The sequence below is a fragment of the Staurois parvus genome, unplaced genomic scaffold, assembly GCF_062004578.1.
Source record: "Staurois parvus isolate SC_StPar_1 unplaced genomic scaffold, SC_StPar_1.0 ptg000019l, whole genome shotgun sequence".
In the NCBI taxonomy this organism is placed as follows: Eukaryota; Metazoa; Chordata; class Amphibia; order Anura; family Ranidae; genus Staurois; species Staurois parvus.
This window is the reverse complement of record NW_028317815.1, coordinates 23,352,282-23,496,460: the sequence shown is the minus strand read 5'-3', so window position 1 is coordinate 23,496,460 and position 144,179 is coordinate 23,352,282. Positions and strand designations below refer to the sequence as shown.

Below are 144,179 nucleotides of genomic sequence, written 5' to 3'. Positions count from 1 at the left end.
ATGCCTGTCGCCCCGCCTGGGGGTCCGATGCCTGTCACCCCGCCTGGGGGTCCGATGCCTGTCGCTCCGCCTGAGGGCCCGAGACCTGTCGCTCCTTCTGGGGGTCCGGCGCCCGCCGCTCTGCCTGAGGGCCCGAGACCTGTAGTTCCGCCTGTGGGTCCGGCGCCCGCCGCTCCGCCTGGGGGTCCGAGGCCTGTCGCCCCGCCTGGGGGTCCGATGCCTGTCGCCCCGCCTGGGGGTCCGTTGCCTGTCGCCCCGCCTGGGGGTCCGATGCCTGTCGCCCCGCCTGGGGGTCCGATGCCTGTCGCCCCGCCTGGGGGTCCGATGCCTGTCGCCCCGCCTGAGGGCCCGAGACCTGTCGCTCCTTCTGGGGGTCCGGCGCCCGCCGCTCCGCCTGAGGGCCCGAGACCTGTAGTTCCGCCTGGGGGTCCGGCGCCCGCCGCTCCGCCTGGGGGTCCGAGGCCTGTCGCCCCGCCTGGGGGTCCGATGCCTGTCGCCCCGCCTGGGGGTCCGATGCCTGTCGCCCCGCCTGGGGGCCCGAGGCCTGTCGCTCCATCTGGGGGTCCGGCGCCCGCCGCTCCGCCTGAGGGCCCGAGACCTGTAGTTCCGCCTGGGGGTCCGGCGCCCGCCGCTCCGCCTGGGGGCCCGAGGCCTGTCGCCCCGCCTGGGGGTCCGGCGCCCGCCGCTCCGCCTGAGGGCCCGAGACCTGTAGTTCCGCCTGGGGGTCCGGCACCCGCCGCTCCGCCTGGGGGCCCGAGGACTGTCGCCCCGCCCGGGGGCCCGGTGCCTGTTGCCCCGCCCGGGGGCCCGGTGCCTGTCGCTCCGCCTGGTGGCCCGCTGCCTGCTGCTTCGCCTGGTAGCCCGATGTGCCTCTGCCCGGAGTCCAGCCCGATGTGCCTCTGCCCGGAGTCCAGCCCGATGTGCCTCTGCCCGGAGTCCAGCCCGGTGTGCCTCTGCCCGGTGTGCCTCTGCCCGGTGTGCCTCTGCCCGGAGTCCAGCCCGGTGTGCCTCTGCCCGGAGTCCAGCCCGATGTGCCTCTGCCCGGAGTCCAGCCCGATGTGCCTCTGCCCGGAGTCCAGCCCGATGTGCCTCTGCCCGGAGTCCAGCCCGATGTGCCTCTGCCCGGAGTCCAGCCCGATGTGCCTCTGCCCGGTGTACCGCTGCCCGGAGTCCTGCCCGGTGTGCCAGTCTTTGATATCCCGCCAGTTACCAGACCCGGGCGGTGGAACATTTTTCCCAGCTAGGACTGTTTGGAGCGTCCTGAGGCCGCTCCTTGAGGGGGGGGGTACTGTCAGGAATGGACTGGCCAGCTATGGTGGGACTCACCTGCCTTTTGATCTGCAGTACCAGGGCTGGCCAGCGGGTGTTCCCAGCAACCAGAGACTCAACTTTGCAGCCAGCTAACACCTGTAACTGATTATGCTGGGGTATTTAAGGGATGGCCAGACCCACAGACTCTGCCTTGGTGTGTGTTTGTCCTGGGCCCTGCATCCTGTTTCTGTCCTGCATCCTGTTTCTGTCCTGCATCCTGTTTCTGAACCGCTGCTGACTTCTCCTGCTCTGATCCCGGCTCGCTCCTGACCATACCTCTGTCTTACCCTCTGTACCACGCTGCTTGCTACCTGTTCTGATCCCTGGCTTGTGACCCTGACCAATCTCCGCTTGCTCCCCCTGTACCTACCCGCCGCTCCGCCTGAGGGCCCGAGACCTGTAGCTCCGCCTGGGGGTCCGGCGCCCGCCGCTCCGCATGGGGGTCCGGCGCCCGCCGCTCCGCCTGGGGGCCCGATGCCTGTCGCCCCGCCTGGGGGCCCGATGCCTGTCGCCCCGCCTGGGGGCCCGATGCCTGTCGCCCCGCCTGGGGGCCCGATGCCTGTCGCCCCGCCTGGGGGTCCGATGCCTGTCGCCCCGCCTGGGGGTCCGATGCCTGTCGCTCCGCCTGAGGGCCCGAGACCTGTCGCTCCTTCTGGGGGTCCGGCGCCCGCCGCTCCGCCTGAGGGCCCGAGACCTGTAGTTCCGCCTGTGGGTCCGGCGCCCGCCGCTCCGCCTGGGGGTCCGAGGCCTGTCGCCCCGCCTGGGGGTCCGATGCCTGTCGCCCCGCCTGGGGGTCCGATGCCTGTCGCCCCGCCTGGGGGTCCGATGCCTGTCGCCCCGCCTGGGGGTCCGATGCCTGTCGCCCCGCCTGAGGGCCCGAGACCTGTCGCTCCTTCTGGGGGTCCGGCGCCCGCCGCTCCGCCTGAGGGCCCGAGACCTGTAGTTCCGCCTGGGGGTCCGGCGCCCGCCGCTCCGCCTGGGGGTCCGAGGCCTGTCGCCCCGCCTGGGGGTCCGATGCCTGTCGCCCCGCCTGGGGGTCCGATGCCTGTCGCCCCGCCTGGGGGCCCGAGGCCTGTCGCTCCATCTGGGGGTCCGGCGCCCGCCGCTCCGCCTGAGGGCCCGAGACCTGTAGTTCCACCTGGGGGTCCGGCGCCCGCCGCTCCGCCTGGGGGCCCGAGGCCTGACGCCCCGCCTGGGGGTCCGGCGCCCGCCGCTCCGCCTGAGGGCCCGAGATTTGTAGTTCCGCCTGGGGGTCCGGCGCCCGCCGCTCCGCCTGGGGGCCCGAGGCCTGTCGCCCCGCCCGGGGGCCCGGTGCCTGTCGCTCCGCCTGGTGGCCCGCTGCCTGCTGCTTCGCCTGGTAGCCCGATGTGCCTCTGCCCGGAGTCCAGCCCGATGTGCCTCTGCCCGATGTGCCTCTGCCCGGAGTCCAGCCCGATGTGCCTCTGCCCGGAGTCCAGCCCGGTGTGCCCCTGCCCGGTGTGCCTCTGCCCGGTGTGCCTCTGCCCGGAGTCCAGCCCGGTGTGCCTCTGCCCGGAGTCCAGCCCGATGTGCCTCTGCCCGGAATCCAGCCCGATGTGCCTCTGCCCGGAGTCCAGCCCAATGTGCCTCTGCCCGGAGTCCAGCCCGATGTGCCTCTGCCCGGAGTCCAGCCCGATGTGCCTCTGCCCGGTGTACCGCTGCCCGGAGTCCTGCCCGGTGTGCCAGTCTTTGATATCCCGCCAGTTACCAGACCCGGGCGGTGGAACATTTTTCCCAGCTAGGACTGTTTGGAGCGTCCTGAGGCCGCTCCTTGAGGGGGGGGGTACTGTCAGGAATGGACTGGCCAGCTATGGTGGGACTCACCTGCCTTTTGATCTGCAGTACCAGGGCTGGCCAGCGGGTGTTCCCAGCAACCAGAGACTCAACTTTGCAGCCAGCTAACACCTGTAACTGATTATGCTGGGGTATTTAAGGGATGGCCAGACCCACAGACTCTGCCTTGGTGTGTGTTTGTCCTGGGCCCTGCATCCTGTTTCTGTCCTGCATCCTGTTTCTGTCCTGCATCCTGTTTCTGAACCGCTGCTGACTTCTCCTGCTCTGATCCCGGCTCGCTCCTGACCATACCTCTGTCTTACCCTCTGTACCACGCTGCTTGCTACCTGTTCTGATCCCTGGCTTGTGACCCTGACCAATCTCCGCTTGCTCCCCCTGTACCTACCTGCCCTATTGATATTGACCCGGCCTGCCTGACGACGCTTGCTTGTATGTACTGTTATCTGTGGGTGGTTTGGTTTGTTTGCACTGTATTATGTTTTAGTATTGCACTGCGTTTATGTTTGTATTGTTAGTATTAATAAATTATATTGTTTATAACGTATCTGAGGTCTGCGTTTCCCTGCGTCAGTCACACATCTCTGGTCACACCTGGGAGCCCTGACAGTGTCCCTCAGTAACAATTCTGTGTCTGTCCCTGAGTAACAATTCTGTGTCCCTCAGTAACAATTCTGTGTCCCTCAGTAACAATTCTGTGTCTGTCCCTGAGTAACAATTCTGTGTCTGTCCCTGAGTAACAATTCTGTGTCCCTGAGTAACAATTCTGTGTCCCTCAGTAACAATTCTGTGTCCCTCAGTAACAATTCTGTGTCTGTCCCTGAGTAACAATTCTGTGTCTGTCCCTGAGTAACAATTCTGTGTCTGTCCCTGAGTAACAATTCTGTGTCTTTCCCTGAGTAACAATTCTGTGTCTGTCCCTGAGTAACAATTCTGTGTCTGTCCCTGAGTAACAATTCTGTGCCTGTCCCTGAGTAACAATTCTGTGTCTGTCCCTGAGTAACAATTCTGTGTCCCTCAGTAACAATTCTGTGTCCCTCAGTAACAATTCTGTGTCTGCCCCTGAGTAACAATTCTGTGTCTGTCCCTGAGTAACAATTCTGTGTCCCTCAGTAACAATTCTGTGTCTGTCCCTGAGTAACAATTCTGTGTCTGTCCCTGAGTAACAATTCTGTGTCCCTCAGTAACAATTCTGTGTCCCTCAGTAACAATTCTGTGTCCGTCCCTGAGTAACAATTCTGTGTCTGTCCCTGAGTAACAATTCTGTGTCCCTCAGTAACAATTCTGTGTCCCTCAGTAACAATTCTGTGTCTGTCCCTGAGTAACAATTTTGTGTCTGTCCCTGAGTAACAATTCTGTGTCTTTCCCTGAGTAACAATTCTGTGTCTGTCCCTGAGTAACAATTCTGTGTCTGTCCCTGAGTAACAATTCTGTGTCTGTCCCTGAGTAACAATTCTGTGTCCCTCAGTAACAATTCTGTGTCCCTGAGTAACAATTCTGTGTCTGTCCCTGAGTAACAATTCTGTGTCCCTCAGTAACAATTCTGTGTCCCTCAGTAACAATTCTGTGTCTGTCCCTGAGTAACAATTCTGTGTCTGTCCCTGAGTAACAATTTTGTGTCTGTCCCTGAGTAACAATTCTGTGTCTGTCCCTGAGTTACAATTCTGTGTCTGTCCCTGAGTAACAATTCTGTGTCCCTCAGTAACAATTCTGTGTCTGTCCCTGAGTAACAATTCTGTGTCCCTGAGTAACAATTCTGTGTCCCTGAGTAACAATTCTGTGTCCCTCAGTAACAATTCAGTGTCTGTCCCTGAGTAACAATTCAGTGTCTGTCCCTGAGTAACAATTCAGTGTCTGTCCCTGAGTAACAATTCAGTGTCTGTCCCTGAGTAACAATTCTGTGTCCCTCAGTAACAATTCTGTGTCTGTCCCTGAGTAACAATTTTGTGTCCCTGAGTAACAATTCTGTGTCCCTCAGTAACAATTCTGTGTCCCTCAGTAACAATTCTGTGTCCCTGAGTAACAATTCTGTGTCTGTCCCTGAGTAACAATTCTGTGTCTGTCCCTGAGTAACAATTCAGTGTCTGTCCCTGAGTAACAATTCAGTGTCTGTCCCTGAGTAACAATTCTGTGTCCCTCAGTAACAATTCTGTGTCTGTCCCTGAGTAACAATTCTGTGTCCCTCAGTAACAATTCTGTGTCCCTCAGTAACAATTCTGTGTCTGTCCCTGAGTAACAATTCTGTGTCCCTGAGTAACAATTCTGTGTCCCTCAGTAACAATTCTGTGTCCCTCAGTAACAATTCTGTGTCTGTCCCTGAGTAACAATTCAGTGTCTGTCCCTGAGTAACAATTCAGTGTGTGTCCCTGAGTAACAATTCTGTGTCCCTAAGTAACGGTTCTGTGTCCCTAAGTAACGATTCTGTGGCCCTAAGTAACGTTTCTGTGGCCCTAAGTAACGTTTCTGTGGCCCTAATTAACGATTCTGTGGCCCTAAGTAACGTTTCTGTGTCCCTAAGTAACTTTTCTCTGGCCCTAAGTAACGTTTCTCTGTCCCTAACTCTCTCCCTCAATACAGCCAGGTCTGCCTCTGTTGAATGACTGGAGGCAAATGGAGAATTCTAAAATGGCCGCCATTTATAGCTCGACCATTACACAGTGCTGGCTGGCTGCTGATTGGCTAATGCGATCACATGTCATGAATGAATGCATTATGGGTCAGCGCCTTGTCTGCGCGCCTTCCCAGACATCCCCGCTCCGTCGCCGCACATGTCGCCGCCATGTTAGGAAAATTTTCCTAATATTCGAAACAAATTCCACTTCGCCGAGTTCGATTCGCTCATCTCTAGTGGATATACATTGCAGGTCTCTTTTGTTTTTGTTTGTGTGTGCTTTTATACTTTTTTGTAAATAAGCAGGGAGTGCTATGTTTTTATGTAGCCTTTACTCATTCACATTCATGGTATCTGGGTACCACCTTTTTGTTTAGGGAGATTCCAGATTTTGAAAAGCCACAGATCCCCACAACCCCAGGTACAGTTGTCGTGAGTTGAGGTCATGTGACCTAGTATGGTTCACGAAAGGAAGGAGGGGGAGTAGGTCAGCTTTTTTAAAAATGTATTTTTGAGTAGGGTTCCTTGGGGGCCCTTTTAAAATTTATATCAGACCTGAAGGCAATGGTATGGATTATTTCGGAACCCCCATGCTGTTTTTACTTTGTTAACTATTTCTAGCTCCTTTGCTTACATGGCAGGGGATTCCTGGCCATGTAAGTGAATTGGACCAATGACATCACAGATTCTTAAGGATTCAGTGGTGCCTGTCATGTAGAACAATGACAGTAATACAGCTATTATATATGAAGTTTGGCTCTGGTCAAATTTTGAGTGTTTGTCTAAATGCCTGAACAGCCAAGGTTCAGGTCTAACTTGTGTTTGAACCTTAGGCTCAGCTCTACTCTGCAGCTGTAGGGACCAGGTCACTTATTCTTTTTTCTCAATTCAGTTATGGTAACGGGCATGCTACACTGTTATTCCCTATTTGGTGTCCTCTAATGTGGCAGTCAACTGAAATACAATAGGATGAAGTCTGTGATATATATACACATGATGTATATATACATGTAGTGCACTCAGTTCTAACCAGCATATACAGTATATGAGATATTTCAGTGTATGTGTATACAGTACAAAACATTTACTGACAACTACAATTCACCCTGGCTGAAAATACATAAACATATCTATATTCTGTATTTACATATTACCTCCTTCTTCCATATACCTCCATTCTTTTATTTCAGACATTCCAAGGATGTTATCACAACCTGCTAAGAAAATATGTTTCATATCAGTTATATTGCCTGAGATATCTCCAGCATTTTAAAATGGTCAAGGACATCATTTCTCTTGATATTGCTGCATCTGATAAGTCTTAGATGACTGTGACGCAAACAGGCATAATCTTATTTAGTTGCATAATTTTCTTTTTGGCCAACTTTTTTGGCTATAACAAATGCTGACATCTTGCACAATTATAGTGAGTTTTTTCAGGTTGCAGACACCCCTATGTTTTAAGGGCTTGTTAGTTTTAGTTATATTTAAAAGTAAAATGTTTTAAATGTAAGTAAATACTGTGCACTGAGATCTTGATTATTTACAAACTATCTATTTTCTGTTTAATTAATAATATTGCTGTTCTAAATTATTTAAAATCTGGATGCATATGCAGTTCAGATACTGTTTCTAATGTGTGGAACATAATACAAATTATAGAGATAATGTGTAGAACATAATACAAATTAGAGAGAAAAAATTATTTATACAGCATTATATGCTAATGTAGAAATCATTACAATAGCAATCATGAATGCACCGAAAAGTTAATTTGTCCATTAAATCAATCAGATTTTAAAAGCTTTCTATGAGGAAAATAATTTTATTTTCCATTAATCAGACCTCATCCTAATTAATTCATCACTTGATCCCCAAGGTGTATTTAAAGCAGAACTCGATGTTTGGTAGGGAAAGCATTTGTAGTAATATACAAGTTTTCACAGCATATTAGCTCATTACAGCAAACCTACCTCCTGCTTTGTAAAATTCCACTAATGCTGCTCTGTGCCCTTCCTCACCATGCCACAGGCACCAGTGCCACCTTATTGGAAGTGTCTCTCTCTGCTGACATCTTCTGATTTCATTGATACATTTACCTGTAATAATGCAATTCCCAAAGCTGTACCCTCTCAGCACTAGGCTTAATTGTTCACCATTAGACAGGCAGTGGTAAGCCAGTGGGTTGAATGAAAAAAAGCCTCACTCACACCTGCATCCACACAAGTGATGTGGATGCAGGGATCTTCCCTGCTGTTCTATTGTATTCTAACAACAGAAACTCCTCCCATCAGAATACACAGATCAACATTGCAGCCATTGGCTGCAGTGACTGATCTAATGCTGGTTTTCCTGACCAGCTTCTGTTGAAAAAAGAGGGTTACACGCACATCAAAATTCAGGTAGTTCCTGCTAAGCTGGACAAATTTTTATATGTGTGTAGCATCCTCCTAGTTAGCTGATTGATAGAGCCCTGATTGATAGAGAGGAGGGATAAGTAGCAGTCTGGGTGTAATAGCCAGAAGGCCAAATTGTGGCTAGGAGCTGAGAGACTCTGCAGGCCTGCTGCTCTGGAATTTTCCCCTGCTCTATGGCTTTGGAGGAAGGCCTAGAAGCATTGGTTAGATCTGAGGAGTGGCTGGCTTGCACTCTTGAGGGATCCTGGCTGATCACCAACATAAGGCTTGGCAAACGACTGGGGCACCCTTAAAAGTGTTGGAGCCTGCTCAGTTTCAGGAAAGTTTGGGTGGAAGACAGTGAGGAAGATGTGAGGATGAATTCAGGAGGCTGCAAGGAGTCCCATTGGGATGGGGCCTACCTGCAGGCCAGGAGCTGGAAAGGAAGAAAGCTCAGAACTTCACTGGCCCCAAGAGCAAGAACCACCTGTATGGCAGGGAAGGAGTGGCCCAGGTAAAAGGCCTGGTAGCATCCACCAACCCCCCAGCGGTACAGGAGAGAATTTGAGTGAGTAGCCCTGCAACTCCTGGGCGGATAGGGGAAGGAGCACTCTGGGGGGAAACCAGATTCGTGGCCTATTTGGAACTGCCTAATTTTAAAGTAACAGGCACCAGATCTCCTGTTCAGGGATACCTCCAAATTGCTTGGTGTAGAAGAGGAGTTCATCTAGGGCCTGGGGCAGTACATTAGGAGATGGGGGCTAGCTGTCCAACAGAGATTGTGCTGCAGTGAAGGCTTGTAAATAGTTGCAGGAAGTTGTCCTCAGTTCATCAGTTACCTTGGGCATCCTGCACATCCCTAACCCTATCCCAGTTCAAATCCCCTAAAAAAACCCCCAACAAAACCAAAGCTCAAGAACTGATCTCTGACTATGGATGCAAGCCTGTGTGAAGATGCATGTTGCCTGGCTGGGCATGACTATAGAGGGACCTAAATCTTCTAGCGATTCCTAAGGGGATAGTGCTATATGCAGGGGCATCCCTAGGGTTGGTGTCACCCACTGCGAAAACACTTGGTGACACCCCCTCCGACGATCCTCGCAGAATGGATTGGATCTGCGGATTGAGCATAATGGATCGGAGTCCGATCCATTATGCTCCCCAATCCACAGATCCGATCCATCCTGCGGGGATCGTCAGCATGCAACCTATACGGAATGACACTGGACCCGCTCCACGAAAAGGAAAGTTGTAAAGCAAGCTGACGATCCCCGCAGGATGGATCGGATCTGCGGATTGGGGAGCATAGTGGATCGGACTCCGATCCATTATGCTCAATCCGCAGTTATAGAGTCTACAAACTATGGTATATATATATATATTTGAAAGTTGATCAATCCTGATGTACTGACAGCCTCATTTCATAGATCACAGATCTCATTTAAGGCCCTAAAATGCCAGGACAGTACAAATACCCCCCCCCATATAACCCCATTTTGGAGGGTAGATACTCCAAGGTATTTAGTAAGAAATAAAGAAATTAAATAAAATTTGTTTTTTTATTTTACATTCTTTTTTCATACTGTCACCAAAGGAGTGCAGTGTCACCATATGACTGGTATAGTGGTGATCAGAAACACTGACTGGTGACAGTATGTAAAAAAATATACATTATTATTATTTATAATAATAATAATAATACGTTTTTTTCTCAAATCAGGATTTTTTTTTATACGCTTATTGTTTATTACAATCTCTGACATTGTTCAAAGGTTTCATTTATAAAACCTTGCTTACTACTATGATGTTGTGATTGACCACAGCTATCATATGGTACATGTCCGCTGTGATTGTGCCATGTGATCACTGTGACCAATCAGAGAGATCAGAATAGTACACACAATAGCTATGAATGAAAGCCATTATTGACAGCTGCCATGTGATTGCTGTGATTGGTCACAGAGATCACATGGTACCCTGTCTGGTGGACACAGCACAGATTGTGCCTCTGTGTGCTCCCTTGGGCGTGCACGAGCTGTAGGAATGGGAGGATGTCATATTGCATCCTCACGCAATAACAGTGCTCTGAGCTGGCTGTTTTTTTGCCAAACACTGGGCAAAAGGTGATTAAAGACCAACTCCACAACAAATATTTTTGGACAGTTTCTCCTCTTGCTAAAAGCTCAAGGTGCATCTATGACCTGTTTATAAAGCGTTGCTTCTTGTATCATATATATTTTAGTGAAAGCTAATACTAGAATTTTCTTCATGCTGTTTGTTTTATTATCAATATGTTAGCCTTTACCTTTAAAGTGGTTCTAAAGGCAGTATTTATTTAACTTAATGCATCTACCTCCCTGGAGGTATTCCCGAGTGTAGCTCGGGGTAAAGTTTCAGTACCACAAGCAGTAACCCCGAGCTACACTCGGGCTTACCATGCGGCGCTGCTCCACGACTTACCTTGTCCTGCGCTCCCGCGATGTCCCTCCTGCAGTGTCCCTGGCAATGTAATCTGGCGGATGCCGGCATCTGTCATCTGTGTTCCATCCCCTGCGAGCGTAGGGACGTATGGGGGATGGAACGGCGGGAAATTTGAAAATGACAAAAAGTGACATTCACTAAAATCACTAAAATCACATAGTAAAACATTACTGTATCAAAGCATTTCACATACATTTTGTCCCTAGTGCTTTGTCTTGTGCCCTGCTTGCATTTTTACTGTTCTTTCTGCCTAGAAACTGAGAAATGTCCATGGCGTCCAAAAAGCGTCCCTTTAGGTCAAAAGCGGTTTTAGACCAGCTAGAGAACAGCAATAGTAAATCAGAACCACTTGCAGAATTGAGTGATAATGATTCGTGTGGAAATTGGTCATCAGACACTGAAAACGATTTTGCGACTGCTCAGTGATATGCGAACTTGGCGCTATATTTCAAATTTCAGTGTTTTTGGTTTGATTATATTATTGAATTAAATGTATTATTATGTTATTATTTTTATGATTATTTATTAAATTATAATTTATGATTTCGTGTTTCAAGTTTTACCATACCCGGGATGTTTACTAGACTCTTGTTCAGACAGATTTCAGTGAGTTATTCCTAAAAATTACAGGCCTACAATAAAAAACAAACAAACATATTTTCATGCAAAAAAATGTACCACTTTGAGCACAGAAATATGGACATAATCATACCGCTAGGGAGGTTGAGGTAAAAATCCTTCTATGACCAGTCCCCCCCACAGCCCCCTAAATACTTACGTAAGTCTGATCTCAATCCAGTGATTTGCATGAGAGCAGCAGTTCTCTCAATTTTCTCATTGGACAGAGAGGTTACAGCATGAGCCATTGGCTCCTGCTGCAGTCAATTACAGCCAGTGAAGAGAGAGAGAGGGGATGGACCAAATCGGCTCTGTGTGTAAATGGAGACACAGAGCTGGCTTCGGAGTGAAAATGCACCAGCTGATTGCTATGGGGGAACTCAGCAGAGCGGAGGGGCCAGAATCCCCAGCGTGGGACCCGAGAAGAGCAGGTAAGCATTGCACAGAGCAGGTAAGTGACATGTTTTAGATTTAAAAAATCCTGAACATTTACTGTGCAATCTCTTTTAACCACTTGCCTACCAGGCACTTATACCCCCTTATTTACCAGGCCAATTTTCAGCTTTTAGCGCTGCCGCACTTTGATTGACAATTGCGCGGTCATGCAACATTGTACCCATATGAAATTTTGATCATTTTTTTCTCACAAATAGAGCTTTCTTTGGTGGTATTTAATCGCCACTGGGCGCTTTACTTTTTGCGCTATAAATAAAAAAAGTGCAAAAAATTTGAAAAAAAAAAAAGTTTCTTTGTTTCTATTATAAAATTTTTCAAACAGGTATTTTTTCTCCTTCACTGATGTGCGTTGATGAGGCAGCACTGATGGGCACTGATAGGCGGCACTGATGGGCACTGATAGGCAGCACTAAAGGGCACTGATAGGCAGTACTAATGAGGTGGCACGGATAGGCGGCACTGATAGACAGCACTAATGAGGTGTCACGGATAGGCGGCACTAATATGTAGCACTGATAGGCGGCACTGATAGGTGACACTGATGATGGGTACTGATAGACGGCACTGACTGGCATCACTGCTGGGCACTGACTGGCGGCACTGACTGGCACAACCCCTGGGCACTGACTGGTGGCACTGACTGGCAGCACTGCTGGGCTGCACTGGTGGGTGGCACTGGTGGGCAGCACTGGTGGGTGGGCACAGGTGGGTGGCACTGGTGGGCACAGGTTGGTGGGCACAGGTGGGTGGCACTGCTGGGCACAGGTAGGTGGCACTTCTGGGCACAGGTGTGTGACACTGCAGAGTGGCACAGGTGGGTGCACTGCTGGGCACAGGTGGGTGCACTGCTGGGCACAGGTGGGTGATCTGCTGGGCACAGGTGGGCGGAGCTAGTGGGCTCACTGCTGGGCACAGGTGGGCGGAACTTGCGGGTGGCACTGCTGGGCACCGATCATCAGGGCACTGATCATCAGTGCCCTGATGATCGGTGCCGATCCCCACTCTGACAACTGCCGGTTCTCGATCTGACAGCGTGAGAAAAGTGCAGCCGAGAACCGGCACTTGCATTTCCCTCTGATCAGCGTGTCATTGGACACCGCTGATCACGTGGTAAAAGGCCGCTGTGATTGGCCTTTTACCACATCACGTGATCAGCTGTGTCCGTAGGACACAGCGATCACGGAGATCGCCGGGTGCGCGCCCCCTGGGGCGCGCAGGAGAGCGCGTTCTGGGAGGACATCATATGACGTCCACTCAGAACTGGCCGGCCGCAGTGCAGCCGTCATTCGGCTATCTGCAGTCGGCAACTAGTTAAACAAAGAAGAGGAAGAAAAGAACTGCTATAATGAAATATAGTCCTGTGTTTCCTCTAAAAGTGGTTCGAAAGTCTTTATTTTTATTTAGTTAAAATAACACATCATACTTACCTGTTCTTTGTAATGGTTTTGCACAGAGCAGCCCTTATCCTACTCTTCTTGGGTCCCCCGCCGGTGCTTCTGACCCCTCCCCCTCGCTGAGTTCCCCTATAGCAAGCTGCTTGCTCTGGGAGCACTCGTGCATGCAAACTCCCAAGCCACTCCTTGCTCCCTCCTCCCTGGCTGTGATTGACAGTAGCAGGAACCAATGGCTTCCACTGCTGTATCTCAGCCAATGAGGAGAGAGAGACCTGGGAGAGACTCTGCTCTTGTGCACAACGCTGGATTGACATGAGACTTGGGTAAGATTTAGTGGGAGCTGGGGGGAAAGCTGCACACTAAGGGTTTTTTCATCTTCATGTCTAGAATGCATGTAAAAATCCTTCAGCCTTTAAAACCACTTTAAGATCTCTTGTACACTTTTCCACCTATAGATCATTTTCTGAATTTAGTCAGGAATATCCAGGGATAAAAAAAAGAGAAAGAAATCAAACAAAAAGTTCTTATCATTTGTACATTTTGAGGTTTGTATATTGTTCTTACCTGGTAGCCCTAAGTTTTGGCCTAAAAATACCTTCTTGTAATGGTAAATTACTGCGGAAGCCATTCTGTTACTATCTGGGTAATCTTTCTCTAATTACTGTAAACTATTTGCTCATTTTATTAATGCTTTATTATTTTATTGCTATTACCCTCTTGTTTCCTAGCCATACATAGCTTGAGTTTCAGATGATTCATGATAAATCGACCAAAATTCTAGCCGTAAATGAACTTCTTGGCACCAACAGAACTGACAAATTTGATTTGGAAATAAAGGAGCAGGGTGTAAAATTCTTGGCCAAACAGTGAATGCAGTTAATCAGATGTACTCACAGTCCAGATATTCTTACAGTTGTGAGGGCAGTGTCTGCCAAAATACAAAGGTTGGCAGGAAAGATTCCTCCATCAACATTGTTTAGTGTACAAGGGGGGAACAAGTGATTCTCTCATTCAGCCTGTGAGGCTAAACTAAAGAAAGCTATCTGTGTATGCCTAGCTTTTGTCCTGATCCACTCATTGCCCTGAGCACCACCACTTTATTTATGATCACACTGTGCATTGTAGTAAATATGTTTAGTTGTATTAATTTTATACAGGAAAAAACCTATGGTTCGTGTTTTAGCTTTTGCCTTGTAACAGACTTTTGTTTTCACTGTTGTTTATTAGTCTTATTATAGATTTTGAATTCCATCTGTGAATTGCTGCCCCTGAAACACACCTCACTTTTGCCTCTCTTATGTTATAAATCTTAAGTAATAAATGAGGCCAAAGATAACATAAATTGATAAAGATGCTGTAAAGCAATTCAAATAATGCCTATTTAAAATGTTAATGCTCTACATTGGTATGGCATTTTTAGACTTTTAAATATTCCATAATTAGTTTGCTCAGTCAGTCCTATGATCCTGTTTGCAGTTTAAGAAATATTCAATCAGTTACATTTTTTTTGCAGAAAATCTGATAAAAGTGCCTTGACTCCATTGACTTTGGAGTTTCTATGTGCAGCTCACTCTGTTTGACTTGAATACACATCTATAAAATTGTTCAGATTAAATTACTATAGATGACTAAAAACATTTAAAATAAATATTTTTTTGGTCAGCAATATAATATGCAGATTAGACCAGACAGTGATGTCTAAGTGGAAAAAAATACTCTGCTATGTAGCAATCAACATGGGAAACTAGAAATCCACCATACAAACCAACCGAGAAGCTCCTTAATTTTAACCCCCTCCATACTGGTCCTTTTACTGAAATAGCCATGGGTGGGGAAGTATTCTGTGAGGGGGTATACCACTAAGCACCAATGTTGTGGAATTGCTTTCAGCCCCCAATGATGGGGCTACGGTTGGGGTGAAATGCAACTGACCTCAAACAATTTTGGGATTGTTTGGGGCGTTTAAGTGCCACTGACCATCAATAACTGTGGGATTGTTGGGGGGGGGGGGTTAAGAGAGAAACATGGTCAAAGCTTTTGCTATCCTGTGTCGCAGAGTTAGCTGATAGCAGGCTATTGTCTGCTGATAGCTGACATCGCAGAGCTGCTCCAGGCTAGGAAGGATCCTGATCATATTGTTGGAATCCACCCAGCTGCCTGATTGACAGCATTGGAGGGCAGAGCAAAGAGAAATGACTGACAATCACTGATCTCTGTTCTTAGCAGACCAAAAACTGAGTGGTCACTGGTCATATGATTGCTCAGCAGAGGCAGCTATAGGCTTTATGAGGCCTTAGGCAAAACTTAGACATGAGGTCCCACTCAAGCCCATAAAAGGAAAAATAATTTCAGTGATCAATATTAGCTGTATAAATTACACCATATATCCAGCAAAGAGACATGCCCCACATATTCAGCAAGGAGACACCCCCATATATTCAGCAAAGAGACATGTCCGATATATTTAGCAAAGAGACATCACCATATATCCAGCAAAGAGACATGGCCTATACATCCAGCAAAAAGACATGCCCATATATCCAGCAAAGAGACATCCCCCATATATTCACCAAAGACACATGCCCCACATATTTAAGAAATCAACATCCCCATATATCCAGCAAAGAGACATGTCCCATTCATCTAGCAAAGAGACATGCCCCATATATCCAGAAAGGAGACATCCTCATATATCCAGCACGGAGGTATACCCCATATATCCAGCAAGGAGGTATCCCCCATATATCCAGCAAAGAGACATGCCCCATATATTTAGCAAAGAGACACGCTCCCCCCTTCCGCATTTATCCAGCAAAGAAAGAGACATTCCCATATATCCAGCAAAGAGACATGCCCCATATATCTAGCAAAGAGACAGGCCCCATGTATCCAGCAAAGAGGCATGTCCCATATATTCAGCAAGGAGACACCCCCCATATCTTCAGCAAAGAGACATACCCAATATATTTAGCAAAGAGACATCCCCATATATCCAGCAAAGAAGCATGCCCCAAATATCCAGCAAACAGACATGCCCCATATATCCAGCAAAAGACATGCCTCATATATCCAGCTAACAACCCAATCCAGCTAAGAGACAGTCTAATCTACAGTCCAATCCAGCTAAGAGACAGTCCCAGCTAAGAGCCCAATCCAGCTAAGAGACAGTCCTAGCTAAGAGACAGCCCAATCCAGCTAAGAGAGAATCCCATCTAAGTGACAGTCCAATACATCTAAGAGACGGTGCAGTCCAGCTAAGAGGCAGTCCAGTCCAGCTAAGAGACAGTCCAATTCAGCAAAGAGACGGCCCAATCCAGGTAAGAGACAGTCCAGTCCAGCTAAGAGATGGCCCAATCCAGCTAAGAGACAACCCCAGTTAAGAGACAGCTCAATCTAACTAAGAGACAGCCCAATCCAGCTAAGAGACATTCCAAACCAGCTAAGAGACAGTCACAGAGAGACCCACATCCAAGCAGCATTAATAGACAAAGCCCTCTGTCCTGCAATATTGCCAATCAATACATTTATCAAGTCGGTTGTACAACTTTTCTCCACTCGCTTTTTCCACAGCATTGCAGCACAGTGATCACTGAACAGTCAGGTTATATACGTCATTGCTCTTCTTCCACACGGCTCTGAGTGCAACTGCTGCCAAGGAGCATCTGGCATTAGGTGACCGCCTAATTTGCCTAAATAAAGAGCCGCTTCTGTTGCTCAGTTCTCTTAAGCAACTTACAGCTTAGTTCTCTTAGGGGCAGCCACAGAATTACACCAATGCTGCAGCATAGAGGTGAATATGAAGGTTTGTTTTTTATGTACCCTAAATTTCTCCCTTAAAGTGTTCTGGGTTTATCCATGACATTTAGCCAGTGCACACAATGCAATTTCGACCTCAATAATAGAACGTTTTTTCATTTCTAACAAACTGTGGCAAAAAATAGGATTACCTTTAGGAGTTTATTTTCATAACAGGGGTCATTTTGAGAGTAATGCCCTGGCCTTTTTATTTTATATGTTTTAAAGACAAAAGTAAGGAAAACTGTTTTTTTTTTCAAAATGTTTTTTTTTCTTTATATAGTAAAAATTAGAAAAAAAAGTGTTGATTAAATACCACCAATATAAAGCTCTGTCTGTTTCAAAAGATGATATAAAATGTATTTGATTATAGTGTTGCATGAATGAGTAATTATCAGTCAAACTATCATAGTACTGATAAATGAAAAACGACAGGAAAGGAATGGGATGTAACATTCTGATATTGAATTGATTAACCATTTGAGCCCCAGGCCAATTCTGACATTCCTCTGCTAAATGCCATAAAATTACTAAGAACCCCCAAACACTATATATATTTTTTAAGCAGAGGCCCTGGAGAATAAAATGGTGTTGCTATTTTTAATGGCATGCGGTATTTGCGCAGCAGTTTTTCAAACGCAAATTTTTTTGAAAAAAATACACTTTCAAGAATTTTAATGCACACAAACACAGCATAATACCTCATTTTGCAGTAAAATATTACACCAAGTAAATATATACCAAACATATCACGCATTAAAATTGCACATGTGAAATGCCAACAAACTACAGTACATTAAATTAACCATAGACGACGCTTTAAAAGCTTTTACAGGTTACTACATTAGATTTACATAGGAGGTCTGGTGCTGGAATTATTGCTCTCGCCCTGACGTTCATGGTGATACCTCATATGTGTGGTGCAATTGTTATTTACATATGGATGCAGGACCGATGCATGTGTTCACAGGGAACAGGGGCACTTTTAATTTTTTTAATTTTATTTTTTATATAAGTTTTTTTTTTCTTTACTCTGCACCATTACTTTTTTTGATCACTTTTATTACTATATCAAAGGATGAACAACACGATGGGTCCTCTTTATTGAGAGATCTGGGGTCTATGAGACCCCAGATCTGTCTTCTGACCTCCAAAGCAGCAGATAAAACCAGGCTGGCCCGGCTGGTGCGGCTGGCTGCACGTATGTGAACTGGCATGTCATGAAAATTGGATGCAGTTCAAAATGCATCAAATTTGCATATATGTGAGCCAGGGCTATGTGTTTTAATGAGACTGGATTTGTTGCTCAGAACAGGAATCTGCAAAGAATATGTCTCTATGGTTTTCACATTAAATGTTTCAGGTGGCGTGTTATCTCTTTGGTTGCTTTTGAAATGAATTGCATGTTTTGAAACACGCTTCAAATATACTTATCTAAGATTTCAGAGGTATTCAAGGTTAGTATGATGTGACTCCAAACCAGACAATCTCTAGATAGTAGGTCAGCCTTTGACTCTCATGATAAGATGCATACTCAATTATTTTATAGGTACTATAACACTGGCTTTGATTCAGTAACTCTTCCTCTTAATTCCATGCAAGTTGTATTTTGCTCCTATGCAATAAACTGATATTTTTAAAAATTGCATACAGTAACTTAAGAAACCAGTCTGGGAAATTACTATGCAAATTAGCACCAATTTTTAGGATGATCTGTATATGTGTGCATTCATTATAGTATATGTAAATCTAATCATTAGAATCTGACGTAAACCTTAACATATTTTTTGTAATTTCAGGAGTTTTTTCAATATCTTCCAATTTGCAGCTTTCATTAATATGCTACCTAGCATTTCTTACACAAAGACCCTTCTTCAGACACTTCTTGTTGTAGAGTGACTTTGCTCTGTTCCTGTCTCCCAACTGTGCTCCTGCAACGCACACGCTTCCAGCAGAGACGTGGAAGTGTCCAATTTAACACACATTGCAAAAAAGGTGAAAACAAATATTACATTTTTTCAATAGCATAGTTTGTTACCATAGTGATTTAGCAAACTAAATGTTATTCAGTTAGAGTTTGCACATACTTCAGTATATTCTGTAACTTCCTCATTTGTTTTGAAAAGATAGCTGAGAATGTAAAATGTTAAAGGATATTATTATTATACAGTATTTATAAAGCGCCAATAGTTCACTGAGCGCTGTACATTACAAAGGGGGACAGAACATGTGACAGAACAATACCAATACAATGCAAAACATGAGGGGATTGAGGGCTCTGCTCTTTCGAGCTTACAATCTAGGAGGGAGGGGATGGTGGCACAGGAGGAGATAGCTGTGGGGGATGGAGTGGTAGGAAGAGTGGAGGAGGTCGGCAAGTTAGCAGGGGGTGGGGTAGGCTTCCCTGAAGAGATGGGTTTTCAGGGTGCGCCTAAAGGAGAGGAGAGTAGGTGATAATCTGATGGGTTGGGGCAGGGAGTTCCAGAGGATGGGTGACACCCTGGAGAAGTCCTAGAGGCGGGCATGGGAGGAGGAGACCAGGGAACTAGAGAGAAGGAGGTCTTGTGAGGAGCGGAGTGTGCGTGCTGGGCGGTACTTGGATATTAGGTCTGTGTTGTAGTTCGGGGCAGTATGGTGGACAGCTTTGTACGTCAGTGTTAGGATTTTGAATTTAATCCGTTGCGCAATCGGAAGCCAGTGGAGGGATTGGCAGAGGGGGATGGCGGAAACAGAGCGGTTGGAAAGGTGAATGAGTCTGGCAGCAGTATTCAGGATTGACTGAAGCTGGGATAGCCAGCGGCGAGGCAGGCCAGTGAGGAGGGAGTTGCAGTAGTCGAGTCGTGATATGATGAGGGAGTGGATGAGCTGTTTTGTGTTTTCTGGGGTTAGGAACGTGCGGATTTTGGCGATGTTGTGGAGGTGGATTCTGCACGAGTTTGTTAAAGATTGGACTTGGGGCTATAAGGATAGGTTGGAGTCCAGAATGACACCAAGTACTCTGGCCTGTAGGGCGGGTTTGATGGTGGCGTTGTTGGATGTGATGGAGAAGTCAATGGGGGGTGGTGTCCAGGCTGGGGGGGAAGACAAGAAACTCGGTTTTGGAGAGGTTCAGTTTAAGAATGTGGTGCGACATCCAGTCTGATATGTCGCTCAGTAGGTGTGTGATTCGGGCAGAGACCAAGGGGGTGAGGTGGGGGGTTGAGAGAGAGATTTGTGTGTCGTCAGCATAGAGGTGGTAGTTGAAGCCTTGAGAGTGGATATCCATTATAATATACTGTAAATTCAAGAGCTGCCATTGCTTTTGAACATGCTAATTGCATTGTTTTTATGCCAATCCTCTTTCTTCAGTACTGTAACATTTAGTCTCCTGGCTGCAAGAATTGAAGTTGCCATGAGTCAGTTACTCAAAAAGTACTGAAAATAGAATCAGCATGTCAACCAGGCAATGGACATATCACAAGGAGGTCCGTAGTTGCTATTTTTGTTTTATAATTTCAGCAGGATACCTTTTGCACTACCAGTAAAGGATAATATTTTTAAGTATCAGTGTGCCTTTGAAAAGATATTATTGCTAACAAATTATGTTTTGATACCAACATCCCAATATTTAATATCCCTTTACATTTGTATCTATTTAACCACTTGCCTTGTACAGACACAATCATGTACCAGTATGTCACAGCTTTCTTCCAGGTCCGCCTGCGCATTCATGTGGAATCTGGAGGCCACTTTGGGTACGAATCCAAATATCAGTCTAAGCACCACTCTATCTGCAAAGAAAGAGAGGAAGGGTTGCCTTAAGAGAGAGAGATGCCACAGCAAGACCAGACAACTAAAAGTGTCTGACAAAAGAAAGTCCAATACCAGGGGCAAGTGCCATTGTGGAAATATCAGAAATTAATGTTAAGCACATTGCTGCTTTGAAAAACTGAACTACCAGAGTGGCCGAAGACCATTGGGTACCCGTAGATGCAGGGATGGCAGAAACATGGGTCTTCAACTTACATAAAGGTTCATTTCTAGTCCCACTTGAAGAAACTCCAGCACATCTCTGAGAATCTGCTGAAAAATTGTGCCTGCCTGCAAACTCTGCAAATTTGTTCGAAATTCTGCTATAGGCACTATTAATGCTGTCCTTCCTGGCCTTCATCAGGGTATCTGTGACCCTAGCAGAGCATCTTTGATTGATTAGCCCTAGCCTCTCAAGACCCAGGCCAACAGCCTGAGCCTCTCTAGGATGGGTCCCTGCGTCAGCAGGTCCAGTGTTACTGGCAGAGTACGTGGTTCCCTGATGCTAACCAAAATGAGCAGCGGATGTTGGCCAGGGTCTCTTTGGCCAATCTGGCACTACCATCAGAATGGTCACCTTCTTCTGACGCACTCTGCACAGAAAGTTGAGTATCTCTGGGATCGAAGGGAAAGCATATGCCGTCCTGAAGTTTCATGTCTCTGTAAGTTCATCCACCCCTATTACTTGTGGGTGACTAGTTTTGGAGAAAAAACTTGGAAGTTCAGTGTTTTATGGGTAGATGAACAGGTCCACCTCTGGGAAAAACATTTTGTGGACTGATGAAAGTAAGATTGTTCTTTTTGGGTCAAGTGACCGGGTCTAGACGACCCCAAACACTGAATTCAAGCCACAGTACACTGTGATGTTCCAACAAGACAACGACCCCAAACACACCAGTAAACGTGCAACATCTTGGTTCCAGACCAACAAGATTGATGTTATGGAGTGGCCAGCCCAATCCCAGGATCTTAGTCCAATAGAAAACTTGTGGGGTGACATCAAAAATGCAGTTTCTGAGGCAAAACCAAGAAATAGAGAGGAACTGTGGAATGTAGTCCAATCATCCTGGGCTGGAATACCTGTTCACAGGTGCCAGAAGTTGGTTGACTCCATGCAACACAGATGTACAGCAGTTCTCAGAAACAGTGCTTATACAACTAAATATTCATTAAGTGATTCAAAGGAAAGCAAAATCTTCAAACATTTTTCAGTTTATATGGTGAATGTTTGAGTTTGTAAAGAAGAATACAAACACTGCTATTTTTTTGAACAGTCTAATATTCACTTTTCTTCAATTTTTTTAGAGGAACAACACAAATTTGATATATTTTTCTTCATGTTTTGATTTGGAATAGAATGTGTAGTGTTCCCAATGCATTTGTGTGTATGGAAATAAAAGCTATTAGAAGGATTTTGAGCTTTATTCACTTTTTTCATCACACTGTTATTATTTTGAACACAACTGTATATCAAATTGGCACTGGAGGATTGTTATTTATAATTAATAAAAGTCCATGTAGAAATCTAAAAGAATGAACACAATGCGGTACCTGCGGCAGCACCCTTAAGAGTAAAGCTGGAACTCTGTGCGTATAAAAGAGACAGAGGGGCCAGGAACTAAGTGCAGCATTTATTGAACACATACAGTAAGCAACTCACAGGAAGGTAAAAAATAAAGGCAGGCATATCTACAAGTCATATTAGTGTCTCCCCTCCTGGTTCCTGCTTCCCGGCAGTCAGGGTAGTTCAGAAGAAGAAGCAGAATCTTTTGAAACACGTTACCACCCACTTCTATGTCATCACGTTTCCCCGTTGACGTTATGTCTGGTCAGGCGCCATCTTGCATTCCACACTGGCTATTCCAGCAAACGGCTGGTCCCGGAAGCTCCAGTCTCACAGCTCAGCCATGTGGAGACTACCCTGACCTCCGGGAAGCAGGAACCAGGAGGTGAGATACCAATGAATGGCCCCCACGCTCGCTTGACCTAAATCCAATAGAAAACCTCTGGGATATCATGTTTCGGTCCATCCGACTCAACCAGGTTGCACCTCAGACTCTCCAGGAGCTCAGTGATGCCCTGGTCCAGATCTGGGAGGAGATACCCCAGGACACCGTCTGTCATCTCATTAGGAGCATGCCCTGACATTTTCAGGCATGCATGCAAGCATGTGGGGGCCATACAAATTACTGAGTACCATTTTGAGATGCTGCAATGAAATTTCAGCAAAATGGACTAGCCTGCTGCATAATTGTTTCACTTTGATTTTTGGGGTGTCTTTGAATTCAGTCTTCTGTAGGTTGATAATTTTCATTTCCATCAAACTATGGGGCATCCTTATGTTCCTAACACATTACCCAGTTCATATTAGTATAGGTATCCAGCATGATATTTTTCCTCATTTAGATCTGATGCATTTTCAAAGTGTTTGTTTGGGCAGTGTATATGCCACCATAAAAAACTGTGAGCTAGGTAAAAGCTGAACGACTCAGTACATTAACACTTAGGTATTAACACTAAGCTATCTACTCTCTAGACTAAAAATAGTCAGATTGTTTAGTTTTGAGTTTTATGATGAATAATTGTTTTACAGAGATCTCGGCTTCATCACATTTTCTTAGACTTTAATAAGAAGTGGTATTGCTAGATCCTTTTACCTAACACACATGCTTTGGGCTTCCTGTCTGGTGCCTTGGGTGCCACTAAAATACTTTGGATTGAAATTCAGTGACACGACACAGCCAAGTTTTCTTTGGCATTTCCAAAAGTTACAAAATTACAGTTTAACTGCAAATTCAGTTTTTAGGCTACAGACAAGTACAATATGCAATTAGCAATGAGATTTAAGGTAGATATCAAGTAAAAAAACATATCTCTTATTTTATTTTTGTTATACTAGGTAAGTAGCTCAGGCACCACCTCCACCAGACCCACCCCCCTGCCAGCGTTGCCCAAACACACTGTAAAAGGCACTGGGATGGTCTCGGCAGGTTCCAGACTAAGCATGTCCCAAGCCGAGTTTCCTGTCATATACATTTACTGGCAGTAAATTTTTTTTATGGCTGCCAGTAAAAATACTGACTGGCAACACTGGGTACATCTATTTCTGTCCACCCTACTATAATCAAGCTACAGGGGATGTGACAGAATATGTTGCGAACAAGGCTGAATTTGACAGACGTACCATCAAAGAACATAAAGAAGATGGCTTATGCACACCTGTGGGACACCATTTCTCACAACTGGACCACACTATGGAAGAACTCAGTATTTTAGTTCTTAAAGGGAATTTCAAAACTATTCAGGAAAGCAAAGCTTTTGAACTAAGAATGATATTTCTATTTGATACAAAAGATAATTGCCTTAATTTAGACATGGGATATTTTCCCCTCCCCCAGTCTTTGCTTATCGTCTGTCTTATCTCTATGAATAACAATAAAGTGTAACACACTACTTTATTGTTTATTGCGCTACACTTTATTGTTATTCATTTTGATACAGGTATTGTGAAGTCACTAACGCTCCATGTACACTGCAGCTGATAAACTCACGTTTAGGAGCATTTCTGTGTTTTTTTCAGCAGCCCCTGAACTCTCCCTAATGTTTTCCTATGTGTCCATGTACACTATGTCATTTACAGTCGTTTAAAGGAAGTTGAGTTTACAGTCGTTTTTTTGAACGCACCAAACTTGCGTTCAGGAGTAGATTTTATCAGCGTTTCAAATGCCAAATGTTTATAAGCATTTGCGTTTGGAATTTTTTTTAACTGTTCCATTTCCAGATGCTGTCCAGAGCTTTTTCATCATGAAAAATGCATGCAAAGCATTTTCCCGGTACTCAAATGGACCTGGTACACCATACTGTGAGGTTTTGCATGAAAGAAAATATGCTAGACACTGCTGCATTAATTTCTGCACAGAATTGAGCTGGAACACATCCAAACACCACAAAAAAAAAGACAGTTAATCTCAACAAATACTGCTCTCTCTGCTTCTGCTCTCTCTATTTCTCTCAAAATGTTTGAAATAGTTAATTTTTTACTGTTTTTCAGTGCATTCTGGGCATTTTGGAAGGTCTCCTGAGGTTATCTTTAAAAAATGCTTCTAAACACAAATGCTCATAAACGCGGTATGCAAACACGGCTAAACAGACGTTTTTGTAACCTACGTTTTCCAGCAGTCATTTTCCATTATTCAGAAGTGTCCCATGTACAGTCAATGGAGACTTACAGTGTTTTAGCAGCAACTATTTAGAACACTATCATATTATCTTAGGGTTTTGCGCTGACTTGACTAGGGATTTAGACAGTGTCTTATCTCTAGTCTAATCCTAGTTTTATAACCAATGTGAACATTTTTTTTGTGTGTTTTTTTTGTTTTCTTTTCCCTCAGAGATTGGTTCTTTTACCATTCTGCTAAAACTTTGTGAAGTAGTACTGCTTGGACCTTGAAGAAGGGGACATACCCCAAAGCTTGTCCTGAAAATTGTATGTTAGTGCAAATAAAAAAAGTAGCACTGAACGTACTCAATTGTTTGTGTTTTGACAGTGATCGGTTACAAGTGTCATTGCTAAAGGAAACCACAGCAGGATTCAGATATATACGGAATAGGAGATATTCCTACAAACTGATCAAACTGCAGAAAACATTGACTGTTGATGAAGACCTGTGTGCACATTGTGTAGACACTAAATTAAATCAGAAAAATTATGCATTCACAAAATTGTTGATGTGACACAAATGTTGATGCTGATGCAGAGTAACCCTCAGTCCTGTGTGCATAGCAAAATACAAACGCACTTGGATACATTACATTTTTACTACTGATTGTAGTTATTGTTGCTACAAGTGCCTATGCCTCTGCATGTTTTTATAAATGTATGTGCACAACTACTTGATTTTAGGAAATTTAATAAAAGTGTTTTTTTATTCACATTTACATCCTAGATCTCAGCTACTTTTTTTATTGCTGTATAATGTATCAACTGGGTACATAGAAATTCATTCTGTTTGTAACTAGACAGCATAACTGTGTGAATGCATTTGCTTTATCATGACAACTGTAAAGGGCTAATGATAGTAAAACAAACTTAAAGCAATTCTGTCACGTGAAATAATAATGTGCAAAGGAGATTGAAACGTGACTGTGAGATCAATTTTTACTTATCTGTATTGTATAGCTAACACTGGTGCTTGCATTAATATTTTTCAGTGTTTGTCCTACCAGAGTCATTATGACCAGTTATGCCATGCTAGTCATTAAAGAAGAACTCCAGGTTATGATGCTTGTACTAGACAGGAGATAGGTGTAATGTGTTTATTACACTTCTGTGCTGTTCTTTCCTACAGTATATATACTGCAAAAGCACACATACGCTGAAAAGACAGTTAAATACCCACATTCTGTCCTGAATTAAAACAGTCATCACAATAAAAATAGGAAGGACTTCCTGTCAAATATTGCAAAGTGGCTGAAGGTGGTAGCATAATGGATAATGGTAGCACTACTAGGGCTTGCGCAGCACTGAATCTTAGCAGGGACAGCCTGGTGATAACATTACTGACACCTTACTTCTTGGAGCTCTATCTAGAGTTAGTCATGTGGTCTTGGAGAATCATTGCCTGCATACTCTCCGAAGATTACAGACACCAATGATGGGGCACTATTCCTCCACTGATACTAATGATGGGGCACTATTCCTCCCACTGACACCAATGATGGGGCACTATTCCTCCCACTGACACCAATGATGGGGCGCTATTCCTCCCACTGACACCAATGATGGGGCACTATTCCTCCCACTGACACCAATGATGGGGCGCTGTTCCTCCCACTGATACCAATGATGGGGCACTATTCCCCCCACTGACACCAATGATGGGGCACTATTCCTCCCACTGATACCAATGATGGGGCACTATTCCTCCCACTGACACCAATGATGGGCACTATTCCTCCCACTGACACCAATGATGGGGCACTATTCCTCCCACTTTATTTTTTACATTGACTAGTAGGTGCCTCATTTCCCACCCTCGGCTTATACTCGAGTCAATAGTTTTTCCCAGTTTTTTGTGGTAAAATTAGGTACCTCGGCTTATATTCGGGTCGGCTTATACTCGAGTATATACGGTAGATAGATTGGCATAGCAATATTCAAATGAATCAAAACTTCACATTATAGATAGGATGAGGAAGGCACAGAACTTCAGTTTATTTTCAGCTTGCAATCACCCCTCACTTCCTAGGCTAGTAGGTTGTCACAAAGATTTACAATCTAAATAACCTTTATTCCAACATGCTGGAATAATACTTCGTATTGGAGATGTCTTTTTTTTCTCTTTTTCTTTTTTCGGGATGGGGATCATTAGAATACGTAATGCTTTAAGTGGGTACTGATGGAGCTCGCCTTGTATTTTTGGATGTGGTATGTTTGTATTGAGATGTTTTCTATGGTATATGTATTTGCTGGGAACAAAACATTTTCAATAAATAAAATATGGACAAAAAATAGCTTTCTTGTTAAAAATTAAATATTATTTTTGATTTATCTACCTAATGTATTAGAAAAATAACATTCAACAACAGATAACAAAATACATTATAGTTTTATTAGTTTTACAGCATATTAGTAGGGCACTTCTTTTAGTGACACATAAAAATACAATATTTTGTGTACAAGGTGTTGGTAAACATCCCTTTTCTTTTTAAAAGTAACAACATAAGCAAAGTCTGTAGAGATACAAATATATTATTTAGAATATTTAGAATATTTAGGGAGTTACACAAAATTATTTTGGAATACTAGCTTTAGATATGACAAATTAAATACACATTACACATTACTGTAATAAAACAAACAAATCATGATGTTCACAACTGATTTCAAGTGCTCTAAGTTCACATTTAGTCAATGAAAGCTATGTGTGCCATAAGGAATGTTACCAATCCAACCAATCTATCCCTTGGCCATACAGCATGACTGTAACTGGTTGGATCTACTTCAGTGAAAGATTTAGAATTCCTGTCACTGCATCAATTACTGCACAAGTACATGGATGCATTCATACTTTTCATGTACACTCTGTGCTTTATTTTACTTTACTTACTCTAAGTCGGGGTTTCTTAATCAGGGTTCCATGGAACCCTAGGGCTACTCCAGTGGTTACTAGGGGATCCTTGAGCAATGTGAAATTTCTATCTCTCAGATAAGTAGCCACTGACACCATTGATCTTTTTAGCCATCTGTAAGGAGCATTCTTCCCACTGACCATCACACTAATGTATCATAGGTTGTAGATACAGTAAGTTTTAGCAGGGATTTCCCTGAGACCAGAAAGTTATTTCAAGGGTTCCTCCATATTTATATGGTTAAGGAAGGCTGCTCTACTTTAAAGAAGTAGGAGTGCACTTAGTTCTGCATTCTTATCCATATCAGTGGGAGGAATAGTGCTCTATAGTTTGTGTCAGTGGAAGGAATAATGCTCCATCATTGGTAGCACTGGGAGGAAAAGTGCCCCACTGTTGGTGTTAGTGTAAAGAATGGTGCCTTATCAATGGTGTCAGTGGGAGGCACATTCCCCTAAGGCCCTGATAAAAACTAGTAAAAGGGCCACATTTGGCGACCACTGGTGTAGGGCATTAATCTTTATAAATCCCTCAGTTTTTTACTTTATTGCTAGCAGTTCATAATTAGAAGTATTTACATTGCAAGCATATTTTTTGTGCTAAAGCACACAGTATTTATTCAGCAGCTAAATAGAAGGACTGCATTCTAGCTCAATAATACAGGCCTATTATATCTGATCGGGTATGCCTAAAGTGCTAGTCAAACAGTTCCAGGAACTGAATAAACAATTCCACTCATTACTTGGTAAAGAGAGTGAGGAATCTAAAGTAGGGTCAGCCAGCTTTGTACATAATGTTCTGTAGTAGCCAGAGAGCTTTTCATAATGCTTGTTGAACTATCACATTTTTACATGGTACACATTGTACTAGGAGAATGCAGAACACAGAGTCCTTATTCTTGTTCAAATACACAGATTATAACCTTTCTCTCCAAATTCCCCTAACTGAAAGCCTACATTTATTATACCTATTCCCTCTCATCCATATCAATATCACAAAATATGACTACATTTAACAGTTAACTGATAACGTTCTCATAGTCATCAGGTGGATCCAAAATAATATATTTATGAATGATACATATTTACATCTATGTTATAACCTGATCACAAAAGTAGTGAATTTAGATCTAAATGATAATTAATGGATTTTCTATAATATGAAATAAAAACATACAATGATGGTGTTGTACTTATACAAGTCAACATGATGTTCTATTAAAGTAAATTATGGGTATAACTAAATTCTGCATTATTTGACAAGTGAACCCATCAGCCATCTAAAGCTTTCACAGTCCTTACTACCAAACTACAGGGAGCCTCTTGCCATTGCTAGACAGAAAATCCACATATGTGCTCACCTTTGACCCTCATTGAACTTTCTTATGAATGGCTTGAATGACCTGACTTTTATAGTAAAGCTCTTCCCACCATCAATACCTTTATTTAGCGAGAGAGCCTCAGTTGTCAGTAGGAGTGCTTTTATTGAACAAAGAATGTTTTTTTTTTGGGGGGGTGTTGTCAATGCCTTACTAACAAAGTAAAATTGGCACATATAGAAGTAAAACTGGCACACAGAGTAGGGTTATTTTGGTTAATACAAATAATAGCAGATGCCTTTTGTTGCTCTGCTCTTACAAAAGACTTTTACAATAAACATGTAGAATAGCTGACAGGTTCTCTTTAAAGTACAGTAATTTGTTAAGGGTACAGTTCTTGACTCTCCAGTAATCAATGGATAACAGTATATATAAAGCTTATATAAAGGCGGTAATTGAGCACTGGGAACAATAATATAATGTAAAGCTGCTAGCATAAAAGGCAACCTCTAAAACCCAATACAAGAAATATAATATAAAATATATTAGCACTGCATACCTATTTTATATTTTTTATATATAAAGCTTATAGATCACTGAAAATTGTTATACACTCATATGCTTCTAATACAGGCACATTTCCAACAAAGTGCAAAACCAAGATTTCAACCAGTCATTGATTTGTTTTCATCAGTCTATAATGAATTAGACCAATCAAATAAAATTGCTGATTGGCTGCTATAGATTATTGCACACAAAGCTGCCGATGGTAAAGCTGCCCACCTCGCATATCCCATTAATAGACATGCAGCAACCGCCCTGAAGAAGTGAACGTTGTTCAAGAAACGTGTAAAGAGTTGCTACACTGCTTTTATTGGAATATGCAAAACTTGTAGTTTGAAATGTTATTAGAATATCTAATTTTGGATGTGGGGTAGATTTTATGTTTGGTATCTCCTGTAAAAGATATTACCAGCCTCACAATTTCCAAAAATGTATTTGTTGTCTAAAGCGGTTACTTAATTTCTAGCCTGTAATAGTTTGTTTTATATTAAACATTTAATGTCTGTGGGTACCTTACCTTAGCATACAACAATACAGAGCGCAAAGTTCCACTATACAAATATAGTCAAATAACACATAACTTTACAGGAAAATATGTGTATGACTACCTTATTAAAGCACTTTTTTTTCTACAACGTTTGAAAAAGTCATTTATTTTTTGATCTGTATTAAAACAAAACCACTGCCATCATTTAAGATTCATGATGATGCAATAGATTTCTTTTTTTGTATTGATGCAGTAGTTTACATTTCATGTTATTGTTATCTTCACAATATTTTTCAGTATGTCAATTTGTGTCCAGACTAGCACTTATTTCCTAAAAAGAAATGCAAAAAAAACCCGATTTTAACAATAATACCAGTAGTAGTGTAGAACAGTTTAAAGTATAGGTAAAGAGAAATTTATTTTTGATTATGTTTGGCATCATGCCTTAATCCAACATATTGCCACTAAAAACCTCAAGGTCCACTAAAGCATATTAGCTTGTATTATAGGTTGAAGAGTCTTCGGTATTATACCAGTATGCCTTAATGCAAAGACTTTCCTTAAGCAAATATTTTTTGATCATGCCAGTTACACTTCCTGTTGTAGGATGACAACTCTAAGCCACTGCATATAAATAGTACCAATGTTGACAGCCTTCTGTGCAAGGCTAAAAAGTTCAAGGGCCAATTAAAGGAGCACACATAACAGGATGACAATGATGCTTCTAATTGCAAAGTAGTGGCTTAGTGTTATTAGCCTACAACAAGAAATGCTGTTATTGGGAGATTCTTTAGCCACTTGCTGGCTAAAATACGTATATAAACAATGTGGTTTGCAAGGGGTGTACTGGGGTTATGGCTGAAGATATTAGCCGTAACCCCAGTATCTTTTTTTCAGCCGATGATCAGCTTTCTAATGAAAGGGGTCTGAGTGGCTCATTAGCCACTGGATCACTTTCAGTAGTCATGGGAGGGGATGCTCGCCGATGTTTCTCGTGCTTACCATTAAAACCAATATTCTTAAGAAATTATCTCTTAAAGAGAAAATATGTGCTTAGAGAGGCGATGAGAGACTCTATCATCTCTGATCACCTCCATGGACTTGGAGGGCTGGAGCGATGCCATGACATCACTTCTGGTCCAGGGCAGATGTAAAAAACTTTTTTTTTTAACGCAAAAGATCAAAAATGTTTTTTTATCTTTTGCTTTTAAAGATAAAGGGGAGATTTGGGGACTTTTGACCCCAGATCTCTCCTTAAAGAGGACCTGTCATGCTTATTTCTATTACAAGGTATGTTTATATTCCTGTAACAGGAATAAAAGTGATTAAAAAAATAAATAACGGGACAGTGTAAAAGTCATGGGTGCATATATAAAAACAGTGTTCGTAGCACACATGTATCACCGTGAACGATAGAGTGAGAGCAATAATTCTAGCGCTAGAACTCCTCTGTAATTCTAAACAGGTAACCTATGAAAAAATATAGAGCACCACCTATGGAGATTTTTAAGTACGGTAGTTTGTCACCGTTCCACAAACGTGTGCAATTTTTAAGTGTGACATGTTAGGTATCTATTTGCAGTAACATCTTCTTTCATATTTTACAAAAAAAAAAAAATCAGGGTATATATTGTGCTTTTTTTTAATAAATTTTATAAAGTGTATTTTAAAAAAAAAATTGCATTTGAAAAACCACTGTGCAAATACCATGTGACAAAATAAATTGCAACAATCGCAATTTCATGCTCTAGGGTCTTTGCTAAAAAAACAACTATATATATATATATATATATATATATATATATATGACAATCCAGGCCCATGCTTCCCCTGCCTGTGATAAAACCAGGTCCAGCAGCACACTGATGAAGTCACCTTTCTACTTTCTCCTTCTGTGAACACGATCACAGATCACACAATGCAAAGCAGTAGAATTGATTTTGCCAAAGTGTTGTCCACTGTTCTCCACAGTGCTGTGCGCAGTGGATTACAACAAGACAAATTTCAGTACAGATTTAGCTGTGTTTTTACATGTGCCTTGAGTTTAGCTTGAAATGAAAGAAAAAAAACAAAAAACAAATAGCAGATACATTTAGAATGGGCACTAACTTTTGCATATACTTAGTATACTTACTTCTTTTTAGAGCCTGTAACACAAAGTGTTATAGAACAAGCAAGGAACATAACACCACCAAGACATATTAGGACTATCCGCAAAACTTCCAGCACTTTCATTGGCACAGTCACACTTGATTTAAACATATTTGCGGAGTCATCACCAATAAGGGCTGTCTACAAGAAACAAAGCAAAACATTAGTAACTGTAACTATTTTGTAGCAGTCTAGTATAATAAATTACAATGGATAGAGGAGAAACTACACTGAGACTGTTAAAGCAATTGCCGTTACAGTTGTTATATTGTAGCCTTTGGATTTTTTAAAATTAAGCACAAAACCTAGATGCTGGAATGATGAGAGCACAGCGTGGTCAGTTCTCTAGCTGTGTTGTAAGCTCAGCCTGTTCTCCTCCAATGACTTGTCCTGAAACACCCCTCCTCCCCTGCACAGCCATTCAATTGGAAGATCAGTATACTGCTGTTTCCCTTCCCCATCTCTCTATGGAGCTGAGAACAGAGGTTCTCTGATCACGTATACAAAAAAAAGGAGAAAAAGGTACACTAGTGAAAAGGCCCACAGGATTCTGAGCATGCCAGGTGAGAGCGAAGGGGAAGACTCACTGACACAATTAGCCTCAGAATACAAACCTGTAGACAGCAGCAGCACCCTGACAGGTAGCTCGGACGATGGAGAAGAGGTCCTTGTTAAGATCAGGCATACCCGAACCCATGAACCTGAAGTGCTAGGATCGCATGACTTGTCTCATATGCAGCAGAGTGCCAGTACTAGTGCCGCACTAGATTTTGGTGAATTGGCGAGCACCAGCGGACTAGTATATCCTGGTCTGTTTTATACCAGCACTGCAGTATCCTTGACGTGGTGAGTCCCAAGAGTGCAGTTCAAGCTGGTGCGGTGGTGATCACAAGTAGTGTCCCGCAGCCACCAAGAATTCGCACACAGGCCCATAGAGCTCCTAGTTTCCTTCCAGACATGCTTGCAAATCCTGATTGGCCGTCCACAGATTCTGCAGCACCCGTACTTCCCCCATTCACTGCCCAACCTGGAATTCAGGTGGAAACAGCAAATTTAACTACTCCCCTTGATTTTATGGAGTTGTTTTTCACGGAAGATTTGTACAATTTGATTGTGGGCCAAAGCAATTTATATGCTCAACAATATATCGCCGCAAACCCAAATTCAAACCTTGCCAGACTATTTTCATGGAAACCGGTTTCCAAATGTAAAACTTTTTTGGGCCTAACCCTCGAAATGGGCATTACAAAAAAGAATGAGTTGCGGTCGTATTGGTCTATAGACCCGAATCATCATATGCCTGTGTTCTCTGCTGCCAGGCAAAGATATGAGATTATAATGTGCTTCATGCATTTCAGTGATAACACACTGTCATCCTTTGGGTGATCCTGAACAGGCTCTATAAAATTTGACCTCTCATGAAACACCTCACTGAGAAATTTGCAGATGTGTATATGCCCCAGCAAAACATCTCCATGGATGAGTCCCTCATTCATGTTACTGGCCACCTTGCATTCAAACAGTTCATCCCCAGTAAGTGTGCCAGATATGGGGTCAAATTGTATAAGCTCTGTGAGAGGGCCACAGGCTATAAATACAAATTTAGGGTTTATGAGGGAAGAGACAGCGATGTAGAGCCCCCCTACTGCCCAGACTACATGGGGAGCAGTGGCAAGACAGTTTGGGAAATCTTTGCTTTGTAAGGGCTACCACTTATACGTGGACAATCTTTATACAAGTGTGCCACTATTTAGACCTCTGTACAATCTTGGAGTTGGCTCATGTGGCACTGTGCGACCTAATCGCCGGGGCTTCTTCCATTGGCTTGTAAATACCAGACTTAGTAAGGGGGAGAAAGCCTGCTCGAGGAATGTTGAATTGCTCGCAGTGAAGTGGAAGGACAAACTGTATGATTTCATCCTGTCTTCTATTCACGCAGATGTGACAGTCCAAATTAACACGGTATCTGGTGTTGTTGAAAAACCCCTTTGTGTCCACGACTATAACATTAACATGAGAAGGGTGGACTTCAACAACCAAATGATGAATCCGTACCTAGTTTGCCAGAAAGCTCAGCACTGGTACAAAAAGGTGTCTATTTATTTATTTCAATTGGCTATATATAACGCTTTTGTAATTTGCAAAGCAACTGGATGAAGTGGATCCTTCCTAAAATTTCATGAAGAGATCATCCAGAAGGTGCTGTGGCCCAATCCTCAAATCCAGATGCAGTTAGCTGGCTGCATGAGAGGCATTTTCCGGATGTCCTCTCTGGTACTCCAACCCAAAGGTCACCCCAAAGAAGATGTTGTGTCATGTAGCAGACATGGAATAACATGCGACACCTGCTTTTTTTGTCCCTGCTGTTCTGGCCAACCTGGTCTCTGCCTCAAGGACTGCTTCTGTCGTTACCATACACTAGTGGAGTATTAGTATAGGGTACAGCACGGCACATATTCACCATTCTCACAAAGGGTCTCAAAAGATGTTAGATAGTCAGGAAACTGTCCATCACATTTTGAGAGACCCTAAACTCAGAGGTTGTTACAAAAAATGTTTTAATAAAAACATAAAGCTTAAAAAAATAAAAAAAAATAAAAAAAAGTTGTTTGTATCGAGTTTTATTGAGTTGAGTTCTATTGTTGCTTTGTTTTATTGGTAACCATTTGCTTTACAGGAACACCATTCACTTGTTGGTTTATTGAGTTAATGTTCTATTGTTACTTTATTTTATTGTTAACCATTGTTTGCTTTGCAGGAACACCATTCAGCTGCAGCACCGATTTGTTTATTCTGACAGCAACAGGAATTGCTCTCAGAATATGCATAGGTAGGTCTATGTAGCGCTGTTGGATGAGATTTTTCTGTTGAAAAACAGACATAAATTTCATTTATGTACAGTATTACATGACCGTGCAATTGTCAGTGAAACTAGTGCAGCGCTGTATAGCAAAAAATGGTGTAAATTGCAACATCTATACCGTAGTTTGTAGACGCTATAACTTTCACACAAAGCAATCAATATACACTTATTTTTTCACCAAAGACATGTAGCAGGATACATTTTGGCCTAAATATATGACTAACTTTGAGTTTACTATATATTTTTTATAGCCGAAAGTAAAATATTTTATTTTTTTAAAAATTTTCAGTCTTTTTTTGTTTATAGCGCAAAGAAAAAAAAGCACACAGGTGATCAAATACCACCAAAAAAAAAATCTCTATTTGTGTGAAAAAAAGGACGTAAATTTTGTTTGGGCACAGCGCTGCATGACCATGCAATTACCAGTTGAATTAGTGCAGCGCCGAATAGCAAAAAAAGGCCTGGTCAGGAAGGGGGGGGGGTAAATCCTTAGGAGGGCAAGTGGTTAAGTTGCAGCTTGAACTACAATGTCTGTTATCAAAAAGATTAAAAAAAACTTTAAAAAAATTTAGTTAATGTGATTATTTTTATTATTGTATTGTTGGTGTTATGACCATAAGAAACAAAAAAATAAACTAGGTTCCAAATCACTGTACAACTTGCTTATTGAATTTATATATATAGATATTCATGATTGTGAAACATGAATGTGCAGGTGAAGATTAGTGTAGCTACTGTATGTAGAGCAGAGGCATCCCTAGGGTTGGTGTCACCCGGTGCGGTAACACTTGGTGACACCCCCTCCGACGATCTCCGCAGAATGGATCGGATCTGCGGATTGAGCATAATGGATCGGACTCTGATCCATTATGCTCAACCCGCAGATCCGATTCATCCTGCGGGGATCGTCGGCTTTCTTTACAACTTACCTTTTCTTGGAGAGGGTCCGGTGCACCCCGTACAGGTTGCATGCTGACGATCCCCACAGGATCGTTGGCATGCAATCTATGCAGGGTGACACTGGAACCACTCCAAGAAAAGGTAAGTTTTAAAGAAATCTGACGATCCCTGCAGGATGGATCCGATCCATCCAGCGGGGATCGTCGGCTTGCTTTACAACTTACCTTTTTGTGGAGTGGGTCTGGTGTCACCCGGTGCGGACCGCACCTGCCTCAGGACGCCACTGATAAAGAGTGAAAACTGTTCTGATTCGAGAAATCATGTTAGCTTACCATTGGTAAGCTATATTGACTTGTTGAATGTATAGAAATGGACACAGTTATTTATAATTTATTTATAAATAAAATGATCAAAAGACACTGTATAAATACATTATAACAAGTAAAATAGTGTTTGCTTACTTCGTTCAGCCATAACACAGGAAACAAAAATTCTGACTGGAGATTTGCAAAAAGTCTGAAAATTTAATAAAAAAATATATATTAATATCAAAACTTTTATTACTTAGACCTATATATTACACAGACAGATTGTATGCAGGAAACAGCAAGGAGCCTTCAGTGAGTTTTTTTAGGAATAACTTTCCTGTATCTCAAACAGGGTTTCTTAGATCACCAGATTACTGAAAAAAGGGAGTAGTGTGAAACTTAAACATCATGGCAATCCCTGGTTTGAAAACTAAGGTATTCAGCAGGTAGGTTGCACTACCTGTATGTGGCTCAGTGTTTAATTTTTCTCTTAGAACAGAGTGTACCTTTAATGATAAAAAAATTAGAAAACCGTGACAACAATAATTCTGTAAATGCCATATAGAAATAGGCCTAGAAAATAGTAAGGTTTAACTGCTTCCCGACCGCCCTATAGCAGAAATACTGCTACAGGGTGGCAGGACTGCGCAAAATCACATATATATATATACACATGATGTTGTATTTCCGTGTACACCCCCTACCCATGCCACCATTGGCGGCTACAGCTGTCGATCACCGGGCCCTAGCCAGAGATTCCCCACCAGCACCTGGCAATCGCCGAGGAATGCTGACAGGGAGAGGTCTGTATGTTTAAAATACAGATCTCTCCCCTGTCAGCGCCAGCACACTGTTTTGTATTGCTCTGCATAGCAGAGCAATAAAAAGCAGTGTGCTTACACAGCACACAGTTAACCATTTGATCGCCCCAGATATTAACCTCTTCCTGCCCAGTGTCATTAGTACAGTGTCAGTGCTTTTTATTATCACTGATCACTGTATTAGTGTCACTGGGGATGTCAGTGACAGTTAGTCAGTTCCCCCCAGTGTCAGAATGCCCACCGCAGTACCGCAGTCCCGTTATAAGTCACTAATCACCACACTGTTTTCCGATTGCCTTTTCCAAACAATCCATAGTGGAAACATCAGCAATTTTGTGCCCTTTTTTAAATCTAGAAGCAGCTGACATACAGTCAGGTCCATAAATATTGTGACATCGACACAATTCTAACATTTTTGGCTCTATACACCACCACAATGTATTTGAAATGAAACAAACAAGATGTGCTTTAACTACAGACTATCAGCTTTAATTTGAGGGTATTTACATCCAAATCAAGTGAACGGTGTAGGAATTACAACAGTTTGCATATGTGCCTTCCACTTGTTAAGGGACCAAAATTAATGGGACAATTGGCTTCTCAGCTGTTCCACGGCCAGGTGTGTGTTATTCCCTCATTATCCCAATTACAATGAGCAGATAAAAGGTCCAGAGTTAATTTCAAGTGTGCTATTTGCATTTGGAATCTGTTTCTGTCAACTCTCAAGATGAGATCCAAAGAGCTGTCACTATCAGTGAAGCAAGCCATCATTAGGCTGAAAAAACAAAACAAACCCATCAGAGAGATAGCAAAAACATTGGGCGTGGTCAAAACAACTGTTTGGAACATTCTTAAAAAGAAGGAACGCACCGGTGAGCTCAGCAACACCAAACGACCCGGAAGACCACCGTCAACAACTGTCATAGATGATCGAAGAATTCTTTCCCTGGTGAAGAAAACACCCTTCACAACAGTTGGCCAGATCAAGAACATTCTCCAGGAGGTAGGTGTATGTGTGTCAAAGTCAACAATCAAGAGAAGACTTCTCCAGAGTGAGTACAGAGGGTTCACCACAAGATGTAAACCATTGGTGAGCCTCAAAAACAGGAAGGCCAGATTAGAGTTTGCCAAACGACATCTAAAAAGCCTTCACAGTTCTGGAACAACATCCTATGGACAGATGAGACCAAGATCAACTTGTACCAGAGTGATGGGAAGAGAAGAGTATGGAGAAGGAAAGGAACTGCTCATGATCCTAAGCATACCACCTCATCAGTGAAGCATGGTGGTGGTAGTGTCATGGCGTGGGCATGTATGGCTGCCAATGGAACTGGTTCTCTTGTATTTATTGATGATGTGACTGCTGACAAAAGCAGCAGGATGAATTCTGAAGTGTTTCGGGCAATATTATCTGCTCATATTCAGCCAAATGCTTCAGAACTCATTGGATGCCGCTTCACAGTGCAGATGGACAATGACCCAAAGCATACTGCAAAAGCAACCAAAGAGTTTTTTAAGGGAAAGAAGTGGAATGTTATGCAATGGCCAAGTCAATCACCTGACCTGAATCCAATTGAGCATGCATTTCACTTGCTGAAGACAAAACTGAAGGGAAAATGCCCCAAGAACAAGCAGGAACTGAAGACAGTTGCAGTAGAGGCCTGGCAGAGCATCACCAGGGATGAAACCCAGCGTCTAGTGATGTCTATGCGTTCCAGACTTCAGGCTGTAATTGACTGCAAAGGATTTGCAACCAAGTATTAAAAAGTGAAAGTTTGATATATGATTAATATTCTGTCCCATTACTTTTGGTCCCTTAACAGGTGGGAGGCACATATGCAAACTGTTGTAATTTCTACACCGTTCACCTGATTTGGATGTAAATACCCTCAAATTAAAGCTGACAGTCTGCAGTTAAAGCACATCGTGTTTGTTTCATTTCAAACCCATTGTGGTGGTGTATAGAGCCAAAAATGTTAGAATTGTGTCGATGTCCCAATATTTATGGACCTGACTGTATGTCTTTGCTTGGGCTTTACATCTATTCACAGTATACTATACTGAAAGTATTATGTGTATTATATAGACCACATTTTTTTTAGAAACCAATTACTAATATACTATTGATCATATGTTTAAGATAGGGGAAGGAGAAAATGTATAGTAGCAAATTTTGGAAAGCATTGTTAGAACCAATGCAGTGATTTAAGGCATTAATAAGTGCACAAAAAATATGAAGAATCCATACAATGCATGGCTTTACCTACACCTGATTTGTCACCTGTCCAAGCTGACAGTTCCAGAACACGGCTTGTCATGAATTCTGACCTCATAAAGACTGATTTATGAAAACAGAAACAAAAATAGGAAAATAAAAGGGAGATTTTAATATAGGGCTCCCCTTATGGGACTGTGGCAGGGGGAATAGTTTCAAGTATTCTCATTGTATAGTTACAGTGGAGAGACTTTGAGAAGGTCAGCAGGTTTTCAGTCCCCCCTTTTAGTATGAGGTTAAAGAAAACATGTCTAAAGTTTCAAGCCCCCTGATAGCTATTCATAAAATGGAGAAGTTTCTAGAAAATGAGAGTTTTAAGCACCCCCCCCACTACACATGGGGCACGTGGGAGACACTTGAAGGCAAACTAGCCAATCAAAAGAGGACTAGGAGGGATGAGATGGCTATAAAAGGGGGAATTCCAATCATAGCGGAGTAGACACCTGGGAGCAGGGGCGAACTGACAACTCATGGGGCCCCCGGTGTCAGGGCAGGAGCCGAGGAACGGACAGGCAGGCCTAACAATGTAACGCACTGGCTGACGACAACCACCACCCACAGACCGAAGTCCCTCAGGGCGCGGAGTCTAAGTCCCAGGCTGCCCTTCACCAGGGCCCCTGATGGTGGGGATGGACTTGACGCAGCCAGGAACCAGGTCGCGGCCCCCGAGACACCTCAGCTGCGGTAATGGCCGCCGCCAATGGCGTGTAGCTGGTGGAAGAAACAAAAGAGTAGTCAGACAGGCCGGGGTCAACAACAACAGGATAAAACAGTACAGGACAGCAGACGAGAATCACAGGTCACGAGCCGGGTTCAGCAACAGAGGGTCAGATCAAAGGAGAATACAAAGAATAGTCAAGTCACAAGCCGAATCAGAATACCAGGAGAGTCACGAGAGTCAGAACAGAGTAATAGTAACACAAAGACACAAGACACAAGTGCAAAGAGCATGTGCGGGCCACAGGCTTATATGTCATCAGCCACGCCCCTCTGGGGGGTGGACCTCAGAGACCTGAAGGCATAAAAAGGATTCCCATCATGCACAGCAGAATCCAAGATGGACGCCAGCACATGGAGTAACATAACCTCAGGGAAAAGGTAGGACCTTGACACCCGGGCAATAGGGGATCATGGGGCCCCTGTGTCCTTGCCCAAACTAAAAAAAAACCTATGAAAAAGTTACCAGGGATATCTCATGGGGCCCCCTACTGACCCCAGGCAATCAGGCAGTGCCCGAGTTTCCAAATGGTCAGTCCGCCCCTGCCTGGGAGGCATCTCTGTGGTACTCCCCTCCCACCCACCCCTTTTTGTTGTCGCGGCCAATTATTATTGGTGAGGTCACTTTTATTTAAAGGAGGACGAGTCAGTGAGTCTTTTCAATTGAAGTGAGATTGGATCAATAGATAGTATGGCTAATAAGTCATTGTTTTTAATATGTACATCTTGAGTCGTAGTGACTCAGCTGGGGTTGTGTAGTGATACTTTAAGGAAAAATGTTTAAAAACAATGAATATTGATTTAATATATACAAATAAAGAGTTATTATAATAAATATATACTGTACTTATATTTATACCAATAATAAAACGTCTGCGGCCAAGTTATACCAAAAAATTTAAGTTGTATGTCTTTTTTTATTGGTTAAGAGTTAAAGTATACTGCCTACAGCCCCATACTGCAGTTAGCTACAGCATATCAGTGTTCTTTGTTTCCTTAATAAAGATTATAAAAATTGGTCACTGTCAAGCAACAGATTTACATTTGCTCCAGTTTTCTGTTTTCTGTCTTTTCATTATTCAGCTGCACTTAATACACAGAACTCCCATTTAACTTTCTGTCCATGCAATATACTGAAAAACAATAAGCATGTATGCTGAGAAGACAATTTTTATTTCTAAATAATATTACTATATTCCTACAGGCCACAGCTTGAGCAAATGACAAGACTACTGCAGGTGATATATGATTTATTGCTTATTGCATACTCACTCTATTTTACTTGTTGGTTGAAACATTACATTGACCTGTAATCTTTTAGCAAAGTGCATCGTAAACCCGGTTATCTGAAAAAGAAACATATTAACAGCATGAAACTGGCATATCAGAATAGAAATAACACTGTAAAATGGTAAGACTTTGTTACTGTTACTTACAATGTGTACAAGAATAAGTCTTTTCTTGTGTCTTAAAGTCATGTAGCATATAATGGATATAACCATTCTTTCATTGCATAGATGTATGCAATTTATGTTTGTAAAAAAAACTGTCTGGGGGGATCATGGGTGATGTCATTGACCAAATATGTTCATGACTATATTTGGTCAATTATGTCACTCGACATTCCCAGCTGGTTTGTTGATAGAGAGCAGCCAGCTGGGATCTGTCAATTGTGATGAGAATAGCAGTGGGTGAACATTGTTAGGCACAGTGGATTATTGTGTCAGTGGGTCCTCATGATTCACATGGATCTACATTACTGGATGATGTGATTAATGATGGATTTACATGATGTGGGGGTTTTCATTTGCCATTTACTTTTTTTTTTTCATTCACCTTGGGAGAGATATCTGGGCCCCTCTTATTTAGAATTATTTATTCTAAAGGCGCTACTTTAATCCAATACTTCTTTCCTGCAGACTCCCACATACCTTTTTGGGGGGTAGGGTGTGGCTATAAGTCCCTTGTCCTCATTAACATGGGAACAATGTGCCTTGCAAAGGGGAATGGGGGTGATCACTGACATCATTCAACATCCCTTATCTGTTTGTGTATATTCAGCAGCCAGCTAGTGATCTGTCAGGCACAGCGGGTCATCAACATAGGAATAAGGTGCCTTCAACACTGGGAGGGTACTTTGCAAAAGGTTGGCAGCAAAGCCTCTCTTGTAAGGCAACCAATCTGCATGATGAGATGACTAGAGTCTCATTCCCACATTATGCCCCTTTGACGGGATGTGGGGATCTGGAAGGACAGTTAGAATCTAGAAGCCCCCTTTAGAACAAGAATGAGTACAAAGTACATAATACCCCTTATCACTCATTACAAGGAATGTTGTTCACCCCTTGTGATAGCAATAAAGTTTATAAAAAAGTACAGTGTAAAAAATAAATGTATATACGATAAATAATGAAATTTTAAAGTGCCTGTACCCTCTTTGCTCACGCCTAAATCAGAACTTGCATGTAAATCTTACATACATGTAAACTGCAATTGTACCACACATGTGAGGCATTGCCATGAATGTCAGAGTTAGAACAATAATACTAGCACCAGACCTACTATGTAACTCTAAACTGGTAACATTTAAAAGCTTTTAAATGTTGCCTATGGATAATTTAATGTACTGTACTTTGTCATCATTCCACGGGTGTGCGCAATTTTAAAGCTTGACATGTTTGGTATTTATTTACTCAGCTTAACATCGTATTTTATATTTTACTGAAAATTGGCTATTATATTGTGTTTGTGTTCACTAAAATTCATTAAAGTGTATTTTTTTAAAAAAGAAATGGTTTGAAAAACCGCTGCACAAATATGTGTGATATAAAAAAATACCTAACATTTAAGTCTCTACAACCTTAAATATATATATATATATATATATATATATACACACATACATACATATATACATATATACATACATACATATATATACATACATACATACAGGGGTTAAAATTTCGAGTCCAGACCTACTAGCCAGGCACAAACCTTACTCTCCACCAGTTGCCCCACCCAACCTTGCCCAGGTCCGCCTCCAACCCCACCCCATCCTGCCCCCAACCCCACCCCCAGCCCGGCCCCAACCACACCCCCTTAAAGCCTTTAGTATTGTGCTATTATATTTAATCATCCTCAATGTAGCCTGCAAGGGGCTATAATGTATTTCAAACCAATTGACCTTGATAAGCAACAGGGCTTGCTGCTCTTTTGCACAAATATATGTCAGATCCTGCAATTTTGACACTCTCAACCTAATTATAAAGATTTTTTGCATTGCATATAGTTTGCATATCCCCCAGATTTGTGTAACCCCTTCGGTAACACATCTAACAGCAGTCTAACAGAGCTCAAGCAGTTATGAAGACATCTGTATGTACTATTAAATTACACAGGAAATTATTTCCCTCATACATTTAGTTATCTTGATCTTTAATCATTGTATTCAGCAAATGTTATAGGATTTTTTTTTAATTCAAAATTCTATATTTAATGTTTGCTCATATCACTTTAAGAACTACAAAAGAAACTTTCTAAATGCAAAAATATCTATTTTTTTTTTTTTAGGTGCTACAGGAACTACTACAACAATAGGAGTGTGTATCAAATACAAATATAATGCAGCTACACTTATTTTCCTTATTTACTAGGGCTAATGCAAAAGTACAATATCCATTATTATAAGCCCCAAACACTCTATATCTATATCTATATAATATGTTTGGGGCTTATAAGTAATTTTCTGGCAAAAAAATGCAGATTTTTACAGAATTTTCTTGGGGGTCAAGTGGTTAAACACACATCAGTACATAACATGCATTACTTACAAATCCCCACAAAATGATGCATGGCTCTATATCATCTAAAAGAGTGTGGAGGGTGACTGGAGGTGTGGAGGGGACAGAGTACCTGCACCTATCCTCTTTCCTGAAAGTCCCACTACCATACAATTGAGCAGTAAAAAATCTTTAGCACATTGCCTATTACCTAATAATACACAATTCACAATGAGCAGTGTAGTAGCCAAAGCGGTCCTATTTTTACAATAGCTCAGTAAATCTGTGCTAGCTCCAGGCATTTAATCTAAAGGGGAATTTAAAAAGCAGAAAATGTATCTGAACATAGTTGAATAGAAGTGAACATGCCTTAGACTCAAAGTAGATGTTTAGGCTCCAAAACTCTTATCTTTCTAATTGCTGCCACCCCAGTTTATTGCAGCTAAAAAGCATTTAGAAGGATGAGATAAAACCAATTGTACATGGTTAGGGAGGATTACCATCCTCAGAATTGCTATTTTGCCCAAATTTTTACATTGCATTTAAATGCATTTCTTTAAGATATTTGTGAAACTTGTTTGGAGGGCTAAGATTATCCTTTTTTATACTGTATAGACCAAAAGTTGATGGGGGCTGAGACCTCCCTGATATCTATGTGTGCTATAAAGCTAACACTTTATCTTGCATGTTAGTCTGGGATAGGGGGATCCATAACAAACTTTGGGATCCCCTTGAGAAAATGTTGACTGAGGAATTTAGCACATGCCCTATGGTTGCAGAAAAGCTTTATAGGCCTTTCTGATTATGCATACCCACTTTCTTCAACTACGCTTAGGGTTTGGGATCAAGTTAACAAAGAGAGTGGTTTGGCTCTGGTCCCTATGTTTGTGGTATTGGGTTTCCAATGTTTGCTATTGAGGAGTGTCTGAGTGGGAGGCCCAAGCAAAGGTAGATGTTTCTGCTGGGGAAGCCCAAGCGAAGGTAGATGTTTCTGCTTTCTTAAAGGCTCCTGTCTTTGATCCCTTGAATCTTTGCAGAGAGAATGGGATTATTCCACTCTGAAAAAGTGGAGACATACCCAATTACTTTTTTGAATAGCCTGAATACTCCATGTAGATCTCAGAAAGCGCTAACACCTTTGAGCTTATGTGTAAGGAACCCAATCTAACACCTCACCATAAGTTACATTTAAATCAAGCCTCTGGGACTATTCTATACTTTATTAGACTATGAGAGAAGGATTTGGGACAGAAATTATCAGAAGGTACTGTTTCTGAAGTTATTAAGATGACCGATACCTCCTCTATATATATCCTAAAACACAATAATTTTGTTATAAGCTATTGTCAAGCTTTTACATATTCCAACAAAATTCACTTTGATATATCCTTCAGCTAGGGTAGATTGTTGAAAGTGTTTGTAGTCACCAAGGTAAATTTCTACATTTGGTGGGAATGCCCATACATAAGACCTGTTTGGCAGTTGGGGAGGGAACTGATAGCGACCATCCTGTAGTCCTATTTCACACTACTCTGATGTCAATCAGAGCTTATAAGAGGTCTTCAATTCTAAGTTCTAAACTCAGCCAAAAGCTTGATTTTACAATTCTAAAGCAAATTCTGACAGTTAAAGAGTGGCTCACTAGAGTTCAAGACACTATGGATATATAAAACACAACAAGACCCCTAAGAACAAATTAAAACATTGTGGACTGCTTGGATAAACTTTACAACTACTTCCAGTCTCTAAGGACGTTATGGTCAGATCATGATTGATATGTTGCGGACTAATGAAGATCCTTAACTTGATAATAAATAATAGTTATGAGATATACACTGACAGGAAAAGGAGGGGGGATTTCTGTTTAATCTAGTTATGATTTATGTTAGTACAATAGTGGCTTGCCCAAGAAAATCATATGAGAGCAGTTTTTGTCTATGTTACCATACAGACTTTGTGATAATGCTGTAAAACAAATTTAAGAATACTGTATATGCCATGCAATAATTTCAATGATTTTAAACATCTTGAGTGCTCTCTATATCTGGTATGTTAACTTTGTTTCTGTATAAACAAATGAAAACTGATTTTTGGAAAGAAAATTGCTGCTGCCCCTACTGCTCGTCATCACACAGCACTCAATGAACCAAAAATTGCAATGTAGATATATTTTTTTCTTTATTTTCTATACAGTCATGTAACTGCAAAGCATAGGTCCCTATGTAAGAAGGGCAGAGGAAGAAAATGGGGCTGATTTCTCAAAAGCAGTGGCATCACCCACCAGCATTTATTGTACTAGGTATTGTTGGAGGGGAAATAATCTTCTCCCACCAATTGAACATCACACCGTAGGATGTGACTACAAAGATAATGAAGCAATACAAGTATTTGAATTTCGATTTTTGCTTCTATGTATAGTGAGATGGAAGACAGTGGGGGCAGCAGCAGATATGTAGTAAAAGTTACAGTATAGTATCTAACCTTCTACTTTATGCACTGAGCTGGCATAAAACTACTGTTTTAGAAACTACCTTTCGTTACAGAAAATTTCTAAGGACTTAAATTTGTGACTTCTTCATGATATTGCTAGTTGGCTGGTTATCATTGGGATCCTCTGGCTATAACACTTTCTATCCTGGAACAAGTATTCCATAAGTTTAGCCAGAAAGCCTAACCAGCATACTTGGCCGTGAAAGGTTTACTTTACCTCCTTGGCGCTGGCCACACATATACATGCAATCTCTTGGCGGGTGGGCCTTAATGCCAAAAGGCCACATATATGTGTATCTAGAGGTAAACAGTCCTGTGCCAAGAGGCACGCCCTGTGTGCTCCCGGCACATTTACCAGCGGCTAACGGAAAATTCCCGATCTCTACTTGCGATCAGGAGCTTTCTGATCATGTGACTGCTGTGATAGCCTATCACATGATTAGAAACCCAGCAGGTTTAGATACACTAATAAATCGATGCCAAACTCAAGCTCACACTTTAGTTACACAAGCAGTTACAGCAACATTTTTGTTTCTTTTGGGAAAAAAAGGTTTTACATGATAAATAAGAGCTGATCATTGTAAGCATGACCTGTCAGTGTTAAATGGCTTGTCTGAACATTCTGAACAGTTACTGTACATTTGCAGGAGAGCTTGTTCTGTTGAAAAACAACATACTTATGGCTGGATCACCAGATAAAAATAAAGGAAAGAAAGCCAGAAAAAGTAGTGAATTATAGCTGCCAATCACAAATAAACTACAGTATATCTGCCAGTACTCATCATATTGCAGTGAGGATTCTTGAAATGTATCTGATAGCAAAGATCTAAATTACAGGTCAGACCTCAGAGAATCTCTGTAGAGTATCAAACCTCAGTGAATCAGTATAATGAATAGAGCACTGTATGCAAACAGAACACAACACCTCCAGGTCTTGCATATCACCAGCGCTCCTCATATTACAGAATCCCCAATTTGTGTTACTTATTCATAATGACCCAACTGGAATATAGTGTTATTTTTAACAGAGGTAAATTAAACTTGTGTATAACAAGAACTTCCAAAGTAAAATGGAGGCAGTCATTTGTTCATTTGTTGTACTCACAGGTTCAACATCTACAAACGTTTCATGTTCTTCTTTGTTAGGATTCATACCAGACACTTGCTCCAACATCAAGTTACTTCCATACAAGAAGTGGGGCAGTGAAAGGAATATGGGCTTTTCTAGAGGAAAATAAATGTATATTACGTACAAAGAAAATGGCAACATTGATCATAACATCCCCTTTGACCTAGAAAACTACTAAGATGTATTTGCTAGCCAATACATTGCATACATTTAACCAAAACGCACAGTATTGTGATTTAAAAGTATAAATATTTTATATTTAAAGATACACCGTTAAATAGTAGAAAATAGGATATTTATATAAAATACATCAAATATAAGATATATTTTTAAAAATATATAAAAATTATACATATTTACAAAAATTATAATAATATATAGACAGTATACAATTTATGAAAAGATTATAAAATATAACAAAATATTAACACAGTGTCCACTCCAGACCTCAACCTCATTTATTTCACTTATTTTATTATTTTTGGTAAATGGCCAACTGGGCACAATAGCCTTACCAGGGTTAAGACAGATATACATTATGCAAGGGCAAAAGCAACCTTCTATTATGCAGGTTTTAGTGAGGTCAGGTTTTTACCTCCCTTCCTTCCAGGCCATTCACAAGACAGAGCTCAAGGCTGAAAGGCCAGGAGGAGAGGAAGGTGGAAATGCAACTTTAGCTCTGGAGTCCATGAGCCCATGAGACATGCCCTTCAGGCAAATAAATGAGCAGATTTGCTGGATGCAGAGGAAAGCTTTCATGATGAGTGATTACTTTTAAGGCACAAAAAATCATAACTGCTTTAACCCTTTAAGGTTATTGTGCCCTGAGTTGGGCTTTAAAGTTGAGCCGTAGAAAACTATGGCATCACATTGACTTACTATAGAGACAGTTGAGCCAGTGCTATTTGTAAAAATATGTGCACATACAGATACAAGGATTTGGTACCCTGGATTTGAAATGCACTGCTTTTTTTACAAGCAAAACTTACCATCTTGGCAAGATCGAAGGTCCAACACACCAGCTAATGTACAGTTCCTGGAAAGTACTTGATCTGTGCAAAAGCAGTGATTGTCTGGATTGATGGTGGGTGAGGCAAGAGCCATGTCCGGCACTACAAATCGATACAGTTTAATTCCCTTTAGTGTATACTCAGTTTCAAATAATCCATATATGGATCTGTAGAGAGAGTAAATTAATATTTATAATATTTACTCGTGAACTTCAGAAGAGCAGCTAAATAGATGGAATAAAGTTTTTTTAAAACTAGGTTAATGTATTAAAAAGGAAGATTAAAAGCTTTTGAGTGGGATTAAGGAACAATAAATTGTAGGAAAATAAATTAATTACTTATGTAACTGAAGAAAACATTACACAAAAAAATGAAAAGAGCTGCTCTCATCTTTAAACATATAGTATGCTAGACAAAATCCTAGTGCATAGACAGTCCAACTGGACTCCATCTAATGCGTTTAGCCCATTTTGAGTTTAATGATTAGTTGCAGAGCAGATAGGAAAAGAAAATAAAACTATAAATGTATGAATCTATTACACATGCAAATCAGAACCAAAATTTGTTACAATGTCTCCAGTATTTCTTTTAGTCCTAATATAAAGATATATAGTATCCACAATGCATGTTCCTTGTCAAAACACGGTTATTGTTTTAAATACTATTTTAATATTGTTAAATACTATTGCACATTATTAGAATATATAAAACAAATATCTCCCCTCCATTACCATATTAAGACTATTACATTTTATGATACAAATTTTTTAAAAAAACAATTCAAATCACCAAATACTGTATCTACATTAATAAAAGAATATGAATATTTAAACTTTATATTTATATTAAACTTTATATTTATATTCAACAATATTGTCATTTTTACTTCTGTTTTGGAGACTACACATTAGATGATAAAAAAACCTATATTAATGAGACACATCCCATTCATAATTCAAGCATTTCAGTAGATGTGTATTTAATATGAATATCCATAATACCTCTCAGGAGCACAGAAAAACAATGGGTGACTGGATATTCAGATATTTACAGCCACTAGCTCCACCACCAGCAAGAAAACAAGTAATACAAAAATTCAAACATGAACGTGAAGATAAAAAATGTTTGAACTTTTTGAAACTGAGCATGACATTTGCTTGTCTTCACTCATGTAGCTGACTTCTCTGGGTTGGTAGGCAAGCGTAGAGCATATTTGGGACCTCTATTGTCAGAATCAAAACTGTTGCTTTCCACATGCAAGTTAACCTCTTTCCCCCCGACCTATAGCAGAAATACTGCTACATGGTAGCAGGGCTGCCAAAAGTCACGTATATATACGTGATTTGCATTTCCGGGTAGGGGGCGCATGCATGCCGCCCTACCCGTGCCGCCATTGGCAGCTACGGATGTCAATCACTGGGTCCCGGCTGGAGATTCCCCACCGGCACCTGGCGATCGCCAAGTAAAACTGACAGGAAGAACATGCTGCTGTGTATTTCTTTGCACAGCATCTTTTCCTAGTAAAACACACACAGCACATTATGTAAAACAGCACACAGTTAATCCTTTGATCGCCCCAGATGTTAACCCCTTCCTGCCCAGTGTCTTTAGTACATTGTCAGTGCTTTTTTTTAGCACTGATCACTGTATTAGTGTCATTGGGATGTCAGTGGCAGTCAGTTCCCTCCCAGTGTCACAATACTCACTGCAGTCCCGCAGCCCCACTATACAGTAAGCCACTGATCGCCGCCGTTACTAGTATAAAAAATAAATAAATAAAAATTCCAGTACATATACCGCCATTTGTAGACACTATAACTTTAACATAAACCAATTAATTTACATGTATTTTTTTTAGCAAAGACATGTAGCAGAATACATTTTGACCTACATTTATGAAGACATTAGATTTTTAAATTTTTTTACTGGATATGTTTTATAGCAAAAAGTCAAACATGTTGTTTTTTTTTTTTCAAAATTGGCGGTCTTTTGTTGTTTATAGTGCAAAAAATAAAAAATGCAGAGATGATCAAATACCACCAAAAGAAATCTCTATTTGTGGTAAAAAAAAAAAGGATGTAAATTTAATTTGGGTGCAGCATTGCATGACCGCGCAATTGTCAGTTAAAGTAACGCAGCGCCGTATCGCAAAAAATGGCCTGGTCAGGAAGGGGGGTAAATCATTTGGAGGGCAAATGGTTACTGAAACCACAAAATCATCTTGAAGCAGGTAGATGCAGCTTAGAAGGAGGTCAACTACACCTATCAATGAACTCTCAAAGTTCATTGACATAGGCCTTTACATTGTTTTAATAATAGATTGATTTTACAGTGCTGGACCTTGCTACATTTTGCCTCTACAGTTTCCTGCAGTTTATAACAGTTAAGAAGACAGCCCTCTGGACAAAGTTGCAATAAAACCGGTAAAAAGCAAAACAAACTAATTTAATCACCTTCTCCAGCTTCTCTTCAACTTTTATTTAGCAACTAAGACAAATTTTTTGCTATTATCCTTGATATTATTCTCAAAGGGGTTAATTTACTATAGATTTGAGAAGGCCTATTTAATATAAGACTGTATGCACTCTGACATGTGCAGGGGAATTTAAAGAGCATAATTTACTTCATACAAAGATTGTATGATTAACATGAGCATGGCTCCATTTTCTAACTATATATCCTCTACTCTATTAGTTAATCAGTTCCATTGATAAACTACACTACGTTAGGGTGGTGCAAATTATCAATAACATTTTCAGAGAACAAATGGTGTCCTTGACAAACTGCAGCAGTTATCATTAAATTAGCACTTTTTTTTTTCTTTCTCTGGTTAAATGATGGCTAACATGAAGAAGATAAATTTCAAAGCAACTAGAATATAGTTTATAAAACGTACCTGCAGATTTCAGAAGAAAAGAAATATAAACGTTTCCCTTTATCAACGAACGGAGGAAATGAAGCTGCATCTGTCAAACAAAAAATGCAAATGTTAATTTTGTTGTAAACATTCTTTAACATAGCCCACTGGTAGGCAGCTACTTGGAATTTATTTTGTTCTATTTCAAAGATCTAGGACTGTAGCAATAAACAGGCACTCTCCTACTGACAACAATGAGAGGTGAAAGTTCTGCACACATTTACCCAAACTGTATGCCAGCCAAATCAGACAATGCTTTTCAACAGCACACCTAGTAAGCTGATTTGCATGGTTAAATACTTGTGGTTTAAAAGACTTTCCTTTTTTTCTTGTGGAGAAAAGGAAAGAATCTACAAATGATCACAAACATTTTCCAGCCTATCAGAAGATCTCTGCATAAATTATAGCTGAATTATTCACTAAGTTTAGATGCAGGTACTGGTCCCTTTAATTCTGTTTCCCACACCTCCATGGGTCTCTGGATACACTGAGGTTAGATAAGTTCATCAGTTTCCCTCCCCAAGCAAGTCAGAGATGCCACCCCTTATGAGGCAGAGGTAGCAGGGCAAGTGATCTGCAGCCAAGCGATTGACACACTACTGTCATAACAGGCAGTGGGGCAGGAGTCAAATTGCACGTCACTTCTCCAAATGACCCAGTTACTATGGGATGTCCATCAACAAGCCCATCCACCAGAGTAACCCAGTTCCATTGAGCAGCATTTGTTTGTTTAATAAGTTTTTATTACATGTTTTCGTTAGGTACTCTTTTTTTACGGCTGTGACAAAAAAATGTAAAGTATCCATAGTTACTGTAGCCCTTATTTTCTATAAAGAAAAATAAATAAAAACATTTATAGTGCACTAAGCGGAAACATATTGCACCAAGCAACATAATCTCATTCCACACTCAAAAATAAAGTAACAGAAATCCCCTAAAAAATATCCCCATCATGTCTGAAAGGCCAAGAAGGAGAGGCACCTGCTCATAGGCAGCTAAGAGAGGGTACGCAGTCTCTGTGTCCACAGTGAAAAGTGGTGGTCATGGACATGGTGTATCCTCTGCAGGCAGGGCATGCTTCTCCTTTTTTTCTGGTCCTGGCCGTGTATTGAGCCACAACATGCAGAAGAGGTGGTGGAGTGGATAACTAAGCCATCCTCCTCATCCTCTCTCACTCAGGCTCATAATATTTTGCCTTCCATCGCAGCTGCCAAAGAAGCCTATTCCACAGGCTCCTGGTCCACCACATCTGCCCCTTCCGTAGCCCCACCATCATGCACGGAGGAGTCACTAGAATTATTTAATCATAGTGTCAGTTACATGCTGATGGAGGATGCTCAGCAATTTTAATGCTCGGATATTGGTTCCCAGGTTGAGGAAAGGAGTGACGTGAGCCTAGAGTGAGGGGGTGCCAATGAGGGAAAAGAAATTGGCAGTCATTTACCCCCAGCCACAGCACATTGCCAAGTTGGCTCCAGTGACGAGGAGGAAGGGGATGATGAGGTCACTGACTGTACCTGGATGCCTGAGAGAACAGAGGAGAAAAGTGAGGAGGAGGCAAAACTCCAACAAGGTCTTACAGGGACAGGCTTAAGGGCAGCCAACCGATGGCATCACACGACAGAGCTCCACAGGTGCAAGTCACTGCTAACTACTGGTAGACTTCCAAAAGTTCTCTGGTGTTGGCTTTTTTCAACACATGTGCAGCAGACTGCAGCATTGCTGTTTGCAGTCTCTGTCTGAAGCAGATCAAGCATGGCCAAAACACTGCTTGGGCACCACATGCTAGACAAGACATATGACGACCTGCCATGTAGAGCGCTGGCAACAGCATCTGAAAGACCCACATCCTAAAAAAGTGTAGACTTCTTCTTGCTCCTCATCTGAGATAACTACCCCTACTATAAAATGTCAAGACTTCTCAACAGCCTGCACTGAGAGGAGTGATGGTACAGCAAAGGGTGCCAAAGGTCCTCGCACCCAATCTGCTAGCAGTACACCACCTGTTGATTTTGCTACCCCAGTTGCTAAACCATAAAAAAAAAAAATACTGTCCCACCCATCCACATGCTCAGTGTCTAAATATTAGCCTGGCTAAATTGCTAGCATTACAACTGCTGCTTTTCCATCTGCCCCTTTCCGTGAATTTGCAGAATGTGCTATACCACAGCGGCAGGTTCTGAAAAGACATTTCCTTTTATGTAAGCCCATTCCAGCTCTGTAACATCAAGTGGAAGGCAATGTTTTGGCCTCATTGGACAGGGCAGTCAGCAGCAAGGTCCACATTACTGCTGACACGTGGTTCAGCAGGCATGGTCAGGGACGTTACATATCCTTCACGGTGCACTGGGTAACTCTGCTAGCATCTGGGAAGGATGCAGGACAGGGTTCAGTGCTGAAGCTCGTTCCGCCACCACACCTCCAAAAAGTTGGTGGTGATTCTCCCACATCTGTCTGCTCCACCTCCTCTTGTTCCTCTGCCTCTATGGCCTCTTCTGCTGAATTGTCCTCTGAACCAGCAGTGCTCCGTAAGCGTTCATGAGGCTACGAAAGCAGTCAGGCTAAAAGGTGCTTCAGTTGGTCTGTCTAGGAGACAGAATCTACACAGGGCCAGAAGTTCTGTCAGCTCTGCAGGGGCTAGTTGACACCGTGGCAGCTTGAGCCAAAAATGGTTTTATGCGACAATGGCACAAACCTTCTCTCTGCCCTCTGAAAAGGACACTTGATACATGTTACATACTTGACAAACCTCCTGAATTTGGTGGTGCAATGTTTCTAGAACAGGTACCCGGGTTTTGAAGATCTTCTGAGGCAGGCCAGAAAAGTCTTTTGCCATTTCTAGTGGTCATACATGGCCAGTGTTCAACTGGCTGACATTCAACAGGAATTCAACCTGCACACCAACCGACTAATTTGTGACATGCCCACCAGGTGGAACTCAACAGTGGCTGCACATGCAGCAGAGGGCCATCAATGAGTACTTGTGTGAATATGGCATATGGACAGGCTCAGGGGAGCTTGGCTTCTTTTTGCCATGCCAGTGGCTGCTGATAAAGGATGCATGCACTGTCCTGTCGCCATTTGAGGAGGCCACAAGGATGGAAAGCCGTGACAATGCATGCATCAGTGACATTATAACCCTAGTCTTCCTGCTGGAGCACATGCTGCATGGAATCATGGACAGGGCACTTGAGGCAGAACTGAGGGAGGAAGAGGAGGACTTCCTATCCTCTCAAGGCCCCCTTTATGCAGAAACCATTCCTGTGGGTCTGCAAAACACACAGGAGGAGGAGGAGGAGGATTGTAGCAGCATGGAAGTAGAGGATAACATATGGCAGTCTTCAAGGGGTGGTTTTCAGTCCCCAGAAATCCAGCCAGGAGTAGTACGTGACTGGGAGGAGATAGTTCCTGACAATGTCATCCTCAGTGACCCAGAGGACTCAAAATTTCCTGCCTCCTCAAACTTATGCTGCATACGCTTCCTGATTCTGCAAAGCCTGCATAAGGACCCAAGGATTCGTGGTATCAAGGAGAGGGATGAATACTGGTTGGCAACCCTTCTTGATCCATGCTACAAGGGTAAAGTTGCAGAGCTCATCCTGCCTTTGCAGAGGGAGCAGAGGATGAAACATCTAGAGGGCGCCTTGAAGAAAAATTTGTGTAACACCTTTCAAGACACTGGGAAGTTACCATTTCCTGGATAACGTGTTTCTGAGGCTTTGTTTGGTCAAAGGAAGATCAGTGGAGAAGGTGGCCATCTAATCAATGCCTTTAAACAATTCTTTAGTCCTCATTGCCCAGGGCTGTTAGATTTAAGCACCATCGGCAGCATCTGCATCATATGGTGCATGATTATCTAGGGGCAAGAGAAGACTTGGAGACTTTTCTAACTGAGCATCCACTGGGTTACTGGGTCTTGAGGATGGATCATTGGCCAGAACTTGTCCAATATGCCATCAAGCTACTGGCCTGTCCTGCATCCAGCATGCTTTCCGAACAGACTTTCAGTGCTGCTGGAGGTTTTGTGATGGATAAAAAAGTGCATCTGTTCACAGAATCTGTTGCCTGGCTGACATTTATCAAAATGAATCAGTCCTGGATTAACAGCAACTATCAAGCCCCTGAAGCTGATGTAACTGATTAAATTTGTTAGGGATCTGGGATCCCTTGAAGACTGCCTATCCTATTCCTGAATCCTGGTTATGCTAGCTTCCAACAATGTTTTGGTTTAGGGCACCATCAACACCCAGGTCCAATTTTTCTGCACCTGTTAGACAGGTGCATGTAATTTAAATTTCTTACCATTTTTCTCTCATTGTTAACAATTTTTAATTGCAGGGCCCATTCCTGTGCCCAGCAAGAGTAACTGTGAGGAGTTACAGTATGGGGTCCCCCCTAAATTCCTACCAGACCCTTGATCTGAGCACAGGCCTGGCAAGCCAGGAAAGGGGGGGTTGAATGAGCGCCTCCCCTGGCCTTACCAGGCCAAATGCTGCCCTCCCTTGTGAATGAGTAAAGGGTACTTGTACCCCTACCAATTCCTTAAAGGGTTAACAATGTGAAAAGTAAGGAGGCCAGTCTTTTGAAAAATCCTTTCTTGAACAAAAAACACATAAAAAGAAAACGTTTTTGACAAGTCTTTTATTTAAAAAAAAATGGTTCCAGTATTGTAATCCATCATCAATCATGGCGTCCAGCGTTGTTGTTTTTTTTTAAATAAAGGACTTTTCAAAAAGGTTTTTTTTTTGTTCAATAAAGGATTTTTTTCAAAATCTGATCTCTATTTGTTTCACACTTTTAACCCTTTAGTGAATGAGTAGGGGTACAAGTAAACTTACTCATTCACAAGGGCAGCATCAGGGTGTCCCTTATTTGAAGGGGTACCCAGCTGCTAAAGAGCCCCCCTGCCCGCAGACTCCCACAACCACCGGGCCAGGGTTGTGGGGAAGAGGCCCTTGTCCTTATTGGCATGGGAACACTGTCCCAATGTAGAGGGCACGTGACTTGGTAAGGCCCAGGGAAGGAGGGGGATACTCATTCATCCCCCCTTTCCTGGCCTACCAGGCCTGTGCTCAGATCAAGGGTCTGGTTGGAATTTAGGGGGAACCCCCTCACTTTCCCCCAATTTTGTGGGGTGGGGTTCCCCTTAAAAGTCCTACCAGGGGGAACCCCACACATTTTAAAAATAAACTTTTACTGTGCGTCCCTCCTAACCTTCCTACCAGACCTAAATGGTCTGGTATAGATTGGGGGGACCCCACGCTGTTTTTTTTTTTTTTAATAAAAATGTCATTTTTTAACAATGTCAGTCCTGCTGCAGTAGGTTCTACAGGTGAAACTCAAAAAATTAGAATATTGTGCAAAAGTTCATTTATTTCAGTAATGCAACTTAAAAGGTGAAACTAATATATGAGATAGACTCATTACATGCAAAACAAGATAGTTCAAGCCTTGATTTGTCATAATTGTGATGATTATGGCTTATAGCTCATGAGAACCCCAAATCCACAATCTCAGAAAATTAGAATATTGTGAAAAGGTGCAATATTCTAGGCTCAAAGTGTCCCACTCTAATCAGCTAATTAAGCCATAACACCTGCAAAGGGTTCCTGAGCCTTAAAATGGTCTCTCAGTCTGGTTCAGTAGGAATCACAATCATGGGAAAGACTACTGACCTGACAGTTGTGCAGAAAACCATCATTGACACCCTCCATAAGGAGGGAAAGCTTCAAAAGATAATTGCAAAAGAAGTTGGATGTTCCCAAACTGCTGTATCAAAGCACATTAATAGAAAGTTATGTTGAAGGGAAAAGTGTGGAAGAAAAAGGTGCACAAGCAGTAGGGATGACCGCAGCCTGGAGAGGATTGTCAGGAAAGGGCCATTCAAAAGTGTTGGGGACTTTCACAAGGAGTGGACTGAGGCTGGAGTCAGTGCATCAAGAGCCAATACACACAGACGGATCCTGGACATGGGCTTCAAATGTCGTATTCCTCTTGTCTAGCCACTCCTGAACAACAAACAACGTCAGAAGCGTCTTACCTGGTCTAAAGAAAAACAGACCTGGTCTGTTGCTCAGTGGTCCAAAGTTCTCTTTTCTGATGAGAGCAATGTTTACATCTCATTTGGAAACCAAGGACCCAGAGTATGGAGGAAGAATGGAGAGGCACACACTGCAAGATGCTTGAAGTCCAGTGTGAAGTTTCCACAGTCTGTGTTGATTTGGGGAGCCATGTCATCTGCTGGTGTTGGTCCACTGTGCTTCATTAAGTCCAGGCTCAACGCAGCCGTCTACCAGGAGATTTTGGAGCACTTCATGCTTCCTTCCGCAGACAAGCTTTATGGGGATGCTGACTTCATTTTGCATGTGCAGACCTTGTCCCCCCCCCCCGAGGTTCCAGCCACCAACACCTCTGATGGTGGTTGGTGTAAATTTCCCCTTACATTGGTGGTCAGTGCAAATTCCCCATTACTTTGGTGGCCAGTGTAAATGTCCCTGTACATTGGTGATAAGTGCAGATTTGCCCAAACACTGGTGGTCAGTGTAAATCCCCCTTACATTGGTCATCGTTTTAATCCCCCTAACATTGGTGGTCGGTGTAGAAATGTCATCCCCCATCCCCATCCAGCACTGCCATAGATCCAATTACCCCCCCCCAAGTACTGCCACTGATCTCATCCCTCCATCAGCACTGTCACTCATCCCATCACCCCAGCACTGCCACTTATCCAATCCTCCCCACCACTGCCATTGATCCCATCAACCCTACCCCCAGAACTGCCACTGATCACACCCTCCCACCCAGAACTACTGTTGATCCCAGAAGTCCTAGGAATTTTCTGTATTGGTGGGTCCTCTAACCTTCTCAGTCCTTGGTGTGCAGGCAGTGAGATGATGTGCTGTAACCTTCAGCAACCAATCAGTGAGCGGTAAGGATGTGCAGTAACCTCTAACAACCAATGTGTGAGCAGTAATGATGTGCAGTAACCTCTAACAACGAATCAGTGAGCAGTAATAATGTACAATAACCTCTAGCAACCAAACAGTGACCAGTAATGATGTGCAGTAGCCTCTAGCAACCAATCAGCAAGCAGAAATCATGTGCTGTAACTTCTAGCAACTAATCAATGAGCTGTAATATGTGCTGTAACCTCTAGCAACCAGTCAGTGGGCGGTAATGATATGCTGTAACCTCCGGCAAGCAATTGCAATTGCTGCCTGATCTGCTGCAGTAAACAGATTTTGAGTTTAGCTGATATTTATTGTATGTCTCAGAGCAAGTGGAGAGGAAAATTTCATGGGGAGGGGGCCTAGAAAATTTTTGCATAGGGTCCAATCAATATTAAAGATGGCCCTGATCATGTTTTATGTTCACGGTAGTACTTTTGTTTGGTTCGAATGCTCTATTGCGAACCGAACCGGGGGCTGTTCAGCCCATCACTAATCAGGAGATAAGGGGCAGACACTGGAAGAAGAGGAGGATCAGAAAAGTCAGGATCAAACAGCGTTATTACACCATGGATTAACCCCTTAGGTTCCACAGTGAGTATAACAAGCATGCTTTACTGCATATACAGACTGATTTTAATGTTGTTTTAGTAACACTTTATCTCAATTTCTTTTAATTGCAATTTTTATAAAGTTGCTGAATTCCTGGAATTCAACTTTAAAACAGGTTAGGACCCATATTTTATCTTAGAATCTCTTATTGCTATTCACATTATGGTCAGCATATTTGGTTTTAAGGTATCTTTTGTTAAGCCGCTAAAGGTAATAACACACACCTGTACCATTTATCATGTCACAGTAGTCATCCGACCAGTATGAGAGAGTACTGAAAGAGAAACATTCACTTTAATATAATCTGTAGTTTGAACAAAACATGTGAAAAATTCAATAAAGTCTATGAATAGTAAACCTTGTTTGTTAACATCCTGGGCAATACATTGGCATAGTTATATCTATTATGTATTTATACTGTATAGGTAGGGTTTGTATATATAAGAAAAGTTTATCCAGGAAAGAGGGATCTGTCTGTCTACAAAATTAACAGAGTAAGGAGTAGGTGTTTGCAGAAGTCTGTCTGTGTTGTAAAAGACAGAACCTGATCTAGATGGAACCTTCGATTTTCACCCTGTGGGTTCTCGTTCAGAAACCCTCTCCACAGCCCCATTCATTCTTTTGGATGGACAAAATTCTGCAAGATTGCTGGATTACAGCTTGCATTTAGGAATAAATGGGACACTGTCATACATGCACACCAAGAAGAGGTGAAAGGTGAAAGTGGATCTCCTTGTGGATGTTCTAGTGTACGAGACTAAAGGGGCTGAAGTGATACATGCCGCTCTGAAATTGCTTCATTCAGTCTACTGTGCTTGGGCTCAGCTGAGATGTTTAACCTGCTTGCCATGTTTCTTACAACTGACTTGCATACTTGTGCTTCTATAACCTATATACACACACAGTGAAGAAAATAGGTATTTGATCCCCTGCTGATTTTGAATGTTTGCCCACTCACAAAGAAATGATCAGTCTAAAAATTGAATGGTAGGTGTATTGTAACACTGAGAGACAGAATAGCAACAACAAATTCAAAAGAAATGCATGTCTAACAAAGTATGCACTGATTTGCATATTCATGAGGGAAATAAGTATTTAATTGCCTTCATTTCGCAGGATTTCTGACTACCAGGTGTCTTTCACACAGATAACAAGCTGAGATTAGAAGCAGTTTCTTAAATGGAGTGCTGCTAATCTCATTTTGTTACCTGTATAAAAGACACCTGTCCACAGGAGCAATCAAACAATCAGCTTCCAAACTCTCCACCATGGCAAAGACCAAAGAGCTGTCCAAGGATGTCAGGGACAAGATTGTAGACCTACACAAGGCTGGACTGGGCTACCTTGGTGAGAAGGTGACAACAGTTGGTGTAATCATTCGCAAATGGAAGAAACACAAAACAACTATCAGTCTCCCTAGGTCTGGTGCACCATGCAAGATCTCACCTCGTGGAGTGTCAATGATCATGAAAACAGCGAGGAATCATCCCAGAACTGCACATGAGGATCTTGTCAATGATCTCCAAGCAGTGGGAACCACAGTCACCAAGAAAACAATTGGTAACACACTAGGCCGACAAGGATTGAAATCCTGCAGTGCCCGCAAGGTCCCTCTGCTCAAGAAAGCACATGTCCAGGCCCGTCCGAAGTTTTCCACTGAACATCTGAATGATGCAGAGGAGGACTGGTTGAAAGTGTTGTGGTCAGATGAGACCAAAATTGAGCTCTTTAGCATCAACTCAACTCGCCGTGTTTGGAGGAGGAGGAATGCTGCTTATGACCCAAAGAACATCATCCCAACTGTCAAACATGGTGGTGGAAACATTCTGCTTTGGGGGGTGTTATTCTGCTAAGGGGACAGGACAACTGCACTTCATCAAAGGGATGATGGACGGGGCAATGTATCGTCAAATCTTGGGTGAGAACCTTCTTCCTTCAGCCAGGGCATTAAAAATGGGTAGTGGATGGGTGTTCCAGCATGACAATGACCCAAAACACACTTGCCTTTAGAGTCTTATAACAGTCTAACAATATAGTTGTTCATTAGGCTTCACAAAGGTTACAGATCTAGTAGTAAACATAGCAAAGGATACTAGGATGCTTACCTTTCTCCCTTATATTTTGTAATTGTGGCTACTTTACTGATATCGTTCTTGCCATTATACACTGTGTAAGGTCCGTCACTTGTTCCATTGTACTGCAGGTAAAGAACTTTAATTAGTTAAAATATTAGAGCAATCATTGCCATTTTTTAATAACACAAAAACTAACACATATTATGATAATTTGCGTTGCAAGCCTGTACACCATCTATTTAATAAAGAGAAAGATTTTGTCTGTGCACGGCTGATTCATATCAAACAGCACCACACTTATCACAATTTTGAGCAATATTGTCACATTAGAACTAGAAGGAGTTAAGGACTACAGCACACCTCCTCATCTTCACTTTCTCCATAAATTCACATAGAGAAATAGAAACAATGCTATCTGATAACAGTGACAAAAACATACACGTGAGACCCCTTTGGAGCAAATAGCTGCTAAATCCCCAATTGTTCATGAACAAAAAAAAATGTTTAGTTCCTCCCATGGGACTTTAATGCAGCAGTACACAATGTATATCATAAAGACCTCATACTTTATTGTACAGAGTAAAAGGTACATATACGTATATATACACACTACTCAAAAAAATTAAAGGAACACTTTTTAATCAGAGTATAGCATCAAGTCACTTGAACTCCTGGGATATTGATCTGGTCTGTTAAGTAGCAGAGGGGGTTGTTAATCAGTTTCAGCTGCTTTTGTGTTAATGAAATTAACAACAAGTGCACTGGATGGGCAACAATGAGACAACCCCCAAAACAGTAATGGTTTTACAGGTGGAGGCCACTGACATTTTTTTCCCTACTCATCTTTTCTGACTGTTTTGCACTAGTTTTGCATTTGGCTAGGGTCAGTGTCATTACAGGTAGCATGAGGCGATACCTGGACCCTATAAAGGTTGTACAGGCAGTACAATTCCTCCAGGATGGCACATCAATACGTGCCATTGCCAGAAAGTTTGCTGTGTCTCCCAGCACAGTCTCCAGAGCATGGAGGAGATTCCAGGAGACAGGCAGTTACTCTAGGAGAGCTAGACAGGGACATAGAAGGTCCTTAACCCAACAGCAGGATCTGCTCCTTTGTGCAAGAAAGAACAGGATGAGCACTGCCAGAGCTCTACAAAATGACCTCCAGCAGGCCACTGGTGTGAATGTCTCTGACCAAACAATGAGAAACAGACTTCATGAGGGTGGCCTGAGGGCCTGACGTCCTCTAGTGGGCCCTGTGCTCACTGCCTGGCACCATAGAGCTCGACTGGCATTTGCCATTGACCAGCGGAATTGCCAGGTCTGCCTGAGCACATGTGACAGACATGAAAGGGTCTGGAGAAGCCATAGAGAACATTATGCTGCCTGTAACATCGTTCAGCATGACCGTTTTGGTGGTGGGACAGTGGTGGTCTGGAAAGGCATATCCATGGAGGGATGCACAGACCTCTACAGGCTAGACCAGCAATGGGCAAACTACGGCCCGCATACGGCCCGGCGGACCTTTTAATCCGGTCCGCGGAGCGTGGCAAACATCGGCTGTCAGAATGTGTGTAGGCGGGGCAGTGTGAGGAACGTGAGGGGAGCTAGGCTCCTCTCACAGTCCTCCCTGAAGACCGGAACGGCGCGGGAACACGGCGAGAGGAACGCGCGGAGCAAAGGTAAGTGAATTGACACAGGGGGGACTTGGGGACTTAATATGGGGGATGAATTAATATGGGGGATGAATTAATATGGGGAATGAATTACTATAGGGGGGATGAATTACTATAGGGGGGATGAATTACTATGGGGGATGAATTACTATGGGGGATGAATTACTATGGGGGATGAATTACTATAGGGGGAATGAATTACTATAGGGGGGATGAATTACTATATGGGGGATGAATTACTATGGGGGATGAATTACTATGGGGGATGAATTACTATATGGGGGATGAATTACTATGGGGGATGAATTACTATATGGTTGATGAATTACTATGGGGGATGAATTACTATGGGGGATGAATTACTATATGGGGGATGAATTACTATGGGGGATGAATTACTATATGGGGGATGAATTACTATGGGGGATGAATTACTATATGGGGGATGAATTACTATGGGGGATGAATTACTATATGGGGGATGAATTACTATGGGGGATGAATTACTATATGGGGGATGAATTACTATGGGGGATGAATTACTATATGGGGGATGAATTACTATGGGGGATGAATTACTATATGGGGGATGAATTACTATGGGGGATGAATTATTATATGGGGAATGAATTACTATGGGGGATGAATTACTATATGGGGGATGAATTACTATGGGGGATGAATTACTATATGGGGGATGAATTACTATATGGGGGATGAATTACTATATGGGGGATGAATTACTATGGGGGATGAAATACTATATGGGGGATTAATTACTATGCTTACTATGGGGGAATATTACTATACTTACTATGGATGACACATACACATCATTCATCTACTCTAGGTCCGGCCCCCGGGTCCAATATATGAACCCATTGCGGCACTCAAGTCAAAAGGTTTGCCCACCCCTGGGCTAGACAATGGCACCCTGACTGCCTTTACGTATGGGGATGATATCCTTGGACCCATTGTCAGACCCTACACTGGTGCAGTGGGTCCTGGGTTCCTCTTAGTGCACAACATGTCCGGCCTCATGTGGCAAGTGTATGCAGGCAGTTCCTGGAGGATGAAGGAATTGATACCATTGAATAGCCCCTAAGCTCGTCTGACCTAAATCCTGGGATATCATGTTTTGGTCCATCCAATGCCTCCAGGTTGCACCTCAGACTGCCCAGGAGCTCAGTAATGCCCTGGTCCATATCTGGGAGCAAATATACCAGGACACCATCTGTCGTCTCATTAGGAGCAGGCCCCGACGTTGCCAGGCATGCATACAGGCACATGAGGGCCATACAAATTACTTACTAAGTACCATTTTTTGTGTTGCTGCAATGAAATTTCAGCAAAATGGACTAGCCTGCTGCATCGTTTTTTCACTTTGATTTTCAGGGTGTCTTTGAATTCAGTTTTTTGTAGGTTGATAATTGTAATTTCTATTAAATGATGGGGCATCCTTACGTTCCTAACACATTACCCAGTCCATATCAGTATAGATATCCAGCATTATATTTTCCCCATTGAGATCTGATGTGTTTTCAAAGTGTTCCTTTAATATTTTTGAGCAGAGTGTGTATATATATATATATATATATATATATATATATATATAGTGAGGAAGATAAGTATTTGAACACCCTGCGATTTTGCAAGTTCTCCCACTTAGAAATCATGGAGGGGTCTGAAATTCACATTGTAGGTGCATTCCCACTCTGAGAGACAGAATTAAAAAAAAAATTCAGGAAATCACATTGTATGATTTTTAAAGAATTTATTTGTCTTGCACTGCTGAACATAAGTATTTGAACACCTAAGAAACAGCAAGAATTCTGGCTCTCAAAGACCTGTTACTGTGCCTTTAAGAAGGCTACCTCTACTCCACTCGTTAATCTAACTTAGTAGCACCTGTCTGAGCTCTTTAAAGACACCTGTCCACCCCACAGTCAGTCAGACACCAACTACTACCATGGGCAAGATCAAAGAGCTGTCAAAAGACACCAGAGACAAAATTGTGGACCTCCACAAGGCTGGAGAGGGCTACGGGGCAATTGCCAAGCAGCTTGGTGAAAATAGATCAACTGTTGGAGCAATTGTTAGAAAATGGAAGAGGCTAAAGACGACTGTCAGTCTCCCTCGGACTGCGGCTCCATGCAAGATCTCACCTCGTGGGGTATCACTGATGATAATAAAGGTGAGGAATCAGCCCAGAACTACAAGGGAGGAGCTGGTCAATGACATGAAGAGAGCTGGGAACACAGTTTCAAAGGTCACTGTCGGTAGAACACTACGCCGTCATGGTTCATGGTTTCAAATCATGCATTGCACGGAAGGTTCCCCTGCTCAAGTCATCACTTGTCCAGGCCCGTCTGAAGTTTGCCAATGACCATCTGGATGATCCAGAGGAGGCATGGGAGAAAGTCATGTGGTCAGATGAGACCAAAGTAGAACTTTTTGGTCTAAACTTTACTTGTCGTGTTTGGAGGGAAAAGAAGGATGAGTTGCATCCCAAGAACACCATCCCTACTGTGAAGCATGGGGGTGGTAACATCATGCTTTGGGGGTGCTTTTCTGCAAAGGGGACAGGACGACTGCACTGTATTAAGGAGAGGATGATTGGGGCCATTTATTGTGAGATTTTGAGCAACAACCTCCTTCCCTCAGTCAGAGCATTGAAGATGGGTTGTGGCTGGGTCTTCCAACATGACAACGACCCGAAGCACACAGCCAGGATAACCAAGGAGTGGCTCCGTAAGAAGCATATCAAGGTTCTGGAGTGGCCTAGCCAGTCTCCAGACCTAAATCCAATAGAGCATCTTTGGAGGGAGCTAAAACTCTGTGTTGCTCAGCGACAGCCCCGAAACCTGACAGATCTAGAGGCTATCTGTGTGGAGGAGTGGGCCAAAATCCCTGTTGCAGTGTGTCAAGAACTACAGGAAACGTTTGACCTCTGTAATTGCAAAGGCTTCTTTACCAAATATTAACACTGATTTTCTCAGGTGTTCAAATACTTATGTTCAGCAGTGCAAGACAAATAAATTCTTTAAAAATCATACAATGTGATTTCCTGAATTTTTTTTTTAATTCTGTCTCTCAGAGTGGGAATGCACCTACAATGTGAATTTCAGACCCCTCCATGATTTCTAAGTGGGAGAACTTGCAAAATCGCAGGGTGTTCAAATACTTCTGTTCCTCACTGTATATCACGAAGGTGAGATACAACCCCTAAAGATAAAGCAGAAAAGTACTGTATGTTTTTGTTCTGGCAATAAATCCCCAATGCGTTTTGACTGAACTTCACAATCTTCATCAGGACAGAGCAGGGATGTTTAGAGTCACCCGAATTTACATTCAAAATTACTGTGTTTCAAGTCGCCAGAGGGCGTCTTCCAGGCCATATGTCCACACAGCCAAACCTAAAAGGGGTCACTGTATTTGACCGGTGGGGGTCCCAGTAAGTCCTCACAGCAAAGGACAGTAAGAATCACTTAAGCACTTGGGTTTTTAAGGTAGCAGTATCAAATTAACGAAAACCACATATCAGCATATGTCATTTTATTTCTCCATATTATATATAAAAAAATTATACATAAAACACCTATGAAAAAAGGAAGGATTCTGATAATCATTGTCATACTATTTAATAACGATCATACTGTAGGTATACCTGTAGCAATCATGCACACAGAGATGGACGTGATCATCCATTTTGCTCCAAACCCCTCCATTTTGTATCTCTCTCTCCAAAATCAGATTCCTCCGATATCCCCCATCCCTCTCTGTTGAGTGACCTGTGGTCTGTTTGATGCAGAGTTCAAAAGGCAATAATAATTGCTGATGATGATGATAATGATGGTCATGATGATAATAATGATGCATTATTATTGTTGGGGGTCACCCACAGTGCTGTGAAGAGGGCAGAGATACAATCTCTGGGGGCTGAGCAAAGGGATGGTCTGGATAGGCCTGTTCCTTGCCCAGGCACAGAGGATTCTACCTTGATAATCGCCCAGCCGTTGTCCTTGCATGGTACTGGACAGCCGGCTGGTACTTGTAGTCCCACGGGCAAGGCAGCATTGAAAAGTGATCAACACGTGGACTTCGGCAGCAAGCTAGCCGTGAGCTTCCCTGCTGAGAAAGGTAAACAACAGCTGGTTAGGACTTGTAGTCCCATGGGCAAGGCAGCCCTAGAGCCTGGCCAGGATGTTGCATTCCTCTGCAGACTAGCTATGAGCTTCCCTGCTGAGAAAGGTAAACAAGGGCTTGAAGGGGATGGTGAAATGAATGGTCTACCAGTGGGGGCTTGGGGACTTAAAAAGTGTCACCTGATCTGGCCTGTCAAAGTGTGGAGAGAATCTAAAGCTAGGGAGGAAACCCCCTCCAACAATTGCTAGCTTAGATTCCCTCCCCAACCACCAGGCAGACCCACATATGCCCTGGGCGGTGACAGCACACCTGGATTGGAACTTTCCATTCAGGTACAGAAGCTGCTGGCAAGGCCTATGGTAGATGGTGTCGGGGTTCAGGGAAACCCGGGGAGAGCTCACCGTGCTGTTCATGAGTTGGATGGCATGGTGTATCCTTCCCTCATGCCTTCGGCCCACCTCATCTCACAGGAGGTGCAGACTGAATGGGCCAAAAGAGACAGAGGGAATATCGCAGTCAGGAATCCAGAGGTCCCGCAGAGTCTGGGCATCACCAGTAGTCTCGATCTCCAAACAGGGTCAGATGACAACTGTATATATATATACAGTTGTGTTCAAAATAATAGCAGTCAGACATCACTAACCTGATCAATCACTGTTTTTGGTAGAAATGATATTTCTACATGGCAAATAATTTACTAGCAGGTGTAGTAGAGTAATAGAAATCCAACAGACCCAACAGTCATGACATGCATGCTGCTGATTCTGTGTAATTGAATCTCTAATTGAAAGGGGCATGTTCAAAATAATAGCAGTGTGGAGTTCTATTAGTGAGGTCATTCATTCTTTGAAAAACAGGTGGCAATTATTGCCCTTATTTAAGGAAGGAAGGCAGCAAATGTTGTACATGCTGGTTACAGTGCATTTCTCTCTGAAATTCTGAGGAAAATGGGTCATTCCAGACATTGTTCAGAAGAACAGCATACCTTGATTAAAAAGTTGATTGGAGAGGGGAAAACATATAAAGAAGTGCCGAAAATGGTAGGCTGCTCAGCTAAAGTGATCGCAAATGCTTTAAAATGGCAACCAAAACCTGAAAGACGTGGAAGAAAGCGAAAAACTACCATTCAAATGGATAGAGGAATAGCCAAAATGGCAAGGTCTCAGCCAACAATCAGCTCCAGGAAGATCAAAGAAGGTCTAAAGTTACAAGTGAGTACTGTTACAATTAGAAGACGAATATGTGAAGCCAAGCTATCTGCAAGAAGCCCCCGCAAAGTCCCACTGTTGAAAAAAAGACATGTGCTGAAGAGGTTACAATTTGCCAAAGAGCACATTGACTGGCCTAAAGAGAAATGGCGCAACATTTTGTGAACTGATGAAAGTAAGATTGTTCTTTTTGGGTCTAGTGGCCGGAGACAGTTTGTCAGATGACCCCCAAACACTGAATTCAAGCCACAGTACACTGTGAAGACAGTGAAGCATGGTTGCGCAAGCATCATGATATGGGGATGTTTCTCATACTATGGTGTTGGGCCTATTTATCGCATACCAGGGATCATGGATCAGTTTGAATACATCAGAATACTTGAAGAGGTCATGCTGCCTTATGCTGAAGAGGAAATGCCCTTGAAATGGGTGTTCCAACAAGACAATGACCCCAAACACACCAGTAAACGTGCAACATCTTGGTTCCAGACCAACAAGATTGACGTTATGGAGTGGCCAGCCCAATCCTCGGATCTTAATCCAATAGAAAACTTGTGGGGTGACATAAAAAATGCAGTTTCTGAGGCAAAACCAAGAAATAGAGAAGAACTGTGGAATGTAGTCCAATCATCCTGGGCTGGAATACCTGTTCACAGGTGCCAGAAGTTGTTTGACTCCATGCAACACAGATGTACAGCAGTTCTCAGAAACAGTGCTTATACAACTAAATATTAATTAAGTGATTCAAAGGAAAGCAAAATCTTCATACATTTTTCAGTTTATATAGTGAATGTTTGAGTTTGTAAAGAAGAATACAAACACTGCTATTTTTTTGAACAGTCTAATATTCACTTTTCTTCAAAATTTTTAGAGGAACAACACAAATTTGATATATTTTTCTTCATGTTTTGATTTGGAATAGAATGTGTAGTGTTCCCAATGCATTTGTGTGTATGGAAATAAAAGCTATTAGAAGGATTTTGAGCTTTATTCACTTTTTTCAACACACTGCTATTATTTTGAACACAACTGTATATATATATATATATATACAGTTGCAAGAAAAAGTATGTGAACCCCTTGGGATTACGTGGAGTTTTGCATGAATTGGGCATAAAATGTGCTCTGAACGTCATCTAAGTCACAACAATAGAAGAACACAGTCTGCTGAACATAATACTACACAAACATTAGATATTGCCATGGTTTAATTGCACATAACATGTAAACATTCACAGTGCAGGGAGGAAAAAGTATGTGAGGCTCTAGCTTAATGACTTCCCAGAGCTAATTGGAGCCTGGAGTGAGCCAACCTTGACTCCAATCAGTGTGATGATATTGGATGTGTTGCTGACAGCTGTCCTGCCCTTAAAAAACACACACCTGTTTTGGGTTTACTGGTTTCAAGAAGCACTGTCTGATGTGAACCATGCCTCGCAGAAAAGAGCTCTCAGAAGACCTACGATCAAGATTGGTTGACTTGCATGAAGCTGGAAAGGGTTACAAAAGTATCTCCAAAAGCCTTGATGTTCATGTGTCCACGGTAAGACAGACTGTCTACAAATGGAGAAAGTTTAGCACTGTTGCTACTCTCCCTAGGCATGGTCGTCCTGTAAAAATGGCTGCAAGAGCACAGCGCAGAATGGTAAAGAAGAATCCCAGAGTGTCAGCTAAAGACCTACAGAAATCTCTGGCACATGCTAACATTTTTGTTGACACATCTACAATAGGGAAAACATTAAACAAGAAGGGAGTACATGGGAGGATACCACGGAGGAAGCCATTGCTGTCCAAAAAGAATATTGCAGCACGTTTGAAATTTGCAAAAAGAGCACCTGGATGTTCCACAGCACTACTGGCAAAATATACTGTGGACAGATGAAACCAAGATTGAGTTGTTTGGGAAGAACACACAACACTATGTGTGGAGAAAAAAAGGCACAGCACACCAACATCAAAACCTCATCCCCACTGTAAAACATGGCAGAGGGAGCATCATAGTTTGGGACTGCTTTGCTGCCTCAGGGCCTGGACGGATTGTTGTCATTGATGGGAAAATGAATTCCAGAGTTTATCAAGACATTTTGCAGTAAAACGTACGACCATCTGTCCGCCAACTGAAGCTCCGCAGAGGATGGGTGATACAACAGGACAATGACCCAAAGCATACAAGTAATTCAACAAAACAATGGCAGCAACAGCACAGAATACACCTTCTGGAGTGGCCCAGTCAGAGTTCTGACCTCAGCCCGATTGAAATGATGTGGCATGACCCTAAGAGAGCGATTCACACCAGACATCCCAAGAATATTGCTACACTGAAACAGTTTTGTGAAGAGGAGTGGTCCAAAATTACTCCAGATCGTTGTGCAGGTCTGATCTGCAACTACAGAAAACGTTTGGTTGAGGTTATTGCTGCCAAAGGAGGGTCAACCAGTTATTAAGTCCAAAGGTTCACATACTTTTTCCTCCCTGCACTGTGAATGTTTACATGTTATGTGCAATTAACCCATGGCAACATCTAATGTTTGTGTAGTATTATGTTCAGCAGACTGTGTTCTTCTATTGTGACTTAGATGACGTTCAGAGCACATTTTATGCCCAATTCATGCAAAACTCCACGTAATCCCAAGGGGTTCACATACTTTTTCTTGCAACTGTATATATATATATATAGAGAGAGAGAGAGAGAGAGAGAGAGAGAGAGAGAGAGAGAGAGAGAGACATATAGCAACAGCTCCTTCCTCTTTCTACTTTCAATTCTATCTTTGCTTGCAATTATGCTTGGTGATGCAGAATACAGGAAGATGAGCAAAAATGATTTGAGTACAGAATGTACCTCACGAGGAATCTACGTCGGTCGCAAATCCCGCTACCTCCTATCCCAGTGGCTCAGAGACGGCCTCGCAGGATGGGCATACAGAGACTGACACTGGAGGATCACCAAATGTTATCTTCACACCACCGCCCGAACAGGCCAGCACCAGAGTGCCTGTACCCAGCAGAGACTCTCCTTAGATGCAGGAAGCCCTGAAACGAATCATGAAGACAAATCCTGGGGCATACTTGCAGTTCCTTGAACACCAGGCTGAGAGAGCGGCAGACAGAGCGGAACTCCAAGCAGCGGCTGACAGAGAGGAACTCCAAGCAGCGGCTGACAGAGAGGAACGCCAAGCAGTGGCTGACCGAGAAGCTGCGGAACGCCAGGCTGAAAGAGCAGCTGAGAGAGAGAGGCGGTGCAGAGGAAAGCTGATCGTCGGCACGAGCTGGAGATGGCGAGGCTCCAGCAGCAGTGACAGGTTCAGAACCTCGGGTCCCTAGAGCATAGGGACGCCTCTCTGGCCGTGGGCACAGCAGCCAAATTTCCAGTGATGGAAAAAGATAGTGACATTGACATGTATTTACTGTCATTTGAAAAAACGTGCGGTCAGTACCATCTGCCCCAAGCTCAATGGGCTTGGTACCTGACACCAGGGCTATGAGGCAAGGCCCTGGATGCATTTGTCGAATTGCCAGAGGGGCAGGGCGACAATTATGAAGCTTTAAAAGATGCCATCATCTGGAAGTACCAAATGACCTCGGAAGTGTACCGCAAGCAGTTTAGGTCCTTGCAAAAGGGACCTGGGGACTCTTACACGGATAGGGCGAGTTGCTTATGCACCACATTCCGGCAGTGGACTAAAGGACTGAAAGCTGACTCCTATGAGTCTTTGTAGGATCTCATGATACGAGATCAGCTGCTGCATATCTGCCCGGCAGATGTCAGACAGTTTGTCTTAGAAAGAGAGCCAGCTTCTGCCAAAGCTGCAGCCGATCTGGCAGATACCTATGTCCACATGCGGATGTCTGAACCTCGCAAGGCTCCTCCAAATGGCTGGAAAGGAGGGAAATCGCCCATAGCAACCCCTCCTATGACAGTGAGTCAAGCTTCCCCTCCGCCAACACGTGCAGTACTTGGAGCCAAGCCATCCCTGCCTGACAACCACAGATGTTACACCTATAGGAAATCTGGACATCTCAGGACGTAGTGTCCTGAGCAGAAACAGATGACATCACCTGGCCAGCAACTCTTCTTCAGTGCAGTTTGTCCGCAGGAAGATAAGGGTAACCCCCGCCAACTTGCAGCCAGTCACTGTGGGCAACCGGTCTGTAACTGGTTTCCATGACACCAGGGCAGAAAACACCTTGATCCGGCCAGAGGTGATTGAGCAAAGGAACCTCATACCAGGAAAGTTCCTTACCCTCACAGGAATTGGGGGGACCCGTTCACGCATACCCTGTGCAAAGGTATTTACAGACTGGGGTGCGGGAAGGGGGATGAGGGAGGTGGGGGTCTCGGATGAAATTCCCACACCTGTTTTGTTGGGTGCCGATTTGGGTACTCTTGTGTCCTATTATGCCCCTGCCGAGAATACCCGGAAGGTCCCCCTGGAACTCTCTGGACATGCCAAGGTACTGTGTGTGTGGATGTTGGGGTAATGTCTGGGCCACCTGTGGATGGACAGAGGGAGGGAGCTGGGAATGGAGTGGGGTTGCAAGATGCTCCATTAGCTGGAGAACAAGAAGAAATCCCCTTGCACGGGGAGGTAATGAACTCATGTGTCATTGATAGTACAAACGTAACTGTTGATAATGATGACAATAATGATGACAATGATGCTGACATTGATAATAATGTTGATAATGCTGATGATGATGATAATGATGATCATGATGATAATAATGATGCATTTTTATTGTTGGGGGTCACCCACAGTGCTGTGAAGTGGGCAGAGGTACAATCTCTGGGGGCTGAGCAAAGGGATGGTCTGGATAGGCCTGTTCCTTGCCCAGGCACAGAGGATTCTACCTTGATAATCGCCCAGCCGTTGTACTTGCATGGTACTGGACAGCCGGCTGGTACCTGTAGTCCCACGGGCAAGGCAGCACTGAAAAGTAATCAACACGTGAACTTCAGCAGCAAGCTAGCTGTGAGCTTCCCTGCTGAGAAAGGTAAACAACAGCTGGTTAGGACTTGTAGTCCCATGGACAAGGCAGCCCTAGAGCCTGGCCAGGATGTTGCATTCCTCTGCAGACTAGCTATGAGCTATGAGCTTCCCTGCTGAGAAAGGTAAACAAGGGCTTGAAGGGGATGGTGAAATGAATGGTCTACCAGCGGGGGCTTGGGAACTGAAAGAGTGTCACCTGATCTGGCCTGTCAAAGTGTGGAGAGAATCTGAAGCTAGGGAGGAAACCCCCTCCAACTATTGCTAGCTTAGATTCCCTTCCCAACCACCAGGCAGACCCACATATGCCCTGGGCGGTGACAGCACACCTGGATTGGAACTTTCCATTCAGGTACAGAAGCTGCTGGCAAGGCCTATGGTAGATGGTGTCTGGGTTCAGGGAAACCCGGGGAGAGCTCACCGTGCTGTTCATGAGTTGGACGGCAGGGTATATCCTTCCCTCATGCCTTCGGCCCACCTCATCTCACAGGAGGTGCAGACTGAATGGGCCAAAGAATATTGCAGTCAGGAATCCAGAGGTCCCGCAGAGTCTGGGCATCACCAGTAGTCTCGATCTCCAAACAGGGTCAGATGACCAGGCTTTGTGAGAACCTTGGAAAACTGAGCGCCAGCCCTATGGTTGTGGCCCACCCCATGCCCAGGAGCCATGAGGTAATGAAGCATCCGGCAGGTGCCCGCTGTCTAACCATCATGAACCTGAGCAGAGGGTATGAGCCACCATCTCTAACCCAGGAGGCTCAGGACGAGTCAGCCTCCACCATCCCATGTGGCTTGCCTGAATCCATGGGTAAGCTAGTTGGGGTTGAGAACGCACCAACCACCTCCCCAGGGGTCAGGAATGACCTACAATGTGGAGTGTAACTGTGTGCAGTTGCCCACTTTAGTGGCCTTGCAGTGTCCAGCCGGGTCTGGGAAGAGCAACTTGGGCCCCTATCACTAGTCAGGAACAAACTGCCCGTGCCTAGCCTGACAGTCGAGAATGGTAACTGTCAGAGGGGCATGTCAGTGGTTCAGCTTTGGGAATCACTGGTAGGAAGAGACCCCCAGAGGTCTGGAAATGGGGAGACTGAGGCAGTTATGGCCTGGCCTACTCCCCAGGCCAAAAAGCAGGTTACGTCAGTCTTGGGTGCAGCTAGCTACGGTAAGACGCCTGGGTGCAACTATCATGGCTCAGCTGAACCTTTGACTGACCTAGCAGACAGGAAACTGATGGAAATGGTGTTCTGGATGCTAGCAGGTAAAGAGGACTGTTCATCTTGGACGAAGGTACCTGTAGGCACATCTGGAAGGCTAGTTCCAGAATTCGCCTGTCTGGTTCTGGTGCACACAGGAGCCACTACCTTCGGGTCAGATATAGTCCTGGGCCTGAGGAAGGAGATTGGAGAGGGAAATCTCATTCTCAACCTCGACAAGAAGCTACTGTACATCTCAACATTTTAGCATATGACACCCCTGAACAGACGTGTTGTGTGAACAGGTGGGCACCACGGCAGTTGCCATGCTATCTGGGTAGTCACAGTCAACTGGTGCTTACCCCTGACAACTCACTTGGTTGGCACACCAGTGTTGCTGAGGAGAACAGCACCCTTCTTAGAAGGAACCTGGTTCTCCCGCAGTACAGTGGTACCAGATCACCCCAAGGTGAACCTCTTCGGCAGAAGTCGGTTGCGTTAGGAGGGAAATTGCAGTTCCCTCCCATGCAACCACCCGAGGGGGGAGGTGTAGAAATCATGCACACAAAGATGGATGCGATCATCCATTTTGCTCCAAACCCCTCTATTTTGTATCTCTCTCTCCCAAATCAGATTCCTCCGATATCTCCCCTCCCTCTCTGTCGAGTGACATGTGGTCTGTTTGATCAGAGTTCAAAAGGCAACAGGCCCCAGTGGGAGAGCTCCATGGCTATAAAACCCCCAGCCGAGCTGTGTTAGATGCCTGTTAGCTTCGCAATCTGGGATATCGTAAAACCATAAACCATAAAAGTCCTTCACTGAGTTCACAGACATTCCAGGTAGTTGTAAAAACAGACTTACATTTAAAAACTCGCTTTTCCATATAATTTTATATCTTCAAATAGGAAATAATTACACAAACATGGAGCACATATTCGGATGGCTCACTCTAATACAATTCGCCTAATACATTACACCCCCCATCTGACAAATACAGGAGAGCAGAAAATTATATCTCCTGAACCATTCAAGCAGATATGTCATATTTCATATCTAACCGTTCAGCAGATGCGTCTGCATATTAATCTACTAGTGGCAAGGCTGCTAAATGCACCGAGAATAAGTTATGAACCATGACATCAACTTGGAGAGTTTTTGGTTCTAGCATGGGTCTCCGCCCCAACACCCCTCTCCAAATGAGGCGATTGGTTCTCTGCTTCAGGGAGACACCCTGCTGAGTTCCTAGAAAAAGCTAAGTTGAGCTGAGTTGAGCTAAGTTGAAGAATCTCCCTTTTTAACATCAGAACTAACTTTGGGTGATAGAGCATCCTTTTGGCTCATGAAACCTGATATGCTTAAACCAGGACGTTTGGCAAGTACTTTACCTCCCTAAATTCCTGTTATTTCTTTGCTGTGCTATTGTTTTCTGTATATATATATATAAATATATATATATATATATATATATATATATATATATATATATATTGGCTACATCGTTTTCTGTAAATATTTTTATTGCACCCTTTTGACCTTTTAGTAATAAATCTTTCTGAAAGTGTTGAACTGTTTCTAAAGCTCTTTAATGCAAACTAAGAATCCCTGCCACTGAAAAGCACTACTGTGTGTGTGTTTTAAACTTTGGTATATCTCTGCCTGCGGTGACAGTGGTATACCGACGATTATTCAAACATCATAGTGTTATTGCTGTTATTGCCGAGTTTCCTCTTTCTCTGTACAAAAAGGAGGTGGTGGCAGTGTGAAGGGTTCATTGCGTAATTAACCTGACCCAGTAACAATTGCTCCCAGGCTGCCGGCACACAGGTTGGACTAGCCATTGGACTGGGTCCATTAGCTGGAAAATCTTTGTGCAGGGTGCAGCTGGGCGTGGCATTGTTACGCACGTGACATCGCGGTTTTAGATTGGCTAGTCCTTCGGTCACGAGTTTGGTAAGAAGGGCTGGGGTCTGACGCCACGATCGTCACAATACCCAAAAGAAATGTCCAGCCCTCTACAAGCATATTGCAATTGTAAGTCAAGATAACCAACTTTGAAGGTGGTAGTGAACGCACGGGAAAAAAAGTAGCTGGCACAAAAGGACAACCCGCTATATCCTCAAAGTGGTAAAATGCATGAAAAACACCATGATCTGCAGATCCCTTTGATAACGCGTATGTGCATGAAATGTGTCAGCGAGGAACCTGTCATACTGACATCACGCTGCCGCATCCTCATGAAGGTCCAGCGGCCATCTTTGTGAGTGTATTTATGGTTTTACTCCACGTGGATGTGTTTGATTCATTTCAATAAATAATACTGCACCATAAGCGTTCTACTCTTTGGGCTCGTCTTTGTGAGCTGTTCCCTTCAAGGTGGGGCTGTTTTTGCTGATGGTGGAATGGTCTGCTGGATTTATCCCCTAATCCAGAGATACTGTATGCCAGTGGTGTTTTGCCCATAGTTTGTGCATGACGGTGGATGAGCCTGACCTGTGGAGGAGCTATTGTCCATTGATTATAATGTGCCTTTAATATGCGCCTCTGGTGAGTGCATTCAACAGAAGAAATTTATCACGGATTCACCCATCAGTTGATATCACAAATATATTTTGGAGTATTTATTTGGAATATTGAAATATTTATTATTTGTTTTACTCATTACATTTGTTGATTTATTCACTATTGTCACAAATACAGTTCGTTTGATCACCATTACGCTGCCATTCAGTGAGGCAATTTTTTCCATTTGTTCACTATAGCGCTATTTCAGAGTGCTTCACCTGCATTACTATTGTGCAAATTCACTATTGTCACAATTATATATTTTTTTATTTATGACGCTAGAGCATTGAGATATTATAATCATCTTTATTAGCGCTGAACATCATGCATTTTACAAGATAACCAACTGCTCTGTTCCAAAATGGACCATGAATACTTCACAAAGAGGGAGGAGAAGAGGGTCACTGATGAGTTTATGAGTTCATTGCAATGAGTTCATTGTTGACCCTCTTCTTTTTGTGAAGATTTGAACCATCTATGGCTAGTTTAAATCAAAGATGATAACAGTTTTGATAGAAACACTAATATGTAAGCTTTAAAAATTGACCTAAGTTTGCTCTATTACTTACTTGTAGTGATGAGCCGAACACCCCCTGTTCGGTTCGCTGTCAAACATTTGAAACTAACAAACGTTGGACTGCGAACTTCGAACTTCACTAAGCGGTATCTTGCCGCATCTGAGTATACAGTAAGATACCACACACCTTCTAATATACCGCATGAGTTATATTATTATGTCATATGGTATTTTAGTAGTGAAAACATTCCTTAATGTTTCAGCTGACAACTAACAAAAAAACAGTGTGGGGTCCCCCCCTCCATCCATACCAAGCCCTTCGGGTCTTGTATGGATTTTGAGGGAAACCCCCATGCCAAAACGTAAAAAAAATGGCGTGGGGGTCCCCCCAAAATTCATACCAGACCCTTATCCAAGCATGAAGCCCAGAAGGTCAGGAAAGGGAGGGCGAGCGCCCCCAAACCATACCAGACAACATCCCCTCAACATGGGGGAGTGCTTTGGGGTGGGCGGGCTCCCCCCAAAGCACATTGTCCCCATGTTGATGGGGACAAAGGCCTCTGGCCCCCAACCATGGCCGAAGGTTGTGGGGCGAAATAAAAACGAGAAGCGCACAAACCTTGCGCATTACCTCAGTAAACAGAAATTTATTAAAAAGAAAGGTACTCACAAACAGCGAATAAAATCAGGCATGTAAGTCCTCACAGGGACTTCAGAGATAGAGGGCCAGCGCGAAGAGCTCTGATGAAGAAGGTCTGGCCTTCGAAACGCGTCAGCTGAACTGAGTGCTTACCCCCACAATGGGACTCGCGCTGGCCCTCTATCTCTGAAGTCCCTGTGAGGACTTACATGCCTGATTTTATTCGCTGTTTGTGAGTACCTTTCTTTTTAATAAATTTCTGTTTACTGAGGTAATGCGCAAGGTTTGTGCGCTTCTCGTTTTTATTTTGCTTTGCAGTGTTGGTCGGGTTTCCCCAGCCTTGTTTGGAGCTGCACAACCTTTGAAGCACTGGTGGCCGCTGTTTTTTTAGTTCTGGTTCCATCTATTTGCCACCTGCCTGGGTCCTAGAGCGCAGAAGAATTCGTGTTTGGTCGAAGGTTGTGGGGGCCTGCAGGAGTGGGGCTTATCAGAATCTATAAGCCCCCTTCAACAAGTGGGCCCGCAGATCCTGCCCTCCTATGTGAATGAGTATGGGGTACATGGTACTGCTACTCATTCACAAAAAAAAGTGTAGTGTAAAAAAATGACAGAAGACTGTCTTTGACAAGTCCTTTATTAAGAAAATAAAAATAAAAAAATGTCCCCAATAGTAGATCCAACATCAATCATGATGTCCACCACCACTGCCGACCCAAAAAAAGAAAAAAAACCCACTCTGCACTCGACGCTGGCTGCCAGCCATCTGACTGCTGTGCTGGCCTGAAAGTTCTTAAATGTCTAGGGTGTGGTGTCACCCAGTGACATCAACGTGTGCCATGATTGGCCAAAGCATTGCACCTGACCTGTGATAAGGTGCATTGCTTTGGCCAATCACAATGCACTGTCAGAGTGCACTGCAATGTGAGGTGCAGTGGGTGAGAAACCCGCCAAATGCCCTTACCATTCATGTGTTCGTCAAACACACGAATGGAAGATGTTCGAGTCAAACAAGTTAGTTTCAAACTAACAGAAGGTTTTACAAAAGGGAACATATGAACTGAATATAAAATCAATGGCCACAAATAAATACTTTATAAATATTACACTTGCATCTAAACACTTGTACAGCTTCATCATAATTTTTGATGTCCAGTGATATATTAGATCTATACTTACTGGATAGAATACTCCAGTGCTTTTATCTGCTAAGAGGATATCTGGTATTTTTTCCAAGAATGGATCTTTGTAGCCCCACAGTAACTCTTTCACACTTCTGACTTGAAACAATGATGAATTGGAAGACTTTATGAAGATGTTTATTAATGTCTCGGCTCCTTTAAACATGTCTGGGGCAGCCTGATATGCACAAATAATAGCAAGTGGTCAGTAAAAGGAAAAATGAACAATAAATAGAACTTAATTGCTTTAGTGATCTTAAAAGTAGAACTATATGTATGCATCAAGCATGGAAATGAAAAAACAATGAAAATATTACATTTCACTTCAATAGGACTGCCCTGCAGCTAATCATTGGGAACCTCCAATAGGGTTCTTGCATGTAGTCGTTGATGGGCACGTTCGCAAGTGTGAATATAGCCTAAATTATATATGACATAGCGAGGCTGATTTACTAAACAAACAGACCTAACCTAAAGCCTTACTCAGGGGAAATTTTTAAACAGACCCCCACCAGAGGGTTAAAATAAAAAAGAAGCTTTGCAGTACTCACCACCAATCCATTGCTGTCCCAACAGTTATTGCATTCTACGAACAGATGTCCTCCGTCTTCTGGGTTGAATAATTCTGACTTAGGATATACTGTGAACGCAGAGTGAACCTGCCTACTGAGGAGGCATAACCTTCTGGACATGTGCGATTGGTTTTGTTACGAATCGAAATACGGACCATATTTATGTTATGTTATTTGGAGATGCAGATGTATCTGAATCTCCAAATCACAATAGTAACGAATTTTAATTAATCCAAAATAAATTATAATAAAAATAACAAATTCATTCATATTCATACATGTGTGACTTCAGATGGCTTTCTAAGTTCAATAATATATGTGTCACACTCTATTGTTATGACTGCGCAAAGCCAAAGTTGCAAGCAAGTTGCATTGAAATAGTAAACAAGTCGTAAGCAAATCCCATCAAAATTGCAAGAAAGTCACAATGTCAAGTTGCACTGGATACATAACAAATGAATCAGAATCTTCCAAAATAACTTCTAAAAATATGAATGGATTCAGAGCAATGAATATACAAAAGGAATACACAAAGTAAGCCTCTCCTAAAGCCCATGCACAAAAAAGCCCATCTAGAATTTACCAGGGCTCATGCTGAAAAAGAAGAAGACTACTGGGACTCTGTACTCTGAAGTGATGACACCAAGATAAATATTTTTGGAACTGATGGCTTCAAAACTGTATGGTGTCACAAAGGTGAGGAGTACAAAAAAAATGTGTGGTGCCTACAGTGAAACATGGTGGTGGTAGTATTCTTCTGTGGGGCTGCATGAGTGCTGCTGATGTTGGGGAGCTGCATTTCATTAATGGTATCATGAATTCACAGATGTACTGTTCTATATTGAAAGAAAAGATGCTACCATCACTCTGTGCCCTTGGTCGTCGTGCACTTTTCCAACTTGACAATGATCCAAAACACACATCTAAGTCCACTGTAGCATTTCTGAAGAAGAACAAGGTGAAAGTGATTCAGTGGCCAAGTATGTCTTCTGATCTGAGCCCAATCGAACACCTATAGGGAATTCTGAAGAGACAAGTTGATCATCACTCTCCATCCAACATCCAGGCTCTAAAAGAGGTTGTTCTTGAAGAAGGGAAAAAGATAGATGTTGCAATATGTCGCCAACTTGTTTATTCCATGCCTAGAAGACTTGGTGCTATCCTTACAAATCATGGAGGTCGTACAAAATACTAGATGTAGTAGTTTTTGTTGGGGGGTGTATTCATTGTTGCATCAACTGTATATGTATCTTCTTCAGGCCCAACAGACAAATGCCGTTGAAAGATGGCAATACGTCACCAACCTGTTTATTCCATGCCTAGAAGACTTGTTGCTGTCCTTACAAATCTTAGAGGTCATACAAAATACTATATATAGTAGATTTTGTTGAGGATGTATTCATTTTTGCATCAACTAATTTGAGTAAAACTGAAGATTTTGTAATCTAATTAGATTAATAATTAATTCATGTAATGAGCTAAACAAATGTTATATAAAACAAAACAAAGTTTTGTCAAAATTGTGGAAATTGTGCTTGTGTTCATTGAGATATTAATAAAAAGTCTTACATTTCAAAAGGGGTGTATTTATGATGAGCACTGTATATATATATATATATATATATATATATTGTGGGAACTCGCATCAAAGTGGTAGAGCTTTTCTTTTAAAACACACAGCAACTCACTTCTTTAAGGGCCTTTTTGCCCAATTTTATTAAAAAGAAAAAGTTCCAGAAACACAAATGCTTCCCACGCAGGGGTATCCACCATCAAGCAAAACAATTCAGCCTTCTGGCTCTTTCAGCTATACCGCTCTATATCTGTCTCCTACAGACTTCTTCCACAGGGTTGTTTTAGCACACAGCTATTCTCAAACAGCTCCTTGCTGCTTTTGGCTTCCACCTCTCCTTGGTGGAGCCCACCTGACTCCAAGGCAGAGACCTCCCATCTGCCAGGGTGGAGCTCAGAATTATGACCTGGCCTCCACAAAAAAGGCTGCACACACCTGTGCAATCATCGCGCTGGCTGCTCTCAAAATATGGGCCCAGGATTGGAGATTTCATCCCTCCCAAATCTCTTAGAAGTCTCCAGGCTACAGGTCCCAAAACAGGCTTTACAAACCAAAGAGGAAACTGATAAACCAGTTTCCTCTGCATTATGAGATCTGCCTGGAGCCCCTCAACCTGTATGGTTGAGAATCCTGGGTCTCCATCGTGATTTCCACCGTGGCATGATACCGCACTACCACAATATATATATATATATATATATATATATATATATATATATACACATACATATATAATATTCTAGCTGAATGAAGCTCACTGAAAATACATCAAAACACAATAACATATGTACCATACCATAATTCCTTGTGGTTGAGCTAACTTCATAACTGCCTGACCAGGAGAAATTTTTTTTTTGCATATGGTTTTCCATGTGCTGCTTATAGTATTAACTCCATCTGAAGTGTTCAATTCCTCAGTTGGTTGTAAATGACATCGTAGATTGGTAACTTAAATGTTCTTACTTACAGCCACAGCCAGATTAAGAACTGTATATGTATCTTCTTCAGGCCCAACAGACAAATGCCGTTGAAAGATGGCTTCATTTGGCTGATAAAAGGACACTGTTCCATTATTGTTCTGTGTCACATTTTCCTTTGGTACGTACCTGACCCTTTAAAAAAAAAATGTTTTTATAAGTGTGGTGAGAAGTCAAAAGAAAAACTGTACATTTCTATGTAAATTTAATTAAAAGGGATATCAGGCTATAAATATGAAAGCAGTCATTGCCAGCTTATTTTTCAAGGTTCTAGTGATGTGGACTTTCTCCTTTCTTCACTATTTTGTGAATAGATGACCTGGAACAAGCATGTATATATCAAGGTGGTGCTGCTAAAATTTCACAAGCCACATGGTTGTCCCAAGTCACAGACTCACCGCTGGCAATAAGCACATGTAAAATCCGGCAAGTTGGTTCTACCCAAGTTGTATAAACCAGTTGTTAAATCAGCCTGCCCATGGATGGATCAAATCTCGACAAGTCCCTGCTGAACTGGAAATGATTCGAACATTTATGGTTGGCTTAAGCAACAACTTCTCCCATATTTCTGTCCTGACAGATGAATATCTATATTTAGTGGATATCTGTCTTTATTCCTTACAAATTTAAACACATACTAAAAATGTTTAGTTTTCAGTTTTGATATAATATACAATACAGGCTGAATAATTTCCAATAGAACTGTATCAGCTTAAATGTATATTAGATAACCAGGCACTGCTGATTGTTTATAATTATGACAAGGTACTGTATACATAACATATCTGAAATGGAACTACAAAATTGGTTACCCATCATTTTTCTTTGTTATGTAGAAATGTTATTATCCATTTAATTTGTGTAGTAGGAAGTTTAGGATGTTCCAAAAAAGGGAAAAAAATGACTAAAAATCACAGCACCACAAATGATCCAAGTCCAGCTGCTCCCTCTAATTTAATCAAAGCAGATTCTGAAATTTTGTCCCAAATACGAATGTCCTCCTCTTACTATTCGGCAGTAGATCTGTTATTTGTGCATTTCCTGTAACAAGCCAAACTGTCTTTCAAGCATGGCAGGAAGTCTGCTAAAGAGCAGTTATCAATCATCTAGTGGGGGCATTGGCTGCAGTGGATTGGAAGAAAGTACAGCTGGAGGATGACAATTTTCTTGTAGCATTTCGGGTTGTTGGTCACCCTATTAACTGCTTCCCCACTGCTTTATAGCAGAAATACTGCTAAAGGGCGGCAGGGCTGCGCAAAATCACATGCATATATACGTAATTTGCATTTCTGGGTAGGGGGCACGTGCGCTGCTCTACCTGCGCCACCATTGGTGACTACAGGTGTTGATCACCTGGTCCCAGCTGGAGATTCCCCACCAGCACCCGGCAACCACTGAGAAACAGTGACAGGGGAGAGACCTGCGTGTAAACAACTCAGGTCTCTCTCCTGCCAGCAATAACATCCTGCTGTGTATTTCTCTGCGCAGCAGCATGTTTCCCTAGTAAAACACACACAGCACATACAGTAACACAGCACACAGTTAACCCTTTGATCTCCCCAGATGTTACACCTGCCTACCCAGTGTCATTAGTACAGTGTCAGTGCTTTTTATTAGCACTGATCACTGTATTAGTGTCACTGGGAATGTCAGTGGCAGTTAGTCAGTTCCCACCCAGTGTCAAAATGCCCGCTGCAATCCCGCTATAAGTTGCTGATCGCCGCCATTACTAGTATGAAAAAAAAATTCCAGTATATATACCACCATTTGTAGACACTATAACTTTCACGTAAATCAATGTTTTATAGCAAAAAAGTCAAAAATATATTTTTTTTTCAAAATTGTCAGGTTTTTGTTTTTGTTGTTTATAGTGCAAAAAATAAAAAACACACAGGTGATCAAATACCAACATAAAAAGCTATATTTGTGGGGAAAAAAAAGGACATAAATTTAATTTATGTACAGCATTGCATGTCCAATGCAATTGTCAGTTAAAGTAACGCAGTGCCGTATAGCAAAAAAAGGCCTGGTCAGGAAGGGGGGTAAATCCACTGGAGGGCAAGTAGTTAAAGAAGCCTCAGGGAGCACAACAGCTGACAGGATCAACAAGTATTCATCAAACATTCACTTACGCAAGTACAAAAAGAAAACACTTGCACATCTACATTTATAAGGCAAAATATGAGCTATTTTACACAGATTTATTATTTGGGTTTACATACATTTTAAGTATAAATGTAAAAACAAGGTGATCCAATAGTGACTTATCTAACAACATAAATAAAGTTACAATACGTGATACAATTAAATAAAATATAGGCCACAAAAAAGTGTCCATAAAAAAATCGAGTAAAGTGTCTCTCTATTTAAGACTCCTCTTCTCCAAGAAAGCTCCAATAAACAGGTGAAAGTGATCAATGCAGCTTTACCATTTTAATCCCAAACAATGTGTCACCAATGAGGAAAAATCCACCACCTCCACCACTATATAAAAGGGCTTCTTACCAGACCAGTTGACCAGACCATTATGATTATTGCACATAAACCAGCTCTCAGGTACACAGCAATGATTCTGGTGTAATGTCTTCTGTATTCTGGGTTTGACTCAGGTGGCACATTGCTTGGCATTAAAGTGGTAAAGCTGCATTGATCACTTTCACCTGTTGCTTGGAGATTTATTGTAGAAGAGGAGTATTCAATAGAGAGACACTATACTCAGTTTTTTTATGGTCACTTTTTGTGGCATTTTATTATTTGATTGTGTCACGTATTGTAACACCTACCTTTATATGGACACTTTTTGTGGCATTTATCATTTTAGTATTTGATGATTTAATTGTATCACTTATAGAATCACATAATTTCTCATGTATTAGATATGCCATTTATTGATTTTAGTGTTAACTAACTTGTATCACAGGTATAGTGGCTGCTTATTTACATGAATGTATCCCTTAGTGCAGATTTACTCTTTGATTACTATCACAAGCATGTGCTTACAAAGAAGACTGAACAGTATTGTACCATTACATTTAAATTTTTTTGAGGTCTAGTGAGATTTTCCACCAAATATCTTTTAGATGGGGAAGAATTGGTAACTAGAGAATCTAGGCTCCAAAATTACAAGCTCAGATATTTAATAAGTGGGGACACCTAGTGCAACCAACATAAACATGAAAAGTAGATGCATTAGATAGCTAGGTTGGGTCCCCTGTCTATTTAAAATTGCAACTTTTCATGGTTGGCTGGAAGATGACATAAATTGCAAAGTCACTCATAAATCTAAGTACTGCCATGCATACCTAACTACGATGTGTTTTTGCTTTCTTTAAATTATTTCCCTAAAGGCCAGGGTTATCAGTGAACCCGGCACAGAACATGCATCATGGTTAGACAACTGCACCACTTACATAGACAATGGCAATATGAGCCATGTTTAATTACTATATAACCCCACTAAAATAAGAGCCTTCTAATCCTGCATACAGTTAGTTCATTTCTTAATATTATATATATATATGTATATATATATATATATATATATATATCTCTGATCATTTAAAAGAAAAAAAGTCATAATGTAGGTAATGCTACTTTTTTGACATGCTCAGTTTTAGGGATGAGTACAATTATTTCAGCAAATTATTACTGAGTTAGGAACTCTCAGTTTCTCTCTATGATTAGTTTGGGCAAAATTTGTTTGATATGTACTACTACTACTTTTTAATTTATAAGTTGTTGTTTTTTTGGTGTATTTATGGCAGTTTAGATTATTTAATTTAGCTTTCTTTGTAGTTGTGTTTTTCTTTTCTTTTTGTGCACTGCCAATTTTGTTTTTCTATTTCACTATTTTTTACTGTTTATGAAAAAAGTAATATGAAAAAATAATGAGGCTAATGTGTGGCTGTTTTTTGACACAAGAATAGTTCCTGAATAGATTAAAGGATCATTTAAAGCCAATTGCATCCTTACAGACACACTGTCAGCTTGTCCAAATATGAAGTACAACTTAAAAATTATATCCTTACAAATATGCATAAGGTCCTTTTTGTTCCACATTTGGTGTTCCTCCTTTTAAAATTGCATCTGGATTTGTAACTTGGAAAATCCAAAAATATCTATAGACGGAACTTCCAGGTACGACCCAGTTGTCATAAGCAATAGTTCCTTCCTCAATGACAGCTTCCTAATGAACAAAAAAATACAGAGATAGGATGTTTAAAAAATCAAGATAAATTGTAATTATTTATGTCAGGATAAATTACTTACAATAACAGTTCTCAACCTACAGATTTTGATGGTAGTTTATTAGAAACACACCACATCACTTTCGATGCTATTTATGTTACAAAGGAGCACCTGATATACAAATATATGAAAAAGTAAGTACACCCCATTGAATTTGTTGACTTTTTACACATACAGTTGTGCTCAAAAGTTTACATACTCTGGCAGAAATTTTAAAAATTTTGGCATTGATTTTGAAAATATGACTGATCATGCTAAAAAATACTCTTTTATTGAAGGATGATGATCATATGAAGCCATTTATTATCAAATAGTTGTTTGGCTCCTTTTTAAATCATAATAACAGAAATCATCCAAATGGCCCTGATCAAAAGTTTACATACCCTGGAATGTTTGGCCTTGCTACAGACACACAAGGTGACACACATGAGCTTGTTAGCTCTTACGTGGAAGCACTGACTAGGCTAGATACTGAGCCATGGGTATCAGAAAAGACCTTCCAAAAGTCCTGCGTAACAAGGTAATGGAACTTTATAAAGATGGAAAAGAACATAGAAAGATGTCCAAAGCCTTGAATATGCCAATCAGTACTGTTAAATCACCTATTAAGAAGTGGAAAGTTCGGGGATCTCTTAATACCAAGCCAAGGTCAGGTAGACCAAGAAAGATTGCAGCCATAACTGATAGAAAAATTGTTCGGGATACAAAGGGAAACCCATAGGTAATCACAAGAAAAACACAGGCTGCTCAACTTTTCTTTAGTAAATCAACCTCAATAAGTGCTTGCAGTTGTGGCACAACTGAGGACAGAGGCAGATAGTTGCTATCTGGTCACAAACTTGTAGAATTAAATCTATCCCTTTGGATGCAAACTTAAAGTGTTACTAAACCCACAATAGTATAATCAGTCTGTATATGTAGTAAAGCATGCTTGTTATACTCACTGTGGAACCTAAGAGGATAATCCTCTGCATGGTGTAAAAATTCAGTTTGATCCTGACTTCTCTGATCCTTCCCTTCTTCCAGTGTCCTCATCTTATCTCCTGATAAGACATGTCATGTGGAGAATCTCTGCACATGTTCAGTTTGGTGTGTATTGCTAGAGTATTTTTTTTTTCTTGGGAGAGTGCATGTGATCAGCACAGGGAAAATCAGCACTGTTCAGACAGAGGTCAGGGGTTCTGCATTCTCCTAGAGTAGAAAGAATACTCATTCTACAAGGTTTAACCAGTGCTCTGCTGGACACTAATATAAGTCACAAGACTGCTCTAACTGCTGATGAGAAAAGGTATTTAGCAGTTTATATTTACCAATAAAAAATAGCATTTCCATGTTCTGTGTACTGTGGGAGAACAGATATAGTGAATGCAGGGTCCTGGGTTTAGTAACACTTTAAACCATAATTAACACATATCTGCTTTAATCACTATGACCCAGTACAATAGAGTTCTGCAAAAACATTATACTCCTTATACAGTTAAAGATTCAAATATCCATCTTTGCATTTGTTACAGATGATTTTTATTTAGCACTGCCGTAGTTTGCAAGTAACATCAAGTAAGAGCACTAAAGCTGTCAAAGTCAGTTTGAAGGAAGTAAGTACTGCATCAGGGACGGACTGACCATTTGGAAACTCGGGCACTGCCCGAGGGCTCGTGATCCCCTATTGCCCGGGGGCCCCATGAGTTGTCAGTCCACCCCTGTACTGCATCCCCATAACTGCCAGTGAAAAAAAATAGACCGTTCACTTTAAAAGAGAAATTGCACTTTTCAAGGGAATTATACCCAGAGTGAATGAGCTGAGTCCTACTAACCGCTAAAACCAATGGTCACTATTCCGTACTTTTACTTTTAGACCTCTCTGCTGCCTTTGACACAGTTGACCACTCCCTCCTCCTCAAAAAGCTCTATTTACTTGTTCTCCATGACTGTACTCTCCGTTGGTTCGAATCTTACCTATCTCACCACACCTTCAGGGTCTCTTACAACTCTACTTCCTCCTCTCCTACTCCTCTTACCGTTGGGGTCCCCCAAGGTTCTGTCCTTGTACCTCTCCTAATCCCGATCTACGCTTCTTCCTTGGGTCAGCTGATAGCTTCCCATGGTTTCCAATACCATTTCTATGCTGATGACACACAAATCTATCTCTCTACTCCTCAGCTCATCCCATCAGTTTTCTCACGTATCACCGATTTACTAACAGTCATATCAGACTGGATGTCACATCTCTTCCTAAAACTCAATCTATCCAAAACTGAGCTCATAATATTTCCTCCCCCACGTGCCTCTTCTCCTGATTTCTCGGTCAGTAACAATAGCACCATTATCAACCCATCCCTGCATGCCAGTATGCTAGGGGTAACCCTGGATTCCGAACTATCCTTTCAGGCTCACATCCAATCTCTGTCCAAATCATGCCGCCTCAACCTCCGCAACATCTCCAGAATACGCCCCCTTTTAACCAATATTACCACAAAGCTCCTAATTCACTCCCTGGTTATCTCTCACCTCGACTACTGCAACTCCCTCCTCATTGGCTTACCTTTACATAGGTTTTCCCCCCTCCAGTCCATCATGAATACTGCTGCCAGGCTCATCCACCTTACCAACCATTCAGTGTCTGCTACCCCTCTCTGCCAATCCCTCCACTGGCTTCCACTCGCCCAACGAATAAAATTCAAAATACTAACAATAACTTACAAAGCCATCCACAACTCTGCCCCCAGCTACACCACCAATCTGGTCTCAAAATATCAACAAAACCACTCTCTTTGATCCTCCCAAGACCTTCTGCTATCTAGTTCCCCTGTCACCTCCTCCCATGCTCACCTCCAGGACTTCTCCCGACCTTCTCTAATCCTATGGAACTCCCTTCCCAATCTGTCTGGCTATCTCCTAATCTATCCACCTTTAGACAATCCCTGAAAACCTCTCTCTTTAAAGAAGCCTATCCTGCTTCTACCTAGTAAACTGCCTTTTATTTCCTCCATCAGCTCATCCTCCCACAGCTATTACCTTTTGTATCACTCAACCCTTCCTCCTAGATTGTAAGTTCTAACGAGCAGGGCCCTCTGTATCCTCTTGTATTGTAACTGTAATGTCTACCTTCATTTTGTAAAGCGCTGCACAAACTGTTGGCACTATATGAATCCTTTATAATAATAATAATATACTTCCAACATCCAATCATATGCAAGCAAAATAAACTAGAAATCCTCCTGCGCTGATATGGAAATGAGCCCTGATCACTAGCAGCCAACACCAAATAGTGATAACCAATCAATAGATAAATATAAAAATAAATAGTGCAGCGCTATATATAAGCATAACATCTCAAGGCATTTTGCCACGAAAAACAATAAGGACCCCAGTAATATGAAATTCTGGGGTATAGAAAAATAGGTATTGGAGAGGCAGCAACAAAAGTAGATCTCTCAGTCAAGCCGAATCAAGGTGGATTTATTATATGAGAACGATGGTCCCTAGAGGGTTGAACGTTGAGTTTGACCTCAACTGTTTTATCAGTGATTTTTAATAATTTAATAATTATGAGGTGAATAAAGACTGTTGGCTGTTTATTTATCATGATTATTATATATATATATTTATTTATTTATGCATTTTTATGGATTTATTTTTATTGTCATTAATTTTATATATCTCAGTTTGCGATCTATGTAAGTGTGTGGGTAACATATACATACATGTAGTATTAGGGTATTTTTTAGTATTTTTTTGGTATTTTTTATCTTTATGGGTATTTTTATTTTTTAATTTTTATATTTTTTATGTGTATGTGTATACATTTGCCGTATAGACTTTGTATATACAAATAGTTCAGTCCCCTTTTATAAAATATTTTAATTATTTCTAGTATGCACCTACCATGATAAAAGTCACATTTCTATACTATTTTTATTAATATATCCAATATGTATTTTAATATATCTGATTGGAAGGCTTAATGGGGCTGAGAGCTGGATTTATAGGTTTTTCCTGGGTATAGAAGCCAGTGTAGTATGTATCTCTAGGCTTCTACAAAATGGCTGCGGTTAACCAATAGAATAAGAGGTGTGTCATACACCTATTCCACTATAAAAGTAGCAGCTGCGTCTCCATGGCGATACCCTGAGGAAGTCACGAGACCACGCGCCGTAACGCGTAGGTACGCCGATACGCAGCTTCTGGTTGAGGACGCTATCGTTACACACCCAGTACACCCAGGAAGTACCACATGGATGCAGCTTACCCACATACAGCAGGAGGAAGGGACTGCATTTACATAGTACCTTTATAAAGGGCACAGGAGGAGGCATTGAAGGAGGAACAGGAGACCATAAGTGATCCTTGCCAAAGGAGAGTTACTAGCCGGTGATCTGAAGGATCCAGAGTGATCCTGAATGCTTATTTGGCCCTTTGAGGTTGCATTAAGGAGGTGAGGAGGCACTGCAGCTGGAGTGGATAAAGAGTGTGCTGGCACTTGCACGAATTTACCACTTTATACACATTGCATGTTTTTATAAACACTTATCATTTGTGATTCATGGACTAAAAAGTGTTTGATTTCAAAAGTTTTTTGAGAAGGAATAAGGACACTAACATGAGTTCATATTTATTTTATATTTAGTGTGTGTATCACTATTGCAGATCACCAAGGTGACCCTTTCACTAGGGTTGGTCACTTTTATTTGTGTTATCACTTTTTGTCACAAGTCACTATATTGAGTATATGTGCAAGCAAAAATGCTTCCTTTTTTATTTTCCTTGCACGTGATTGGGTATTTTTTGCTAGGTGAATCTGCATTACATTCTCTATGCTCTGGGGAAAATGTCATTGCATAGTGCATCTTCCCTTGCTAATTGAACAGTTTATTTCCCTTTTTTCAATCAACCCCACTTTGTTGATTTTTTTTTTCCTTCAATGTCTGCCCCAGTCTATTCATATGTGCAGTAGGTGTAATCCTTGCTAACGTATTGTTAGCTGCAATCTGCTTTGTGCTTGACCATTGTCAAACAATTTTATGTAAACCACACCATATGCATTTAATTTTTTATTTAATAACGTATTGTTAGCTTCAATCTGCTTTGTGCTTGACCATTGTCAACCAATTTTATGCAAACCACACCATATGCATTTAATTTTTTATTTAATAAAGTAAAGAAACAGCAGGGCACATCACTTGAAGGAATAAACAACGTTAAAGTTTAAACTGAGCTGGATTTCTAGATCTCCATTTTCATTGCTGTTAGTGTGATTACTTTTACTACTACTACTTTTGTTGCTATTACTGCTGCTTCTACTGTTGTTACCTCTGCTGTTACTATTATGGCTACGCCAAGTTAGTGGTAATTATTTTCTATTTAATAGAAGACTAAATAGAACCTATTAGTTAGTGAGTCTGTTGAATGTTAAATAACTCACGTGAAAATCATAAATTAAATATCCAATTAACAATGAAATAAAGCCTAGATTTTTAGGGGCTGGGGGTATATTGTCATTTATTTAAAGCGGTATTAAACCCAAAATATACCAAAAATGTAATATATAGCTTACCAATCATTAGATGTGGTGGCTGTACCAGTTTTCTATTCTTTGGGTTTTTCCCTCTGTTTGCGCATGGTGATCTGACCAGTAACACCCCTCTGGTATAAGTGAGATACAGCTTTGGAGGAATAAGTACCAGGGCCATCTTAATAGCATCATTGACCCCTGGGCAATGTAATGCACTAGGGCCCTTACCAGCCTTCCCCAATTTTTGTACCTACTCTCAAGAATCAAAGTATAAATAGTTGATATAATTAACCATACACTATATTTATTAGTACTTTTAATAAAACCCAATTTTAAACAATAAGAAAATGTGCCATAAATCAAAGACCAATCAACACAAAGGGCACAGTACAAGGGGGAGGCAGAAGGGCACAGTATGGGGGATCAGAAGGACACAATACTTGGATCAGGGGGGCACAGTACAGGTTTCCGGAATGCTGCCCAGAACTATCCTGGGACAGCTTAGTTAAAAGCTTGACTATCCTGGCAAGTCCAGGACAATTGGCAAGTATGATATAATGCAAAATCATCATGGGGCCCCTGGGCTCCATGCATTAAGATAGCCCTTAGGCACAGGTACAGGAGGCAGACAGCAGCATTGTCAGTCTGGGGGGGAGGGGAGTGTTAAATGTACCAGCAGATTAAAATACAATAAAAAATGTAAGCCAAACTTCAGCTCACATTTTATAATTAGTTACAGCATACCATTTTTTTCCTTTTGGGATAAAGGTTGTACATGAGTAAATAAAGGCTGATCATTTTAATCACCCCTGCCATTGTTAAATAGTCTGTCTCATCCATGTAAACTGATACATTCTGCTGGAGAGATTGTTTTTCTGATAAATACCAGACTTGCTGACTGGATCACCAGATGAAATAGAAGAAAGACTAAAACTAATATGGCCATTGTATCGTAATTAATAATTGGTAAGCTGCGTTTGGCTTTAATACCACTTTAAATGCACTCTTTAATGGCACTATTTAAAGTATAATACTGTATCACAGCCTTACATTGCATTAACTGTTAAAGTTGCAAATATTTACCGAGATTTCTCCTACTCAATTCCTGAAAGCATGACAGTCCTCATTGTATTAAGTAGTAAGTACACATCATTTACAAGATTCCAGATTCTTTGTAAATACTTTAAATGATCATAGCATACAGTAAATGATTATTTAAAATTCAGACAGATTACATTGTAAACCCTGGATACAGCCAAGTTGAAACAAATAGTTGTCAGAGGTTCTGCCTATTTGCAGGTACCAGTTAGCAGCAGGCTGCTGATGTTTAAATCATGTAGCATGTTTTCTATATCACCAAGTAATGGAATAGGAAGAAAAAATGGGCATACTGTACCTTGTCTATTGTATTGCTAATGATCAAATCTCCCACAGGAAACAAGACTCCTCCAAGGATAGTCAACACTCCTCCAACCACAGATCCCGCTACTAACCAGCAAAATTTATTGCACATGTTTGTTGTTAAAGGGAATCCAAAGAAGGTTGTGAGACAGATTGAAAAGCATCAGTCCTTTATATAGGTCATTTTTGAACCATGATAGATAACTCTCCCATTACCAGTAACTACAGTGATAAAGAAAATCAAGTCTGTCATTATGGACCAAAGTTCAAGAAACCACAAGGCTATGATAAGATAATAGGTTTTGCAAACACTATAGTTTACTTTGTTACATCGAATTTTAAAGATACAGTATATGTTGTACATTCATAGAATTGGTGGTTATGAATACAATTATGTATTTTCTGGGTAAAATATCACCATGCAGAAAATCCCAGCACAGCTTTACATAAAACATTTTTGTGCCTGGGTGTTTGGGGGAGGGATGACATGCGGTCTAAAGTTAGACATGTACTGTATGTTACAATATGATTGTACTCTCCATTAGATCCCCATACTCTCCATTAGATCAATCAACAGTTTTATTTTACTGAAGGGTGGGAAAAATATTGAACTGATTATTAAAGTGGTTATAAACCCTCACCTATACCTAGTCACTTGACTAGCCTCAGGTGATACAAAGAGATGAAACAAATCCTCCTACATAAGTTGTACCTGTTTATTTGTGGCCATTTGTCATGTACACCTTTGCAAAACTCAGAGACAAAAAGGATTTTTCACAGACTCACAAAGTAGAGGATGGAGAGATGCAGTTACATACTATACAGGAGTTCTGAGAGCTGATTGGAAGGAAGGAACACCCCTCACCCCCCTTTTCACACAGCACACAAGAACTGAGCTGAGGCAGTCAATCACAGGCTGTGTGCTGGAGCTCCCTCCTCTGTCACCTTTTTAGTTCTGGGTGTCAGGAAAACTTATCAGAAGCCACTCATGCTGATAACAGAAGAATGAGACAGCAGAGAGCAAATGATAGTTAGTGCTTTGGAGAGAGGCAAGTAAACACTGTAGAAATATGTGCTTTGTTCAGATTTTATATGTGAGGCTACAACCACTTTAGTTAAGTTGAATCACTGCTTAAAAATTGATAATGCCAGTGATTAATAGTGATTTGTAGCTAGTGATTTAACCACTAGAGTCACTGGAGGTTTGCTACAGCACTGGGTTGTGGTCTGTTACAAATCCCTTTCCTTCAGTGATTTGTACTTAAGCCTAGCAATAGCTGCAACATTTCGTAGAAAAGCACTAAAGTGGTTGTAAAGGCTCAAGGTTTTTACCTTCATGCATTCTATGCATGAAGGTAAAAAACTTTCTGTGTGCAGCAGCACCCCCGGCCCCCCTAATACTTACCTGCACCCCATCTCGATCCAGCAATGTGCATGCGAGCCCTGGCTCTCCTGGTTCTTTCCCTCCTCATTAGCTGAGACAGCAGCAGTAGCCATTGACTCCTGCTACTGTCAATCGCAGCCAGTGAGCCAATGAGGAGAGAGGCCGAGCCAACACAGAGCAGTGGATTTGGAGTGAGCCTGCTCAGGTTCCCCATAGCAAGCTGCTTGCTACTGGTGGCACTAGGCCAGGAGCACCTGGAGGGGACCCAAGAAGAGGAGGATTGGGACTGCTCTGTGAAAAACCATTGCACAGAGCAGGTAAGTATACCAGGTTTTTTTGTTTGTTTTGTTTTTTTTTTAAACAAACCTTTAATATCGCTTTAAGAAGGAATGTTGCTAGTGTCTTTGCTGCCAAGCCAAAATGTTGATGAATCTAAAAAGCTGAGGGATAGGGCAACAAAGTCACTGTTGGTGGCCCCACAGAAATCACTTTGAGTTTCTTATTGACAAATCACTGTAACAAAATTGTGGGGCCAGTTGCTACAATCACCTGTGTCATCAGCTGAAAGAATACCGCATAATTAAATTGTAAAGTATATAGTCAGCTTAGGGTTTTCTTTCATTTTCTCTCTTTCTGCACCATTTCTGTTCTTGGAAACATACTTATGAAAAAGGTTATGAATGATCATTATTCAATTAGGAGGGAAAATCTGACAAGTTGAGTGTCAGGTGGAAGTGATCCGTTAGCTGTACAGCCATGGGATCACTTACACATTCGTCCCCCCCACAAGCGACACCTCACCATGCTTCACAGGCTCTAATTTCCCACGTGCAGGCTGACAAATCCTTGGCCCGTCCACTAGGTAGAGGGAAGGTAGACTAGGGAATGTCTGTTTATTAATCTCCCCTACCTAGCAAGATCCCAGAAGTAACATGTTTTACATCGCTTCTGGGATTGTCTGTTGCTTTTCCCGCCTGGATTACAATGGAGGACAGGTATGACATCAGGGGCCAGCTTCCATCACTGAATGGATAAACAAATACAGTGGGGATCGAAAGTTTGGGCATCCCAGCTAAAAATTTGTATTAATGTGCATAAAGAAGCCAAGGAAAGATGGAAAAATCTCCAAAAGGCATCAAATTACAGATTAGACATTCTTATAATATGTCAACAAAACTTAGATTTTATTTCCATCATTTACACTTTCAAAATAACAGAAAACAAAAAAATGGCGTCTGCAAAAGTTTGGGCACCCTGCAGAATTTATAGCATGCACTGCCCCCTTTGCAAAGCTGAGACCTGCCAGTGTCATGGATTGTTCTCAATCATTGTCTGGGAAGACCAGGTCATGTCACTCTCAAAGGTTTTAAATGCCCAGACTCATCTGACCTTGCCCCAACAATCAGCACCATGGGTTCTACTAAGCAGTTGTCTAGAAATCTGAAACTGAAAATAGTTGACGCTCACAAAGCTGGAGAAGGCTATAAGAAGATAGCAAAGCGTTTTCAGATGTCAATATCCTCTGTTCGGAATGTAATTAAGAAATGGCAGTCATCAGGAACAGTGGAAGTTAAAGCAACATCTGGAAGACCAAGAAAAATATCAGACAGAACAGCTCGCAGGATTGTGAGAAAAACAAGTCAAAACCCACGTTTGACTGCACAATCCCTCCAGAAAGATCTGGCAGACACTGGAGTTGTGGTACACTATTCCACTATAAAGAGATACTTGTACAAATATGGTCTTCATGGAAGAGTCATCAGAAGAAAACCTCTTCTATGTCCTCACCACAAAAATCATCGTTTGAACATATGAACATATAGACAAGCCTGATGCATTTTGGAAACAAGTTCTGTGGACCGATGAGGTTAAAATTGAACTTTTTGGCTGGAATGAGTAAAGGTACGTTTGGAGAAGAAGGGGCACAGAATTTAATGAAAAGAACCGCTGCCCAACTGTTAAGCATGGGGTTGGATCAATCATGCTTTGGGGTTGTGTTGCAGCCAGTGGCACAGGGAACATCTCATGAGTAGAAGGAAAAATGGATTCAATAAAATTTCAGCAAATTTTGGATGGTAACTTGATGCCATCTGTGAAAAAGCTGAAGTTAAAGAGAGGATGGCTTCTACAAATGGATAATGATCCTAAGCACACCTCGAAATCCACGGGGGATTACATCAAGAGGCATAAACTGAAGCTTTTGCCATGGCCTTCACAATCTCCTGACCTCAACATAATTGAAAATCTATGGATGGACCTTAAAAGAGCAGTGCGTGACAGACAGCCCAGAAATCTCAAAGAACTGGAAGACTTTTGTAAGGAAGAATGGGCAAAGATACCTCAAACAAGAATTGAAAGACTCTTGGTTGGCTACAAAAAGCATTTACAAGCTGTGATACTTGCCAAAGGGGGCAGTACAAGATATTAACTCTGCAGGGCGCCCAAACTTTTGCAGATGCCATTTTTTGTTTTCTGTTATTTTGAAAGTGTAAATGATGGAAATAAAATCTAAGTTTTGTTGACATATTATAAGAATGTCTAATCTGTAATTTGATGCCTTTTGGAGATTTTTCCATCTTTCCTTGGCTTCTTTATGCACATTAATACAAATTTTTAGCTGGGGTGCCCAAACTTTCGATCCCCACTGTATCATCTGTTAAGGATACTTCTTATGTGATCACAAAAGTGGATGGAAGGGAGGTCTCTCCTTATACCCTCTTGGTGAGTCTTGATGTAAAATGGGGGTCGGCAAGCCATTGATCGCGATTGACCAGTTGAACGCCGGGAGCCAACAGGTGGATCATGACCACAGCTCTGCTTTCCTCCAGCCTCCACTGCTCTTAAGTCTCTGCAGAGCAGAGAACGGAAGGCAGCATAGTGCTGGGTGGAGGGCTGGGGCATGGGCTGGGGCATGGGTGGGAGCTGAGTCAGTGATTGGCTGCTAGCAATCAATCACCAACTATTATTATGAAATCTGGCAGCTCCTGCCTTCCACTCAGCACTATGCTGTCTGCTGATCGCTGCTCTGCTGTACACACACTGGTAGGTAGGAGAGTACCTACTACAGCACTATGTGTATGGGGGGGTGATGTAAAGGGGGTAGAGGACACTGTTTTGGGGGGTACAGGACACTACTGTGGGGAGAAAGGCAGAGGACACTACAGTGGGGTCAATGTGAAGGGACAGAGGACACTATTTTGGGGGGGATACATGACACTACTTTGGGGAAAGGGAGGCAGAGGACACTACAGTGGGGTGTGATGTGAAGGGGCAGGGGACACTGTTTTGGGGGGGTACAGGACACTACTGTGGAGGGAGGGAGGCAGAGGAAAATGGGGGGAGAGATGTGAAGAGGCAGAGGACACAGCATTGGAGAGCACAGGAGACTACTGTGGGTGGAAAGGGCAGAGGACACTACAGTGGGGGGAGTGATTTAAAGGGGACAGAGGACACTGTTTTGGAGGGTAGAGGATACTACTGTGGGGGAGGGGGCAGATGACAATACAGTGGGGGAGCATTGTATCGGGCCGGTCCTGGTACCGTGTGATCACTGTGATTAATCACAGATATTACAATAGTACACACTGTGATTGAATGGATATCACTGCACTGTTCTGGTCACAGTGTGTAAAAAAAAATTGTAAAAAAAGAAAAACATTTAAAAAAAATTTTTTTTTGTTATTTTTAAATACTGTCACCAGTCAGTAGCCCTTAAATCTGAAAATTGGCCTGGTGAGGAAGAAGGTAAAAGTGGGTAAATAGCAGAAACTGTTTGGCTAGCTATGGTAGTCGCAGTTTTATCACTTCATATGACATATTTCGATATTCTATTCTACAACAAAGATTATATTTATAATTTTCCATGTTTGTGTATATATATATATATATATATACAGTATATATATATATATATATATATATATATATATCCTTTTTAACTGATGTAAATTGGTGAATTAAAAGCTTTACTCATTTAGACCAGGGGTCTCCAAAGTACTGCCCACAGGCCACATTCGGCACGCTAGGACGTTTTTTCCAGTCTGCAGCCTGTGTTCTCAGACTCACTGCAGAGACTTGTGTCTGCTGAAGCTTTGTTGGGTTGCCAGACTTCCGCTGCTTAGTCCCCTCCCCCTGCAGTAAGCAGAGCAGGAACTGCAAGCTGACAAAGCCTGCCCCTCCCGGCGCTGTACTCTGCTACTGGTTGCTAGGACCGCCAGGCTACTTCATTGGAGACCCTCTGCACCTTCAGACTCCCGCCCGCTGTTAACATAAGTGACTTTTATACAGTGTGCCTCTGTAACAGCAGGACCAGAGCTGGTAGGTGCAGCAGATCTGCACTTATGCTAGTGGCAGCTGGTTACTAGTTCTTTCAGAGGCACACTGTTTTTCTGATGGGAATGCAAATGTGCGTGGAGGGGGCTCTGAGGGTGACGCAAATATGTGTGAGGGTCGCTGTGATGGAGACACAAATGTGCATAGATGGGCTCTGAGGGGGACACAAAAAGTTTGGGGGGGCATTGAAAGGACAAAAATTTGCATGGGGACTCTAAGGGGAACATAACTGTGTGTGAGGGGGGCTGTAATGCAGACACAACTATACATAGGGGGGTGTGAGGGGGCACAAATAAGTAGAGGGGCTCTGAAGGGACACAAATGTGCATGGGGGGCTCTGAAGGGAAACAAATGTGTGTGGGGGGGCTCTGAAGGGACACAAATGTGCGTGGGGGGGGGCTCGGAAGGGACACAAATGTACATGGGAGGCTCTGAAGGGACACAAATGTGCATGGGGGACTCTAAAGGGACACAAATGTGTGAGGAGGTCTATGAAGGGGACACAAATAAGCAGGGAAACGCTAATGGGGATGCAAATATGTAGGGGCTCTGATTGGGACACAGATGTATGGGGAAACTCTAACAGGAACAAAGATGTAAGGCCCCATGCATACTGAAAGTTTAGACCCAGTGCATAAGGCTCCGGTATTTAGGTGTGGGTGGAGGATACAGAAGCACCATCCAGCACCTCTGCCAGCTGCCTGTCAAATTCTATTCTATTCTGCTGCAGATTCATTTATAAATAACTGATTTTTTTATGGCCCACAAATTTTTGTAAATATACAATGTGGCCTTCGAAGTGAAAAGTTTGGAGCCCTGATTTAGACTTTGGAAAAAGGAATAAAAAAATATAAGTACAATTTTTAATAATTTTGTAAACTCTTGCTTAAAGGATAAGTTCACCTTTCGTAACATGTTACATATTACATCAATATTCAGGGTGTAACATATTATGAATGGACCAGCCCCCACACTCCCCAATCCCCATTGTGATGGGGGATCTTCTCCTTCCTGCTAGCTGTCACAATTTGAAAACACGTGACTGTACAGGACTCCGCCCGGCCACGTCACTCATTCACAGAATTCTGTAAATGAGAACACTACAAGTTCCGACAGCCCTTGCAGCTTTCAGCTTGTAGTTCTCAGTGAACTACCATGGCGCTGTGGAGCACTTTGGTAGTTTATTGAGCCTTCCTGTCAGTAAGTGTCTGTTTTCTCATATGAGATATACAGGCACACAGATACACTGACAGGTCTGCAGAAGACCTGCATGGCACCAGCGATCTGCTAATCGCTGGTGCAATGCATTAGAGCACGGGTGCCAAACTGGCGGCCCTCCAGTTGTTGCTAAACTAATCCCATGAGGCATTGCAAGATTGAAAGTTTCAAGTATGACTCCCAAAGGCAGAGGCATGATGGGACTTGTAGTTTTGAAACAGCTGGAGGGCCACCCGTTTGACTCCCCTGCTTTAGAGGCTCCAGAATCAAAAAATAATAAATGCACATTTTTTTACCTTAAAGAAAATGTGCATTTATTATTTTTTGTTAAAAGGTGAACTTATTGTTTAAGCATTTCCTGACCACTTATGCTTACCTGGCCAATAGCAGAATGACGGCAGAGCGGGACTCTCATAGATCCAGGTGGGCATCATATGATATCCTTCCCAGATCACGCCTCGAGTGTTCCCGAGGGGTGTGCAATGGCGAGATCTGTCACCGGCTGTGTACCTCAAGCACAGCTAATGACAGATCTGTGTATCAGCTCATTGCCAGTACCATGTGACCTACTGTGACCAATCATAGCAGGCCACATGACAATTGTAGACAATGGATGGCTTCCTTTCATGCCATCCATTGTATACAATTGTGTCACTAGCTCTGATTAGTCACAGTGATCACATGTACAGACTGGGCCAATCACAGTCCATCAGTGTCATGTGATTAGCTGTTGCCAATCACAGCTAATCACAAAAAAACCTTGAATGACTCAATTTCATTCAGTTGAATGCTTGCTTATAGCAAAAAAATTCTTTGATATAAGCAATCATAATATGTAGAAAAAAAAAAATATATATATATATATACCAATCACTTCCCCAGAGAAGTACAATGTTACTATGGTACAGTGTATTATGAAAAGAAAATCTTATGAAAAGCAAAAAAAAGTAATAAAAAAAATTGAAAAAGGTTTTTTTTTCCGTCCTGTTATCAGTCAACATCCCAGATCACCACCACACCAGTTATATGATAATGCTGTACTGTACTGGTGACAGTATGTAAAAAAGAAAAAAAAATTGTGAACATTTTTTTTTAAATTTCTTCAATTTCCAAAAAATTATTACAACTTCAAAAAAACTTGCCACGCCTCTTACTAATAACCTTGGACTGTCTACTTTGCAAAAATGGGTCATTTGGTGGATATCTGTACTGTCCGGACATTTTTGGTCCACAAGAAATTATATTGGCTGTCAGTACTTCAGGGATGATCCCATAGTTTGTTTACAGACTAAATAATAAATGCTGATTTGGGTCACCAAAGAAATGTATCAGAATACATATTGGCCTAAATTTATGAAGAACAATTATTTATTTGCAATCACCAGTGGTGATTAAATACCACCAAAAGAAAGCTCTAGTTGTGTGAACAAAATGATAAAAAATTTAGTTTGGGTACAGCGTTGCATGACCGTGCAATTGTTATTAAGGTGTGAGAGCACTGAAAGCTGAAAATTGACATGAGCAGGAAGGGGTAAAGTGGTTAACTTGTATCTTCTATACTGATTGTTGCTCAGTACATTTACTGATAGACTATACTGTACAATGTAATAGTGACATCTAGTGGCTATATGTTAGTATTCCACAATGTTTACTTAGGGCTACAGTCAGTGATACACAAATAAAGTGTCAAAGTGCTACTTTCACCAGTAACAGAGGTGGGAAGTTTTGTCTGCAATAACATAATATAATTAATAATATTTTCACATACATACTATCATTGCCTTAAATGTTTCTCTTGAAATTACTTACGCTGCTCAAAAGAATTAAAGGAACACTTTGAAAACACATCAGATCTCAATGGGGAAAAATATCATGCTGAATATCTATACTGATATGGACTGGGTAATGTATTAGGAATGTAAGGATGCCCTGTCGTTTGATAGAAATGAAAATTATCAACCTACTGAGGACTGAATTCAAAGACACCCGAAAATCAAAGTGAAAAAATAATGCAGCAGGCTAGTCCATTTTGCAGAAATTTCATTGCAGCAACTCAAAAAACGGTACTCAGTAGTTTGTATGGCCCCCATATGCCTGTATGCATGCCTGACAATGTTTAGGGCATACTCCTAATGAGACGACGGAAGGGGTATTTCCTCCCAGATCTGGACCAGGGCATCACTGAGCTCCTGGACAGTCTGAGGTGCAAAAAAATGATATCTCAGAGATGTTCTATTGAATTTAGGTCAGGCGAGCATGGGGGCCATTCCATGGTATCAATTCCTTCATCCTCCAGGAACTGCCTGCATACTCTTGCCACCTGAGGCCGAGCATTGTCATGCACCACGAGGAACCCAGGACCCACTGCACCAGTGAAGGGTCTTACAATAGGTCCAAGGATTTCATCCTGATACCTAATGGCAGTCAGGGTGCCATTGTCTAGCATGTAGAGGTCTGTGCGTTCCTCCATGGATATGCTTCCCCAGACCACCACTGACCCACCACCAAAACGGTTATGCTGAACGATGTTACAGGTAGCATATTGTTTTCCACGGCTTCTCCAGACCCTGTCACGTACGTCACATGTGCTCAGGGTGAACCTCATCTGTGAAGAGCAAAGGGCGCCAGTGGTGGACCTGCCAATTCTGGTGTTCAGTGGCAAATGCCAATCGAGCTCTATGGTGTCGGGCAGTGAGCACAGGGCCCTCTAGAGGATGTTGGCCCTCAGACCACCCTCCTGAAGTATTTTTCTGATTGTTTGGTCAGAGGCATTCACACCAGTGGCCTGCTGGAGGTCATTTTGTAGGGCTCTGGCAGTGCTCATCCTGTTCCTCCTTGCACAAAGGAGCAGATCCTGCTGATGGGTTAAGGACCTTTTATGACCCTGTCCAGCTCTCCTACAGTAAATGCCTGTCTCCTGGAATCTCCTCCATCCTCTGGAGACTGTGCTGGGAGACACAGCAAACCTTCTGCCAATAGCATGCATTGATATGCCATACTGCAGGAGTTGGACTGCCTGTGAAACCTCTGTAGGGTCCAGGTATCACCTCATGCTACCAGTAGTCACACTGACCCTAGCCAAATGCAAAATGAGTGAAAAATAGTCAGAAAAGATGAGTAGTCCTCCACCTGTAAAACCATTCCTGTTTTGGGGGGTCATCTAATTTTTGCCCATCTAGTGCACCTGTTGTTAATTTTAATAGCACCAAAGCAGCTGAAACTGATTAACAACCCCCTGTGCTACTTAACTGACCAGATCGATACCCAGGAGTTTAATTGACTTGATGCTATACTCTGATTAAAAAGTGTTCCTTTAATTTTTTTGAGCAGTGTATTCATAAACATTTTCAGCATTAAAAAAAAGTAAAATAACAAGTTCATCTTAATTTGCATTAAACAATACTTCTGTAATTTTACAGGAGCATTACTGTGCTGTTACATAATTTGTTTAGTGTAATGTTTTATTAACTACTGTACATTAACTTACATGTTGTTTTCTGAACGCTATTGCTTACCCACTACCTACTACTGTGGGTGAGCTCATCTCAAGTACCCCTTAAAATGATTTTTCAGATGTTACAATCAAAACATATTAGGAAATAAAAAGTCAGTCTTCAAATACACCTGATGTTACAATTAAAGCATATAGCATATAATCAAAAGCATATATAAACATACATAGACAAAAATCTTCTGTGTCTTGATTATTCAAAACCTCCAAGGAAATTGTGAACACACCAGAATGATTTATACATGAAGAAAGTCCATTCTGTATAACAGACATTACTTAATGGTGGACTGCATCTGGACCCATGGTCATGCAATTTAGGAATTTAGAAATGTTCTGCCTCCCACTCTCCACTCTGTCTAAGGTAGGAGAGTGAAGGGGGGCAAAGGAGCAGAGGACACTACTAAAGGGGAGGCAGTGCTTTGTAATGTAAAGGGGAGGCAGTGCTGGGGGGGGGGGGGTAAAATGTGAAGAGGGTCAGTGCTGTGGGAGGAGGGTGAAGTAAAGGAAGAGGTGCTGGGGAGGTAATGTAAAGGGGAGGCAGCGCTGTGGGGGGGAAGGGGGGGTGAAGGGGGCAGTGCTGTTGGTTGGTGGAGTTGATGTAAGGAGGGCAGAGCACACTACTGTGGGAGGGGTGTATTTGTGATGTGAGAGGGGGCAGTGCTGTAGGGGGAGATGTAAAGGGAAGGCAGGGTTGTGGTGGGGTGTAAAGGGGGATTGTTGTGGGGGGTGTGAAGGGGGCATCGTTCTGCTGGGGGGGGGGTCAAGTGAAGGGGCAGAGGACAGTACTGTAGGGTGGTGGCGATGATTTGAAAGGGGGTTGAGGACTGCTGTGAATAAAGGAAATACGCGATGTGAAGGGGGTTAGTAGACTATTGTAAAGAGGGTAGGGGTGATGTGCAGGGGGCCTGCAAACACTACTGTGAAGGGGAAATGGATGTGTCTGGGGGGGACTGAGAACAATGATGTAAGGGATTATGATATAGGAGGAGAGGGCTGAAAAAACATGCAGTTCGGACCTTGGCTGGAAGAATATTTTACTGGTCAGTCCTCCGTGAATTTTAATTCAATACCCCTGCTGTATAAGATCTTCACAGTGAATATCCCATCACTGAAGTAAGTGCACAGTTACCAAATACTGCACCTAGATGCACCAAAGTATAGCATACAAGTATATACTGTAACTATTGTGACACCAAAAGCCAAAACCTCCACCCGTATAGCAGCAAGATTGGTTTCCTTTGCCTGGGAGTCCTCTAGCACCAATCTACACTAATCACAGGAGGAAGTTTCCTGATTTTTCTCCATATCTCAAAACTCAATGCTCTGTTACATAAATATAAAATGGGGGAGGCAGCCTCATAGTGTAGCATTTATTATATAAAATATACAGTTAAGTCCAGCTTCAAACCCCCCCCCCCCCAATCTGTCCTTTTCTTTCTGATCTCCTCCCTCTGCTCTAGGGTGGGTAATGCCTTATGCAGAAGATGAATGGTTTTAAAATATTGTTTTTAACAATATGTGTTATTAAAATATTCCTTGGGCTAGGGATGAAGTGTGCCTGTATTTGGTTCACGAGGGGCTTGTTAAATCCTGCAAAAGTCCAAAAAATTCAGAGCTTAAAATTGAACTCAAAGTCAATGAGAGGTGACTCTGGATAATCAATTCTGTCCATTTTAAAGTTTAATAGGCCATGGATTTTCAAAACAAGAAAGGGCACCACTATGGGGGAGATGTACCAATGCAAACTAAATGTAAACTACCACACAGCAGGGAGGGGGTCCCCTTTAAATGTAACTTTGAGAACAGCATGGGAAAAGCATGAATCCATTGAATTACATGCTTGAGAGATGCCTTTAGGTTGATATGCTTTTAATGTACAGTGTGCTTTTCATGGATTGCATCAGTAACATTGTATTCTGACATCACATTTTTTGGAGTAATTGATTTTTTTCACTTTAACATTATTGATTAGCTTACATACAGCAATAGCCTAATCGCATTCCTTACAACTTGAAAAAAGGCGTTTTTAGATAGATTTGGTTCTGACACCTTGCAAGCCAGCGGTAATATTGTAATATTTGCCTGAATTGACCAGTCGAGGTAGCAGCCACACCATATCTTTTTTTGTTTACAAACGATTTTATTAAGGGGTAGACTACAACAACCGGACCATTAAGTGAGGTAGAATAGACATTATGAAAGATATACATGACTATTAAGCAGAAATACAAAATGCAAGTATAAAAAAGAAAAAAGAAGACAAGTATATGAAGAAAGTAGTCACCAATATCAGCAGATCAAGCACAAAATCACCTGAAGTTCAATGCAGAAATACCTATTAATTACATCAATTGAGTAATAAGTGTAGATGCGTCTTACAAGCATCCCATTTACAGTTAAATAAGTGCAACCTATCTATATTGAATACGTTCCATAAGCATAACCATATCGACTCTCTGCAAAACAGAAGCCAAAAGAACCCCTGAAGACTTCCAATATAGGGCAATCGCCCATAGAGTAGAAGTGCAGATAGTATGAATCAGCCTTATTTGGTTAGCTGGGATCCCCGAAAGCGACACCCCCAAAAAACAAACTTGCAGGGATAAATCCACCAGAGAACCCATCACAGCAGATACCACCTCCGAAATCATATGCCAGATCAAGGAAAGACCAGGACAAGCCCAGAACACATGCACCATGATACCAGCAAGGCCACACCCCCTGAAATAGAGGTTTGACGTTCCCAGAAAACATGATATTAAGTCTGGAGGGGGTATAATACCACCGAGTCAATACCTTCAGGGCCGTCTCCTGGACTGCAAAGGATCTAGAGCTCCTCTGTATATTCTCCACCATAGAATCCCAGTCCTCATCGGAAAATGTAATCCCACAGTCAAGTTCCCATTTCCGCCTATACAGAAGAGGCAAGGGAAACATGGTATTTAAAAGAAGCGAGTCAAGGCTGATACGGTCAAAAAACGTAATCGGGGACGAGGGCATCAATCCGAAGTGGGAACTGAAGAAATGTCGTATTTGCCGATAGCAAAAATGTTCACGAAGAGGGATATCAAATAATGTACGTAGCATTATTATTATTATACAGTATTTATATAGCGCCAACAGTTTGCTCAGCACTGTACATTACAATGGAAGACAGTACACGAAACAGTACAGTAACAATACAGTGCAATACACGAGGGTTCGAGGGCCATGATCCTTGGAGCTTACAATCTAGGAGGGAGGGGATAGTGGTACAGGAGGAAATAGCTGTGGGGGATGGAGTGCTAGGAAGAGTGGAGGATCTCATAGAGTGTAAAAGACTCGCCACTCTGAAAATCTGATAGTCTAATAAGAGTTCGGTCATACCACCAGCGAAAGGCCTGTGGAGATGAAAATGTGGTGGTAAAACTTGGATCACCAAAAAACATTGCACCTGGTGGGGCCGGAGAAATAAGACCCAATTTCGAATTGTAACCGAACCAAAGGGTCAAAGAGTGAAACACAATCGAATTATAGTTCAGCAACGAGAGAGGGGGAATATTTGCCCACAATAAACCTGGTAAATACAACGGGCGTATAGACTGAGATTCAAATCTGACCCAGGGAATCGAGGAGTTAATAGTCGCCCATTGTGCCAATTGAGAAAAACGAGCACATAGATAATAAAGCCAAAAGTTGGGGAAGCCCAAGCCTCCCAGTCTTTGCGATTTATATGGAACAAGCGAGGTAAAGCAGGGATGTTTATTACTCCAAATGAAATTGTTAATCATCCTTTGAAAGTGATCCCTAAAAATTTTTGGAGACCAACAATGGAAGCGCGTGAAATAAATAAAGGAGTTATTTTTAGTGCCGTCACTCTTCCCATAAATGAGATTGGGTAGCCATCCCAGATCTTAAGCAAAGTGTAAATACGGGACACACAAGGTGGGTAACTGGCTGCAAATAGCTCCGAATACCTGGGTGTGAGATAAATACCCAAATATAGAATCCAATCCGTGTTCCACTGAAATGGGAAAGAACCACGGAGGGATTCCCCCAAAGATTCAGTAACATTATTAGGCATAAGTAGAGACTTAGTAAAATTCACTGAGAAACCTGATATGGATGCAAAATCATTCAACAGTGTGCATAAATTAGGCAAGGAAACTAATGGGTTAGTAAGAAAGAGCATAATGTCATCTGCATACATACATACCTTAAATTGTGAGACCAAGAGCAGATACCCTGAGATATCAGGATGTGACCTTATAGCAATAGCCAGGGGTTTCAAAATAAGCGCAAACAGTAGGAACGAGAGTGGACAACCCTGTCGGGTACCTCTACCCAATGTAAAAAAATCAGAGTTACATCCGGGGAGACAAATCCTCATTTGGGGTGAATTATATAAAGCCTGTACACCCGAGAGAAATTTGTCACTAAAGCTTAATCTCTGCAACAGCGAAAATAGATATTGTAAGGGATTCCCAGTGAGAAGAATTGCAAATAGAAATGCGCATTCGCATTGAAACGTCCGGAGAAGCATGATCGGTTGTGCGCATGCGCACGGAAATGCGCAATCGCGCATGTGCACGTGCACACACACGGCGAAGATTGGCGCCAAACGGACTATTTAAAGGGTGTCTCTGCCTATGTTGAGTGCTGACTGGTCTTCAGCTCCCCCCATGTCCTGCTTGTTCCTGTGTGATTCCCTTGTTGCTGACCTGGCTTGTTCCTAACCTGACTCTGATTACTATCCTGCTTGATACTGGTTCCTGACTTCAGCTCTGCTCCTGACTTCGGCTTGCTTCTGATTTTGTACCTTGCTGTCCGCCTGTTGATGACCCTGGCTATTCCTATGACACTGCTCCTGTCTCTCACCCTCGCTTCCTGCCTTGCTCTGGTGCACACCTGGCGATCTACCATACCAGCTCTGCATATTACTACTGTGCCTGAATCAGAGGTTCATCAGTCTTCCAAGGTCATCATCTGTAAGAGCTGCAAACAACATCTACTGGCGCTCTTGTCCCCCTGGTTCCTAGACACCCTCTGTTCCACCTTCAGTGGGGTCAGGGCTAGTGACACAAGTGAGGCCGAACTCGTCATTTCAGTCTCCTATCAGGTACGTGACAGATATGGCCAGAGGACACTATCAAAAGCTTTATTGATATCTAGGCTCAATAACAATACCTCCTTAGGGTGCAGATTAGCATCTGGAATATGAGGCGTATATTATCAGTAATAAGTCTGTCAGCACCTGTGGTAGTGAGCCCTTGTAGATAGTCAACTTGAGGTTCCCCAAGGCGCGGAGTCTAAGCCCCAGCCTGCTTCTTCACCAGAGCCCCTGATGGTGTGGATGGACTTGCAGCAAGCTGGGACCAGGTCGCAGCCCCCTTGTACGCCCAGATGATAATGAGGAGACCATTCGCAGGAGCAGAATACAAAGGGAGGAGACAAACGGAAATCCAATAGACTAGCCAAGGTCAGGACGGGCGGAAAACTAACACAGTCAGAGAACGAAGCCGGGGTTGGTACACAAGTAGTCGATGCAGGATACAGGCAATAGCAACACACAGGAGCTCCGACAACTAGGAAGTTGCTCAGGCAAAGTGGCCTAGACTGAGCATGTCTTATATAGGCAGGCAAACAAAGAGGCGGGCCAGGAAGTGATGGAAGGGAAGGAAGTAAAACCCAGAGAACAGCAGACGACGCCCATAGGTGAGCACAGACAAACACACATGTGAAAGGGATCAGGAACAGCACTGCAGCAAGGAGGTAAGAACACAAACAAGAAACTGCAGGCTAACTTGTGACAAAGTCTATCCAGAATAAATACTTATTGGTCGGGGGAGACCAAGGAGGAGATAGTAGGGGCCAACCTGTCCGCTAAGACACGACTAAATATTTTTAAGTCATTATTCATCACAGAAATGGGCCTATAGTTTTGTGGTGAAAGGTGATCCTTGAGGGGTTTAGGCAATAGGGACATGTTGGCCAAGAGCATCTCATCAGGAAAATTGCCCCCTGCAAAACCTAATTGAACATAGACACCAAAGTCGGGTATAAAAGAGGTGCAAAATCCTTGTAATAACTAGCCATGAACCCGTCAGGGCCCAGAGCTGTGGATTTTTTTATTGTGTTAATTACACGGGTAACCTCCTTTACAGTGCAAGGGGCATTAGGAGATGAAATCTGAGAGGATATAAGAGCAGTGAGAGGCAGGGAATCAAGCCAAGAGACATCCGGGGGAAGGGAATCTGCAGGCGGAGGGGCCAGTAGGGAGGAATAAAAGTCCTGAAATATACCCAACAGTTCATGGGGTAGAGAGGAAATAGTACCCTGCTTGGTACGCAATTTATATATATGAGGGGGGCGAATGGAATGGTTAAGTTTCGGGGCGAACATGGTCTAGGCTGAATTACTATGCAATAAAAAAGATGCCCTTGACCAACGGATAGCTTTTTCCGTTTTTTGAGAAAGTAAAGTATTCAATTCTAAACGCTTCTGCGAGATCATGCTCCTGTTCAAAAGGGATGGGATACCACCATGTATTCTATAATGTGTTTCCAGTTCTCTAGTGAGCATCTGAATTTGTTTCCAACCTGTAAAGGCTTTTAAAGCATCACCTATGGACAATTTTAGGTGCCGTATTTTGTCACTATTTAACAAATGTGCACAATTTTTACTCTTGACTGGTTTGGTATCTATTTACTCAACACAACATCATATGCTGTACTATTGCTGGGAAGAGTGCAAATGTTAAAAGATATTATATTTGAAACCAACACATTTCCACAAAAAAAAAAATTCTGCTACTCAAGGGGATTTAGGGAGAAAAGGCATGGGGGCTTAGGTGGTTAAAGAAGCACTTTGCCATTCCCCTCTTCCTTCCCGTGGAAATTTTTGCATACCTCCCCCCTTACTTTGCTGGCTTATCTACAATTAACATGCATGCCCAGCAATTCCAGCATTGTTCTCACTGGCTACTCCACTGGCAACTCCACTTCCACTTGCCAGGTCTTGCATTGCCACATTCTTTTCTCTTTTTTGCAGCCAGCACCTACTGTATGTCCATGCTCCCGCAGTCTCCTGGGGTATGTGATGGGGTTACATCCCAGGAGACTACAGGAGCAGGGAAATGTCATATTTGTCTAGGGAAGAAAACCACAAAAAATGAAAATGACTTTACAGCTCAGAAGTGTCTTAAAGTGATTGTAAAGCTTTGTTTTTTTGTTTGTTTGTTTTTTTAATTAAGCCTGGGTTCACACTTCTGCAGTGCCGCACATCGCATGTGATTCGCAACGCATTCCTGTACAAATCACATGCGAATTCTGTGCAGTGCAAATTGAGCCCTACATTTTGTATGGCTAAGATCGCACCACATCCACACCAAAATAGTGCAAGACCCTTTTTTTTGTCTGCACTAAAATCGGATCACATGGGTATTCACACCCATGCGATCCAATTCTGCACATCACACTGCGTTTTGCGAACCGATTTCGGGGTGTTGTTAACGTAACATACACACCCACAGCAGTTCACATGAATGGGGTACAATTATGCTGCGGTACGGAATTCGCACCGGTGTGAATTCCGCACCGCATCCGTGTAAACCCAGGCTAAAACAACAAACATACTAAACTTACCTGTTCTGTGTAATGGTTTTGGACAAAGCAGTCCAGATGGGTGGGTGGGGTTGTGGGTGTGGTCAAGGGTGGGGCTTGTGAGCCCTGTCAGGTAGGCTATATGGGGCCCCATGATTTCTAACAGCGGCCCTGCTAACCCCTAAAACCAATGGTCACTATTCTGTACTCTTACTCTTGCACCTCTCCGCTACCTTTGGCAAAGTTGAACACACACTTCTCCTCAAAAAACTCTATTTACATGGTCTCCATGACTGTACTTTCCGTTGGTTCAAATCTTACCTATCTCACCACACCTTCAATGTCACGTACAACTCTACTGCCTCCTCTCATACTCCTCTTACCGTTGGGGTCCCCCAAGATTCTGTCCTTGGATCTCTCCTATTTTCGATCTACACTTCTTCCTTGGGTCGGCTGATAGCTTCCCATGGTTTCCAATACCATTTCTATGCTGATGACACACAAATCTATCTCTCTACTCCTCAGCTCACCCCATCAGTTTCCTCACATATCACCAATTTACCAACAGACATATCAGACTGGATGTCACGCCACTTCCTAAAACTCAATTTATCCAAAATTGAGTTCATATTAGTTTCTCCCCCATTTGCCTCTTCCCCTGATTTCTCGATCAGGATCAATAGCACCACTATCAACCCATCCCCGCATGCCAGGGTGCTATGAGTAACCCAGGATTCTGAACTATCCTTTCAGGCCCACATCCAATCCCTGTCCAAATCATGCCTCTTCAACCTCTGCAACATCTCCAGAATGGAAAGGAGGTGGAGTTGGAATCCTCCAATCCCCTCACTTTTCAGGTCCTTCATTCACCTCCCTCTCTGTCCCTCTCCTCATTTGAAGTTCACTGTATTCGTCTCTTCTCTCCATTTTCTTTAAGAATTGCTGTGATATCCTCCTGGACCGTTATTAAGCTTTCTTGATGACTTCTCTGCATGGCTACCTTACTTTCTCTCTTCAGAAATTCCCACAATCATTCTCGGTGACTTCAACATCCCTGTTAATCTTAACACTCCTGCTACCTCTATACTTCTGAGCCTAACCACTTCTTTTGACCTGGAACTATGGACAAATGCTTCTACTCACTCTAATGGTAACTGCCTCAACCTTGTATTCTCCTACCTATGCACTCCTTGCAAAACTTTCCTTTTCCTCTCTCCGATCACTCCCTTATTAGCTTCACTCTCGCCTTGGCTTCCTCCTCCTTGTCTTCCAACTACCAAACAGTTACAGTACTCATATAAACCTTCGTTATCTTAACCCTTCTCTTCTTTTTTCTGCAACAGATTGCCTCTATGACAAAATATCAGCCCTGTCCTGCCCCAACCTGGTCACTTCTGTCTACAACAGTTCACTGTCATCCACCATGGACACATTGGCCCCCCTCACTACACACAGAACCACTACAACCCTGGCAAACAGACAATACCAGATGCCTCAAATATAGCTGTGTTCTTGAGCATTGATGGTGTAAGACCCAGCAAGACTTCAACCAATATAAATCTGCCCTTCAAAAATACAATTCCTGTCTCCACACTGCCAAACAGTATTATTTTATCACTCTCATTAACACCCTCTCACACAATCTCCATCAACTCTTTTCTACCTTTAACTCTCTACTTTGTCCTTCTTTACCCCCACCCACAACTTACTGCCCAGGAGATCACTAATAACTTAAAAAAAAATATTGATACAATTCGTGACGAGATCTCCACTGTACAGAGATCTCCCTCATTCAACACTCTTTGTCCACCTGTACAATCTACACTTTCCTTGTTTAACCCAGCTACTATAGAGGAGGTTGGTAAACTTGTTTCGAAAGCCCACCTAGCCACCTGTCCCCTGTTCCCTCACAAATACTACGATCACCCTCTGGCTCTATCCTTCACTCTTTAACTGATATCTTCAATCTCTTCCTTTCTACTGGCTTCTTCCCCAACTCTCTAAAACATGCGCCAGTCACCCCCATACTCAAAAAAGACCTCACTGGACCCCACCAATCCTAGCAACCTAAGACCCATTTCCTTACTCCCTTTTGCCTCCAAACTCCTAGAATGTCTACTCTACAATCGGCTGAGCTGCCACCTCATTGAGAATAACCTTTTCAATCCCCTTCAGTCTTGATTTCGCCCACAATACTGCACAGAAACTGCTCTCCTAAAACTCCCAAATGACTTACTAACCGCCAGGGCCACTGATAAGGAGGTACCACTGGGCCTCCTGTAGGGGGCTCGGGCCCAGTTACTTTGCAGGGCCCGGCCGGCAGCTACAAACTTCATGTAAGATGTCACTATGTATACTCAGTCAGTGTATATAATATACTGTTCCCTTCCAGATTCCCAGGCAATCATTCTCCCTGCTGGGCTGAGGGGGGCCCTATCTGTTTGCCGCAGGAGACTGGAGCGGGAGTCCACAGATTGTGGCTGCCAGGGACTTTTTTTCTTTTTCGGGTTGACTTATACACTATCTTGTGATGAAAGGCAGTAAGCCCCCACTGCTGGTCTGGCAGAGTGATTGGGCTTGCCTTGCACACTTGCCTCCAGAAAGGAAGTGCTAAGGGAATCATGCAGAAGAAGGGCACTGGCAGGCTGTGGGCAGCTGGCAGGAACTGGAAGTGATCAGTGTGCAGGTTCACACACCAGCCCAGCAGTGAAGACAGAGGGATTGCCAGCTCTGAGCCTCTGGCAGAAGTCACAGGACACGTACAGTGTCTCATGACATTACAGCACACTGCAGACACATTTCTCTATACCTCTTTTTAATTACGTATATAGCAGGGATCAGCCAAATGTGATTATCATCATGATGACAGTCACACTCACACAGTACAGGTGCTTGGAGCCACATGCACCTGTACTGAATGATTATCATGATGATAATGATGACGATCATTGAAGGAAGGACAGTGAAATGTAAGCTGGCCATAGATGGTTCAAATCTCAGCCAGTTCAGCAAGGACCAGCCAAGATTTGAATCATGTATGGGAAGGCAGATTGTACCCAAGTCATTTATTGAATGGCTTGTGTACAACCAGTCTGTCGGATTTTACATGCGATTATTGCTAGCAGCTAGTATAGCCACTATCAGTAATCAGTGTATTCAGGCAGGGATGCTTCCCCCCTCTGGGAAAACACAATAGCTCCACGGGGTGGATTCTCCCATCATGCTGATTGTGTTGATGGGGGAATCAAGCAATTTTCTTTCCTGCAACCCGTGGTTGCGTTGCATTGCATCATCTACCTGCCTTAGAACCCCTATCACACAGGATGGACTCCACTTTGCTGAGCAGGGGATCTGTCCACTGGTCATTCACTAATCAGAGCAGAGCGGGCAGATGACAGGTTCCTGTCTGCTCAATTCATGCAGAGTAGCCACTTGAGCTTCACGAGATTTTATTCCATTCATGACCAGGCCATTTTTTGTTATTTAACACTGCACTACTTTAAGTGGCGATTACACAGTCATGCAACACTGTACACAAACACAATTTATATAATTTTTTTCATACAAATAGAGCTTTCTTTTGATGGTATTTGATCACCACTGGGTTTCTTATTTTTTGTGATACAAACGGAAAAAGACAAAAAAAAATTATATTTTTTACATTCTGCTATAAAACATATCCAATAAAAAAAGTTAAAAATCACTTTTCTTCATAAATTTTGGCCAAAATGTATTCTGCTACTTGTCTCACAACCAAAATCCCAATAAGTGTATGTTGATTGGTTTGTGTGAAAGTTATAGCATCTGCAACTATGGTATATTTACTGGAATTTATATTTATTTATTTTTATACTAGTAATGGGGGCGATCAGTGGCTTATACTAGGACTGTGATAGTGCAGTGGGCAATCGGACACATGCCCTGGGGTTGATTTACTATGAATAAGGTGAAGCAATAGGTGTTAGACACCAAACTTCACTTAACTGAAACAATTAAGACCTTGTTGTGTTGAACACAAATGCAACTTCACTTAGGAAAATGCCTTTTAGTAAATGTCGAATCAGCATAGTTGATTTTACATAATAAGCAATGCTAGACTTGGTCCCTAGAGGGCGTAAGCACAAGATTAAGGCAGGCCATAGAAGGGCCGTTTATCGGCCGAATTTTTGGCCAATAAACGAAAAATCGTCCACGAAAAATGGCCGTTTTTCATAGATTTTCCAGCATGACCGATAAAAGTAAATGAGACGATCCACGAAAAACGGCCAACAGACGGGCCCCGCTAACGGCATGAATATCGGCCGATTTTTCGTGCGGATGAAAAATCGGCCGATAAACGACCCGTCTATGGCCTGCATATAAGCCAAGATCCCATTTCTTTGTGTGTGTAAAAAAGAAACAATTTGCAGCTGAGATTTGTTGTTTGTCTTTTTTTAATGCTAATTCTGTTATTAATTCTATTTCCCATTTGGTAGTGTTTTTTACATGTTCTGCAAATGCATTTTTTAGTAAATGTTTCAGAGTAATGCATACTATTTTCCAATGTTAAATATATATCTAAAGTACAGGTATAGCTTGTTATATGACTAATAATTTTTAATGTCTAATTCAAATTTTTTTTATATCTACTTATAATTCTATATCTTAATTCTTGAATCATGGTACTACTATATATTCCAATTAATGTTATTGGCAGCATAGTGGTTAGCACTTCTGCCTAGCACCACTAGGGTCATCGTTACCTACCCCACCCATGGCACCACGTCCCAGGAGTTTGCATGTTCTCTCTGTTCCTGTGTGGGTTTCCTCCCACACTCCAAACACATTCTGGTAGGTTAATTGGCACTAGTATGAATGTAAGCTCCTGGAGGGTAGGGATGTGCTCACAGAGGTGTATAATTGCTTCTTGCCCAAGAGAAACCTGCGATGGACATCCTGCAAGTATGCACATGGTCCAAAAAATCCATGCCATGTGCGTCCCTCCTCTCTGCTTTGCAGAAGGCTCTGGCAAACATAGCCAGCAGTGGTGCTTCCTCCTTTTCAGTCGTGAAGCAGAAGTGGTCAGTGGCTTGAATAAATACTTACATGCAATTGACACCTCTGTTCGGTGTTTTTGAGTTTGGTGTCACCTGCCTCCAGCTGCTGTGTTTACTTTTGGCCAAGGAACTGAACTTTTGTTCCTATGTCTCTGGAGCGAATGTTCTTCCACAAATGTGATGACGCAATACCGGTCTGGGAGCTGGTCCTGAGACCATCTGTGTGTGATAACTAATTTTTATGCACCATCATGGCTCTGACATATGAAAATAGATTTTCTTTTATGTGCAATATATTTATTATGAAAACTATTTAACTTTACTTCTTTTAGTTCTTAGTTTCAACTAGTGAATAAAAAAAAAAACCAAAGGCTCAGGTCGACATTTTAAATACTATACCTATCCACTGGCTGAATTCATTTTTTTTTTTTGTGGGGGGGGGGGGGTTATTTTTATTTTACACTTTGCATGTGTGCAGAATAAAATGTTTATTTTGTAGATTTGTATGGATGGTAATACATTCCACTTGAAGGGAAAACAAACTTTATTGATTCAAAAAATACATAAATTTACTTGTGTAAAAAGAACCCGTATTTATGGTGCTACATTTTGCACAGAACTTTACAAGAAGGGCCCTGCTCATAGGAGCTTACAGTCTAAAAGACATCACAACTTCACTTTCACAATGTACAGCTGGGAACAAAATAAGGCTATTAACCAGGCAATACATTTTACAAGATACAACAAATCTCACCATCTCAGACTCATCCCCAATGACAGCAGAATGAAAACAGCATAGCCAACGTGTACGAAAGAGCATGGGCCCTTCAGTCTGTCATGGATCTGAAGGGGAACCCCATGGCTACAAAAAATAAAAAAAAAGTGTGGCTTCTCCCCAAAATCACTAAAATGCCCTTAACTGAGCATACACTCCTACAGGCCAGGAAAGTGGGTTGAAAGAGTGAGCCCCCCCCCCCCCAATACACGCACACACACACTTTTTATTTGTAATGTCAGCCTTTTTGTTTCCATTCACATGAAACCCATCTAAAATGTACCAGATTGCACAATACACATATAAAAACATGCATTATTATTAGTTCAGGGACTTATATAGCTCCATCAGTTTACACAGCACTTTACATACATATGTACATTCACATCAGGCCCTGCCTTCAAGGAACTTACAATGTAGACTCCCTAACTCACATTCATATACTAGTGACAATTTAGACAGGAGCCAAAACAAATACCAGCTTGTTTTTGAAGGAAACATCGAGGAGGAACATGCAAACTCCATGCAGATAGTGCCAAGGTTGGGATTTGAACCAGCAAGCCTAGTGCTGCTAGGCAGCAGTACTAACCACTAAGCCACTGTGCTGTCACATGTCTGCAGAGTGCAACTCTGTGGTGTGATCAGTCCTAAGTCCTTGGGCATGCTCAGTGTAACTAACAATATATTTCAAATGGAATGAAAATACAAATGTGGCGCTGAATAAGCAGAATTCACAAGGCTGCTTATTGTCATTCATGAGTGAAAACATATGGCAAGATTTGCAATGATGGTGGAACCCTCCTACAAATAACTACTTATTTTATTTGGACATTTACATATAGGTGGTGGACTTCCGGATCTGTTTATTGAGTTATGAATTGATAATTTTCTTTATTGGTGTGTCACTGTGGAACAGTGGTGTCACCCTCTGAACTTTTTTCATAATTTTTATGTGCATTTATGATGTCGGGATACATTTTTTGGAATACTATTATGATCCTTTGTATTGGGATACATATAACCAACACGCATCAAATTTAGTAACACAGCGCAACAATTGTATTCCTTTTAATTTTGCTTCAGCACTGGTTTTATGTGTGGTTGGTGAAGACAGCTGTGGGAGTTTGGATTTCAATTTTTGTCAGATGCTGAGTACCAAGTGCAGTATTTCTACCATTTAGTTCATATATTTCAAAAAGTCTAAGTCCCTTGACATGATCAATGCACATGGCAGTACATACATAAGTATATATACCACAGAGAATATATGCTAAAAAGAATAAAACACGGCACTAGCATTATTTAAAAAAACACGGAAAAAAGAATATTGTATAAGAAGCAAAAAAAAAAAAAAACACAGCTAAATAAAATTACAAAGGAAATTAAAAAGTTTTTAGAATATCAGTGTTGATGTTTCTGTACGTAGTAACAGTTCTATAGTTACAATTATGGAAGTATACCATTCAATATATATATATTAGTCTGTTTAATAATCACACTTTAACAGAAACAGGTTGACTCTTTTCTACGATATTTCCAGGCTTGCCAACAAAGGCATTACTTTAGTACAAAAAAACAACAGAGTGAAGGCAGTTTTTAGTTTTCCTGGTCTGAGCATGCTCAGTCGTGTCACTACTGAGATGTCTGAACTAAGTCAATGCCTGTTTGGGTTTTTTGAAATATATCACTATACAGACAAATCTAGAATTCTTTTAAAGTAGTTATTCTTAAAATTGTCCAACATATGTACAGGAAGTATACATTTCTTGAGATCATGTCATTAAAACGATATTTCTCTGCTGTTCACCTGGTTCTGAGAGGTGAACTCATTTAGATGGTTGCTAAGTTTTGTGACCATTAATAAATTCTGATTGTGTCTATTTATGGACTGAGTGCTTTAGTAAATCTCTTCTCTGCCTAAAAGTAGTTGGTCATGCAAGATGCTGTGACCATTTGCAGACAAGGTGCTTTAGTAAATCAACCCCTAAGCGTCCAAATCTTGGCCAAGTTTGTATTGCTGTCTTTGAAAGTGAAAGATTCTCTCACTTCCTATGTGACAGTTCTGTCCTTTTGCTACTCTGCTAAAATGATTGTTTGCATTGCTCTTGGTGTTACATCCATGGAATATTAAGAAATCAGAGACACTACATTAGTACCAGAGGTTCAAACCCCATTCAAAACATATACATAAAGTGGACTGTATGGTGACTAGGTATTTGAAACAAGTGCAGATATATTTGGTTGGCAGAAAACACAATCGTATACTAAATGACCCTCAAGATGTCTGATCTCAACAAAACATTATTTCAGCAGTTTTTCCATTACAAACCACTAGATGGGAGCCAAGAGTCTTCTTTGCTTTAATCAATTATTTACTACGTTTTATCTCTATAATTTGGAAGGTTTCCTAGGACTTGCATAAAATAGTTTTGTTTTTTTGTTCTTTTATCTGTTTATTATTCCAAATACAGTTTAAAACATCTCACAGAATTCCACCTTACTACAGTTTACACTTTAAAATGACATTAATATAAAAGGGACATACATTGCTTGTATGAAAAAATATTAAATGACCTAACATTGTAGAATTGAGAATAAGATGTTTTGAGAATTGAGAATAAGATTAGTATTGATGGTGGAATCTATTGTTACGGGGAAGAATGGTGACTGTGATTTGTTTTATACGGTATTACCATTGCTAAGGATGAGATTGGTGAGATTAATGTTGCATGATTTATTTGGTTGTTCCATAGTTAACGAGCCAATTCTGGCATTTCTCTCCTACATGTAAAAATCATAATATTTATGCTAGACAATTACTCAGAACCCCAAAACATTATATATATATATATATATATATATATATATATATATATATATATACAGTTAGGTCCATATATATTTGGACACAGGCACAATTTTAGTTTTTTCACGTATTTACCAAAACATATTCAAGCTATAATTATATAATGGATATGGGCTGAAAGTGCACACTCTCAGGTTTAATTTGGGGGTACATCCAAATTTGAGGAAGGGTTTAGAAATTACAGCTCTTAAGAGTAGCCATCCCCACTTTTTCAAGGGACCAAAAGTAATTGGACAATTGAATCAAAAGCTGTTTCATGGTCAGGTGTGGGCTACTCCATTATTTCTTCATCAATTAAGCAGGTAAAAGGTCCAGAGTTGATTATAAGTGTGGTACAGGGGCAGACTGACCATTTGGAAACTCGGACACTGCCCAAGGGCCCAGGGTCAGTAGGGGGCCTCATGAGATGCCCCTGGAACCTTTTTTATAGGCTTTTTTCAGTTTGGGCAAGGACACAGGGGCCCCATGATCCCCTATTGCCCGGGGACCCCATGAGTTGTCAGTCCGCCCCTGGTGTTGTATTTGCATTTGGAATCTATTGCTGGGAACTTACATCATGCGTTCAAAGGAGCTGTCCATGCAAGTGAAACAGGCCATTGTAAGGCTTCCAAAAAGAAACAAATCCATTAGAGAGATAGCAGCAACATTAGGAGTGATCAAATCAACAGTTTGGTACATTCTGAGGAAAAAAGAACGCACTGGTGAGCTCTTTTTTTCAAATCCTCAGAGAGTTCTTTGCCATGAGGTGCCATGTTGACCTTCCAGCGACCGGTATGAGAGAGTGAGAGTGATAAAACCAAATTTAACACACATGCTCCCCATTCACACCTGAGACCTTGTAACACTAACGAGTCACATGACACCGGGGAGGGAAAATGGCTAATTGAGCCCAATTTGGACATTTCCAATTAGGGGTGTACTCACTTTTGTTGTCAGCGGTTTAGACATTAATGGCTGTGTGTTGAGTTATTTTGATAGGACAGCAAATTTACACTGTTATACAAGCTGTACGCTCACTATTTTACAGTGTTGTCACATGAAAAGATATAATAAAATATTTACAAAAATGTGAGGGGTGTACTCACGTCTGTGAGATACTGTATGTATATATATATATATATATATTTAAAATTGTTTATTATTATTTATTTTTTAAACAGAGACCAAAGAGAATAAAATGGCGGTTTTTGCAAACTTTTATGTCACATGGTATTTGTGCAGCAATTTTTCAAACACAATTGTTTGGGAAAAAATAAACTTTAAAGAATTTTAATGTGAAAAAACACAATATATAACCCATTGTTTTTTGTAAAATATAAAAACGGTGTTATTCCAAGTAAATAGATACCAAGCATGTCATGCTTTAAAGTTGTGCACACTCGTGGAATGCCGCCAAACTACGGTACTTTAAAAAGCTCCATAGGGGACGCTTTAAACTTTTTACAGGTTACCCGTTTAGTGATACAGAGGAGCTCCAGTGCTAGAATTATTACTCTTGCTATAATCGTGGCGATACCTCACATGTGTGGTTTGATTGCCGTTTACATATGCGGTCGCTAACTATGTATGCATTCGTTTCTGCATGCATGCACAAAGGGACAGGGGCACTTTAAAATTTAAAATTTTTTAAATTTTTTTGTTTTTAGACTTTCCTTTTATTTATTTTTTAGCACTTTTATTCCTATTACAAGGAATGTAAAGGCATGACAGGACCCCTTTATTGAAATCTCTGGTGTAAAAGACCCCAAATATTTCTTACTTATCACCATATTTGTGCTTTAATATGCCTTATTCTACTTGTGCCAACCTTTATCACCAGTATGATATTCCCACACCATCCATACAAGCTGCTTACCTCTGACCCACTATTTAGTTAGGTCAAAATGTGCCTGGCATGTTAAATTAGACTGATATGCTTGCAAACAACAGATGTATTAATCTTCCATCACTAAGCCTCCTTCACCAATCCCAGCTCAAAGAAACAAAATAACTTTCATGGTGCAGTATATTGCATAATCATCCCATGTATTAGAAGCTCTGCTAGAATTACAATCACAAATATAGTGCACTAAAACCTTGTGCATATAGGGTTGTCACCTCTTTGATATAACAGCTGCCCCCTTAAGGTAAAACATCAACCTAAGTTACATGTATCTGTAGCTCATTTCCGGTTCCACCTTGCGCGATGACGTCACGTGGTCACACCCTGGTTAAGCTTATGTGGATGGTGGAGGAATATCACACTGGTGATGAAGGTTGGTACAAGTGGCATAAGGCATACTGAATCACAAATGCAGTGATAGATGAGAAACAAGCACACAGAAAACATATGTTTTTGGACGTTTATGAAAATATGAAACAGCACAGCACTTTATACCGTATATATATTTTTCTTCACATGCATTTATAAATGGTCACATGTATTGATGTTTGATGAAATATATGAGGTTGTGCAGCACTTTTGTATGTTGAAGCATGTTTGATGTGGGAACACGGCAGCGATTTATCTGCAACACGTATATGTATTTGTCACATTTATATGTAATATTGGGATTCTATTGATAGCACAGAGGATTTTACATTTAAAGTAGTTTTAAAGTACTTTTATGAGATTTTAATTGGGAAGGCTTAGATAACGTGAAGGAGTCCTGGGAGAGCAGTTATTTGTAAATCATTAGATCTTTCAAACCATAAAAGAATGAGAAAATGTCATTGTTGCAGATCTTTGAGTAGCCTGGCAAGGAGTGTGATAAAGTTCAAATCACAAAGTTTTGGGTATGTCAGTAATAATCTTAACTCCAAAATATTTGATGTAGTCTGAAGCCCAGTGGAAAGGAAAGTTGGGTTTAGGATTAAGCGGACTATATAAATATTAAGGCCTCAGTTTTAAAATTGCATAATGTAAATAGCTGTTTCTAAAGATTAACAAACACATACGTTACTATCAAAGTGATACCACTATGCTTACTGTGCTTTAGACTATGCTGTTTGGGAAGCCCGGGATCACCAGCCAGCCGCTTGCAAAAGTAAAAACAGTCTTAAATGATTTTCAAAAATCAAGGAAACCGTTTTCTTCATCAAAGGAAAGAATAAACAGTTCATAGTTCTGGCATCATGAAAAACACCACAATGGCTCACCACCAAATACCCATCCCATACCAAGGTTTAGGGTTCCCTTCTGCTGCCACTGGAGCTCAGTAACACTGTCTCAGTCATGAGACAGTCCACACTTTTTTAAAACCTGTCTCACATTCCACTTCACCAACAGGTGCTGACTCCTTTCTGCTCCTTTTCAGACCTCCCCAGCCGGAGGGTTAACCTTTTTGGGATCAAAGTCCTTGTACTCAGGATTGGAGGCTCTTTCCCACCCAAAGTCTCTCTTAGCCTCCAAATTCTGTATATGGACTTACTGTATATGGACTCATCAATCCTGGGCAAACCACAGATCTGTTTACCCCTTTCCAACTGAAATCCCTCATCCTGCATGGATGAGAACTCATGAGTACTCTAAACTGCATTTGAGTTGCCCTCTTAAAGGGACCATAACGCATCCATGGCAACCTGTACAACTAGTAATATTACATTTTTAAAATTACTTTACAAAATAGAGATACCTGTGTATTCAAATATTTATTGAAAAGGATAGTTGTGGAGATCCCATCAACCTATTTTTTCACAAGCACAATGTCCTAATCTTTAGCTGATGCTGACAGCAGAGCACCCACATGGGACTTTACTAACAAATTCTCTATAAATTTATCAAATACTGTTACAGATCAGCTGTACCTTTGTCACACAATTCAGCACTGGCCAGGGACTATCATAGTGTTTGATCAAGATCATTGTGATCAGCTACCTCCAACTGAGGTTAAAGAAACCTTTTATGTACACTATTTGCTTTGCAGATAGATATACATTACAAAGGAATCCTAGGGCAGTATGGATAACCAAAGAGAGAGCAGCCCTGCTTCTGTCCATTTTCTTAGGGAGTTTAGCTATTCCCACTGTCTGTGGACTGGTATGTTTGGAGCTACCTCAAAGGATTCTTTACTATTCCATATCTCACATGGAGGACAGTCTTTTGCTTCTATATATATAGGGTTTTATCTTCCTTTGAATAAAACCGATACGAACATTGCTTGATGTAATAGTGGTTGAGAAAAATTATCAAGCATGAATATATCAAATCTTCAAATCTATCACCTTTGATAAGCAGGCATGTGGACCCTATTTTTTGTTTCCATAATTATTATTGAGAGTAAAGTTAAAGACAGATTGAAAGTACAGAAGAGTATCTAGACCAGTGATGGCGAACCCGTGGCACGCGTGCCACAGCCGGCACGCCGAGCCTTATCTGTGGGCACGCCAGGAGAATCCAGCGGCGCGCTGTCTTCCCGGCTGTAGTGTGCGTGACAGCCGGGTCCCAAGTGCGCATGCACAAGAAGCAGTGCTCTTTGTGAATAGTAAGGCGGTACCTGGGACACATGACAGATCCCAGAAGCCGCCGGACCAATCACAAAGCGCAGCGCTTCTCGCGCATGCGCACTGGGCATCCGGCTGTCCGACGAGCGCCCACACTACAGAAGCCGGGAAGACAGCGCGCGGCTGGATAAAGGAACAGGTAAGATAAAAAAAAAACTCTGCGGAAGTAAGAGCGGGTACCTGTCAAATTCAGGTACCCGCTCCCCCTCCCTCCCCAAAGGTCAGCAGTCATCTCTGTACTGTCCGCAGTCTCTGGTCATCCCTGTACTGTCCGCAGTCTCTGGTCATCCCTGTGCTGTCCGCAGTCTCTGGTCATCCCTGTGCTGTCCGCAGTCTCTGGTCATCCCTGTGCTGTCCGCAGTCTCTGGTCATCCCCTGTACTGTCCGCAGTCTCTGGTCATCTCCTGTACTGTCCGCAGTCTCTGGTCATCCCTGTGCTGTCCGCAGTCTCTGGTCATCCCTGTACTGTCCGCAGTCTCTGGTCATCCCTGTGCTGTCCGCAGTCTCTGGTCATCCCTGTGCTGTCCGCAGTCTCTGGTCATCCCTGTGCTGTCCGCAGTCTCTGGTCATCCCCTGTACTGTCCGCAGTCTCTGGTCATCTCCTGTACTGTCCGCAGTCTCTGGTCATCCCTGTGCTGTCCGCAGTCTCTGGTCATCTCCTGTATTGTGTCCGCAGTCTCTGGTCATCCCTGTACTGTGTCCGCAGTCTCTGGTCATCTCCCGTACTGTGTCCGCAGTCTCTGGTCATCCCTGTACTGTCCGCAGTCTCTGGTCATCCCTGTACTGTCCGCAGTCTCTGGTCATCCCTGTACTGTGTCCGCAGTCTCTGGTCATCCCTGTACTGTCCGCAGTCTCTGGTCATCCCTGTACTGTCAGCAGTCACTGGTCATCCCTGTACTATGTCCGCAGTCTCTGGTCATCCCTGTACTGTCCGCAGTCTCTGGTCATCTCCTGTACTTTCCGCAGTCTCTGGTCATTCCTGTACTGTGTCCGCAGTCTCTGGTCATCTCCTGTACTGTGTCCGCAGTCTCTGGTCATCCCTGTACTGTCCGCAGTCTCTGGTCATCCCTGTACTGTGTCCGCAGTCTCTGGTCATCCCTGTACTGTCCGCAGTCTCTGGTCATCTCCTGTACTGGCCGCAGTCTCTGGTCATCTCCTGTACTGTTCGCAGTCTCTGGTCATCTCCTGTACTGTGTCCGCAGTCTCTGGTCATCTCCTGTACTGTGTCCGCAGTCTCTGGTCATCTCCTGTACTGTCCGCAGTCTCTGGTCATCTCCTGTACTGTCCGCAGTCTCTGGTCATCCCTGTACTGTGTCCGCAGTCTCTGGTCATCCCTGTACTGTGTCCGCAGTCTCTGGTCATCTCCTGTACTGTGTCCGCAGTCTCTGGTCATCCCTGTACTGTCCGCAGTCTCTGGTCATCTCCTGTACTGTGTCCGCAGTCTCTGGTCATCCCTGTACTGTGTCCGCAGTCTCCGGTCATCTCCTGTACTGTGTCCGCAGTCTCTGGTCATCTCCTGTACTGTCCGCAGTCTCTGGTCATCCCTGTACTGTGTCCGCAGTCTCTGGTCATCTCCTGTACTGTGTCCGCAGTCTCTGGTCATCCCTGTACTGTCCGCAGTCTCTGGTCATCTCCTGTACTGTGTCCGCAGTCTCTGGTCATCTCCTGTACTGTCCGCAGTCTCTGGTCATCTCCTGTACTGTCCGCAGTCTCTGGTCATCCCTGTACTGTGTCCGCAGTCTCTGGTCCTCCCTGTACTGTGTCCGCAGTCTCTGGTCATCTCCTGTACTGTGTCCGCAGTCTCTGGTCATCCCTGTACTGTCCGCAGTCTCTGGTCATCCCTGTACTGTGTCCGCAGTCTCTGGTCATCCCTGTACTGTCCGCAGTCTCTGGTCATCCCTGTACTGTCCGCAGTCACTGGTCATCCCTGTACTATGTCCGCAGTCTCTGGTCATCCCTGTACTGTCCGCAGTCTCTGGTCATCTCCTGTACTTTCCGCAGTCTCTGGTCATCTCTGTACTGTGTCCGCAGTCTCTGGTCATCTCCTGTACTGTCCGCAGTCTCTGGTCATCCCTGTACTGTGTCCGCAGTCTCTGGTCATCCCTGTACTGTGTCCGCAGTCTCTGGTCATCTCTTGTACTGTGTCCGCAGTCTCTGGTCATCCCTGTACTGTCCGCAGTCTCTGGTCATCTCCTGTACTGTGTCCGCAGTCTCTGGTCATCCCTGTACTGTCCGCAGTCTCTGGTCATCCCTGTACTGTGTCTGCAGTCTCTGGTCATCCCTGTACTGTGTCTGCAGTCTCTGGTCATCCCTGTACTGTGTCTGCAGTCTCTGGTCATCCCTGTACTGTGTCTGCAGTCTCTGGTCATCCCTGTACTGTGTCCGCAGTCTCTGGTCATCCCTGTACTGTCCGCAGTCTCTGGTCATCTCCTGTACTGTTCGCAGTCTCTGGTCATCTCCTGTACTGTGTCCGCAGTCTCTGGTCCTCTCCTGTACTGTGTCCGCAGTCTCTGGTCATCTCCTGTACTGTGTCCGCAGTCTCTGGTCATCTCCTGTACTGTGTCCGCAGTCTCTGGTCATCTCCTGTACTGTCCGCAGTCTCTGGTCATCCCTGTACTGTCCGCAGTCTCTGGTCATCCCTGTACTGTGTCCGCAGTCTCTGGTCATCCCTGTACTGTCCGCAGTCTCTGGTCATCCCTGTACTGTCCGCAGTCACTGGTCATCCCTGTACTATGTCCGCAGTCTCTGGTCATCCCTGTACTGTCCGCAGTCTCTGGTCATCTCCTGTACTTTCCGCAGTCTCTGGTCATCCCTGTACTGTCCGCAGTCACTGGTCATCCCTGTACTGTGTCCGCAGTCTCTGGTCATCTCCTGTACTGTGTCTGCAGTCTCTGGTCATCCCTGTACTGTCCGCAGTCTCTGGTCATTCCTTTACTGTGTCCGCAGTCTCTGGTCAACCCTGTACTGTCCGCAGTCTCTGGTCATCTCCTGTACTGTCCGCAGTCTCTGGTCATCTCCTGTACTGTTCGCAGTCTCTGGTCATCTCCTGTACTGTGTCCGCAGTCTCTGGTCATCTCCTGTACTGTGTCCGCAGTCTCTGGTCATCTCCTGTACTGTCCGCAGTCTCTGGTCATCTCCTGTACTGTCCGCAGTCTCTGGTCATCCCTGTACTGTGTCCGCAGTCTCTGGTCCTCCCTGTACTGTGTCCGCAGTCTCTGGTCATCTCCTGTACTGTGTCCGCAGTCTCTGGTCATCCCTGTACTGTCCGCAGTCTCTGGTCATCCCTGTACTGTGTCCGCAGTCTCTGGTCATCCCTGTACTGTCCGCAGTCTCTGGTCATCCCTGTACTGTCCGCAGTCACTGGTCATCCCTGTACTATGTCCGCAGTCTCTGGTCATCCCTGTACTGTCCGCAGTCTCTGGTCATCTCCTGTACTTTCCGCAGTCTCTGGTCATCCCTGTACTGTGTCCGCAGTCTCTGGTCATCTCCTGTACTGTGTCCGCAGTCTCTGGTCATCTCCTGTACTGTGTCTGCAGTCTCTGGTCATCCCTGTACTGTCCGCAGTCTCTGGTCATTCCTTTACTGTGTCCGCAGTCTCTGGTCATCCCTGTACTGTCCGCAGTCTCTGGTCATCCCTGTACTGTGTCCGCAGTCTCTGGTCATCCCTGTACTGTCCGCAGTCTCTGGTCATCCCTGTACTGTCCGCAGTCACTGGTCATCCCTGTACTATGTCCGCAGTCTCTGGTCATCCCTGTACTGTCCGCAGTCTCTGGTCATCTCCTGTACTTTCCGCAGTCTCTGGTCATCTCTGTACTGTGTCCGCAGTCTCTGGTCATCTCCTGTACTGTCCGCAGTCTCTGGTCATCCCTGTACTGTGTCCGCAGTCTCTGGTCATCCCTGTACTGTGTCCGCAGTCTCTGGTCATCTCTTGTACTGTGTCCGCAGTCTCTGGTCATCCCTGTACTGTCCGCAGTCTCTGGTCATCTCCTGTACTGTGTCCGCAGTCTCTGGTCATCCCTGTACTGTCCGCAGTCTCTGGTCATCCCTGTACTGTGTCTGCAGTCTCTGGTCATCCCTGTACTGTGTCTGCAGTCTCTGGTCATCCCTGTACTGTGTCTGCAGTCTCTGGTCATCCCTGTACTGTGTCTGCAGTCTCTGGTCATCCCTGTACTGTGTCCGCAGTCTCTGGTCATCCCTGTACTGTCCGCAGTCTCTGGTCATCTCCTGTACTGTTCGCAGTCTCTGGTCATCTCCTGTACTGTGTCCGCAGTCTCTGGTCCTCTCCTGTACTGTGTCCGCAGTCTCTGGTCATCTCCTGTACTGTGTCCGCAGTCTCTGGTCATCTCCTGTACTGTGTCCGCAGTCTCTGGTCATCTCCTGTACTGTCCGCAGTCTCTGGTCATCCCTGTACTGTCCGCAGTCTCTGGTCATCCCTGTACTGTGTCCGCAGTCTCTGGTCATCCCTGTACTGTCCGCAGTCTCTGGTCATCCCTGTACTGTCCGCAGTCACTGGTCATCCCTGTACTATGTCCGCAGTCTCTGGTCATCCCTGTACTGTCCGCAGTCTCTGGTCATCTCCTGTACTTTCCGCAGTCTCTGGTCATCCCTGTACTGTCCGCAGTCACTGGTCATCCCTGTACTGTGTCCGCAGTCTCTGGTCATCTCCTGTACTGTGTCTGCAGTCTCTGGTCATCCCTGTACTGTCCGCAGTCTCTGGTCATTCCTTTACTGTGTCCGCAGTCTCTGGTCATCCCTGTACTGTCCGCAGTCTCTGGTCATCTCCTGTACTGTCCGCAGTCTCTGGTCATCTCCTGTACTGTTCGCAGTCTCTGGTCATCTCCTGTACTGTGTCCACAGTCTCCGGTCATCTCCTGTACTGTGTCCGCAGTCTCTGGTCATCTCCTGTACTGTCCGCAGTCTCTGGTCATCTCCTGTACTGTCCGCAGTCTCTGGTCATCCCTGTACTGTGTCCGCAGTCTCTGGTCATCTCCTGTACTGTGTCCGCAGTCTCTGGTCATCTCCTGTACTGTGTCCGCAGTCTCTGGTCATCCCTGTACTGTCCGCAGTCTCTGGTCATCCCTGTACTGTGTCCGCAGTCTCTGGTCATCCCTGTACTGTCCGCAGTCTCTGGTCATCCCTGTACTGTCCGCAGTCACTGGTCATCCCTGTACTATGTCCGCAGTCTCTGGTCATCCCTGTACTGTCCGCAGTCTCTGGTCATCTCCTGTACTTTCCGCAGTCTCTGGTCATCCCTGTACTGTGTCCGCAGTCTCTGGTCATCTCCTGTACTGTGTCCGCAGTCTCTGGTCATCTCCTGTACTGTGTCTGCAGTCTCTGGTCATCCCTGTACTGTCCGCAGTCTCTGGTCATTCCTTTACTGTGTCCGCAGTCTCTGGTCATCCCTGTACTGTCCGCAGTCTCTGGTCATCTCCTGTACTGTTCGCAGTCTCTGGTCATCTCCTGTACTGTGTCCGCAGTCTCCGGTCATCTCCTGTACTGTGTCCGCAGTCTCTGGTCATCTCCTGTACTGTCCGCAGTCTCTGGTCATCTCCTGTACTGTCCGCAGTCTCTGGTCATCCCTGTACTGTGTCCGCAGTCTCTGGTCCTCCCTGTACTGTGTCCGCAGTCTCTGGTCATCTCCTGTACTGTGTCCGCAGTCTCTGGTCATCCCTGTACTGTCCGCAGTCTCTGGTCATCCCTGTACTGTGTCCGCAGTCTCTGGTCATCCCTGTACTGTCCGCAGTCTCTGGTCATCCCTGTACTGTCCACAGTCACTGGTCATCCCTGTACTATGTCCGCAGTCTCTGGTCATCCCTGTACTGTCCGCAGTCTCTGGTCATCTCCTGTACTTTCCGCAGTCTCTGGTCATCCCTGTACTGTGTCCGCAGTCTCTGGTCATCTCCTGTACTGTGTCCGCAGTCTCTGGTCATCCCTGTACTGTCCGCAGTCTCTGGTCATCCCTGTACTGTGTCCGCAGTCTCTGGTCATCCCTGTACTGTCCGCAGTCTCTGGTCATCTCCTGTACTGTCCGCAGTCTCTGGTCATCTCCTGTACTGTTCGCAGTCTCTGGTCATCTCCTGTACTGTGTCCGCAGTCTCTGGTCATCTCCTGTACTGTGTCCGCAGTCTCTGGTCATCTCCTGTACTGTCCGCAGTCTCTGGTCATCTCCTGTACTGTCCGCAGTCTCTGGTCATCCCTGTACTGTGTCCGCAGTCTCTGGTCATCCCTGTACTGTGTCCGCAGTCTCTGGTCATCTCCTGTACTGTGTCCGCAGTCTCTGGTCATCCCTGTACTGTCCGCAGTCTCTGGTCATCTCCTGTACTGTGTCCGCAGTCTCTGGTCATCCCTGTACTGTCCGCAGTCTCTGGTCATTCCTGTACTGTGTCTGCAGTCTCTGGTCATCCCTGTACTGTGTCTGCAGTCTCTGGTCATCCCTGTACTGTGTCTGCAGTCTCTGGTCATCCCTGTACTGTGTCTGCAGTCTCTGGTCATCCCTGTACTGTGTCCGCAGTCTCTGGTCATCCCTGTACTGTCCGCAGTCTCTGGTCATCCCTGTACTGTCCGCAGTCTCTGGTCATCTCCTGTACTGTTCGCAGTCTCTGGTCATCTCCTGTACTGTGTCCGCAGTCTCTGGTCATCTCCTGTACTGTGTCCGCAGTCTCTGGTCATCTCCTGTACTGTGTCCGCAGTCTCTGGTCATCTCCTGTACTGTGTCCGCAGTCTCTGGTCATCTCCTGTACTGTCCGCAGTCTCTGGTCATCCCTGTACTGTGTCCGCAGTCTCTGGTCATCCCTGTACTGTGTCCGCAGTCTCTGGTCATCTCCTGTACTGTGTCCACAGTCTCTGGTCATCCCTGTACTGTCCGCAGTCTCTGGTCATCCCTGTACTGTGTCCGCAGTCTCTGGTCATCCCTGTACTGTCCGCAGTCTCTGGTCATCCCTGTACTGTCCGCAGTCACTGGTCATCCCTGTATAGTGTCCGCAGTCTCTGGTCATCCCTGTACTGTCCGCAGTCTCTGGTCATCTCCTGTACTTTCCGCAGTCTCTGGTCATCCCTGTACTGTCCGCAGTCACTGGTCATCCCTGTACTGTGTCCGCAGTCTCTGGTCATCTCCTGTACTGTGTCCGCAGTCTCTGGTCATCCCTGTACTGTCCGCAGTCTCTGGTCATCCCTGTACTGTGTCCGCAGTCTCTGGTCATCCCTGTACTGTCCGCAGTCTCTGGTCATCTCCTGTACTGTCCGCAGTCTCTGGTCATCTCCTGTACTGTTCGCAGTCTCTGGTCATCTCCTGTACTGTGTCCGCAGTCTCCGGTCATCTCCTGTACTGTGTCCGCAGTCTCCGGTCATCTCCTGTACTGTCCACAGTCTCTGGTCATCTCCTGTACTGTCCGCAGTCTCTGGTCATCCCTGTACTGTGTCCGCAGTCTCTGGTCATCCCTGTACTGTGTCTGCAGTCTCTGGTCATCCCTGTACTGTGTCCGCAGTCTCTGGTCATCCCTGTACTGTCCGCAGTCTCTGGTCATCCCTGTACTGTCCGCAGTCTCTGGTCATCTTCTGTACTGTTTGCAGTCTCTGGTCATCTCCTGTACTGTGTCCGCAGTCTCTGGTCATCTCCTGTACTGTGTCCGCAGTCTCTGGTCATCTCCTGTACTGTGTACGCAGTCTCTGGTCATCTCCTGTACTGTGTCCGCAGTCTCTGGTCATCTCCTGTACTTTCCGCAGTCTCTGGTCATCCCTGTACTGTGTCCGCAGTCTTTGGTCATCCCTGTACTGTGTCCGCAGTCTCTGGTCATCCCTGTACTGTCCGCAGTCTCTGGTCATCTCCTGTACTGTGTCCGCAGTCTCTGGTCATCCCCTGTACTGTGTCCGCAGTCTCTGGTCATCCCTGTACTGTCCGCAGTCTCTGGTCATCCCTGTACTGTGTCCGCAGTCTCTGGTCATCCCTGTACTGTCCGCAGTCTCTGGTCATCCCTGTACTGTCCGCAGTCTCTGGTCATCTCCTGTACTGTGTCCGCAGTCTCTGGTCATCCCTGTACTGTGTCCGCAGTCTCTGGTCATCCCTGTACTGTGTCCGCAGTCTCTGGTCATCCCTGTACTGTGTCCGCAGTCTCTGGTCATCCCTGTACTGTCCGCAGTCTCTGGTCATCCCTGTACTGTCCGCAGTCTCTGGTCATCTCCTGTACTGTGTCCGCAGTCTCTGGTCATCCCTGTACTGTGTCCGCAGTCTCTGGTCATCCCTGTACTGTCCGCAGTCTCTGGTCATCCCTGTACTGTCCGCAGTCTCTGGTCATCTCCTGTACTGTGTCCGCAGTCTCTGGTCATCCCTGTACTGTTAATTAGTTTGCACTACTGTACGAGTTGTTTTTTCTAAACCAAAAGCTCGATATTCAGGTTTCATTGCAGTGTTGGCACTTTTAAAGAAATAAGTTGGTTTTGGGTTGCAGTTTGGGCACTCGGGCTCAAAAAGGTTCGCCATCACTGATCTAGACCAACAAATGTGTCCATTATAACAAAATTACAAAGCTCTTTAGGCATATTGCGAACCCAAGAGATAGCAGACACTGTTCCATGTACGTATACTGTACATGGTCTTAAGGCAAAGGGTCATCATCCCTGGCTAAATAAACACCCTGGCTACATAAACATATGAGGTTCAGCACAAAAAAAAGGGGGGAGATTTGAAAGAGAAAAATGGGTGTGAAAGGGGTTGGGGGGAGAGGAAAAAAAAGGTCAAGTCTGGATAGGTAAAGTCACTCTCTCCAAATCAACATCCAAATCCCAAAGTAGGCCAGCCCATTAGATAGGCAATTGTAAATATGTGATCCAGGGATTTCAGATTTTTTTCAAATATGTAAACCCTACTTTATTGGATTAATATCCAGAGGAATTTTATTAAAAATTATGTTGTGAACATGTTTAGGAGATAAACCTCCGGCAGTAACAAGAACACCATAAAATTCTGTGATTCATAAAAATCGATAAATGTATTTTATATGCAGAATACTCAGAGTGAGGGAGGACCAGCAAATCAATATGCATTGCAATATAAACATACAAAAGTGCAGTACTAATTGTAAAGATCATATACAATTGAACATGAACAACAACTATGTTTAAATGTGTCACAAAACTGTATATATGTCATATGTCAAAACAATATTAATAAACATATGAAAATAGTAATAAACAAATAAAAAAGTCTCAAGTGAAGTTAAGCAATGCATTACAATATGCTGTCAGCTTAACACTGGGTGCTAGATGACAGAAGAGGGCAGAGCAGCAATGACTTCATCCGGTAACATTACATGGAGACAGAAAAACACAGTAAGAAACTGTTTCATGTAAATTAAATTAAAGGTCCATTAAGGGATGTCCAAATATATATGGACCTAACTGTACATGCTGTTTTGGATTATCTGTATCATTTGGTTGTAATGAGATATATTATTACAACTACAGTTTTGTTTCATAAAGAATTAATTTGGCAAAAGAGCATATACAATGTACGGACTCCAAAGTAGGTCAAATCACAGTTTGTCATTTTCTGTAAATCAGGCAAATAAAAGCATTTTTTCTATTAGTAAAATATATGAAACTCTAAAACACTCAACTGATTAAAAAATATTTAAAATTAAACCATTTGCCCAGTCCCAAAATAAGAAGGACTGTTAGCCATATATGCAGGGCTGTGGATTAGGGGGTACCAGCAGTCCTTCTGTACGGGGCCCAAGCCAGCAGGGGGGCCCAGGCAGCTGGGTGGATCAGATAGGGGCAGGGAGGGTGATCAGCATGGCTGGGTACAATTACTGGAACCCATCCCCTGTATGGCTGTCTCTGCAGCAGCTGAAAACTGGCTTGTTCTCTTCACCATCCCACTGGCTTTCAGCTGCTGCAAAGAGAGAGCCATACAGGGGATCAATTCCAGTAATTTCCCCCTGACGCACCCATCACCCTCCCTGTGCACCATACATTCCCTCCTGCTGCCCAGGTCCCCCTGTGTGCCCCCACCCCGACAGTGCTGCCGGCATCCTTCCTCTCCTTTCTACTGGCAGCTGCAAGCACACAATAGGATCCTTCAGAATGAAGAGTGGGGGAAGGGTCCAGTAAATATGTCACATTTACCAGCCCCTTACTTTCCTGAATGAACACAATGAGTGATTGGCACTCACTGTGTTCATTCATAACTGAAATATAGTAAACTGTGTTTTTTTTTTGGAGGGGGGGGGGGCTATAAGGTTATTTGTATAGGGCCCTGTGATTTCTAACAGCAGCTCTGAATATATGTAAGATAGAAGATTACAAATATATATATATATATATATATATATATATATATATGTATATATATATACAGATGTTTGCTAAGACATTTTATGAAATAAAGTTTATTTCATAAAGATGAATAAGGTGCTACTGTACCTTTCAAGTACTGTAAGCCTTCAAAGTGTAGCTAAATCCAAAATCTATTTTATGCTTGGCATCATAATTCACTGTATATGTTGTATTAATAAAACATTTTTTATGTATCTTTTGCAAAGTTTCTAATTGGGAGATCCGGCCAGTAACAGCATGTCCTGTTGTAGGCTTACAAACATAAGGCACTGCTTTGCAGTTAGCAGAAGTGTTGGCCTGCTTTGTGTGCTCCTTCAGTTAGTCATTGGGTTGCCTATCTGATAGACCCATGCCTCCTAATTTGATTTATTCACTCTGGTCCAACTTTTCTCATTGTCGAATGTGTGGTGAACATCTGTTATTGATCACATTTTTTATTCAATAAAAATGTTATTGCAAAATGAACAGCATAGAAATAGGGGCAGGTACAATACAACCAAAGACAGGAGAATTGTCATATTATACACATCATCAGATGCAACATTTGTTCATAAAATAATGCAAATACAGAGCTTGAACCTCTGCAATTCTACCCAAGAAACTATGGATTCATGCCCAACATATTGATGACACAGAGGGAATTCTTCATATGAAAAGGAGCATAGAAAACAATCCATATAGAGTCCCGTAGTGGGATTCTCAGAGAGTCTGTCTTGCAAGACACCTTGTTATTTGACCCATCCAACTAAAATATAACTAAAGGGGAAATGTTGGATCTGGTTGGACACCTCAGGGCAGAATTTGTAAACCACCAAGGGTGTGCGGTACTATCTCGTTTGCAGTTTTGAATTAATTTTCTTAATTTCTACTCCTCTTCAGATGGTGACATTCCCAAGTCATGATTCCATTTCAGACAGGAGCTTTCGAGTTGATCCTGAAATTAAGCTACTGACTACTTTTATCTGTGTGTATACCCTCGTCTCTGTCTACCTGTCTATCATGGCTTGCTCTTTTGTTCTCCTAGTGTCCTTAAGCAGGCCACATATGGATTAAAATTCAATCAGTTCAGCAGGGACCAGCTGAATTTTGATCCATGTACTGTATGAGCACGGTGGTTGTACAAAAGTCAATCTTCCAATCAACTTCTGTGCAACCGCTCTGTTGGAAAGTTTCTGCTCAATTAGTGCCACAAACTATAGCTGTCATTGATGATCAGTGTATTCTAACAGTGGGGAAGTCTCCCCCTGTCAGAATACAACAGCTCAACCTTTAACAAAAAAAAAAGAATCATCTATGGGCTGCATTAGTTGTTTGTATTCCAGATCTTGTGATTGCGCCTGTGCTTTTTTCTTTTCTGGATCCTGGCACCCACAAAGGCCAAGATATAGAAGGAGAGTATACAGGCAGTGCAGAAAAGTTTTTATTCACTTTCAGGTAACTGTGAATAACTGTAAAAAGTATACACAAGTCTGTGATGTCATTCATCTTCTATAACTTTACTATTTTAAAGCAATACTAAAGGTTCTTTTTTTTCTGTAAAATAACAAACATGTCTATACTTACCTGCTGTGGGCAGTGGTTTTGCACAGAGCAGCCTGGATCTTCCTCTTCTCAGGTCCCTGCAGGCTCTCCGGGCGCCTCCTTTCTGTCGGCTGCCTCCATAGCAAGCAACTTGCTATGGGGGTACCTGCTGCTCCGTGTGTCCATTCACACATAGAGCCGTGGCTTGGCCCCGCCCCCTCTCTCTCCTCATAGGCTGGCTGGCTGTGTCTCAGCCAATAAGGAGGCAGAGTTCTGGGACAGCTGAGGCTGCCATGCACATCACTGGATCTCGATGGGGCTCAGGTAAGTATTGAGGGGGCTGGGGCACTGCTGTACACAGAAGGTTTTTTACCTTTATGCATAGAATGCATGAAGGTAAAGAACCCTGAGCCTTTACAACCACTTTAAGCTTTCAATAAAATGTGTATGGATTTAGTATGAAGCATAGGAATGAGACTATTTGTTCTAGGTCAAATGTGTGCAATCAATAGTTGTAGATGGCATATGGATGTACTGTATATGTAGGCAATAGATCCACACACCAATTTCTAAAGTCCATTATTTAAAAATGTTGAAACATGTTTTGCTGTCAAAGTCTTTGATCAGAAGTTCAGAACAATTGATGCTTGTACTCAACAAATTAAGAAGTCACAGAAATAAGATGGTGTTTGGAGTTTAGGAAGGATCCAAATTCCAAGAAATCTTTAGTATGCCCCTAGTTAAAATTGAATTCCAGAATCAGCAGACATTGTCTAAATACAAGAGGCATGTGAATTCTTTTTTCGTGTGCTTTGCGTATTTATTTCAGATCTGTGGAAAGATTCAGTGACTTTGTGGAGCAATCCAGTAAATTTTGCATAGCTTCTTTGTGCAGGAGCTTCCCATTTTAAAACTAATCACTAATGCTGCTCTCTGCCTACACAGGGTGACTGGTCTTGTATCTGTCCCATCTGGTAATTTTCCACTGATAGCCTGTAGTGGGTGGACCTGCTGGATCACTCCCACAGCTTTGTCCTCTGCACAGGCCATGTAGTGAGACCAAAACTACTTTTACAAGGCAATGGATGGGATTGTATTAGCATTTGGTACACAAAAAGTAGATTTATATCCTTACTGGCAATTGAGGAATATATTTTAGGGAAAAATGTTGTGCCTGTACATTTTACATGGTCTCTAGGAGAGAATTGCATTTATGTTTTTTTTGGAAGCCCATTTAAGATTGATATAACCATCCTCTTTTTCTGGTAGAGTCTGAAAATCACCAGGGATCACACACCATTTCTACTATCTCTGGAGGAATCTACTTTTATGATATTCCAGATACATGTGAATGACCAGTTCCATCTGCTTGTAGCAACCATAATGCCTGACTCTCCCTATTTGATTTAGCATTTATTCACATTACCATACTGAGAATATGGCTTTGCTTGCTGAATTAGAGTGAGATTTTATGGTGTTACAAATGAAACTGGATATACCATCTGTAAAACCAGATCATGAAAGACGTAAATAAATCTGCCCATTATTGCCTACCAATCTGTCATCCGTTTTAGGTAGGTTGGCTCTTTAAATTCATTGTTCGTTTACCATACGCTAACATTATCAAATCATTGCATGGTACAAGTGGTTTTAAGTAATAATTTAGTAATACACTGTTGTGCAGAATGCAAACATTTGCAGCAGCAAAGGGTGGGAGGCCTGTGTTAGCCTGGATACTGTTTTGGAATGTCAGTTTTCCAGTCCATAGTCTGTGGTCTGTTGTATAGGTGAAAATAGGCTCATGTGAGAGTCCGATTCCTCGCTTGCAGGAAATCAGATTTTCCCATGCACAGCCATTGACAGGCAGCACCTTGAGGGGATCATGTTCTATTTTAGCATATAGGAATTTGATCATCCACAGTGAAATTATCTTTAGCTTAGAGACCAATGCTATTTAAATGTATCAAGTCTTGTAACATATCATTTACTATAGTTGTGTAAATTGTAGTGTTTGTAGATATTTCTCTAGTATTCCTTACGGGATGATTACTTAAATATAGATGTGTGTTTTACAGATGGCTGACACCTATAATAAGGATCTTGCCATTGCATTTTAAGTGTAGTGGTTTAAGAAACTGTTCTTTTGTTTAATGCGCTTACGTTAGGTTGATGTTTTAAAAGTGATCTGGACTGCTCATTTGAATTGCTATACAAAGATTATTTTTTTATTATTTATTACAGGTATTTATATAGCGTTATCAATTAATACAGTGCTTTACATATATATTGTAAATTCACATCAGTCCCTGCCCTCAAGGAGCCTACAATCTAAGGTCCCTAACTCACATACACATACTAGGGCTAATTTAGACAGGACAAACAAATGGCAACTGCCGATGTCAATTTTGGTAGGACCCACACAAGCACAGAGAGAAAATGCAACCTCCAGGCAGGTAGTGCTGTGGTTGGGATGTAAACCGACGACCCTAGGACTGCAAGACAGAAGTGCTAACCACTTATCCACTGTGCTAGAGTGCTGTGAAAAAGTATTTTCCCCTTCATAATATTATATTTTTCTGCATATTTGTCACACTTAAATTATTCAGATCATCAAACAAATTTTAATAGTACACAAAGATAACTTGAGTAATATAAAATGCAGTTTTTAAATGATAATACAATAATAGAAAGAGCCTCAGCGCAATCACCCAAACAGTGAAAAAAGAGAAAAATATATACAAAGATATTTGAAATAAGTGTAACTAATGTTAGTACTGCTGCTCACACTTTTTGATGAAGTCACATGACGTAACGCGTAGGGAGGAGCTGGTGACGATACGCCACACAACGGGCCATTTTGTTGGTTGGTTTCAACTACACAAGCCTGTATTCTATGTGCACTGGATTTGTGCACTAAAATGTTGAGTGTATTTGTGTATTTTATCTTTTATCATTAAATGGTGGTTTTTAAGCGGAGAGCACTATATTTCCTTCTTTATTATGAGTTTATTGAAAACATTCCACCAAGGATTGCTGAGGATGGAGATGGATTGAGAAGCCCCAGTGACTCAGAGGAAGCCATTACTCTTATGGTATAGGGGACCCCACTACAAGAGGTGAGCGCATTAGACCTTGTTGTGAGGTCTATTTAAAAGGTAAGAGCATATCACTGTCAGTGGATGGGTACCTAAACATGGTGATTATATAAGTGAAGAACATAACACGTACTATATATATGATTAATTGCATGGCTGGATTATTGGACAGAGAGGATTTTTATGAAAATATATGGACACTTGGAATTTGTTATTGTTTAATCACAGTTATTGATGTTGATTGTTTTAGATATATTGTGATGACTTAAACGCATATGTTCTATGCATGTTCTACGCTTTGACATAACGCATATGATACATGCATGTCCACTTAACACACTTTATTATAAGATTTAGTTTGAGTATTGTTCCAGATATATTGTGATGACATAAACACATATGTTCTATGCATGTTTTATGTTTGTACATAAATGCATATGATACACATATGTCCACTTAATACACTTTATTATATGATTTTGTTGGAGTTTTTAGGTGATATTGTATGGCACATGAGAATTTATCACTAGGAGAATTTTGTACTGCGTGGCACTGAGTCACTTATACTATTTTTTAAATGATGATTTCATTTATTAAGGTAAAAAAGCTATCCAAACCTGCCTGGCCCTATGTCAAAAAGCAATTCCCAGCTTCCTTGCTAACTCATGAATAAACTGAGATTCACCACATCTTTTTGGAAAGCTGAGCTAAATTTCACTTATCACACCCAGACCTGATTACTGCCAGACCTGTTGAATCAAGAAATCACTTAAATAGAAGCTGTCTGAGACAATGAAGCACACTAAAAGATTTCAAAAAGTAACACATCATGCTGTGATCTAAAGAAATTTAAGAACGAATGAGAAACAAAGTAATTGACATGTATCAGTCTGGAAAGGATTACAAAGCCATTTCTAAGGCTTTGGGACTCAAGTGAACCACAGTGAGAGCCATTATCCACAACTGGAAAAATCCTGGAACAGTGGTGAACCTTCTCAGGAGTGGCTGACCTACCAAAATTACTCCAAGAGCACAATGACGACTCATCCAGGAGGTCATAAATGAACCCAGAATAACATCTAAAAAACTGCAGACCTCAAATGCCTGAGTTAAGCTCAGTAATCATGATTCAACAATAAGAAAGAGGGCAAAAATGGCATCCATGGGAGAGTTCTAAGGCGAAAATCACTGGTGACCCAAAAGAACACAAAGGCGTGTCTCACATTTACCAAAAAACATATTGATTATCCCCAAGACTTTTGGGCAAATATTCTGTGGACTGATGAGACAAAAGTTTAACTTTTTGGAAGGTGTTCATCCCGTTACATCTGGCAGAAAACTAACACAGCATTTCATAAAAAGAACATCATACCAAGAGTCAAACATGGTGGTGGTAGTGTGATAGCCTGGGGCTGCTTTACAGCTTCAGAGCCTGGAAGACTTGCCATTTTTGATGGAACCATGAATTCCGTGCTCTTCCAGAAAATCCTAATAGAAGAATGACGAGCCATCAGTTTGTGATCTCAAGCTCAAGTGCACTTGGGTTATGCAGCAGGACAATGATTCAAAACACACCAAAAAGTTCACCTCTGAATGGCTAAAAAAACTAAATTAGAGTTTTGGAGTGGCCTAGTCAAAGTTCGGACTTAAATCCAATTGAGATGCTTTGGCTGAATTAAAACAATTCTGAAAATAATAGTTAGCCAAAATTCCTGTGAAAGACTCATTGCCAGTTATCCCAAACACTTGATTGCAGTTGTTGCCGCACAAACAGTTATTAGGTTCAGGAGGCAATTCGTTTTTCACATAGGGCCAGGCAGGTTTGGACAGCTTTTTTCCTTAATAAATGAAATCATCATTTAAAAACTGCATTTTGTATTTATTTGGGTTATCTTTGTGTAATATTAAAATTTGTTTGATCTAAATTATTTAAGTGTGGGGAAGTTCAGACCAGAACTCTCAGATTTGTCCACCCACTCTAGCCAGCAGGAACTACATCACTGTTCCTGACATGAGAAGCACAGAGGGGATGTGACAGGACTGGTGGCTGGGAGAATGCAACGCATAGCAGCCACTGGTGTTACAAACAGGAAGACACAGGGAATTAACCCCATCATTTAAAAAATGCACATGCTGTTTCTGAGAAGCTACAGTCAACCATAAGACAGACTACATATTCTAGGAAGGCCCCACCTCCCTGTATCCCATCAGCTTGACAAAGGAGTGTACTAGGACAGTCATCTCAAAGCACATGCTCAGGAAATGCGCTGCAACGACGCCAGTGAAGTCATCTAAAAATATAAGTTAGTGAGTGCAATCCGACAAGCGACCAATGCACTAAAAGGAACCACAAAACCTTTCTAATAAACTCAAAAGTACAAAGAGTGCAGCGCTACATAAAATTAAATGGCAAAGAAAAAATACAGTAAAATAATATTAATAATATTAAAATAAGTCCACTGTAGTATAAATATATGGATTCCTCAGTCCACAGTGAAATATCAGACGTTGTAGGTGCAATCCGGTCTCCCGTTGTGATAATATGAATAGATTGCCTACTCACCAGAAACCCAGTAATAAACGCATATCTGTATCACATGCATCCTAGGATCTTGAATAAGGACAGCCCGGAAATGGAATCCTCTGATGGACCCTCAGTGGTGTAAGAAAGGATACCGATCTGATCTCCAAGTATTTACTTCATCAAGTCTGCAGCAATACCTAAATCACTGAGGCTGAGACATGAAGGCTCAGTGCTAGATATGGAGAATAAAGGTGCTCATAGTGTAGTATTTAAAACTATAAATTTATTGCATTAAAATCTGAGCAGAAATACATACATGAATGACTGTATATAGTATGAAACTGCTATGAGCAGTAAAAGCACCCAAAAACACTGACCAGTATACATCTAATGTGGGCCTCCTGATCCGGCGGCGTAGCGTCAAAGCGTGCAGGGGCTCCTCCTAAAAGTGAAGTCATCGCGCACACACTGTGCTCCATTGTGCATTCCAAACTTCGGTGCCAGGCCCTCTCCATCTTGCCAGCTCACCTAATACTGACAGATGACTGATCATCATCTACTACTGCACACTATGCTGTTCAAAATGGAGTTTCTCTCTTATATGTGCAATAAAAAAGTTTCTAGTTCATACTTAGAGGCACCTTTCCCCTTTTTTTTCTCTACTGACTTTATTATTCCTGTCTTTTATTTCTGAATCTATACTTTTTTTTTAAACTTTTAAACTTTCAAAAGTTCCACCTAAGAGCATACACCACAAGATGCCTGCTACTAACAGATGCCATTTTTGTTGTGCAGTTGGATAATTTAGATGCAGGGATGCACTGGATGCCTTTGCTGTCCTTTTGCTATAGCTGGGTGCAAGATGCATTCCTGTACCTTTTAAGAAGTGTTGGGCTCCTCCAGGAAACACCTGCCCTTAGCCTATACATTGATATATGTGCTCCTACTATGGAAGCTCTGGAAATTTTAGAGTTAAGTCCACAGTATACAGAGGACCCTTGACATGGGACTGAGGCTTACGCATGTATTTGCAAATGTGTGCAAACAAAACCCTCTTTTAACACAAACTGTTAGACAGGGCCCATTTAGTTGTTTTGCAGGCTGTCTGGTAAGTGTTGTTGGGAAATCCTTTGTTTGTGATGTGCACAGGGGCGGACTGACGATTTGGAAACTCGGCCAATGCCCGAGGGCCTGGGGTCAGTAGGGGGCCCCATTAGATGCCCCTAGTACCTTTTTCATAGGCTTTTTTGGGTTTGGGCAAGGACACAGGGGCCCCATGATCCCCTATTGCCCAGGGGCCCCATGAGTTGTCAGTCCGCCCCTGGATGTGCATTGCCCTTCCATGTGCACCTTCCTGCTAAGGCTGGTTATAGGTTGGGACGTTTGCCATTTTTTTGTGCTGCTACTAACTTTGTTAGCCATAAAACCTTTGGGATGGCCTTGATACGAAGTCAGGAAAATGCAGGCCCTGGTTTTCAATATCTATCCTTCCCCAAGACTTTTACAAGTTTAACATGAAGTACAGATTAACTTTAAACTACAATATAATGCTATATTTAAGCCAAAGTTAACTAAAAAAAACAAGAAAACAAAATCAGCACAAGGTAGTATGCATTACTTATGATCAATGCTATGTGTCCCTTGTGCTGCTGTCTCCTACTTTAGTAGTTAAAAAACAAAACAAAAGAAAAACAACACCTCAAAAAAAAAAGTTGATTGTTCAAATCACAGTGCATCAGGTGGGCTCTTAAACTCGACTCTCCATAGTCACTGCAATGTATTGGTGGCAATGTAAAGCACTGAACATTGTACTGTATATAGCACTGTAAAGCTCTGTAGTAGCACACGACTAGAGATGAGCGAATCGAAGTAGGCGAAGTGGAATTCGAGTTGAATATTGGAAAATTTTCGATTCGCGCCGAATCCGAAAAATAGCCTACTTCGGACGCGCGAATCGAAATTTTTCCTAAAATGGAGGCGG

At 42.5% G+C, this 144,179-nt stretch overlaps 1 protein-coding gene across 2 annotated transcripts; it reads right to left on the bottom strand.

The window, feature by feature from the left end:
• Nucleotides 1-27,249: 27,249 nt before the first annotated feature.
• Nucleotides 27,250-93,672, bottom strand: CD36 (CD36 molecule (CD36 blood group)). Of its 2 annotated transcripts, XM_089685836.1 has the most exons (13): nt 93,538-93,672; nt 86,410-86,567; nt 82,372-82,516; nt 79,258-79,437; nt 61,185-61,276; nt 59,304-59,353; nt 51,500-51,569; nt 48,583-48,770; nt 47,570-47,688; nt 41,465-41,538; nt 36,533-36,587; nt 32,292-32,449; nt 27,250-30,488 (listed from the first exon to the last, which is right to left on the bottom strand). In XM_089685836.1, the coding sequence occupies exons 1-13, from the start codon at nt 93,652-93,654 to the stop codon at nt 30,482-30,484; spliced, it is 1,413 nt and encodes a 470-aa protein (XP_089541962.1). In that variant the 5' UTR covers nt 93,655-93,672; the 3' UTR covers nt 27,250-30,481. The 2 variants fall into 2 exon arrangements, with proteins under 2 accessions (XP_089541962.1, XP_089541970.1); XM_089685844.1 differs by lacking the exon at nt 27,250-30,488 and having other exon boundaries at nt 32,288-32,449.
• Between the last annotated feature and the right edge of the window lie 50,507 nt (nt 93,673-144,179).

Coding starts and splice junctions, on each gene's coding strand:
- CD36 (XM_089685836.1), bottom strand. CDS start 93,654: ATGTGCAATAAATTTTGCTGGTTAGTAGCGGGATCTGTGGTTGGAGGA. Junction 86,568..93,537: donor TTAGCAATACAATAGACAAG/GTACAGTATGCC, acceptor TTTGTTCATTAG/GAAGCTGTCATTGAGGAAGG. Junction 59,354..61,184: donor ACAAAATATAAGGGAGAAAG/GTAAGCATCCTA, acceptor TTTCTCTTTCAG/TACTCTCTCATACTGGTCGG.